The sequence below is a fragment of the Acomys minous genome (assembly GCF_964271855.1).
Source record: "Acomys minous genome assembly, chromosome: 10".
Classification (NCBI taxonomy): Eukaryota; Metazoa; Chordata; class Mammalia; order Rodentia; family Muridae; genus Acomys; species Acomys minous.
The window spans coordinates 62,016,672-62,160,850 of NC_140491.1; the positions used below are offsets into that span (position 1 = coordinate 62,016,672).

Below are 144,179 nucleotides of genomic sequence, written 5' to 3' on the forward strand. Positions count from 1 at the left end.
TTATAACACTTTCTCTACTATTTTGGAACAAGCCAAGTGTCAGAGATCCTACCACATAATGGTTTCCTCCACTGATATCCTGTGACCCTCTATTAGTGTCTCTAGATCTCCTTACACTTGTACTGTTAGGTGTTCATTGTATTAACTATCCCTGGTCAGGCTACTGTGTGTTCCATTTCTGATTATTTAGTTACATATTATTCAATAGTGGCACATGCAATGAGGAAGCCTCAAATGAAACAAGGCAGAGAGCACCTTGAGGAACAAAGGGTTGGTAAATTCAATAGAATTTCCCAACTCACCTACACAAAGAGAACATTTAAAGATGTGATTGAAGAAACGGAAGGAAATGAACTGTGAATGAGAACATAGAAGACAACTACAGGTGGGAAAACATTCAGTGGGGTTTGGCAGAGTCAGAGGAAGCCTGGATGAGGCAGAACAGACCAGATGGGGGGTGTACATGCCGTAGGCCAGGTATAACGAGGGTAGTAAAAACAGTAGGTAACTCTAAAACCTTTATATTTACTGTGAGTAAACTGGAGAGATAGGGAGTGTGTTAGCACAGCGATGATGTGATGTAACAGTTTTATTTTATACATATTTTCTCAAATTCAAAAGTTAGCACAGAGTAATGAGCATAGTTGTGGTATATTTACATATAAGTGAATCTGAGACAGCAGACAGGTCCTTCCACTCCTCCATGAATAAAAGAACTTCTTCCCCAGCTGCTTATGGCTCCCTGGCTCTATGACATGCTATAGAATAGACTGTGTCAACTGAAGATGGGACTCCAGCATTGCAGCTACAAATAACTGTCCTCCATTCTTGGGTAATATATGTAAGTGGTGTATCAACTTGTGGTCACTCCGATCTTTTCATAAGCCTGTCTCCTTAAAGTAAGTAAGTAAGATAAAGGCATTCATTTTTCACAATGTACTTTGGCTTAACTGTATGTAAGACCATTGTTGATATATTGTAAAATATGATCATGTCTCCAAAGAAAACCTCACACAAGTATCATTAAATGCACAGGAACACATCAACACCTCATGCTCCAGAAACTCTGCATGGCCTTGACAGTACCAGGGACTTGGAGTGCTGGTCATGATGTGAAGGTAGGGCCAGAAGACATTTCTCTCTAGGTCTTTGAGCTCTGTGCTGTGAAACTCCAAGTACACTGCTTGAGTGACATGGATGCAGAGCCTGCATTGGATGCAGGGGAGAGACAAGAGAATACGGGGGGTGGGGGGGAAAGGTTGTGGAGTGCTTGAGAGAACCCGCAATATGACACCCAGTTGGGCAGACAGAAACTAAACAAAGAAATTATGAAACTATCAGACTTTATGAATCAAATGGGTCTATTAAATATCTACAGAACATTTTACCCAAACACAAAAGAATATATTTTCTCCTCAGCACTTCACAGTACTCTCTTCAAAACTGACTGAGTACTTAGGCACAAAACAAGAAATAGCAGATATTAAAAAATTGGAATAATCCCTTGTATCTTATCAGATTAATATGAATTAAAATTGGACTTCAACAACAACAGAGACGACAGAAAGCCTATGAGTTCCTGGAAACTAAAGAATTCTCTACTCAATGACTACTGCATGCCCCCATCCTTGAAGATATCTACTTCATTAGAAGATCCAAGGTTGGGGCTGTGAGCCACAATACCAGAAAGTATCCTCTGCATGGCAGTGGGAGTGGACACCCAAGATTGGAGCCACACCCCTGGTACTGGAAGGTATCCATAAATGGTGGGGACTGGTCTGTGACCTGAGGCTCAGGCAGCACTACCAGGAGCTCAGGAGTTTTTCCTGGGTTTATCCAGGTGACTTGAGGCTGGAACTGCAAGTTTCCTGCACTGTGGCCTCTCATATCACCTGGGAAACACAAATGTTGGGGTTTGAGTATCCACAGGGTGGCCTCTCAGTCACTTTGCTCTCACTGCTGTCCTGCTGTTCAGATACTGTGCCCACTCTCTGCCGCTATCTTGGAACTGGGGTACCATGTTAGAAACTTTTTAGAGATAACACTTTCTTTGAGTAGCATATCAATTTCTTTCATCCTATCTTCTACCCCAGAGATTCTGTATTTCATCTCTTGTATTCTGTTTGTGATGCTTGTGTCTCTAATTCCTGTTCACTTACCTAGATTTTCCATCTCCAAGATTCCTTTGGTTTGTTTTTTCTTTATTGCTTCTATTTCCATTTGTTGGGTCTTCAACAGTTTTATTCACTTCTTTCATTCATTTGTATTTTCCTGGATTTCTTTAAGGTATGTTTTCATTTGCACTGTAAGGGCCTCTATCATATTCATAAAATTAGATTTAAGGTCATTTATTGGACTTCAGCTCTGCTGTAATGCTTAAGATTTGTTGGACAGGTGGGCTCTGGTGGTGCCATATTGCCTTGGTTGTTGTTGATTGTGTTCTTGTGCTGGCTTCTAGTCATCTGGGTTTGATGTTATTATCAATTTGGATGCTGATTTCTGAGTTATATTTTTAGTTGTATGGTTTTGTATGTTTTCTTAGTTTTTGTTTTTCCCTCTGGTCTTGTGCTTTGAGCAGACAGGGGTTCTGGTGAAAAGAGAGTCTTCTTGTCCAGTAGAGTGTCTCCATTGGGACTTTTGTGGCTTCAGTAATGTCTGGGGCTTAGGGTATCAATGTTTATCTTGGTTTTCCAAGTACCTGTGTGACCTCTGGGTCTCTGGGTACCTGTTTGGTCTCTGAGATTCCTAGTATGGCATGACTTCCAGTAAGGCAAAAGTTTTCTGCTGAATCTGTGAGCCATAATTTATAGTCTGGGGCAGAAGATTCAGGTTTTGGCTCTTGGGTGGGATTAGAAGTGTGTTAGGGTGTTGTGTGTGGTGTCTTCTTGGGGGTCCTTAATACTAGAGTGTCCTCTAGGAAAGAAGATGTCTTCTGCTAATGTTGTGGATCAGAATATAGAGTCTTGGGGAAAGGGTGCATTTTGGAGTTGTTGAATTACTTTAAGTTGTTGAATTAGTTTAGTTGGGTGAGGTCTTACATGTGTCCCTCTTGGAAGTGTGGTCTTTTGGAAAGCAGCCAGAGTGGTTCAGCTTCTTTTCCCATACCACCAAGGACCATCTGCCCAATGGTAGCATTGCCCATGTGACCTGGACACTTCAGTATCAACCACCAATTAAGAAAATATACCACAGACTTTGCTACAGACCAGTATTGTTGGTCATTTTTTTCAACTGAAGTTCCTTCTTGCTCTCTTATGGCAATTAGAGATCTAATTAGCTATAACAAGATACATCTGAAACTCCTGGAAATTATTTTGATATGAATATCAATAACACATAGAGAATCACCTGCACTGTACATACTGGAGATTACTCCCCTACACAAATTATTTCTGTCCTCTTATTTCATTTACTATATGTGTATAAGTATTTTTCCTACATGTACATATGTGGCTCACTTTGTTTCCCAGTACATGGGTTCAGAAGAAGGCATCAAATCCCTCTGGAACTTCCATTACAAACAGTTGTGAGCTGATGTATGTGTACTGTGAATGGAGCCTGTGTCTTTGCAAGAGCTATACATGCTTTTAAAGAATGGGCTATTTCTCAGCCCCTTATTATTTGTTCTAGAAGCCATTTCCATAACTCTGATAGCTTAGTTATGGAATAAATACAGTTTGAAGCATAAGTGGGTTATTATAATAGATGGACTGCATTTGAAAGGGGTGATATGACTGATCCTCTTTGTCCTTTTGAAGTTTTTAAAAATACAGTGCCTGTCACCATGATCATTGCTCCAACTTCTGGTGCCTACATTCTTCTTATCTGTGTTTTCAGTGACAGTCTAGTGAAGACCAAATATGCTGTGAATTACTAGAGTTAATTAAGGCAGTTCCTAATTGGATAAAAGCAGCCCACTGCACACCTACAATCATAGCACTTGGGAGGTAGAGGCAAAAAGATACGGAGTTCAGTGACAGCTTCAGATACATACTAAGTTTTTGGCTTAGCCTTGGCTGCATAAGATTCTGTCTCAACAATTGAAGTAGAAACTTTCTATATTGTGTCAATCAGTCAGCGAAGAAAAACTATTTCACAAAATTCTGGGTAAAAATTGTTGGAAAAGGAGTCTCTCCCTTATGTAGACAATGGCTTCTTAAAAAGATCTTCAGCCTGTGTCATTTCTACTGTCTAATGCTGTGATCGTTATTGTATCAAGGACAAGTGGCTGTGTCCACTCTCCCTGTGTACATGTAATGCAGTGCAGAAAGTTTCCACTGCAGATATTGGATTAAAATAAAAATAAAATATATGCAAATTTACAGAAAGAAACAGCATCTTATATGGGTATCACATGATTGTCTCTGTGGAAGGATCCAATGAGCCTAAAATCAAAACCAGAACTGTCAAGTAGCTTGGCTAACTAACGTCCTTGCCTGTAACACCTTTTCTACCATAGTGGAATCAGCCATGTGAAAGGAATTCCAGCACAAAATTATTTCCTTCTCTGATTTCCTGCAATCGTCAGTTAGTGTCTTTGGCTCTCCTCACATTTGCATTAAGTGTTTTGTGGAGTCACTATCCCTGCTCAGTCTACTGTGAGCTCCTGTCTCCTGATCACTTAATTATATATTATTACAAGAGTTTAACATACCATGAATAAGCCCTAATGGAACAAGGTGGGGATAAGAGGTTGTAGATTACATGGAATTATGTGAGTCAGATGCACAAAGGACACATTGAAACACTTAATTGATGATGGTATAAGGAATGAGCCAGCAATGAGTGAAATGGACGAGGACTCCAGGAAAGGAACTTACTGTGTGGTGAGGAAATGCAGAGGTAGTCTGGCTGTGACAGGAAGTGACTGGAGGGTTGACAACATGAAACAGATGGCAGGGAAGGTAGAGGAAAATGGCCAGAGGCCAGGTTAGGGAGAGGGTTGAGCAATCTGTGGTGATCTGTAGGCCACAGGGACACTTTTGCTTTTACTATGAATAAAAAGGAGATGTGGTCAGAGTGTTGACACACTTGTAGCAAACTTCAGTGTCTTGTCTGGTGGCAAAGAAAAGCACAGTAGATGGAAAGATAACAAGAGTTAGAGAGGAGACCTCGTGGCACTCAGAGGAAGGACAGCAGGTTACCAAGAAGAGACTTGATACCCTATGATCATATAGAGGGGGAGGTAATCCCCCTCAGGAACAGTCATAGGGGAGGGGAATAAGGGGAAATTGGGAGGGAGGGAAGAATGGGAGGATACAAGGGATGGGATAACCATTGAGATGTAACAAGAATAAATTAATAAAGGAGGAAAAAAAAAAGAGATGAAATAAGCAACATGGAGATTAAACCAAAGAGCAAGAATCAGTGAAAACTTCTTTCTGTAAAAACAGCAGGATTGTGAATTTCTTAGCCAAACTAACATAGAAACAGACAGACATACAGACAAACACAAACACAGACAAATATAGAAACAGGTACAGAGAAAGAAAGAGAGGATGAGAAAAACAGAGACAGAAAGAGAACTCATAAACTCAGAGATAAAATGGGAACTTTACAACAGACACCGAATCAAATTCAGAGAACCATTAAAAAGAGTATTTCAACACTTTGGACTCAAAACATTGTAAAAATCTACCTTCTGTGTGGGCTTTTCTAGGTCTAACAGCAGAGTTCTGGTTCGAGAACATCATCTTAATATATTTCAGTATTTCGACCCATGTAGTCGGTGCTCTCTCTGCGATGAACCCATGTGTGTGTGGTTTTCCTTCTGAAAAGCCATTGCTCATCTATATAGCTACACAAACTTCTGTGCAGGTGTGGTCTTTATAACTGCCATCCATCTTTACCCTTTGACCTCAATGAGATCTTGGCATCATCCAATACAGGCTGCCTGCCTAGGTGCTGGGCTGTGACTTCTGATGCCTAGGAAGGGGCAAAGAGAACTGGAAACAAGGTCACCTCACATGGTCACTCTTCAGTAACTACAGTGATCCTGATACCATGTAGACAGACTATTACACAAATTCTTGTTACCATCTCTTATAAGATGAACCTCAAGTGCCCCCATAGAAGTCAAGACTGATCCTTTCTGATTGCTTTTTTTTTATTTTCCAAAAAAGTATTTATTTATCCAGTTACATGTATGTAAAATACACCGCATTAACCAAACAGGTTCTGCTTCCAGAGAAGTTCTATTCCTGAGGTTATGAAAGTTTGAGCCTTATGAAGTAGACCTGTGCAAACATTCCATAATTACTCAGCTTTGAGGGGCAAGCTGAAGGTCAGTCATTCCTCTGTGACCCTAGAAGCTGCTGGGTCCAATCCCAGCAGTCATGCTTTGCTCTCACACTCTGAGGCCAGACACATAGTTCTGATCGCACTAAAATAAGACACTGTACCCTAGAGCTCCATAAGTCAATCAAGACATATGGAGCCTAATAAAACAGCTACATACCCAGGGGCCTTTGTTCAAACTCCTCTCCTCCACCTTGTCCCAGAGACAATGCACCCTGTTCTCCAGCCTCGCAAGCTGCACTGTGGTTGCAATCTACAAGGAGCTACAGTTTCCCTTGAGGTCACTGTGGGACTGAGCCCTAAAGAGCATTCTGCCTTACAACACACTCTGACACATAAAACTCATCCAGTGTGTTTCTACAGCAGAGAACTCAGCCACTAAATCTATCCGCTGGCTCCCAAGGAAAATCTCTGCAGTATATGTGAATCTCATCCCACCCTGCAAACAGGCTGGGGAGAAAAACTTCCTAGAATCAAACCAGTAACTGTTTTCCTCCACCAGGGGATGCTATGAGTGGTCTGTGCCTTCCACTGTCTCCATTAAATGGTCTGTGTTCTCTCAATGGAGCAAGACCAGCCTGGCTTCACAGTATGATCCAGGCCACCAATCAAAGTATACATCCATTGCCCAATGCCCAAGAAAGCAAAGAGAAGTAGAATTGTCCAAACATGTCTTACTCCAGATGTAGTATACAAAGGCCATTTGACTCTACCTGGGAAGTTTTGTTATTCCAATGATCCATAAATTGGGCTTCCTTCCTGCTTCCTGAACAGTAGAATAGGGTGCAGAGCTCCTGGACAGGCCTGTTGTAGAATGCTGTCAGCAGTGTTTAATACCCACCACCATTGTCAGCAGCATCTATGGCTACTGAAGAAACCATCAAGATCAGGTCTGTCCAGGAATCCTCACAGAAGGAAGAAGGGACATAATCAGACCCTCTCCTGAGGTTCCATCCCCTCCTTCCCACACATCCCTCACAGATGCATGTAATTCTTTCCCCACGGTGATCCTCAGAGGTTCCTTGTAATATACACAGTGAGGATAATTAACTGAAGATGGAATGCCATCTATGCAGCTATGAGGGAGTTAAGGTCCATGTTAGAGTGTCATTTTTGGTGGAACAGCTATTATGGTCTCACCCAAGTAACCCCTCACCCAAGCAATGTAAGTTCAATACCCTTACAAGACTTGTGGAATTCCAAACTGGTCCCTCCTTGACTCAGTCTTTAAGTTGATTAGGTGTATATCTATAATTCCTAAGAAAAAGCTCACATGAATGAGGCCTCTAGGATGGTAGGGGCACCCTGCTCACTCAGAACTAGGCCTTTTCTAAGGAACATCTGACGAGCACTATACAGTTGCAAGAGAGAACTCAAGCATATCTATGACTTCCAGCTATTTTATGAGCAGATCATATCCTGAAGCCTGGCACATGGGCATGCCCACACTGGTCTTCTGAGATACCCTTTCCCTTCACACCTCCAGGGAACACTCCCCTGTGGCTGTCAATGGGCATCTGGCAATGCACAAGGCTCCATAGGTCAGTTGCACTGATTGTACAGAGTACATATTTCAGCTGGACCTCCTGATACCCCATCCATCCTGATGATCAAAGTCATCACTTGATTTACACAAACCTGGAGCCCACTGAACCATTTCTGACACATAGGAACCTTGGATTTATTGAAAGAAGAGGTATGAGACACGAGACTCTTCAAAAGCTTTGTCCAGCATCATGACCACAGGCAAGGGCTCTTGCTTTTGCCCCCAGCTGGGTTAGATGTCTTGTCCCACTTAGTAGGGTGATGTAATCCATCCTTACAAGCACAACTTTACTCCTGTGTCACTGGTCAAGCCAATTCAGACCCCTACTACCTGGTAGCACCTGTTGTTTGTCCAGCACCACCACCAAGAAAGCCAAGAAGAGTCCCGGTCTATCTTCTTACTCTTTCTAACCACATCCTTCCCTTAGCATATTCTCAAGGGATCCAAAGGTGCATGATGCCAGGCTCCATAGAGACACAAAGAAGTGCTGAAGTTCTTTACAGAAATGCGCAGAGGAGGATTAGTGTGATGGGCCAAGAAGGGCCTCATTCCCTGCCCTACAGAAAGACTGGGCTGGATGGAGCCATGGTCATTTGTGACCAGCAAAAAGGGATAGTCTTTGAAGCCACCAGGGCAGGGAAATGGATCGAAAGTAGTGGAGGTGATGCTGAGATCTCAGGGACTCCACACAGCAGAGCAAACAGTGGAAAAAAGTCAGAATATAGGAGTCATGTGAACAGACAGGTGCCACAGAGATGAAGTATGAGAGGAAGCTAATATGGATGAGAAATCACAAAGTGGAGCCATATAGCTGAAATGGCACACAGACAGCCACTGTGTGTATGAGATTCACTCAGCTATCAGCCTTAAAGGCCAGGCCGTGCAAATGAAAGCCAAACGATGGGCCATCATATGAATTTGAGACACACAGGGCAGGGAAGTCATATATGTAAGCCTACAGTGGGATATCCCCAAGTCTATGCAGGTTCTGAATAGGCTTTCTGGTGTCTTGCTCCCCCTATTGATCAGTCTAAAAATTCAGTCTCTGCAGATCTCTAAAACAGAAAGTTAGTAGGAGAATCTCCAGAGTCCAGGGCCAACCTGCTAGCTCCGAAAGACTCTGGAAATGAAACATTTTACCTCTAAGGCCTTGAGTGGCAGGCAGCCATTGAAAAGAGGAGGAGGTTAACACCGTGCAGTTCAACTGTCAGCTGCTATCCTGTTCCTTCTCCTCCTCAAGGCTTCTGGTTCCCTCCCTTGCACCTTTAGGAATGAATGCGTGCCTCGCAAATGAGTTTGAAAATTTGTTAAACATTCCAGGTTAGCATGATGCCATCTACATAGTGAACATGTTCTTGCAGAGGATGAGCAGAGGGTTATAAATCAAGGACATGGACCACCATCCATGACCATGACAAGCAGTGGGCCTGTCAGGATGATCTGTGAACAGCACTCTGGAAGTCCATGGCAACTCATTTCAATCAGGACTTACCAACATATGTGAAACTGGAGTATCATGTTAGCAAAGGCTAGTACAGCATGGAAAGATGGCACCGGCTCTCATTTCCTTCCTGCGGAGACCAGTGTTGGCTACAGAAGCACGGGTAGAATCGCCCACTGTTGCATCTCTGTAAGTCACGCTCATTTTTCCCAGGCTGCACCACTTCTTTATCTTGGGATTGTTCCCATGGTGCCTCTCTATCTCCCCTTCTTTGCTGAGCTCAGTGAAGCCAGGCCACATTGGTTGGCCATGCCTAAGAACAAAAGGGTACAGGGAAGCTTGCTGTGCCTACTAGCAACTTAGAAGCCCAGATGCTTGGGGCTGCAAGATTCCTGACCTCCATTGCATGCAGCTCCTGGCATCTCATGATCTCCATCAGCCATGTCAGGGTACCAAAAGGGCCCCTGACTGGGGAAATGAGCTTCACCCCCAAGAGAGAAAGGCACAGGGCATGTTCAGGGAAGTCATACTTCATTGCTTCTACCTATGAAGACAGTGTCTCCATCTCTGTGGCTGAAGTTCATGCCTCTGACACTTCTGGGGAGCACCAGAGTCCACTGTACGTGGCTCCCACATTTACCTGTGCCCAACCACTTCTTACATTTATAAAGACCTGCAAACCAGTAATCAAACATGGGAACCGCTACTAATCCTATATGGTCCTCACCTGGGGACTTTTTAGAAATGTGGTCATGGAAGCAGCTCTTGCAGACTCCACTGGTGAGAACTTCTCCCCACACATCCACCATGTGTGTTTCATCAAAGCCACTACATTTCTGTCCATCCTGATGTCACTTCTGAAATGTTCTCTTTCTCAACTCTGGTGAACAGTGACCTGGTTGCCTGGATGCCTTCCTAATCCCCTGTTTTTCTACTGCCACTTTTTCTCATGTTTTTCCTCTTTACCACCTGACACTTCCCATTTCAGACCCAGCATTATGCAAATGAGCAACTGAAGGAGAGTTCCCAGCTGGGTTGCTGGCCATAAGAGCTCTGCAATGTTAGAGATTTCCTCTTGGGTGGGAAGCTGGAACACAATTACCCCACATGCTCTTGCAAAACCCCATTTGCTCCACTAAACACAGGGCCAGACTTTCAGAGTTTCCAGTTCTAACACAGACTAGGAAATGCTTCATGAGTTCAAGACACTATACAGTTAGTCATTGAGAGGATGTGTGTGGTGATCTGTGCTTAAGCTGCGTGCTATGATCTTTGAGTTTTTGACCTTTGCTGGAGGAGGTTGCTGTGCTTAGCTGCATGCATGTTAATCTTTGGACTGTCTACCACTGAAAGAAACAAGGAAGTTCTTCTTTGCGGCCTGCCCAAGGGGCTAGGGAGGAAGTGAGTCTGTACAGGTGCTTGTGGTGTCTTTGCTATATAATCTGTGCCTGCTAAAATAAAGTAGAGTCTTGGCCAGGACTTCTAATTTTGGCTTCATTTCTAATGTCTCTGTCCCCCCTCATCCTTGCTCCATCTTCCAGAGATGCTTTTCAACTTGCCCCATGGGATGGGACAGATGTGTTATGGGCAAAAGGAGACACAGAGTAAACTGGAACAGAATACGGAGCAAAAAGAACAGAACCATAGATGTGCAGCCAGAGTGTTTGTTTTACAAGAATAAATTAACCCAATGGAAAGGACAGTCTTTTCCACAGTTTGGTTTGGATTAACTGGGCACCCACATGAGGAAAATAAAGCACACATGCCTGTCTCATAAAATAAGATCCAGCTGAATGTGGTCGGGTACAACTTTAATCCTAGCACTTATCAAGTGGAGGGTGAAAGATCAGGAGTTCAAATGCATCCTTGGCTACACAGTGAGTTCATCATCAGCCAAGATATGAGACTTTGCCTCAAAAACAAATTCCAAACACGTCTTAATCTTAAGTATGAAGTGAAAAATAATGCAATGCCTAGATAACCCCTAGATGAAAGTCCAGGTGACTGTGGCAGTCCCACATCAAAAGCACAAGACAACTGATAAGATGATGTTATTGAAATATAAAACATCTGCTCTGGAATAGATTCCATTAGCAGGTAGTGATATCGCTCAGCTGATGCAGTGCTTGCCCAGCATTCATGAAGCTCTGGGTCCAGTTCCCAGCATTACATTGACCTGCTGTGGTGACACATTATTACTTCTTAACTCTAGAGAAGTGAAAACAGGAAGATCAGAAATTCAGGGTCATCATTGGCTACATAGCCAGCTCAAATCCATCCTGTGACACCCAACAGTCAGCCTTAGAAAAAAGAAAAAAGAAAAAAAGATGCTGTGTGGAGAATGAAAAAACAAGCTACCAACTAGAGGACAAAACATTCAAATCACATATCTGATACAACAAGTTAAAACACCAAGCACACATTGAGCTGTCCTCACTCAGCAATAAGAAAACAAACAAGCCAATAGGAAAATAGGCTAATGTTATAGAGAGATCTCATGAGGAAAGATATAGGTAAAAATAAACATGGAAAGATATTTTACATCAAAAAATGTCATCAGAGGACAGCAAATTAAAACACAGGACAGCAAGAGGGCTCAGTGGGCAGAGGTGCTTGCCACCAAGCCTAAAGAGCAAGAGAACAATTTCACAAAGGTTATTCTCTGACTCTCACATGTACACCATGCTAGATGAATTCTCTGTCTGTCTGTCTGTCTGTCTGTCTGTCTCTTTCTCTATCTCTCTGTCTCTCTCTCTTTGTCTCTGTCCCTGTGTCTCTGTCTCTGTGTCTCTGTCTCTGTGTCTCTGTCTCTGTGTCTCTGTCTCTGTCTCTCTCTGTCTCTCTGTCTGTCTGTCTGTCTGTCTGTCTCTCTCTCTCTCTCTCTCTCTCTCTCTCTCTCTCTCTCTCTCTCTCTCTCTCTCACACACACACACACACACACACACACACACACACACACTACAAATACCAAACAACCGGGCATGCTTCTGTTAAGATGGACAGAACCCTGGACACCTAGATGATCAATTCTGGCAAGGAAAGGAGCAACAAGAACCTTCATTTTTGAAGGAGTGAAAAATCTTGCAGCCAGTGAGGGAGATACTTGGCAGCATATTGTAAAAATGTCACACATTCTGAACAGTCCTCTCCCCATCCACCCATCTCACTCCAAGGTGTGAACTAAAATGGTCAATCCACATGGAAATCTCACACAAATACTCATGCCTGAAATCATCTAAAACTGGACCTCTGGTGAGTGAGACATTGCCCACCCAGGCATAGAATGAGTGTCAGCAACCAGAGCAACTGGTACAGCTGGAGACAGAGCAGATGGCTTGTGGGGGTTCAGTGCAACCATCAGAGTCTATTCAACCAGCCCAGGCTGCACTGGTCCTGCAGGGTCCTCAGGCAAGAAAGCAGTGTCAAACACACATGTTCCCAAGCACAAATTCCTGGCTTTGCCATCATAGTACGGTCAGGTGTGGGTGACCAATGAGGGAACCTTGGGTGTATGTGATACCCTTTTCCATAGACAAATCCAACTTCCCAAGACTCCATCATTTGCTTTTATTTTTCATTCTATTTTTTTATTATGTGATCTAGTAACTTGTAGCTGAGACTGACAAACTCAATAAGAGAGTGAGGGTGACCTTGAGCTACTAAAACTCCTGACTCTCCCATTCAAGATGCTATGATTACAGGTGTGTGCTCCTGGATCCAGCTTGACATCATTTAAGGCATTTTTACATGACATTAAATGAAAAAGTGAGGCATCAGTGTATGGGATAAAGATGCCATTTAGGAGACGTGGCTGGGTGAGGCTCTCTGGTGTGGAGCTATGAGCCAAGGATTGTGGGAAGAAGGCAGGAGACAACAGAAAACCAGGAGTTGTCTCAGAAACAGTGGAGTGGAGTGACAATGAGACCTTGGGCCTGTCTCCACTGATGGAAGCCTTGTGGAGACATTTTGGTTCTTCTCAAATGGATATGAGAGGTTATATGATGAAAAAAGAAAAAGAAAGGCACCTGGGAAAATCCTAAGAAAAAGGAGCATTCTTTTTTTCCTCACCTTAATACTCAGGTGTGTAGCACACTTTACTTTTCCCCATAGACTCCCAAATCTCAGTTTCCAGGCCCAAATATCCCAAACTTGAGCTGGAATGAAGACAGCAATATGAAAGATGACATAAAGAAGCCCATAGAAGACCCCCCAACAAAAGAGCAACTCAAGGAACAACTGTGGGTCCTGGGAAAAGAATACCCAACAGGCACCAGGGCAGACACAGTCCACCCAGAACACCACTGTCCACATTCCAGATAAACATGACACTGGCATAGAACAGGTTGGTAGAGGTGAAGAGTGGTGTTCCAAGCTGGCTGGATTGGTGAGCTGTGTTGGAAGTGACGGCAGAGGAAAGCCATCAATGAATGCTAGAACATGCAAGTGTCTCATCCAGAATAGGGGACCTTGGAAAGGAGCCGTGACAATGGATTATAGGATTGAATGGCAAGAACCTAAAAGTGACAGGGATCATTAGGAACCAAGATTGTGGATGCAGACATCCTGAGGGGGTAGAACAAGAGCTTAGTGTCTCGCCTTCATCACATGGTAGGCTGGATATGAGGAGAGCAGAGCCCAGAACGTAATGGGCTCAGGGGTCCCATAATGAAGCAAGAATGGGTGACCAAGAAGAGTCAGAAAACATAAACAGGATCCACCACAGGAGAGCCAAGAGTTGGAGCCCCTGCCCATCGATGATGCTCCTGCCTGGACTCACCAGAAAAGCGCAGGGGCTGAGCACACACCCAGTCCTCACAAAGACATCATCAGCAGGGATATGCCAAAGATCCTCTGTATATTCCACTGTCCTCCCCCAAAGACCCCATCATGGGACAACAACAAATGGTTCTGAAAATCCCACTTTTTAAAATGAAAGCCCAAAACACCCCGTGAGAAATGCTCTAGGTTAAGAAGGTTCAAGATAGAGACACAAGGTCAAGGGTATCTGTAACCCAGAGGAAGCCCAGTGGGACACACACTACCTGGTCAGCACCTTACAAAAAGTATAGAAACATCCACCAGGAAACCAGAAAACACCCACCCAACACGACCCTAGACCTGAACTGAGTGAAAGTTATGCCTTTGGCTATGGACACTGAAAGAGTGGGGCAATTGTTTTACCTAAAAGTCTCCAAAATGTTAAGAGCCTGTCAGCAGCCAACAGCAGCAGCCTCAAGGACTGAGAGGGAGATAGGCAACAAGCTGTACTTTCTGCCAAGGCTGGCTACATATCTCTCCCATGAATAAGGCAGGAGTCACTTAAAATTAAAGAGAAATCTTTTCCTTGGTTATTCTTGTGTGAACAGTGCTGCCCTGCAGGACAGTAAAGCATGTTCACAGCATCATAACATTTCCCACAAGAAGCCTTGCATCTGAACTAGGGCTAACCAGACCCCAATTCCCTACAGTTTGATAGAAGCTAGCAGGCACTACCCCAGGAGTCCATGGGTAAGCCTGTCAGGGCTTCCTGAGCACTGCCTGCTCTCCCAGAACTTGTGCTCTTTATTCTTCATGTTTCCCTCTCTTACTCCTTCCCTTGGGCACTCTGAGGGTTTATGAAAATGTAGCTACTGGTCCATATGTGTCCAGAATCAGAAGAATGCCAGACACCTGGAAAGTTAGAGCCTATGGACATCAAAGAACTATTCTCCCCCAACCCAATGATGAGACACTAAGGTGCCTTTCCTTCACTCCTCCACCATGTGCTTTAGATGCCTTCCTCTCTTCTGCACAGTGCATGACTTCCCTGATCCACCTTCTTCCCTTCCTCAAAATACTTAAGATCAGCTTCTTTGTTTTTTTTTAGGACTGTCTGAAATCCCCCTACTCCCACCAATCACTTTCTTTCCCACCCTTTTTAAACTACCATAATCTCTGAGGTGAGATGACACTAAAAAATGCAACAGGGAATTCTGCCTACAACCTGTATCTTATCATTTTGAAGATTCTTCAGAAAGTGTCCAGCACTCAGGAAATCACTGAGTTGAGAACAGAAGGTAAGATACTGTTCTATTTTACACGTTGTTGGTCAATATTCTCCATGCATCATATACACACACAGAAACAAAATAAACCTACCAAGGCAATTAATTCTTCAAAAGAACGTTCCACCATACAAAGAATGTGCCCAAGCACACCAGGCCAGGTCATTTATTGTGTGGTAACACAGGCCATGACTGTGCCTTACCCCATTGGTGAGAGCTGGACCACAGAACTGATGTGGTAGGCCAATTCATAATTGCTAAGATATAAAGGGTGTGACAGGATGTCAAGTATCAGGTAGATAGCCAACTGGGCTCAGCCTATTATGAAGGACTCCCTTTCTCAGTGGGGTTCTCGCTTCACCTGAGCTGGAAAGCCCCAGAGTCTCTAAGGAGCATCACAGCCCTCAGGAAAGATTACAGGACCAAACCCTTCCCTGAAAGAACCTTTTCAGGAAGCACCTGGGGATTCCTGGAAATGTCTGACGCTATGCTAAGGAGATCCTGCTTTAATAGTATATGGGTGTTTCTCCAACCATGGGATAGTTAAGAACTGTGTTTTCCTCTTTGTGATAGGACCTCATGCTACAGCATGTAAATGAGGTGCCATATTACTAGATGTAAATCAAGTATCCTGGCAGCCCTAACCCCAGTGAATCAGACACATGCATCCTCAAACCCTTTCCCACTGTCCAAAGTTTATAAATCCCTCATTCATGAAAATAAAAGTTGGATGTCTTGCTCGCTCATGCTTGCCCCATTCCTACACCATGACAACCCAGAACTACATTATTTCTGGGGAAGAAGCACAACTGGATGTCTGGGCATTCAAGGCAGTGCAGGTGAAGCTGTCTTGGCAGTCCCTGGAGCCCACTCCATCATCACAGCTAGCTCAGTGCTCACCACTGATGAAGCATCTACAGGACCTGCCTTCTGGCCAGTTTCTGGTGTTGGCCTACATCCTCTGTTGTGTCTAGCAGCAGCAGCAATAGGAAGAGGTGTAACACATTTTCTGTGTTCATGGGCTTGTGGAGCTCCTGAGTGTCCACTGCCATATAATACCAGCAATTTCCTTTTACACTCCATAGAAAACTGTTTCCACACCCTGGACTAGCGCACAGGCCTCACCCTAAGCTGCTCTAACAATTCCTGGGAGAAACAGAACCACTGATCATTTTTTTCCGAGACAGGGTTTCTCTGTGTATCCTTGGCTGTCCTGGACTCTCTTTGTAGACCAGGCTGGCCTCAAACTCACAACAATCCACATGCCTCTGCCTCCCGAGTGCTGGGATTAAAAGCATGTGCCACCACGCCCAGCTCCCTGAACCACTGATCTTGAGACCCATCCATTATCAGGAAAGAAACAGCTCGTGGACCAGCCCTACAGACTCAGACAGGAGTGTCCAGGGCTTGGCAGACAGCACAAATATGGGGTCTCAAGATGCTAATGGAATATTGGTGGTTGATAGTTTGCTCATCTATGATAGAGGGAAAAATTCTGGCTAGGTGTGGTAACAGGCAAAGGGAGGTGGATTTCTTTGAGTTCTAGTACTAACTTCCATCCCACCTAGAAAGATCCTGTCACAGAAAAAAATTCTCACAGTGTAAGAAATGGGAAAACAGCCAAGGACTCTCCAGGAGACAGATTTTTAAAAAAAAATTAATGGAGTTTTAAGAAAATTAAGATATCAGAACAAGGTGTCTCAGCACACTTGACATCTCTGCACTCTGGAGGTAGTGGCGGAACGTGAGGAGTTCAAGGCCATCTTTGGCCACACAGTAAGACTGAAACCAGCTTGAATACTAGAGGTATTGTACCAGTAAAAAATAAGCAACATCTGATAGCATGGGAGCAGGAGAGCTGGCACTGTCCTAAGGACAAGGGAGCGGGTCCTGATCCAGGGCTCTGAGTGTACCTCACCCAACATCTACCCAATGTATGACCTGCTGGAACACATGAAGGGGCCAAACCTGCCGATTCAATGATTAAGAATCTCCTTGACACACAGCAACAACAGGATATCCAAAAGCAGTCACAGAGAGGATGCAGTAACGATAGAGTAGGCCTCCAACCAGAGCCATGACTCATAGCAATGAACATTTGAAAGTAAACATATGTGGACAAAAGGCTATACTGCATGATACACTACAGCTTCTGTGACAAGAGTTTTTGTTTGTCTGTCTTATTTTACTGGGGGAAGGAGAGGGATTTTGGTGCATGACGTGTAAATGATAGACATTCAATATAAGTAAAGAAAAATGCAACAATATCCAACCCCAACCCCTAAAAATATAAAATTTGAGGCTGACAACTGAATCAGAACCCAGCACTGCAAAGGAAAAAAACAATAACAATCCATTTATATTGGAAATTTTCAATGACAACTAGACTTGAAAAATTATGGAATGGACCTAACACTCAACAAGTGCATTCAGAAGATGTGGCTAAGATAGAATCTGGACAGGGAATTCACTTCAGTGGCAGCGCGCCTGACCAGCATCTATTAGACTCTGGGTTAAATCACAAGTGCATCAAAACAAGAGAAAGAAATAGAAAATAAAAAACATTCCACAACATCTATAAATACATTTATTCCCAGAAATGGACAACTAACTGTTCCCAAATAAACCAAAAATGAGCAGAGGTGATGGGCACAGGGTGCTGATCTGCCTCAATGGGCTGAACAGGACAAAACACCTCTGTGGTCTGAAGGCTGATTCTCTCTGCCCTTCTGCCTGCTCCTAAGGACACTTACCCTCTGTCAAGTCCATCACCAGAGTAAGGGACAAGCCTGGGTGAAGGTGCACAGGCCCTCAGGCAGAATTTCTATGTTCTGAGGACTCTGTCTACCATATCACTGAATACAAGGAACTTAGGAACACAGTGGGAGCTCAAGATGGCTGCCACCCCAACAGAAGGAGTGTGTGGTAAACCAAGTGGTTCTGTGCCTGCCGGGCTCTGAGGTAGGGTAGACAGTGACATTTAGCAATGTCTCTCAAGTCCTTCCTGCTCCAACAGGCATATAGGCCTGGCTTCTCCAATAGGGATTCAGCTATCAGTTCCTGATTGCCTGATGGTTCTTGGGCACGGCCACATATCTCAGCTTCCTCATGATGGATGGCCATCCCAACAGCTGCTGGTCCCACATGTACTCTGGGGACAGCACCTTTGTAGGCTTATGGTAGAGCAGGTACTTGTTCAGATGGCTCTCATCATGCCACACAGCCTCAATGCCATTGGCCTGGTCCTCCACCATAGCCTCATGGCAGGCCTTGGTGAGATAGTACACCTCCACCACTGACCCCCCAAAAAAGCCCCCCGCATAGTAAAAGTCACCCTCATCCCAGGGGATGTAGGCTTGTGACTTTGGTCGGCGCTCATAGGTAAAGGTCTTTCGGCTACCACGATAGAAGCCAGGATGCAGGGTGCCAAAGAGTGCTGAGAGAATCTCCACACCCACGTGGTCACGGAACTTCATGTCTACATCTGCACACACCAGGTAGTCCACCTCATGAAGAAAGCGCCTCTCTGAGAAGTGGCTGATCATCTCCATCCGGTGCATGGACACATCCTGCCAGCGGCTGTAGTTGCGCACAGGTAGCACCACCAGCCTGCGTCCTGTCCCCAGGGGCACCTGTGGCACATCAGCTGGCCGGTCAGTGAAGACGTAGTAGGTGACGTTGTGCCCCACCATGAAGTGCTGCTCTGCCGTCTCCAGAAACAGCTTCAGGAACACCACATACCTGTGATGGGGGACAAAGGAGTTAGGAGAGGTCTAATACACCTCGAACAAGACTTAGCAGGATGCAGAAACCATGACTACCTAGAGGCTTGATACTCCCATTTTACAGCTGTCCCAAAGGCTGTACCTCACTTCACTCTCCTTTGGGTACAACCCTGCTCACTGACTGAAAGTACCTGGACTTCCAATCAGTTCCTCTGCAGGCACCACTTATCTGGGCAGCTCCTCAGCAGACCACCTCTCCTTGAGTCTGTCTCCTACCCTTCAGTAATGACAGCTCCATCCCTGAGGAGACCCTGTGCTCATAAGGCCCCACTTTATAAACCCTGTGGAACTGGATGGATCCTCAAGACCATGGTACCTCCCTCGCCCCCCTCCTTTGTGGCACTCTCCAGGGCTCAGTCTCAGAAAAACAAAGGCCCTCTATACTCCAGACCTTCTTTCTCAGAGGCTTCAAAGTGCAGGTGGACAAAGCACTCAGAAACTCATTTAATTCCTAAATGTCATCCCCCAGAAACTGCACCAAAGCAAGAATCAGTCCCACAGGGTAGGATGGGAGTGGGAGACAGGCACCCGAGAAAGAAGGGCAAGGCTAAACCAAGACCCTAAGGTCCAAGAGGAAAAAAGCTCATGACCCAGATTCTATGTCATTGCAGAGCCCAAGAGGTTCTCACCTACTTCAGATTGCTGTCCCCCTTGATGCTGGTCCTCCATGTGCCCCCATCATAAGAACAGAGGTCCATCACCTGGCAAATATGCCAAGTCCCTACTTCAATGCACCTACCTACACCTGGCAGGGCTCTTGCTCATGTACCCAGCAGCATCCAGATAACTGGTGCTTGTGTCTTGTTCCTGTGAAGTCTTTTGCTCCAATGAGCAATGTGGGGAGCTGTGCTAAATTCTGCCATGTCAGAAATCCCATGCTTAGGCTGCATGCTGTGACCTTCCAGTTACGGAGCTTTGCTGGACAAGGTCTTTGTGTTCCAGGCCATCCTTGGACTATTTACCTTTGAAAGAAGTAGGAAAGTCCCTATTGAGAGACACCCAGAGGATTAAGGAAGTCCTTACAGAGAGCTACTCAGGCTATTGTGTTCTTGCCTAGGACCTAGGGAGAGAGGGATCAGAATAGATCCTATTGACCTTGCTATATAAAGTCTTACTTGTCCGCATTAGAGAGAGTCTTGATCAGATATTCCCAGACCTGACTTGTTATTTCTCACATCTTTGTACTCCACTTTCAATCCCTAGTCCCTCTTTCAGGTGAACCCTGATTTGATTTGTCCTGCAGGCTGGACACATTATAGCAGCATATATTTCAAGATGCCTAAAGCTGAGACCCCGAATCTCTCAAGTCTGATTGGTACCAAGGCCTCAGAGCTATCCTTGGACCTCATCCAGCACTCACCCTTGACCACATCCTTTGTGAGTATGGGCAGCACAAATTGGTCTCTCTTTCTCTCACAGCCTTCCACACTGTAATGCTGCCCTGTTCTGCTTCCCAGAGGCTCCCACAGGGCACATTTCATTTCTGTGGCATGAGTCAGCCCGACTCAGCTTCTTGGGCTTCACAGGTCTACTATGCACTGCTCCCAGGGCTGAGGTTAAATGTTTCACCCAAGCCTTCCTTTCCACCTTGTCCTGCATCTGAGGACACCTCAGTGGCCACAGTTCTGCTGGCACCCTGTTCATTGATTTCAGCCCTGGGGACAAGGATGCCAACCTGAAGTGTGTGCAGAGGGATGCCAATGGTACCTGCTGAGGGGTTCTGGGAGGAGGCAGAGCTGGGTTCATTCACCTGTGAGGCCACCACAACTCAGGAAGGTATTAGACAAGCCCCATCCCCCACTGCATCCTGAATACAAGCATGAAGTTTGATATGTCTGCATGCCTGCACCTTAACCATCGTGTGTGCATGTGGGTTCTCACGTATTGTACATATTCATGGTTACTTTCCTGTGTGCATGTTTGAAGGACAGAAGTTGACTTTTGCTGTCTTCTGCCATTCATCTGTCGTTCTTCAGACACAGTCCCTTCATTTACTCTGAAGCTCACTGTTCAGCTAGCCTGGAAGCAGCCTGGATCCTTGTCTGTCCCCTCTACCCACAGTGCTGGGGTTACAGGCACATGCCACCATGCCCAGCGTTTACATGGGTGTTAGGGATCAAAGTCAGGTCCTAATGCCCTGAAGCAAGTGCTTTACCCACTGGGTATCTCTCCAGCCCCCTCTGCTTACTTTTTGATGGCAAACACGGTCAGTCCAATCATGGTGTTCTGAAGCCGGAACTGCTCATTGAGAATGTCAATGTTGAAGGTCCCCTCCCAGATGATGGGAGCCAGCCAAGGAGTCAAGACAAGAACATCCTTCCTACTGCATGAGGAGAGAGCCAGGGGAGCACGTGACCCAACATGCCTGCAGAAGCCCTTCTCAGATGCCACACCCACACATGATGCCGGAGCTGATCACCAGGGCCTGGCCCAATCAGAAGCAGCTCTCAGTGACTACTCCCACCCCCAGCCATAAAAAGACATTGACTTTGCCACCACCACACCCACCACAGCTCTAAAAGTCCCTGATGACAGAGACAGGAAACAAGGAGCTGAGGCCCAAATTCAAAAGGAGATGGAGAAGATGCTCTGGGGCTCCAGACTGAATCAGACGACCCTGAGTTCTGAAAGGGTTGGCTCAGCAAGGTCAGTGAGAACTATAAACAGGTCTTTGGTTTCCTCTGAGTTTTGTTGTTTCCAGTGCTAGAGCCTGACTCAGGGCCTCAGGTGTGCTCTGAGCCACTCGCTCAGGACAAACAAATCACCCTTTAGTGCATTCAGGACCCATGCACTGCACATGCAGTGACTCAATCTACTCACCAGGGTGTTAGCACCTTTGGCTGGGGATAGGTCATCCTGAAAAAAGAAAACACCAGAACTCAGGTTGACAGGAAGGTCATTGGATGCCTGTCTCCAGCAGCCATGCACCAGGCAAACAGACCTGCACGATCAGTGTCAACCAAGCCACCCTGTCTGCCCATGATGCTGGGATCCAAGGATGAGCCAAAGCAGGAAGATCTGAGTCCTACTTGACATCAGGTAGGAAGAGGAAATCACAACTCCCTTCCCCACTTAAGGCAGGGACATCTAAGGACTACTCTTATTCAAAATCCATATGATACTGGGCATGTCTGTGGATGGCAACCATCCCACCTGTGCCTGCAGCCTGCGCTGGTCCTCTCCTGGCTGGTGGCACACAGAACCTTGGCCTCCCTCAGAGACCAATCCAAACATCAGTGTAAAGTGCTTCCCACAAAACTCCCAGGGAAATGTGTGGCAATGGGCTGTCCCCACAAGTAATGTCAAGCAACCAGGGACAAGAGCTACTTCTGGCAGTAAGCTACATGCCTGTGATGGTGTGTGAAGCAGAGAGCTGGGCTGGAGTGATGCTCAGCAGCAAGAGCACTGCCTGCTCTTCCAGAACAACTGGATTGAGTTCCCAATACCCACATAGAAACACACAACAGTCTATAACTCCAGTTCCAGGGGACTTGAGGCCCCTTTCTGGCCTCCTTGGGCACAGCCACAAATGTGGTATACATGAAAACAAACACTCCTACACTTAAAACCAGAGACCTCTGGAGAGACAGTCATCAAAAGTGTGACTGCCTGCCGGCAAAAATGAAGATGGGGCACAGTGCTTTGCAACAGAGGAAAGCTGGTACAAGAGGGAAGTGGTGGGAACAAGGAGCAGCTGGGAGGCCATGCAGTCTACTGTGAGGCACAGCATAGGCAAAGGCCAAGGCCAGAGTCCCAGTTCTGTGGCATGCTCGGCTTGTGAGTGAGTGCAAAGGGCAGGCTGCTGGAGCGGGTCAACAGGAAGGATCGGATCTGAGAGTGCCTCCTGCCTTCTGCTCTGAAGGATCAGTAGGTGCTTTATGGAAAGTAGGGTTGAAACAGAAAGATAAGCATGTGGCTGATGCTAGGCTACAGCAGGCTCAGAACAGAGCAAAGCCAGGGGATGTTTTCCCAAAAGACAGACTGACAGAATCTGGGCACAGTAGGGTTGGAGGAGCCTCCAACCTGGGTCTGATTATAGAATACAAACGACCTTGCACTCAGCGGGCTGCTGGGGAGGTGCATGGGGAACAGAAGCTGTTCTTGGGGCTGCCCAAGCAGGTACAGAGGGAGAATGAGGCTGAAACCAAAAAACACACAGCCCATTAAAGACAGTAGGGTTAGTGGAAGCTGCTCTGGGCAGCAGTTCATGTAGAGGTAAGGGCAGAGGCCACAGGGAAAATCCAGCAGAAAGTTTATCCAGCCTAGTTCCCAAACACATTCTCTCTCTCTCTCTCTCTCTCTCTCTCTCTCTCTCTCTCTCTCTCTCTCTCTCTCTCTCTCTCTCTCCCTCTCCCTCTCCCTCTCTCCCCCTCTCTCTCTCTCACACACACACACACCACATTTCAATGCCCACTCACCTAGTCACAACTCCTGGATGCCCCAACCCCTGAATTCTGTGGTTCAGGAACATGTAGCTATGGGAAGGACAGACATAGGGGCATCTGTTCAGGACACAGATGTGAAACCAGATGTCTGTCCCTCTGCCAAATAAGGTACTGTACCCAGGACAGTGAGCACATATGTTCCCAGCAGAGATGTGGAGCCAGGTGACATGTCTTATCATGCTTACCACATGAAGAAGAGGTGGCAAGAAGGGCCCTGGGAAAAAGGCCTGTGTCTGGACACCTGGACACAAAGAGCAATTGCAGACAGTGCCTAAAAAGGGCCAGCAACGCCAGGGGACAACCAAGACCACATCATGGAGTATTTCCTGGCTATGTCTACACAAGCTCCAATAGACAGGGCAGTGTCTTTGCTCTATGAGGTTTCATATCCATCTGCATAGAGTGAGACCTAAGTCCAGGCCCTAGGCCTGCCTTCCTCTCCTTCCTGATGCCCCACGATTAAGACAAATGACTGGGCACCAATCCCCAGGTCCCATTTGTGGAATCAGAGGCTTCACTATGTGGACAAGCAAAAGCTGGCCATGCCACTGTGGGGGCGGAGCCTGGAGCACCTCCATCACTGCTGTGGTAGTAGGGATGTGCACAGCTCAGGGTCCCCATCAGGGTCTCAACTTGCCCACCAGACTGACTCTTACCTAAAGAAGACTAGGACAAGCACTATGAGGAAAAGGAGTCCAAAGTAGCATTTGAGTCTTCCTGAAAAACAGCAGCACAGAATGCAGTTACTTACCCTTCCCTGGCCTGACTTCCCTCCTGCCTCTCCTGAGACCCAGAGGTCATCCTGTGCCCTGCAGCCACCGCTCTATCTCAGGGAGCCCCAATCCTGGCTGGAGCTCCAGCCTAGCTAAGCACTCAGAGGAGAGAGAAGGCTGTTTCCTTTCAGCTAGTGATTCAGCTGCTCCTCTAGGCCCTTAGAGTCCCCTTGGGTCCCCATGTTCTTATGCTACCGAGCACTCCTTCCCTTAGTAAACTGAAATAAACCAAAATGAGTTCCTTGGGGTCACTTGCTGGCTCCATCACAGAGGCCAAGACCAGATCCTCCCGGCCCCTGTATGCATACATCAGCAGGGGCAGCATCTGGTGTTTTCTAGTGAATTCTTTTCATGATTCAGTTGAAACCCAGGACTGATGTGGGAGACCCAAGTAGAGAGGAAACCCAGCTGGCACCCACTTTCAACAACAAAAGAAATAATAAAAAAGCCTACACACACAAGGACACTAAATAGCTCTCTACTTAATGACAACTGGGTCAGGGAAGAAATAAAGACAGAAATTAAAGACTTCCTAAAATTCAATGAAAATGATGGGACAACATACGCAAATCTGTATGACACATTGAGAGCAGTGCTAAGATGAAAATTCATAGGACTAAGTGCCTTTAGAAGATTGGAAACATCCCACATAAGCAACTTAATGATACATCTAGAAGCCAAGAAGAAGAAGAAGAAGAAGAAGAAGAAGAAGAAGAAGAAGAAGAAGAAGAAGAAGAAGAAGAAGAAGAAGAAACACACAAGAGGAGTGAGTAGACATCTGAAAATAATCAAACTCAGGCCTGAAATCAATAAATTACAAACAAAGAAAACAATTCAAAGAATCAACAAAACAAGGAGCTGGTTCTTTGAGAAAATCAACAAGATAGACAAACCGTTAGCCAAACTAACTAAAAGGCAGAGAAAAACCACCCAAATAAACAAAATCAGAAATGAAAAGGGAGACTTAACAGCAGACACAAAAGAAATACAAAGAATCATAAGATCCTACTTTAAAGGCATATATGCTACAAGATTCGAAAATCTAAGGGAAATGGACAATATTTTTATTGATTCCATTTGCCAAAGTTAAATCAAGATCAGTTAAACAAATTAAATAGTCATATTAATCCTATAGAAATAGGAGCAATCATTGATAGTCTAGCAACCAAAAAAAGGCCAGGGTCAAATGGTCTCAGTGCAGAATTCTACCAGACCCTCAAAAAGAGCTAATACCGATACCCTTCAAGCTACTCTAAAGGATAGAAATGGATGGAACATTACCAAATTCATTCTATAGAGCCACAGTCACATTGATACCTAAACCCCACAAAGATCCAACAAAAAAGAGAACTTCAGACCAATTTCTCTTATGAACATTAACTCAAAAATACTCAATAAAATACTCATAAAATGATTACAAGAATATATCAAAGATATCATTCACCATGACCAGGTAGGCTTCATTCCAGGCACGCAGGGTTGGTTTAATGTATAGAAATCCATCAATGTTGTCAACCATATAAACAAACTGAAAGAGAAAAACCATATGATCATCTCCTTAGATGCAGAAAAAGCAATTGACAAAATCTAACACCCATTCATGTTTAAGGTTTTAGAGAGATCAGGGATACAAGGCACTTTCCTCAACATAATAAAGGCTATATACTGCAATCCAATAGCCAACATCAAATTAAATGGAGAGATATTCAAGGAAATTCCTCTAAAATTGGGAACCAGACAAGGCTGCCCACTTTCCCCATATCTCTTCAGTATAGTTCTTGAAGTTCTAGCCAGAGCAATAAGACAACAAATGGAGGTCAAGGGGATCCAAATGGGAAAGGAAGAAGGCAAATTATCCCTATTTGCAGATGATATGACAGTGTACATAAGTGATCCCCAAAATTCCACCAGAGAACTCCTACAGCTGATAAACAGCTTCAGCAAATTGGCCGGATACAAAATTAACTCAAAGAAGTCAGTAGCCTTCCTATATACAAATGACAAAGATGCAGAAGAAGAAATTAGAAAAACTACACCTTTCAAGATAGCCACAAGCAATATAAAATATCTAGGAGTAATTCTAACCAAGCAAGTGAAGGACTTGTTTGAAAAAAACTTTAAATCTCTGAAGAAAGAGATTGAACATGACATCAAAAGATGGAAGTATCTCCCTTGTTCATGGATCAGGAGAATTAACATAGTAAAAATGACCATCTTACCAAAAGCAATTTACAGAATCAATTCAATCCCTATCAAAATACCTCCACAATTTTTTAAGGACATTGAAAGAGGTTGTACTAATTTGCATTCCCACTAGCAATGAAGGAGTGTTCCTCTCTTTCCACATCCTCGCCAACATGTGGTGTCATTTGAGTTTTTGATCTTAGCCTTTCTGATGGGTGTAAGATGGAATCTCAGAGTTGTTTTGATTTGCATTTCTCTGATGACTAACGAGGACAAGCATTTCTTTAAGTGTTTCTTGGCCATTTGATATTCCTCTGTTGAGAATTCTCTGTTTAGTTCCAAGCCCCATTTCACAATTGGGTTGTTTGGTTTTGTGGTGTGTAATTTCTTGAGTTCTTTATATATTTTGAATATTAAACCTTTGTCAGATGAAGAGTTGGTGAAGATCTTTTCCCAGTCTGTAGGCTGTGGCTTTGTTCTACTGACAGCGTCTCCTGCCTTACAGAAGCTTCTCAGCCTCATGAGGTCCCATTTGTTAATTGTTGATATTAAGGCCTGGGCTGTTGGTGTACTGTTCAGGAAGTTGTTTCCTGTGCCTATGTGGCCCAGGCTCTTCACCACTTTTTCCTCTAACTGAATTAATCTCTGGTTTTAAGTTGAGGTCTTTAATCTACTTGGACGTGAGTTTTGTGCATGGTGACAAATAAGGGTCTAATTGCATTTTTCTACATGTAGACATCCAGTTAGACCAGCACCATTTGTTGAAGATGCTATCATTTTTCCATGGAATAAATTGGCTGGTGGGAATGCAAACTAGTACAACCACTTTGGAAATCTATCTGGCGCTTTCTCAGAAAAATGGGAATAGAGTTTCCTCAAGATCCAGCTATTCCACTCTTTGGAATATACCCAGAAAATGCCTACCACACAACAGGGACATATGCTCAACCATGTTCATAGCTGCTTTACACATAGTAGCCAGAACATGGAAATAGCCTAAGTGTCCCTCAGTAGAAGAATGGATAAAGAAACTGTGGTACATTTACACTATGGAATTTGTGGACAAATGGATTGATCTAGAAATTCTCATAATGAGTGAGTTCACCCAGAAGCAAAAAGAGACAAACAGTATATACTCACATATCAAAACACTAGTCCAAGGGATACGTCCCATGAAAAACCTTATTTACCAGGAAAGTGGGTCAGAGGAGAGGACATCCTATTGAGACTTTAGGTGAGAGTAGCATGGGGGAAATAGTAGGATCCACAGGGTCCTGGAAACCTACAAGAAGAACTTTATGACAAGCAGATCTGGGTCCTGGGTGCCTCCTCAAACTAAGGCACCAGCCAAGGAGAATATAGGCAGTAAACTTCGAACCCCTACCAAGACCTAGCCGACGAACATGATATTCTCCACCGTTGAGTGGAGAGTGAGATCTGACTCTCACATGAACTCTGGTGCCCCTTTTCTGACCACCTCCCCTGGGGGGAGGCCTGGCGGCACTCAGAGGAGGGATAGCAAGTTATCAAGAAGAGACTCGATATTCTAAGAGCATATATAGGGGGAGGAGGTCTCCCTGAATCACAGACATAGGGGAGGGGAGAAGGGGGGAAGTGGGAGGGAGGGAAGAATTGGAGGAAACAGGGGAAGGGCTAACAATCAAGATGTAATATGAATAAATTAATTTAAAAAATCAAAATAAAATAAAATAACAAAAAAAGACATTGAAAGGTCAATTCTCAACTTCATATGGAAAAACAAAAAACCCAAAATAGGTAAAACAATCCAATACAATATAAGATCCTCCGAAGGAATCTCCATACCCAATCTCAAGCTGTACTATACAGCAATAGTAATTAAAACAGCATGTTACTGATAAAGCAATAGGCTGGTTGATCAATGGAATCAAATTGAAGACCCAAAAATGAATCCACACACATATGGTCACTTGATCTTTGACAAAGAAGCCAAATCTATTCAATGAAAAGAGGATAGCATCTTCAACAAATGGTTCTGTTCTAACTGGATGTCTACATGTAGAAAATGCAATTAGACCCATATTTTGTCACCATGCACAAAACTCAAGTCCAAGTGGATTGAAGACCTCAACATAAAACCCGAGACACTAAATCAGTTAGAATAAAAAGTGGGGAAGAGCGTGGAATGCATTGGCACGGGAGACAACTTCCTGAACAGAACACCAGCAGCCCAGGCCTTAAAGTCCACAATTAATAAATGGGACCTCATGAGGCTGTGAAGCTTGTGTAAGGCAGGAGACACTGTCAACAGAACAAAGCAACCGCCTACAGACTGGGAAAAGATCTTCACCAAGCCTATATCTGATAAAGGTCTAATATCCAAAATATATAAAGAACTGAAGAAATTAAATACCACCAAACAAAATAACCCAATTCAGAAATGGGACTCAGAACTGAACAGAGAATTCTCAACAGAAGGATATTGAATGGCTGAGAAACACTTAAATAAATCTTCAACCTCCTTAGTCATCAGAGAAATGCAAGTCAAAACAACTCTGAAATTCCATGTTACACTCATCAGAAAGGCTAAGTTCAAAAATTCAATGACACCACATGCTGGCGAGGATGTGGAGAAAGAGGAACACTCCTACATTGCTGGTGGGAATGCAAACTTGTACAACCACTTTGGAAATCTATCTGGTACTTTCTCAGAAAGCTGGGAATAGGGCTTCCTCAAGACCCAGCTATTCCACTCCTTGGAATATACTTTAAAAATGCTCCATCTCACAACAGAGACGTATACTCAACCATGTACATAGCGGCCTTATTCATAATAGCCAAACCCTGGAAACAGCCTAAATGTCCCTCAGGTGAAGAATGGATAAAGAAACTGTGGTACTTTAACACTATGGGATACTACTCAGCTATTAAAAACATGGAAATCCAGAAATTTGTGGACAAATGGATGGAACTAGAAATGGTAATATTGAGTGAGTTAACCCAGAAGCAGAAAGACTCAAATGGTATATCCTCACTTATAATTGGGCACTAGCCCAAAAGGCATGTCCCAGGAAAGTCTTCACTTACAAGGAGATAGGGATAGATGTGAGGACATCCTACTGGGACTCTAGGGAAGAGAAATATAGAAGATGGGAAAAATAGAAGGACCCAGAGAGTCCTAGAAACCTACAAGAAGAATATCATGATGAGTGTGTCAGGGCCCAGGGGGTCTGCTCAAATTATTGCACTATCCAAGGACAATACAAATAGTAAACATATAACCCCTACCTAATGGACAGGACATTCTTCACAGTGATATGGAGAGCATGGACTGACTTAGACATGAACTCTGGTGCCCCATATTTGACCACCTCCCTTTGGTAGGGAGGCCTGGTGGCACTCAAAGAAAGAATAAGCAGGCTACCAAGATGAGACTTAGTAGCCTATGACCATATAGTGGGGGAGGAGGTCCCCCTCGGTCATAGACCTAGGGGAGAGGAATAACGTGAAAGCAGTAGGGAGGGAGGAATGGGAGAATATAAGGGATGGGATCACAACTGAGTTATAATATGAATACTTTAATAAAAATTTTTCAAAAAAAAGGTGCTGTGGTCCCACTTAGTGTGACTTTCTTTTTAAAGACACTGAGAATTGCATTTAAAATTGCTATGATTAGTCAGTAATATTTCACAGTAGATAGAGGCTTGACAACCTCGGTCTGAGGTCCAGATATATGATAGAAGAGAAACATCTCTACAAAGTTGCCCTCTGACCTACTAACATATGTCCATGTGTACACATTGCACACAGAAATGGATATCAGAGCTCTATCTTCTTTGTTGTGGGGGAAATGATCCAGATGATCATTTTGTTTCATGTATTTTAACAAAGGAAAAAATATGAAGAGCGAGAAATGAGCTTTTTCTATCTAAGTTGGCTACCTGTCAAGGTCCAATATCCCATAGCCTCACCCAGCTTGTAAAACCCTGCTGTACATGACGTTTGATTCTACCACACCCTTATGTTTATGCTGATTAGGAGTTAGCCAATGGCATAAGATTGTAAGGTCCAGATCCCACCAATGGGGTGAGATGCAGTTACCACTTGAGCTACGATAAAAATGAAGTGGACTTTGTACTCCAAGGTATTTGCATAGAGGTAATAAGCAAAGAGAAATTCTCTTTCTGGATTAACTTTGCTTTCTCCACACGTTTCTTTGTGGAAGAAAGAATATTCTTTTCTTATAAAATGATCCTGGCTTGAGAAGCTAAGGGCTGGGGAACCAGCCCTACCCTCCATCCCATCACCCCTCCTCTCCAGCCCTGCAGGATTACTTGCCACTCAGCCACCCGGATTCTCCTCCCATGAGCCTCCTATCTCCCCTTTCCTCACAGGTGGCATGGGCTCATCTGAACACCTGGAAAGCCTGGTTCATGACCACTGACTAACACCCCTGTCCTGGAACACCTCGGCAGGTGAAGAAGAGGATGCCTAGTGAAGAAACAGACAGGTCGCTGGCATTCAATGTCTTTCCATGTCATCCTGGCCTAGTCTGTTGACTCAATTTTCTTAACAATTATATTTTATTATGAACTTATTAACCAAGAGCACCTCAGTTATAACCCAGTTAACCTAAGCAAAAAGAAAAGGAGATTAAAGAACACAATAATGAAACCTTAAGTATATCAGTTCTGAGGAATGATTCTCCTGGCATATTAGGCAGGATTTCTTCTGCTGGAACCTGTCTTAACCGGAACCTGGAGCCTCAGCTGGAGCCCAGATCCCCAAAGCCTTCCTTCAAGCAATTCTCTCTAGAAGCATCTCAAAGTAGAGCGATGAACAGCTAAAACTCACTCCAGTCTCCAGAACGAATGCCCTGCCTCCTGTCTTGGCCTCCTGTATATATCTCCCCCCCCCCCAGTGTAGTCACAGGTTTTGGTCACCGGTTTTCTTCAGCTGGCAACAGTAAAGCTCCCACACAAGGTGGTTCATCTTCTAGACTAACATCACCTATTCTCTCACAAGTCTGATCCCCATCCCACTCTTGGGATCATATCAAAAACCATGTTTATCTCTCCTTCACTAGTCAGATCAGAACTTTCCACTATGACGCAGACTCACTCACCCCTCACCAATACACAGGCACAAAGACACAGACCCAGAGAATCTCAGGCTTCCTGACAGCCCATCAGGCCTGGCCTTGCCATCTCTAAGCCTCTGTCTGGGCCCACAGCAATAAACCATCCCAACCAGATGGAAAACATCATTGGAGGTTCCCACAGCCCCCTTCCTCACCCCTAAGCTCACCTCTGAGGTCCATCGCAGGGCCCAGGATGGTTCAGTTTCTATGCAGCTAGCTGATAGTTAGAGCCCAGACCTCAGGCACACAGCAGAACGCACCCTCAGGAGAGATAATCCTGAGCAGTTATGGGCGTGGAAAACCTCTGGCCAACTTCCAATTTGCTCAGGTTGTCTACCGGAACCAGGTGTTCTCAGCCAGATATTGCCACGGACACAGGCAGTATCTCAGCCACACTTCATATCCCAGGGATTGTGGATGGTTTCCTTGTAGTGTCATGCTCTAACCTTCCTTAGCTTTGGTCACACAAGTCTGTCCCCACTGTCTCCTCAGCTTAGGTTCCTTCCTAAGCTAGCAACCCTCCCCCAAGCTCTCCTCTGACAGTGTTGCTTTACGGTATTATCTCTCTCATCTTTCTCTCTCCTCTCGCTGTTTTCTCCTCTCTTTGTCCATCCCCCTTTCCTGTTCTCTTCCTCCCTTCTCTCTCTTTGCCAAAGACCACCAAATCTGGGGACATTCCTTAGAAAAAGTCAAGCTGACCACAAAGCTGAATAAAAGTAATGTTTATGTTCTAAGGAATATGTTTATACCTTCAGTTTGAGGAAAAACCCTCTACAACCCTATGGCCTTATTAATCAACAAAAATTCCCCAACCACAAGCCCAGTTGCCCACAACTGCCAGGCACACTTTCAGGGCTAGTTAGAACTGCTTGGTAGCAAAATAACATGTCAGAGATAACCACCTGTTCCACCCTCTGCCCCCATGCATGAGCCTTGTGGTTTTTACCCTCTGAAAGTGCAATACAACTTCCCCTCAAGTATGTGGTTCAGATCCTGAGATGGCCACCTCCTTGAACTCAGAAAAATAATGATTTCACTTTTTTAAAAAATATTTTATTTATTTATTATTTATACAGTGTTCTGCCCCCCACCATGTGTGCCTGCATGCCAGAAGATGGTACCAGATCTCATTAAAGATGGTTGTGAGCCACCATGTGGTTGCTGGGAATTGAACTCAGGACCTCTGGAAGAGCAGACAGTGATCTTAACCTCTGAGCCATCTCTCCAGCCCCCAGTGGTTTCATTTTTTTAAAATATATTTTATTAATTTAATCATATTACATCTCAATTGTTATCCCATCCCTTGTATCCTCCCATTCCTCCCTCCCTCCCATTTTACCCTTACTCCCCTCCCCTATGACTATGACTGAGGGGGACCTCCTCCCCCTGTATATGGTCATATGGTATCAAGTCTCTTCTTGGAAGATGTCATTTTAAGTTTCTGTATGTATAGTGAGTTCTCACAACTCCCACCCTGAACCTGGCACCAACCTCTGGGCATCTCAGGGAAGTTCCCTGGATATGGGTAGCACTTCTCCTGGGCTGAGATGTGAGTATCGGCATCCCCCTCTCTCTGCTCCCTCATTGGATGTTTTGTGACCATCCATCTCATGCACCCACCACCATGCCTGACCTACTTTCCTCTTCCACCAGCCTTGGACTTGCCATGGATTTAGATAGTACTGTCCTCAACTCCTACAGCATATCAGATTTGATTTGGGGCTGTGCGCTGCTCTACACAGACTCAGGAAAAAAAGAACTCTTTCCCTCCTCCTCATTATTCACAGAAGAAAGCACTAGAAATTAACAGAGGGAGATGGATTCTAAGGATTTCCAGAACGTGATATATGACAAATAGACCACCTGTGACTTATGTTGTTAGAAAGCAAGGATCTGGGACACCATCCATGACCAAGACAAGTAGTGGGGTTTTATCAATTACCTCTAAATGTCCACTACAATCCATCCCAACCAGGGGTCAGCAACTAAGTGGACACTAGAATAACATGTTAGCAAGGTCTAATATAGCATGGAAAGATGCCATCAGCTGTCTCAGTAACTGCCTCAGGGATCAGTGTTGGCTACAGTGGAATGGATGGAGCAGCTCTTTATTATTTCTCTATAATTCACACTCATTCTTCCCAAGATGTACCACTTCTTTATCCTGCTGTTCTTCCCATGAGGCCTCTATGTACCTCACCTTCTTCATTGAACTCAGGGAAGGCAGGTCATGTTACTGGGCCACGCCTAAGACGAAAAGGGTGCAAGGTCAAATGCTGTGCCTGGTAGCAGCCACCAGAAGCCCAGATGCCTGGAGGAAAGCTACTAACTTGCACTCCCAGCATACTCAGGTAATCAAGTTTATTCTTTCTCAAGTCTCTGAGGTAGTTGAAGACCAGGTAGCTTAATTTTACAATGAAGCTTAATTGTCTAGCGGTTAAGATGTTTTTAGGTCTAGCTAGGTGTTCTAAGTTGATAATGACAAGATGTGATGTGCCAGGGACCAAAAGGCCTGAGGCCGACCCCCACCCATTCAGTATTTGCAGCAAACATCCTGCTGGGCCACTCATTAGGTATGCAAGGCATCCGGCTTAGTCCTGAGAAGACAGCGATCTGATCCTAAGATAACCACAGAGACATCCTGCTTTGTCTCACCTGGAAGACCCCTCCCCTTGCAAATGTTCCCGGGGCTCAACCCAGAAGATTTTGTACTTTTCCACTACTCTCCTTGCGTACCCCCGCCCTCACTAAAGCAGGTTTTAAAAAGCCTGCCATTACCTTCAATAAATGGCTCTTGACAAGCAACTGTTCGCTTGAGCTCTACGTCTCTCTCGCCCATTTCTTTAAATACAGGTTGCGACCCCCCTCGGCCCCCCAATAACTGACCAGCTGGACTGGTCGGTGGACTAGTTATCGTTACATGGACTAGTTTATCTGTGATGGATATTGATTTACATTCAGAATTTCAGATGCACCAAGATAGGAAAGGTATCTTCTTCAAGGCTGTCAAATACAAATAGCCAAAACACTAAGAATGTAACATGTATATAATTCCTGATTGTGTCATGGTTCTTCTTGCAATAGATAATCTATTGTATATGTGTGTAATAATATATGTATGTAAAAAAATGATTCCTGACTGCTAATGCATATGGCTCCAGATGCCTCCCATATCTAGATACTAAACATATGCCTTACTGGGAAAATGAGCTTCACCCCCAGGAGAGGAAGGCACAGGGCATGTTCAGGGAAGTCACACTTCATTGTTTCTACCTTTAACAGAAATATGCCCATCTCTGTGGCTGAGATTCATTGCCTCTCACATTTCTGGGCAGCACCAGAATCTATTGCACATAGCACCCAGATTTACCCATTTACCCAACTATTTCTCATATTTATAAAGACAATCTTGTTTTGGGTGTTGTTGTTCATTTCAGAAACTTTAAACCTGGACAATCCCTATCGGTCTGTCAACGTGACCTGGCAAGTCAGTAACCCTAACTCTGGGGATATTGTTAGGTCCCTTTCCATGGAGGCGCTAAAGGGGATTTCGTGGCTTCAAATAACTTTTGACTTGTGTGACTTTGCAGAAGAAATTTAGGTCCCTGGGTGGGGAGTGGGATGTTCCACTCATGCTGGTAGAGCTATTATAGGACAACAGGAAATCTATGTATGTCCGGGGTGGGAGACTGCAAATGTTTGGACAAAGAGATGTGGTGGGGCCAATGATTACTCTGTGCCTACTGGGGATGTGAGACTTCAGGACAAAATAGCTGGGCCACCTCTAGACAAGATTATATAACTCTCCAGCATTCGTGTAATGGTCCAGGATGGAAAGGAGGAGGAGAGGAGTGCAGCAAGGCTGTCCTAAGCTTTACGACCTAGGGAAAAGTTAATCATGGGAAGGGGGGAAATATGGGGTCTGTGGTTGTACCTAAAATATTATGACCCAGGATTATTATTCAAGATTAGAGTATTCAATAGACCCTTAATAAAAGGACCCTCTGTGCACATAGGACCCAACCAGATTTTAGTACCCAAACCTCAATCCACAATCCCAGGTCCTGCTTTGCCTACTTCTAAGGTAATTAGCCAGGGCACCAACACACCTCCACCCCAAGATCCCCCTCTGGTCTATGATGCTCATTCATTCTTAGTACTGAATTCCACTCATCTGGAGATGACCACTTCCTCTTGATTGTGCTACTATGCACAGCCACCCTTCTATGAGGGAATAAGCCTCATGGATAACTATATCCTAAGTGACCAGCCTAGAGGTTGCAGTGGGTCCATGGGGGGCTGTCATTGACATTACAAGAGGTAACAGGACAAAGTGTTTGTATAGGTATGGTACCCCACACTCACCATCATCTTTGCAATCAAACTAAAGCCTTGTCTACAGAAAAGGGCAAATGGGTGATCCCACCATTTCACGCTTGGTGGACCTGCTCCATGGGACTCACTTCATGTGCCCATGACAAGATTCTTACTGGGTGAAAGAGACAACCATGTTTTTACATCATGGTCAAGTTAGTGCTCCACATATCTTACTATCCAGAAGAAAAACTAATACGGGCCCTAGTAGGCAGGGGAGAGATTGGTCTCATGCAAGACAGGTGTGAACCCATATCTCTTACCCTGGCCCTTATCCTTGGAATAAGCTTAGTAAGAGCAGGTGCTGGAATATCCACCTTGGCACTTCAAGATCAGAAATATAATAACCTAAGGGCAGACATTGATGAAGTTATACAAAGGCTAGAACAGTCCATATCCCATTTAGGAGAAAAATGTAGATTCACTAGCTGAGGTGGTCTTACAAAAGAGGAGAGGACTTGACTTCCTGTTTCTCCAACAGAGTGAGTTCTGTGCAGCCCCTAATGAACAGTGGTGTTTCTATGCAAATTATTCAGGCACATTTAGAAAATAATCAGCAAAGGTCAAAGAAAGAGTGGAGAAGGCAAGAAAGAAAACAATCCAAGAGTTGGTACCAGTCCCTGTTTGAGTTTTCTCCCTGGCTGACCACCCTGATTTCTGCTTGGTTGGACCACACATAGTTTTATTCCTGATTCTTACAATTGGGCCCTGCATCCTGAACAAATTTGTTAAAATTATAAAACAGAGACTTATGGCCATAGAGCTTATTGTTCTCAAACAACAGTATTCCCAAGTAGATACCAAGGAGGCTGAGATTAGGATCTAAAGTCACCAGTCAGAAGGGGGATTGTGAGAGCTAAACAAAAGCCCCTCTTCCCTATAACTTATCAGTGCTAAGGCCAGCTTCCTCTATATCCCTTACCATTTATATAACGCCAAGGCTTGGAAACTCCTGCTTGTGTTTTTATGCCTTTATAAACCCTGTGCCTTAAAGAGGGGGGTACCACCTTCCTCAGCTCCTGGGGAATGGATGGTCACTGCTCCAGAACTTGCTCAGTAAAAACACCCTATGTGAATTGTATCTGGCTGGTTTCTGGAGATCAAAGAAGATTTCATGGCTTGGACAATTACATCACCATATAGAATGTGGTGGTCCTTCACTGGCATCTCATAGATATAGATGAGTTTGTGGCCCAAAACTGCAGAATGAAGAGAAGTGGATCTGAAATGTCCTTTTCAAAGACAAAATTCACACCACACTAAGGATTAGTCTACAAGGTTTCAACAATAACCCATGGACACCCAGGCAGCTGTCTCCAGGCCTTTCTGTGGATTCATTACAAGATATCAGTTCCTTCTGGAAAGGAGCCATATCTAGCTATGGAGCCAGGACTGTGGGCTTCACTGAAGACTGAGGCTGTACCTGACTAGCAGCTGCCCTGCACTGCATTCTAAATCCGAAACTTCAGTCTCCCTATTGGATAATGTACAATATTATCTACATGGTAGAATGGTCTCTTCTGTGGACTGGCCTGTGATCTCTAAAATCACCCAGGAATTAACTGGGTAGGCCTTCCTGAAATGTAAGCAGAGCAAGGATGCTCCAACCCAGAAGCTTGCCCTGCAAAGAATAATCACATACAGCCAGAAGTACCATGTCGGTTAATACATCAGCATAATCTAAAATCAGATGGGTTTCTGTTCCACTGTCAGCAGGGATGATATTGATTTTGCTAATTTATTGTGGAAGACCAGTCTTAATTGTGAGCAGGAACATTGTGTGGGCAGCAGATCATGGACTGTGTAAGATGGTGAAACCCATGTGAGTACTAGCATGAGTGCATTCTTTGCCCTCTTCTGACTATGGACATAATATGAGTAGATACTTCCTGCTCCAATTGACTGACAGGTGATTGATAGGTCCTGAATCTCATGTCTAGTATGATGGGAAGCCTCTGCAATCTTATCACCTACATGTCTTTCTCTGTGAACTGAGTTCTGCCAATTCTGGAGAGAATGTAACCTGGCCTTGGCTAGGACTAAAGTGAAAACAGTCTTGGGTGGCTTGTCTCCACTGAGACCTTGTCTCTACAAACTGATAAAGATCTTAGATAAACTCAGAGAGAGAGGAAGTTTCATCCCAAGACAAAAGACAGGCTCTGGCAATTTCGCCCTGCAAAAAGGACCACTGATTAAAAGAAGGACATTGGGGAATTGGAGTGAGAGAAATCAGAGGTTTGAGGATCTGGCACAGGCTGCGAGCTCAGTGGGTTCCTCCAGATGCAGTCCACACATGGTGCAGCTTCTTCTGTGGGATAGAGGATCTGCTAGACTCCTGAGAGTTATGCCAGAGGATTTGTCCCATGGAACTGATACCGAGAAGGCTTCATAAGTGTTATCCTTAATGTCCCTTCCCTCCTATTTAGGGTAGTCAGGTTGTAAAGGAGGTATATTCCTTTAATAAATCCATAATAAAGTAGAATTGTTAAGGAACCAGAGCCAACAAGTGGCGCTCGATGTGGGGCCTGATTTTTTTCTGTAACTTCTAATGGTATGAAGGAAGATTCAAATTTCAAGGTATAGAAATGCTGTTTCAGGGTATCAGCAAAATTACAATTGCTGTTGCAAAACTCTCTCCTGCTTTATACTTAGAGGGAATTTTCTATTTTTTTCTTTGTCTTTTTATTGTATTTCATTCTTAGAAGCATTGGAAGAAAGGTTGATAAGATAGGAAAACCAGAAGTATCAGTAAATTCTATCATTTGGAAAGAATTGCAGACTTGACTGGACAGCTGGAGAAAATGCAGAAAGAAATAAAAGGGCTGGGAAAGCGAAAAACACCTTTGGAAAAAGGGGGTAAAGAAAAACAGAAATTAGAGGAACAGGAACGACAAACAAAGAGATCTTTGGAGAAACGTGTTCCAATAGAGGGACCCTCCAGAGCCACACAGACACCTTCAGTTTTTCCAGTTACTATAAGACACATGCCTGCTCCAAATTGTGCTGAGGGTTATGATAAAATGGCATGGCATCCAGTAGATATGTTGGATTTAAAACATTTTAAGGAGCCTGTCTTCAGGTATGGAATGCATTCTATCTTCATTAATAAATAACTGGGGTATGCAGCATAGACTCATTCTCCAAGATTGGAAAAGTTTGGTTTCATCCGTATTAGAAGTGGTGCAACAATTATAATGGTCATTGTGGTGGCGAAATTAGGCTGTGAGAATAGAAAAAAATAGAACAAGGGAGATAAATGTTGATAGAGATCAATTGCCTGGTGAAGGGTGATATGTGGACTTGAAAGAACAAATTGAATCTGAAGATAGAGTAATTGAACAATGTCATGTTGCAGCCTTAAGAGGTTGGGACATGGTAGAGGAACCTGGCAAGGCAACCATTCCATTTACTAAGGTATTTCATGGGTCTTGGAAATTTTTCACAGAATTTTTTCACAGATTGGATACAGCTCTGGATAGAGCCATATGAGATCCTGAGACCAAACAGGCACTGAAACTGATCAGGGCATATGAGAATACAAATATTGAATGTAAGAGGGCAATTAGACCAATAAAGGAAAGAGGAACTCCATTAGATGAATGGGTAAGAGAGACAGTTAATATTAACTCTCAGGAGTATCAAAACAATATTGTAGGACAAGCTATAGCCAGAGGTCTCAGATATCATAACACCGATGCTTGAATTGTGGTAAAATTGATCATGTGCAAAGAAACTCTAGAAGTAAAAGTTCCAGGCTTCAAAATAACCATCACAATAACCTGGAAGGAAATATTACTCATAGGAGAGAACAAGGAGCTTCTGGCCATGATAGTACCAAGGTGCCAGGACTCCCAGGGCACAGTAGCCATTGTGGGAAAGGAAAACATTGTTCTAGGGATTGTCAATCTAAAAGAGAAATGCAAAGTAATATCTTGCTGACAGGAAATTGGGGAAGTGGCCCATCAGCTCAGGAGCTCACCAACAACACAAGCCAGCACTCCCTGGACAGTCCAGAAGTAATGGACTTGCAGGAAAATGAGGATTAGGTATCAATGACCTAATGCATGTTACTGAAGGCAGCTCAGCCTGGGTCTGGCCTAAGGATATGTTTCTTACACTATCTCCACAGGTTGAATAAGTACTGGTGTTTCCAGTGCTTTGCCTTCATGCACTGTACACGAGAGGAGCACGGATTTTCTCGGACCAGAGCAGCAGTGGCGGTGGTGGTGGTGGCAGCGGTGGTGGTGCGGCTGAGGTTTGCAGCTCAGAGCCCTCTGGTGGAGGCAATTGGTGTGGTGGCTGGTGGGAGTTGTTGTGGGAGAGGGGACTCTGGGCAGGATTTGGGCCATATCATGCAGTTTGGGCTCCATGACCCAAGCTGAGCTTGATACGCAGCTCGTGCCCTGAGACCCAAACTGAACTCGGCACGCAGGTCGGCCCCTGAGACCCATGCTCAGCTCAGTGCTCAGTTCTGCTCCTGAGACGCTCAATGAGTTCAGCGTGCAGTTTCAACCCTGAGTCCCTAGCTGGACTTGGCAGGCAGGTTGGGCCCAGAGACTCTAGCTGAGCTTTGCACACAGTTGTAGCCCTGAGACACTGCCTGGACTCTGTGCGCAGTTTGGGCCAGGAGTCCCTGGCTGAGCTCAGTGTGCAGTTTCGCCCCTGAAACTCTGGCTGGACTCGACGTGCAGTTTGGATCCAGAATCCCTGGCTGAGCTTGGTAGGTAGTTTGATCCCCGAGACTATAACTGACCATGGCGCATGCTTTAGGCCCAAAGTCCCTAGCTGAGCTTGGCACGCAGTCCCAGTCCAGAAACTCTGGCTGGGCTCTCCGTGCAGTTTGGGCCCAGAGTCTCTAGCTGAGCTCACTGCGCAGATTGGGCCCAGAGTCCCTAACTGAGCTCGGCAGATAGTTCAGGCCCTGAGAATCTAGCTGAGCTCAATGCATGGTTCAGGCCCAGAGTCCCTGGTTGGACTTGGCAGGCAGTTTGGGCCCTGAGACTCTAGCTGAACTTGGCATGGTCCCAGCACTGAGACTTTGGCTGGACTTGGCGGACAATTTGGGCCCAGAGATTCTAGCTGAGCTTGGCAGGTGGTTTGGCCCCAGAGAACCTAGCTGAGTTCGGAGCATGGTTTGGGCCTGGAGTCCCTGGCTGGACTTGGTAGGCAGTCACACCCTGAGACTCTGACTGGACTCAGCAAGCTCAGTGTGCGGTTTGGGCCCAAGTCCCTGGTTGGACTCAGCACTAACTGGACTAAGTGTGTGGATTAGGCCCCGAGACCCATTTGGGTCCAGAGACATGAACTGGACTCAGTGTGTGGATGGTTTCGGTCCTTTGACACTAACCTGGTTGCTGCAAGCGGTCTGGGTCTTGAAATGCTACCAGGAACCACAGACCAGTGGAGCATCAAAGCTCCAGGACTAAGGAATTCCCAGGGAGACAGGGTAAAATCAAAGAAGGTGACATCATAATTCTGAACATCTATGCTCCCAATACAAGTGCACCCACATTTGTAAAAGATCTGTTAATGAAGCTTAAACAACACATCGATCCCAACAGAATAATAGTGGGAGACTTAAACAACCCACTCTCAATGAAGGATAGGTCATTGAAACAGACACTAAGCTGAGAAATAACATCGTTAACCAATGCCATGAATCAAATGGATCTAACAGATATCTATAAAACCTTTCACCCAAACAAGAAGGAATATGCCTTCTTCTCTGTACCCCATGGAACCTTCTCCAAAATTGATCACATCGTAAGTCAAAAAGCAAGCCTCAACAGATACAAGAGGATTGAAATAATACCTTGTATCCTATCAGATCACCATGCCCTTAGGCTGCAATTCAACAACAATAGAAATAACAAAAAGCCTACACGTATGTGGAAACTAAACAACTCTCTGCTAAATGACACCTGGGTCAGGGAAGAAATAAAGAAAGAAATCAAGGAGTTTCTGAAATTCAATGAAAATGAAGGAACAACATACACAAATTTGTGGGATACATTAAAAGCAGTGCTAAGGGGAAAATTCATAGCACTAAGTGCCTTTAAAAAGAAATTGGAAACGTCGCACATAAGCAACTTAACGACACAGCTAGAAGTACTAGAAAAAAAGAAGCAAAAACACCCAAGAAGAGTAGAAGTCTGGAAATAATCAAACTCAGGGCTGCAATTAATAAATTAGAAACTAAGAAAATAGTCCAAAGAATCAACAAAACCAAGAGCTGGTTCTTTGAGAAAATCAACAAGATAAATAAGCCATTAGCCAAACTAACTAAAAGGCAGAGAGAGCATATCCAAATCAACAAAATCAGAAATGAAAAGGGAGACATAACAACAGACACAAGAAATATAAACAATCATAAGATCCTACTTTGAAGGCATATATGCTACAAAATTGGAAAATCTAAGGGAAATGGATTATTTTCTTGATCAATTTCACTGGCCAAAATTGAGTGAAGAACAGATAAACAAGCTAAATAGTCCCATTTCCCCTACAGAAATAGAAGCAATCATTGATAGTCTCCCAACTAAAAAAAAAAAGCCCAGGGCCATATGGTTGCAGTGCAGAATTCTACCACACCTTCAAGGATGTGCTAATACTGATACTCTTCAAGCTACTCCAAAAGATAGAAATGGATGGAATATTACCAAATTCATTCTATGAGGCCATAGTCACATTGATACCTAAACCTCACAAAGACCCAACAAAGAAAGAGAATTACAGACCAATTTCTCTTATGAACATTGATGCAAAAATACTCAGTAAAATACTTGCAAAACGAATACAAGAACACATCAAAGATATCATTCACCATGACCAGGTGGGCTTCATTCCAGGCATGCAGGAATGGTTTAATATATGGAAATCCCTTAGTGTAATTCACCATATAAACAAACTGAAAATAAAAAACCACATGATCATCTCCTTAGATGCAAAGAAAGCATTTGATAAAATCCAAAAACCACGCATGTTTAAAGTTTTGTAGAGATCAGGGATACAAGGCACCTTCCTCAACATAATAAAGGCTATATACAGCAAACCAATAGCCAAAATCAAAGTAAATGGTGAGATACTCAAGGAAATTCCTCTAAAATTGGGAACAAGGCAAGGCTGCCCACTCTCTCCATATCTCTTCAATATAGTACTCGAAGTTCTAGCCAAAGCAATAAGACAACAAAAGGAGATCAAGGGTACCAAAATGGGAAAGGAGGAAGTCAAATTATCCCTATTTGCAGATGATATGATAGTGTACATAAGTGATCCCCAAATTCCACCAGAGAATTACTACAGCTGATAAACACCTTCAGCAAACTGACTGGATACAAAATTAACACAAAAAAATCTGTAGCCTTCCTATACACAAATGACAAGCTTGTAGAGGAAGAAATTAGGAAAACCACACCCTCCATATTAGCCACAAGCAACATAAAATATTTAGGAATTACTCTAACTAAGCAAAAGAAGGACTTGTTTGAAAACAATTTCAAAACTCTGAAGAAAGAGATTTAAGATGACATGAGAAGATGAAATGATCTTCCTTGCTCATGGATCGGGAAAATTAACATAGTAAAAATGGCCATCTTACCAAAAGCAATCTACAGATTCAATGCAATCCCTATCAAAATACCTACACAATTTTTTAAGATATTGAAAGGTCAATTCTGAACTTCATATGGAAAAACAAAAAAACCCAGAATAGCTAAAACAATCTTGTACAATAAAAGATCCTCCGGAGGAATCTCCATACCTGATCTCAAGCTGTACTATAAAGCAACAGTAATTAAACCAGCATGGTACTGCCACAGCAACAGGCTGGCTGATCAGTGGAATCTAATCGAAGACCCAGATATGAATCCACATACACATGCTCACTTGATTTTTGACAAAGAAGCCAAATCCATTCAATGGAAAAATGATAGCATCTTCAACAAATGGTGCTGGTCTAACTGGATGTCTATGTATGAAAAAAATGCAACTGGACCCATATTTGTCACCATGCACAAAACTCAAATCCAAGTGGATCAAGACCTCAACTTAAAACCAGAGACACTAAGTCAGTTAGAAGAAAAAGTGGGGAAGAGCCTGGAACACATTGGCACAGGAGACAACTTCCTGAACAGAACACCAACAGCTCGGGCCTTCTGGTCAACAATTAATAAATGGGACCTCATGAGGCTGGGAAGCTTCTGTAAGGCAGGAGACACTATCAACAGAACAAAGTGACAGCCTACAGACTGAAAAAGATCTTCACCAACCCCACATCTGACAAAGGTCTAATATCCAAAATATATAAAGAACTCAAGAAATTAAACACCACCAAACCAAATAATCCAACTAAGAAATGAGACTCAGAACTAAACAGAGAATTCTCAACAGAGGAATATCAAATGGCTGAGAAACACTTAAAGAAATGCTCAACATCTTTAGTCATCAGAGAAATGAAAATTTAAAAAAAACCTCTGAGATTCCATCTTACACCCATCAAAATGGCTAAGATCATAAGTTCAAGTGACACCACATGCTGGCAAGGATGTGGAGAGAGAGGAACACTCCTTCTTTGCTGGTAGAAATGCAAACTAATACAGCCAGTTTGGAAGTCTATCTGGTGCTATCTTAGAAAACTAGGAATAGGGCTTCCTCAAGACCCAGCTCTTCAACTCCTTGGAATATACCCAGAAGATGCTCCAGCACACAACAAGAAAATTTGCTCAACCATGTTCATAGCTGCCTTATTCACAATAGCTAGATCATGGAAACAGCCTAAGTGTCCCTCAGTAGAAGAATGGATAAAGAAACTGGTACATTTACACTATGGAATACTACTCAGCTATTAAAAACAAGGAATTCCTGAAATTTGTGAACAAATGGATTGAACTAGAACTCATCATAAGGAGTGAGCTAACCCAGAAGCAGAAAGAGTCAAATGGTATATACTCACTTATATCTGCATATTAGCCCAAGGGGCATGTCCCATGAAAGTCTTCACTTATGAGGAAACTGGGACAGAGGGGAGGACATCCTATTGGGACTCTAGATGATAGAAGCATGGGAGAATGGCAATGTAGAAGGATCCAGAGGGTCCTATAAACCTACAAGAAGAACATTATTATAGGCAGATTTGGGCCCAGGGGTCCTGCACAAACTATGGCACCAGCCGAGGACAATACAGGCAGTAAACTTCAAACCATTCCCAGATCTAGCCAATGGACAGGACATTCTCCACAATTGAGTGGAGAGTGGGGTCTGAGTTTCACACGTACTCTGGTGCCTCATATTTGACCACGTCCCCTGGTTGGGGAGACCTGGTGGCACTCAGAGGAAGGATAGCAGGATACCAAGAAGAGACTTGATACCCAATGAGCATATACAGGGGAAGGAAATCCCCCTCAGTCACCGTCATAGGGGAGGGGAGTAAGGGGAAAACGGGAGGGATGGAGGAATGGGAGGTTACAAGGGATGAGATAACCATTGGGATGTAACAAGAATAAATAATTTTTTAAAAAAAGAAAAAAGAAAGAAAATCAGAAAAAAAGAGTTAAAAACACTATTGTAGGTTGATAAAGGTAATTTTTAACAAGGAAATTTTCCAATTTGTGGAATACAGATTTTTTAAGTAAGACCTAATAATTCTTTGGATTTCCTTAGTGTCTTTTATTATGTCTCTCTTTTCATTTCTGATTTTGTTAATTTAAATATTCCCTCCATCATTAGCTAGTTTGGCTAAGGGTTTGTCCATCTTGTTGATTTTTCTCAAAGAACCAATTCTTGTTTTGTTGATTCTTTGTATTGTTCTCTTTGATTCTATATTATTGATTTCAGCCCTGAATTTGATATTTCCTGCAGTCTACTTCTCTTGAATGTGTTTGCTTCTTATTGTTCTAGAGCTTTCATGTGTGCTATTCTTAGTATGAAATCTTTCCCGTTTCTTTATGAAGGCACTTAGTGCTTTGAACATCTGTTTTAGCATTGTTTTCATTGAGTCCCATAAGTTTCAGTATGTTGTTCCTTTATTTTCATTGAATTCTACAAAGTCTTTAATTTCTTTACTTCTTCCTTGACCCAGTGATCATTTAGTAGGGAGTTGTTCAGTTTCCAAGGGTTTGTGGCTTTGTGTTGTTTCTGTTCTGAAGTTCAGCATTAATACATACTGGTCTGATACAGGGAGTTATTTTAATTTTCTTCTATGTGTGGAGTCTTGCTTTGTGACTGAGTACCCAGTCAGTTTTGGAGAAGGTTCCATGAGGTGCAGTTTACTGTTGTTGGGTGTGCTTTCAGGCAAGTTGAAGGCCATAGGCATTGTGGGGAAGGGGCTTACCTAGTATGCCTGGTGCATGCAGGTCTCTTGGAAAATAATGCAGAGTTATTGGATAGGAAATGGATCACAGGATATGAGTGCAGTTTAATGCAGTTTGGTACAATTTCAAGGGGGTGGCAGACAAGGGCTTTGGAGTAGGGGCTTACCTGGTATTCCTGATGATGGCAAGCCTCTAGAGAAACCATCAGAGTAGTGGTGTGAGAAATGTATCAGAGTATGAGGTGAAATTTACTGTTATTGGTTGTGCTTTCTGGCAAATTGATGAGGCAAGGTTTGGAGGAGAAGGGGTTTACTTGGTGTCCCTTATTCTTAATATTCTTAGGTTTGGTCTTTTTGTACTTTCCAAGTTTCCATGCATGTTACATTTTAGAAACATTCTACATTTAACATTACTTTGACTGGTGTATCAATTTCTTTCTTTGTATCTTCTACATCTGAGTTTTTGTCTTTCATGTCTTGTATTCTGTTGGTGATGCTCATGTCTGTAATTCCTGTTCACCTACATAGATTTTTCATCTCAAGGATTCCCTTAGGTTGTGTTTTGTTTATTGATTCTATTTCCTTCTTGAGTCTTCAAAGTTTTATTCATTTCTTTGGTTGGTTTGTTTGTATTTTTCTGGATTAAAGGGACTTTTTTTCTATTTCTATTTAAGTATCTCTATCATCTTCATAAGACTGGATTTAAGGTCATTTTCTTCTGGTTGGACTATGATGCAATATCCAGTATTTGTTGTAGTAGGACAGCTGGGCTCCAGTGGTGCTATATCCCCTGGCTGCCCTGCTGATGTTCTTACACTGGCCTCTAGTCACATGGGTTTGTGGTTTATTATCAGCTTGAGTGCTGGTTTTTAACTTTATCTTTGTTGATGGGAGTTTCAGGGGAAGGTTCCCTTGATTTTTTGCTCTGGTCTTATGGTTTGAGCAGAGTGGGCTTCTAGTGACCAACAAGTGATAAATATAGACCTTGCAGCAGGTGACTGTGCCTGCAGGGACCCTGGGATGTTTCTGTGCATTTGCTGCATGGCCTGAGACCAGATCTGCCCATTTTGAGTACAATTTGCACCCCACTCACCTGGGTATCAACAGCACTGGCGTTTTGTATTTCTGTCAGTTCTTCGGCTGCTTCACAGGCGCTGCTGTCATTATGATCAAACAAGGTGTGCATTCTGCATCTTGCATCCCAAGAAGTTATATTTTTGAGATATAAATTTTGGAGCCCCATGAAATAGAATTGTGCAAACATGACGTGTTGGTTAGTTCTCAGTAGAAAACAAGAAGTCAGTCATTCCCCTGTGATCCTGAGTGGCTACTCATTCCAGCCCCAGTACTGTCATGGTTTGCTCTCGCACTCCGGGATCCGATACACAGCTCTGATTTTACCAGAATAAGACACACTTCTCTGGAGCACCACAACTTAGTCAATGCGCGTGGTGCTTACTAATACAGGTACATACACAGATGTACTTCTATCTACCTCACAGTCACCCTGTCCCATACACAAGCCACCCTGACCCAGCCTCCAAAGCCTCACTAGGCTGCATTGCACAAGGAGCCACACATTTCCCTGAGATCACTGTGAGGCTGGCCCCTTAGTACCATAACTAAACTGAGAAACATGAAAATGAACATAGTGGGCCACAAAGCAAACCTCAACAGATAAAAGAAAATTGACATAACTTCTTGTATCCTGACAAACCACCATAGATGAAACCAATACTCCTCAAACAATTCCATAAAGCAAAAGCAGAAGGATCATTCCAAACTCATTCTATGAGGCCACAGTCACCGTAATACCTAAACCACACACAGATTCAACAAAGAAGAGGAACTTCAGACCAATCTGTCTTAGGAACATCGATGCAAAAGTACTTGTTAAAATACTTGCAAATCAAAACCATGGACACATCAAAGATATTATCTACCATGATCAAGGCCCCACCCCAAGTGCAGGGATAATTCATTATTTTAAATAACATCAATATAATCTACCTTATAAACAAACTGAAAGAAAGAATGCACATGATCATCGGACAAGATGAAGAAAAATCCTCCAACATAACCCAACACCCCTTCAAGTTTAAAGTCTTGGAGAGACCATGGATACAAGGCACATACCTAAACACAGTAAAGGCACTATATAGCAAGGCAATAGCCAACCTCACATTAAATGGAGAGAAACTTAAAGCATTTCCACTAAAATCAGGAGCAAGGCAAAGAGCAATAAGACAACTAAAGGAGATCAAGAGGATACAAATTGGAAAGGAAGAATTCAAAATATCATTATTTGAAGAGAATATGATAGTATACTTACATGACCCCCAAAATTCTACCTGGTAACACTTACAGCTGAGAAAAAACTTCAGCAAAGAGGCTGGAAACAAATTTAACTGAAAAAAATCAGTAGCCTTCATGTATACAAATGGCAAACAGGATGAGACAGAAATGAGGGAAACAACACCTTTCACAGTAGTCAAATAATGTAGTCACTGCACTCTAGGTCCATGACCTTGATCCCTGGAAGCCATCGGTGGCCACCTGAGAAAGACAGGTGAAACACCCATGGACCACAGTTCCTATCCTGCCCTGCCCTCCCAGAAAACCTAGCAGCAGAGAGTTCTACCCCACCCACTATGCATACCACTCTAGATCCACTGCCTTGGCCCCTGGGGGCAATTGGCAGACACCTGAAAATACAGAGACAACCAAGCTGTAGGGCAAACATAGTGGCAGTGAACTTCATCAGACCCACTCCACCCTCCATCTACTGGAACTCACACCTACATTCATTACCAGAAGCCAGCAACTCCAAGGGGCCAATACCAGAGACAACCAGATGGCTAAAGGCCAATGCAAAAGCACAATGAACAAGAACCTAGTAATAGCAGAACCTAAGTATTATACTACAACAAGCCCAGGATATCTTCACACAGCAGAGGAACAATGAAATGGTCCTAAATCTCATTTCATGAATATTTGAGAGTCCTTTAAATTTGTATATTGATGCAAAATAAGTTTAAGTTGTACTATAGAGCAACAGTAACAAAAATGGCATGGTACTGGCATAGAAATAGGTGAGTTGACCAATAGAATCGAACTGAAGACCCAGAAATAAATCTACATACCTGTGGTCATTTGATTGTTGACAAAGAAGCCCTAAAGATACAATTGAAAAAAAGACAGAATCTTCATCAAATGGTGCTGGTTCAACTGGATGTCTACTTGTTTAAAAATGCAAATATATCAATAATTACCACTCTGTACAAAACTAACTTCCAAGTGGATTAAAGACCTCAACATAAAAACCAGACACACTAAATCTGTTAGAAGAAAAAGTGGGGGAAAGCCTAGAACTCATTGGCACAGGACACAACTTTGTGAACAGAATGCCAACATCTCAGGCTTTAAGTTCAACAAATAATAAATGGGACCTCATGATACTGAAAAGCTTCTGTAAGGCAAAAAAACACTGTCAACAGAACAAAGACACAGCCTAAAAATTAGGAAAAGATCTTTGTCAACCCTACGTCCAACAAAAGGCTTATATCTAAAATACATAAAGAACTCAAGAAAATAAACACCACCAAGCCAAATAATCCAATTGAAAAAATGGGGGACAGGATTAAACAAAGAATTCTCAATGGAGGAATATCAAATGGCTAAGAAACACTTAAAAATGCTCAACATTTCTAGTCATAAGGTAAACGCAAATAAAAACAACTTTGAGATTCCATCTTACACCTATACGAATGATAAAGATCAATAACTCGAGTGACACCACATGCTGGTGAGGATGTGGAGAAAAGGAAACACTCCTCCATTGCTGATGGGAGTACAAACTTGTACAACTACCTTAGAAATCAATCTGGTGCTTTCTCAGAAAAATGGAAATAGTTCTATCCCAGGATACAGCCATACCACTCCTGGGCATATATCCTAAAGATGTTCCACCATACAAGGACATTTGCTCAACTATGTTTGTAGCAGCCTTATTCATAATAACCAGAATCTCGAAACAACCTAGATGTTCCTCAGATGAAGAATGGATAAAGAAACTGTGGTACAGCTACACAATGGACTACTACTCAGCTATTAAAAACAAGGAAACCTTGAAATTTGCAGGCAAATGGATGGACTAAGAAATGATCATCCTAAGTGAGATCACACAAATATAAAAAGACATGCATGGTATATACTCACTTATAAGTGGATTTTAGCCCAACATAAATGTTCTCTAAGAGACTCCACCTAGTGGAAGATCTGGAAAGATACTGATTCTTGTAGCTAGATGCTGGGCAGAGTGCTGAGAGTCATAGGTAAGTGTTGGGGAATGGAAGGTCCAGGAAGGAGTAGGAGCCCCACAAAGAGACCATCAAAGTCACAAGGGGGTCTCCACAAACTGATGCTCCAGTCAAGGACAATGCATGCAAATAACCAAGACCCTCTTTTTAGATGTAGTCAATATACTGGATTCTCCACATGGGTGGAAAGGAGGGACTGCTGCTGAACCTCTGACATGCACTCAGAGGCCCACTACTTGGCCATTGTTACTTTGCAAGATGACCTAGTGGGCACACAGTGGAAGGGGTGCAGACTACTCTGAGGATAGGCTGTTCCCAGGGGTCTAGGGGAGGGGAATAAGTAGAAGAGGGAGGGAGTGTTTCAAGAAGATAAGAGAGATAGAATAACAATCATGAGGTAAAATGAATAAATTATAATAAATTAAATATACACTTTAAAAATTTGGACAGAGATGAGGGTTGCTTCAGAGACTGATGCACCTACCAAGGACCATGCATGGTGAGGACCATGACACTCAGCTCAGTTGTAGTACATAGGCAGCACAGTCTCCCTATTATAATTAAACACTAAAGATGTTTGTGGCATGAATTCTACTTTTCAGGCCACACCCTATGGTTCTCACAATTTGGGGAGTAGGGACTACTTCTGACATGGACTTTGGTACCCCAATATGGATCACTTCCACTGGGTTGGGTGGACTTTCCAGAACACAGAGGAAGAGGATATAAGTAGTTCAGGTAAGACTTCATGAACTTAAATCACACATTAGGGGAGGAGGGGCAACCTTTCTGGGGGCAAGTGGATGGAAGGAAAGGAGATAAGGGAGAAAAGGAGAGGGTATGAGGGTGAGAGAGTGGGATCAGGAGGTGATGAGGGAGGGGACTACATTGAGATGTTTAAAAAAACTGCAGAACAAGCAGGTAACTTATATTCCTAATCCCACTACATGGGAATAGCTCTGAGACTGGCTGAGACATGAATGTGTGGTCAATGCTTCTTATTGGTTACAGAATACATGTGACTTATGACTAGATGCCATTCTTCATATGGCATGAATGAAGATTTACAGATGTCTTTCTCCTGCTCATGCAAAGAGCAGAGAATTAGCCTTAGTTGTTGTGTGCACCTTGCACACCTCATATTCTTATAATTTTAGCATGGTCTACTGCTTGTGACAAAGTATATGTTTTCAGAACAGAAGAACAGGACTTTGACACTGGACCAGACCTGACAGGATTCATTCCTCTCAGCATGCTTGATGCTGACATCTTACATCCTTCATGTTCCAGCACCAAGGCCTTTAGTTGCTGTGCTCCATCAGAATGGGACAGCTCCCAAGACAGCTTGGAAGAGAGCTTCTGGTCCCAATTAGTACAGCATTTCAGACTGTCACACACAAGACTTTTATTAAGTCTTGAAGTCCTCAGCATTTAGAAACTGGACCACAAATGATATTCTTATCTTGTTTAACAGTCTTCCCCAATTTTATTTGGGCCTCTACAAAGGTATTATTCATCCCAAATCATTCAGAAGAAACCCAAAGAGAATTACATCTCATTTCCCTTAAGGGGTTTGGGTAGGCTTTTGGTTGCTTTCTTGGGTTATAGATTTTTATTTTCATTGGGAATTGGTTATAAGTTACTATTGGTCTTATCCAGAGGAAAAACAATATTGGACTCAGGGATGTCTCTCTTTTCCTTTATCTTTTCTTCTCAGGCTTCAAGATAGGAGCTTAAAATTTATAAGGGATATAGAAATATATAGGAATGATAGGGCAAAAAGTAAATTATTGAGCTGACTCATCAACTTAAGACCTTAACTCTGCTCACAAGGCTATTTTTAATTCATTGGTATAGAAATTTGAATATTGATGTAAAATAAATTTAAAACATTGTTACAGAATTCAAATTTATGATTATTCTTCACATACATTATATATATTCTAATTTGAGGTATTGTACCCATACAGCTCAAGTAGAATACAAAGTTTACCTCCAATACTTTGAAAATCCTACTGCAGGCTCTTTAGGATAAGTAAGTTAGACAAGTTAATTGTTAACTGATCAAATTGTGGCCATTTCAATTACTAGTCTATTTATATCACAAGAATATGCATCCTAGATGTAACAGATACGTATGATTCTACCAACAGATTAGGTAAAATACTCAGAGAAGGTCTTCAAAAAACCTCAGAATCCTACAGAATATGGCATTTAAAGATGTTTATATTGCTTTAATGATTCTTTGACAACAAGACAGGTTAACTCCTGGCAACACCCTTCCTACCAAAAGGATGATGATGAAATATGGCAAGCAAGCCACTGGGGAAAATGGCCTTGTTTTGATCACTGACAGAATCCTGACTAAATCTTAGCAAGTTCAGATGTAGGCAGAGTTGATGGTCAAACTCTGCCAAGACAGAGAAAGCATGTTCTCAATAGTTCCTGCCTCACATATACGTCTGTCAGATATACTGGGCCAGAAGGCAGTAGATGATAATCCAATGTTTTAGAGAGTTATGAGTGACTCTCCAGGCAACAAACTGTCTCTGTCATTTTTTTGAAGCTGCTAACCTGCACTCCCTATTTACTCAGGAATTAATTTTACTCCTTCTCAAGTCTCTGATGGGGCTAAAGACCAAATAATTTAGTTTCACAATTAAGCTTAGTTGTTTAGGGGTTAATATGTTTTTAGGTTTAGATAGATGTTTTAACTTGATAGTAATGAGAAATGATAGATATTGAGTTACACTCAAAATTTTAGACTCAGTGAGATAGGAAAATATTTTCTTCAAGGTTGCCAAATACAAAGAGCTAAAACACTTGAATCTAATATGAATGTATTTCCTGATTGTTCTGTGGTTCTTTTTACTGTATGAAGTTTATTTTATATATGTGTAATAATATAAATGTATATGTAAAAATTTTTAAAAGACATTTGGTGGTTAATACAATGAAAAGAATTTAGAAAATCCATAGTACTTAGGATTTTTTATTTTAAATTTTTATTTAGTTTCCCTTCTGTGAAATGTTAATGATATTAGTTTATGAAATTAATTAAAAATTAAAATGCAAAATACAAAGACTGCATGTCAATCAAGTGTTCTTGCATCCCTAGCCCATGTGAATCAGACACATTCATCCTCAAACACCTTCCCCATGCCCAAGTTTTATAAATCCCTGGTTCATGAAAATAAATGTAGGCTAGCTTGCTATGTCATGCTCACTCAATTCCTTCATGATGCCTATCCCAGACTCCTTTTATTCTGGGGAGGAATCAACACTGGGTTTCTGGGCCTTGGACTGCCAGTTAAGGCAGCCAGGGAGAGCTGATGAAGCTGTCATGGCAGCTGTGAAGCCCGGTCCATTGTAGCAGCTAGCTCAGGGAAGCGCCTGCTGGGCCTGCCTTCCCTCTGACCAGTTTCTGGAGTCAACCTACATCTCTAAGAGCTGTAACACTTTCTGTATCATCACCAGCTTGTGGAACTCCTAAGTCTCCACTACCATTTGATACCAGCAATTTCATTTGAAAAGAGATAAACTGTAATACTCCATGGAAAACTGTTTCCCACACCCTGGCCTATCATATGGGCCTCAGCCTAAGATGCTCTAGGCATTCCTGTGAGAAACAGAACCATTGATGTTGATGTTCATCCATTGTCATCAGGAAGTAGGCAGCACCTGGACCAGCCCACTGGACTCAGAAGCCATGCCACCCACCAGATGCTGAATGACCACAGGAGTATCCAGGGCTTGGCAAACAGCACATAAATGAGATGTCTGGAGATTTGGGCCCAGGGGTTCGGCTCAAACTATGGCACCAAGCAAGGACAATATGTGCAGTAAACATCAAACCCTTTCCCAGATCTAGCCAATGGACAGGACATTCTCCACAGTTGGGTGAAGAGTGGGGACTGACTTTCACATGAACTCTGGTGCCCCATATTTGACTATGTCCCCTTGATGGGAAGGCCTGGTGGCACTCAGGGGAAGGATAGTAGGCTACCAAGAAGAAACTTGATACTCTATGATCATATACAGGGGAGAAGGTCCCCCTCAGTCACAGACATAGGGGAGGGGAACAGGGTGATAGCAGGAAGGAAGGAGGAATGGGAGGATACAAGGGAAGGGATAACAATTGAGATGTAATATGAATGAATTAATAAATAAAAAGTAAAAAGAATAAAGTTAAGATAAAAATAAATAAATGAAAATAATGAGATCTCAAGATGCTAATGGAATATTGGTGGTTGGTACCTTGTTCTCCTATGATAGAGGGAAACGTTCTCACCAGGTGTGGTAACAGGCAGAGGGGGCAGATTTCTTTGAATCCTGGCCCCTCTAGGTTCTAATACCAAATTCCATGCCAGCCAGAAAGACATAGGAATCCTGTCACAGAAAACAAAAAGTTCTTGCAGTGTAAGAAATGAAAAATGAACTAAGTGCACAAAGATCTTCAGGACACAGAAAACATTTTGAAACAAAATAAATAGAGTTTTAATAAAATTAAGAACACCAGAGCTAGGTCTCATGAATGCTTGTCATCTAAGCACTCCAGAAGCAGAGGCAGGAAGATGGGGAGTTTAAGGCCATCTTTAGCCATATAGTAAGGCTGAAACTATTTGCAGTACCAAAGATGCTGTGCCAATAAAAAAAAGCAGCAATACTCAACCCCAACACCCAAAAATATAAAATTTGAAGCTGGGAACTGAGTCAGATCCCAAAATTACAAAGAAAAAAAATAACATCTCTTTATGTTGGAAATTTTCAATGAAAACTAGACTATAAAAATAATGCAGAGGACCTAACACTCAGCAATTTCAGTCAGCATGTTTCTCTAAGATAGAGTCCAGACAGGGAAGGCACCTCAGTGACCGCATGCCGAGGAAGGGATAACTACCTGCTCTCACATAAAGCAAAAATGAGCAGAGGTGATGGGCACAGGGTAGTAAACGGCCCCAATGGGCCAAACAGCAGCTAAGCACCTCTGTGCGCTGCAGAATGACTCTCACTGCCCTCCTCCTGCCTGCTCCTAAGGGCACTGACCCTCTGCCAAACCTCCCAGCAGAGGAAGGGACAAGCCTGAGTGAAGGTGCACAGGCCCTCAGGTAACTGCATGACAGTTTCTCCCATGCTCTGAAGTCTCTGTCTACAATATGACTGAATACAAGGAACTTAGGGACACAGTGGGAGCTCAAGATGGCTGCCACCCCAACAGAAGAAGTGTGTGGTAAACCAAGTGGTTCTGGGTGTGGTAGGGTATACCGTTTGGCAATGTCTCTCAAGTCCTTCCTACTCCAACACAGCCTGGAGTTCCTCCAGGTATTTAGGCCTGGCTTCTCCAATAAGGATTCAGCTATCAGTTCCTGACTGCCTGATGGTTCTTGGGCACGGCCACGTATCTCAGCTTCCTCATGATGGATGGCCATCCCAACAGCTGCTGGTCCCACACGTACTCTGGGGACAGCACCTTTGTAGGCTTATGGTAGAGCAGGTACTTGTTCAGATGGCTCTCATCGTGCCACACGGCCTCAATGCTGTTGGCCTGGTCCTCCACCATAGCCTCATGGCAGGCCTTAGTGAGATGGTACACCTCCACCACTGAGCCCCCAAAGAAGCCCCCCGCATAGTAAAAGTCACCCTCATCCCAGGGGATGTAGGCTTGTGATTTTGGCCGTCGCTCATAGGTAAAGGCCTTTCGGCTACCACGATAGAAGCCAGGATGCAGGGTGCCAAAGAGTGCTGAGAGAATCTCCACGCCCACGTGGTCACGGAACTTCATGTCTACATCTGCGCACACCAGGTAGTCCACCTCATAAAGAAAGCGCCTCTCTGAGAAGTGGCTGATCATCTCCATCCGGTGCATGGACACATCCTGCCAGCGGGTATAGTTGCGCACAGGTAGCACCACCAGCCTGCGTCCTGTCCGCAGGGGCACCTGTGGCACATCAGCTGGCCGGTCAGTGAAGACGTAGTAGGTGACGTTGTGCCCCACCATGAAGTGCTGCTCTGCCGTCTCCAGAAACAGCTTCAGGAACACCACATACCTGTGATGGGGGACAAAGGAGTTAGGAGAGGTCTAATACACCTCGAACAAGACTTAGAAGGATGCCCAGGATGCAGAAAACATGACTACCTAGAGGCTTGATACTCTGACTTTACAGCTGTCCTGACCAGTCTGAAGGCTGAACCTCACTTAACTCTCCTTTGCTGAAACACTGAGCCAGGAACACTGGAGTAAATCCTGGATGCTATCACCAATGAGCGGGATTGCCTCCAGACTTGCAGTTGCAAGCAGATCCCCTGCAGGCACCTCTTGTCTGGGCAGCTCTTCAGCAGATAACCTCTCCATGAAGCTGTCACACTCCCTTTGGTAATGACAGCTCCATCCCTGAGTAGAGCCTGTGCTCATAAGGCCCTGTTTTCTAAACTCTGTTTCAGGAGAACAAAGAGTCTCTATATCCTAGACCTTCCTCCTCAGAGGCTTGAAGGTGCAAGTGGACAAAGCACACAGTAACTCATTTATATCCCAATACATCATCCCCCATGAACTCCTCCAGAGCAAAGATCATTTTCATATGGGAGAGAGATTAGGAGAGACAGGCACCCTACAAAGAAGGGTAAAGCTAAACCCAAACCCTCAGATCAAAGGGGGAAAAAGCTTATGTTCCAGTTCCTATATCATCACCCAGCCCAAGAAGTTTTCACCTGCTTCAGATGAATGCTCCTCCCTTGATGATCCCCTGGTCCACATGTTCCCATCACCCAGCAAGTATGCCAAGGCCCCACTTCAATGTTATCAATGGGCAAGTGCCTGTTTTCCCTTGTGCAATGGTAACCATGGGTCTCTCAGATAATGCCCTCAGAGGCCCTCTTCCCACAGACAGATCACCTCCCCACGCCTGTCAGGGCTCTTGCTCATGTACCCAGCAGCACCCAGACAACTAGTGTTTGAGTCTTGTTTCTGTGAAGTCCTTTGTTCCCAGGGGAATTGGGTATTCTCAAGGGGCCTAAGATCCTTCCAGCTGAACTCCAAGCCTCTCTAAGACCTGATTGGTACCAAGGCCTCAGAGCTATCCTTGGACCTCATCCAGCATTGCAGGGAAGTACAAAGCCCTTCTCATATGCAGGTAGAACAGATGGCTTCTCTCGTTGCCTCACAGCCTTCCGCACTGTCATGCTGCTCTGTTCTGCTTCCCACAGGCTCCCAAGGGACACGTTTAATTTCTGTGGCATAAGTCAACCCAACGCAGCATCTTGGGCTTCACAGGTCTACTATGCACAGCTCCTAGGGCTGAGGTTAAATGTTTCACCCAGCCTTCCTGTCCACTTTGTCCTGCATCTGAGGACACCTCAGTGGCCACAGTTCTTTTGGTATCCTGTTCTTACTGTCAACCCTGGTGATGAGGATACCCACCTGAAGTGTGTGCAAAGATTTTACATGGGTGTTAGGAATCAAAGTTAGGTCCTCATGCCCCTGAAGCAAGTGCTTTACCCACTGGGCATCTCTCCGGCGCCCTCTGCTTACTTTTTGATGGCAAACACGGTCAGTCCAATTGTGGTGTTCTGAAGCCTGAACTGCTCATTCAGAATGTCAATGTTGAAGGTCCCCTCCCAGATGATGGGAGCCAGCCAAGGAGTCAAGTCAAGAACATCTTTCCTACTGCATGGGGAGAAAGCCAGGGGAACATGTGACCCAACGTGCCTGCAGAAGCCTTCTCAGATGTCACACCCTCAGATTACCCGAGAACTGATCACCAGGGCCTGGGCAATTCAGAAGCACTTCTCAGTGTCTACTCCCACCCCCGCTATATAAGCAATTGAATTTACTAACCACACCCACCATTTCTCTAAAAGTCCCTGATGACAGAGATGGGAAACAAGGAGCTGAGGCCCAAATTCAAAAGGAGATGGAGAAGACTCTCTGGGGCTCCGGATCTGAATCAGACAACCCTAAGTTCTAAAAGTGTTGGCCTGTTACAAAGATGGCAGGCCTAAACAAGCATAGTGTCTGATTAGCAGGACAGAGCCAAGGACAAGGGCTAGGAGCTACAGACTACAATACCTGGAGAGCCCTAGGTAAGAGGGGTCCACATGCTGTAGAACACAGGTACATCTGGCCATGGGCCATCCAACTGGTCCACAGAGGATGGGTGCCCAGGCCCCAAAGACTGGCTACACACTCATCTTTGATATGCAACTATGTTCTATATCTCAGACTCTATATCTGAGACTGAACTGTGGGTGGTGAAGCACTAGCTGGCCCAGGGCAGAACACAGGAGAATGGGTGGATGTGACCTCAGACCACCCCGTCAGTCCCCAGAAATCCCCAGGAGCTAGTGGCCAAGGGTCTCCAAAGCCTGGTGCAGCCTATACCTATACCCAGCACAGCCTATATACAGCGCTGTCTGTACCTCAACTCTCTCTGACTGAACTGTGGGTTGCAGAGCACCAGCATCAATGTCTGCTGGGTGGGGAGACAGGGGAGCCGAGATTGAAGATCTGGGATAGATCTGACTTTGGATTACCCAACGAGTCCATGGAGAGAACCAGGGCCTCTGCTGGGAGTGTGGGCAGCTGTGGACATTTGGCTATGGCACAATATCCACACTCACCAGCAAAATGAACTGAGGCCTCACAGCCTGAGCAGGAACGGGAAGAAGCCTAGACAGCCACCATTAGCCAGCAGATGGTATCTGCACTCTCTGGCAGACTGAACCAAGGATGCAGGGCCTCAGTAGCCAAGGGCAGGGATTCCAAAGGACAGCCAAAGGCAGATAGTACCTACTCAGACTGAACCTTCAGCTACAGAGCACCAGCACCAGCCTCTGCTGACCCTGTGGGGAGCTCAGAGTGTGCAGCAAAGTCCACCAGAGCTGAAACCAGGTTACCTGCCTGATCCAGGAAAGGGTTCCCTGAACCTGTGATCTCAACTTACAGACACTCACCAATGAACGAATCTCAATGACCAGTGAAGGATACCAGAAACTACTTCCCAGCATCAGAAACAGCAAGATGACTAAAAGGCAGCATAAAGACACAAACAACAAAAGCAAAAATAATATGGCACCTCCAGAACCCAGTTATCCCAAGAAATTCAACCTTGGGAACTCAAACAGAAGTGAAACACAAGAAAATGACCTCATATCCTTAGGAATGAAAATGATAAATGAGGGAAAAAAAAGAATGTCCATAACCAAATACAGGAAGACAGAGCCAAACAGACTGAGGACCTTAGAGAGGCCATGACAGAAACCTATAGAGAGGAAATGAAGAAATCACTAGAAGAAATTCAGGAAAATTCAAACAATCAGATGAAGAAAATCAATAAAATGGTTCAAAATCTGAAGATGAAAATGGAAACTGATAAAAGCACAGATGAAAGCTGATAATGAGAGAACTTAGAGTAAAAAACAAGAAATGCTGAGGTAAGCTTTGCTAATAGAATTCAAGAGATGGAGGAAAAAATCTTGGAAGTAGAAGGCAGAATAGAAGAATTTGATGCAACAAACAAAGAAAATGTTAAATCTGAAAAAATTCCTGACACAAAACATCCAAGACAAGATCGGGCACGTTTAGGATGTTATGGACCTCATGAGGCTGAAAAGCTTCTGTAAGGCAGGAGACACTGTCAACAGAACAAAGTGACAGCCTACACACTGGGAAAAGATCTTTACCAACCCAACATCTGACAAAGGTCTAATATCCAAATACATAAAGAACTCAAGAAATTAAACATCACCAAGCCAAATAACCCCATTGAGAAATGGGGCTCAGAACTAAACAGAGAATTTTCAAGAGAGGAATATTGAATGGCTGAGAAACACTTAAAGAAATGCTCAACATCTTTAGTCATCAGAGAAATGAAAATTAAAAAAAAAACTCTGAGATTCCATCTTACACCTATCAGAATGGCTAAGATCAAAAATTCAAGTGACAGCACATGCTGGCGAGGATGTGGGGAGAGAGGAACACTCCTTCATTGCTGGTGGAAATACAAACTAGTACAAGAACTTTGGAAATCTATCTAGTGCTGTCTCAGAAAACTAGGAATAGGGCTTCCTCTAGACCTAGCTATTCCACTCCTTGGAATATACCCAGAAGATGCTCCAGCACACAACAAGGACATATATTCAACCATGTTTAGTGGCCTTATTCATAATAACCAGAACCTGGAAACAGCCTAAGTGTCCTTCAGTAAAAGAATGGATAAAGAAAACTCTAAAGAAAGATATTGAAGATGACATGAGAAGATGGAATGATCTTCCTTGCTCATGGATCAGGAGAATTAACATAATAAAAATGGCCATCCTACCAAAAGCAATCTACAGATTCAATGCAATCCCTATCAAAATACCTACACAATTTTTTAAAGACATTGAAATTCTGAACTTCATATGGAAAAACAAAAAACCCAGAATAGCTAAAACAATCTTGTACAATAAAAGGTGCTCCGGAGGAGTCTCCATACCTGATCTCAAATTGTACTATAAAGCAATAGTAATTAAAACAGCATGGTACTGGCACAGCAACAGGCTGGTTGATCAGTGGAATCAAATCGAAGACCCAGATATGAATCCACACACATATGGTCACTTGATTTTTGACAAAGAAGCCAAATCCATTCGATGGAAAAGGGATAGCATCTTCAACAAATGGTGCTGGTCTAACTGGATGTCTATGTGTAAAAAAATGCAACTGGACCCATTTTTGTCACCTTGTACAAAACTCAAATCCAAGTGGATTAAAGACCTCAACATAAAACCAGAGACACTAAGTCACTTAGAAGAAAAAATGGGAAAGAACCTGGAACATATTGGCACAGGAGACAACTTCCTGAACAGAACACCAACAGCCCAGGCATTAATGTCAACAATTAATAAATGGGACCTCATGAGGCTGAGAAGCTTCTGTAAGGCAGGAGACACTGTCAACAGAACAAAGCGACAGCGTACAGACTGGGAAAAGATCTTCACCAACCCTACATCTGACAAAGGTCTAATATCCAAAATATATAAAGAACTCAAGAAATTAAACACCACCAAACCAAATAACCCATTTGAGAAATGGGGCATGGAACTAAACAGAGAATTCTCAACAGAGGAATATCAAATGGCTGAGAAACACTTAAAGAAATGCTCAACCTCCTTAATCATCAGGGAAATGCAAATCAAAACAACTCTGAGATTCCATCTTACACCCATCAGAATGGCTAAGATAAAAAATTCAAGTGACACCACATGCTGGCAAGGATGTGGGGAGAGAGGAACACTCCTTCATTGCTGGTGGGAATGCAAACTAGTACAACCACTTTGGAAATCTATCTGGTGCTATCTCAGATAAATGGGAATAGGGCTTCCTCAAGACCCTGCTATTCCACTCCTTGGAATATACCCAGAAGATGCTCCAGCACACAACAAGAAAATTTGCTCAACCATGTGCATAGCAGCCTTATTCATAATAGCCAGAACATGGAAACAGCCTAAGTGTCCCTCAATAGAAGAATGGATAAAGAAACTGTGGTACATATACACTATGGAATACTATTCAGCTATTAAAAACAAGGAATTCCCAAAATTTGTGGATATATGGATTGAGCTAGAAATGATCATAATGAGTGAGTTAACCCAGAAGCAGAAAGACTCAAATGGTATATACTCACTTATATCTGCATATTAGCCCAAGGGGCAGGTCCCACGAAAGCCTTCACTTACCAGGAAACTGAGACAGAGGGGAGGACATTCTAGTGGGACTCTAGATGAGAGAATCATGGGAGAATGGCAAAAGTAGAAGGATCCAGAGGGTCCTAGAAGCCTACAAGTAGAACATTATGATTGGCAGATTTGGGCACAGGGGTCCCCCTCAAACTAAGGCACCAGCCAAGGACAATACAGGCAGTAAACCTTAAACCCCTACCCAGATCTAGACAATGGACAGAACACTCTCCACAGTAGAATGGAGAGTGTGTTATGACTTTTTCACATAGTCTGGTGCCTCACCTTTGACCATGTCCCCTGGAGGGGGAGACCTGGTGGCACTCAGAGGAAGGACAGCAGGTTACCAAGAAGAGACTTGATACCCTATGAACATATACAGGGGGAGGTAATCCCCCTCAGGAACAATCATAGGGGAGGGGAATAAGGGGGAAATGGGAGGGAGGGAAGAATGGGAGGATACAAGGGATGGGATAACCATTGAGATGTAACAAGAATAAATTAATAAAGGTGAAAAAAATGAAAAAAAAAAGAATGGATAAAGAAACTGTGGTACATTTATACTATGGAATACTACTAAACTGTTAAAAACAAGGAATTCCCAAAATTTGTGGACAAAAGGATAGAACTAGAAATGATCATAATGAGTGAGTTAACCCAGAATGACTCAAATGGTATATACTCACTTATAACTGGACACTAGCCCAAGGGGCATGTTCCATGAAAGTCTTCACCTACCAGGAAAGTGGGAGAGATGTGAGGACATCCTATTGGGACTCTAGGTGAGAGAAGTATGGGAGAATGGGGAAATAGAAAGACACAGAGGGTTCTGGAAACCTACAAGAAGACCATTATGATGGGCAGATCTGGGCCCAGGGGTTCTGCACAAACTATGGCACCAAGCAAGGACAATATGTGTAGTAAACATCGAACCCCTACCCAGATCTAGCCAATGGACAGGACATTCTCCACAGATGAGTGAAGAGTGGGGACTGACTTTCACATGAACTCTGGTGCCCCATATTTGACTATGTCCCCTTGATGGGGAGGCCCCATGGCACTCAGGGGAAGGATAGTAGCCTACCAAGAAGAGACTTGATACTCTATGATCATATACAGGGGGAGGAGATTCCCCTCAGTCACAGTCATAGGGGAGGGGAATAGGGTGATAGTGGGAGGGAGGGAGGAATGGGAGAATACAAGGCATGGGATAACAATTGAGATGTAATATGAATGAATTAATAAATAATAAAAAGTAAAATAATCCAAGAAATCAAGGACACCATGAAAAGATAAAACCTAAGAATAATAGGAATTAAGGAAGGAGAAGAAGCCCGGCTCCAAGGTCCAGAAAAATATTTTCAACAAAATCATAGAAGAAATTTTTCCTAATTAAAGAAAGAGATGCATATAAACATACAAGAGGCCTACAGAACACCAAATAGAATAGACAAGAAAAGAAAATCCTCCTGCCGCATAATAATTAAAACACAAAATGTACAGATCAAAGAAAAAATATTAAAAGTGGCAAGGGGAAAAGGCCAAGTAACTTATTATGGCAAATCTATCAGAATTACACCCGACTTCTCAGCAGAGACAATAAAAGCCAGAGGGCCTGGGCAGCGGTCCTGCAAACACTGTGAGACCAGATGCCAGTCCAGGCTTCTATACCCAGTGAAACTTGCAATAACCATTGATGGAGACAACAAGATATTCCATGACAAAAAACAAATTCAAATAGTACCTATCCACAAATCCAGCCCTACAGAATTTACTAGAAGGAAAACTCCAACCCAAAGTGACAAACTACAACCAGGGTAACACAGAAAATAGATAACTCCACTGTAGCAAAACATAACCAGACAAACACTCTACCCCAACCAACATCAAAATCAATTGCCTTAACAGTCACTGGCCATTAATATCTTTCAACATCAATTGTCTCAATTCTCCAATAAAAAGACACAAACTAACAGAATGGATGCATAAATAAGACCCAACATTCTTCTGCATTCAAAAAACACATCTCAGCCACAAAGATAGACATTACCTCCGGGTAAAAGGCTGGGAAAGGGTATTCCAAGAAAATAGACACAAGAAGCAAGCTGGTGTAGCCATTCTAATATCTAATAAAATAGACTTTTAACCAAAATTAATCAAAAGAGATAAGGAAGAACACTTCATACTCATCCAAGGAAAATTTCACCAAGATCACATCACAATTCTGAATATCTTTGCCCCCCAAAACAAGGGCACCCACATTTGTAAAAGAAACATTCTTGATACCCTATGAGCATATACAGGGGGAGGAAGTCCCCCTCAGGAACAGTCATAGGGGAGGGGAATAAGGGGAAAATGGGAGGGAGGGAAGAATGGGAGGATACAAGGGATGGGATAACCATTGAGATGTAACAAGAATAAATTAATTAAAAATTACTTAAAAAATAAAAATAAATTTAAAAAGCTTAAACCACACATTGATCCCCACACATTAATAGTGAAAGAATCTGGTGCTTTCTGAGAAGATTTGGAATAGGGCTATCTCAAGACCTGACTATTCCATTCCTTGGAATATACCCTAAAGATGTTCAATCATACAATGAGGACATTGGCTCAACTATGTTCATAGCAGCCTTGTTCAAAATAGCCAGAGTCTCAAAACAATCTAACTGTTCCTCAGTCAAAGAATAGATAAAGAAACTGAAGTGCAATACTACACTCAGCTATTAAAAACAAGGAAATCATGAAATTTACAGGCAAATGTATAGAACTAGAAATAATCACCCTGAGTGAGATAACCCAGACCCAGAAAGACACATGGTATATACTCACTTACAATTGGATATTAGCCCAACATGGATGTTCTCTGAGACTCTTCACTCAGTAGGGGATTGTGATAGATGCTGGGACTTGCTATTGGGACTCCAGGTGAGAGAGGTGTGGGAGAATGGGGAGATAGAAGAACCCAGAGGGTCCTGGAACCTTACAAGAAGACATTCAAGGCTGGCAGATCTGGACCCGGGGGGCCTGCACAAACTACTGTACCAACCAAGGACAGTGCATGCAGTAAACCTAGACCCCCCTGTTCAGACCTAGCCAATGGACATCACGTTCCCCAAAGTTGTGTGGAAAGTGGGGACTGACTCAGACATGAACTTTGACATGCCCCTACTTTGACCACTTTGCTTTGGTCAGGAGGCCAGGTGGCACTTAGAGGAAGGGGAAGCAGGCTATCTGGAGGAGACCTGATAGGCTGTGATCACATGGTGGGGAGGAGGCCCCTTCTATCACAGGCGTAGGGGAGGGAAATGGGGTGAAAGAGGGAGGGAGAGGGACAGGAAAATACAAGTGGTGGGATAAAAATTGTGGTGTACTATGAATAAATTATTTAAATAAAAAATAACTAAAGAAAGAAAGTGTTGGCCAGACAGGTTAATGATAACTATAATCAGGTCTTTGGTTTCCTCTGAGTTTTGTTGTTTCCAGTGCTGACTCCGAGCTTGACTCAGGGCCTCAGGTGTGCTCTGAGCCATTCTCCCAGGACAAGCAAATCACCCTTTAATGCATTCAGGACCCATACACTGCACATACAGTGACTCAATCACCTCACCTGGGTGTTAGCACCTCTGCCTGGGGATAGGTCATCCTGAAAAAGAAAACACCAGAACTCAGGTTGACAGGAAGGTCATTGGATGCATGTAATTGGCAGCCATGTACTAGGCAAACAGACCTGCATGATCAGTGTCAACCTAGCCCCTCTGTCTGCCCATTTTGCTGGGATCCAAGGATGAGCCAAAGCAGGGAGATCTGAGTCCTACTTGACATCAGGTAGGAAGAGGAAATCACAGCGCCCCTCCCCACACTTAAGGCAGGGACATCTAAGAACTACTCTTATTCAAAAGCCAGCTGATACTGGGCATGTCTGTGGATGGCAACCATCCCACCTGCACCTGCAGCCTGTGCTGGTGCTCTCCTGGCCGGTGGCACACAGAACCTTGGCCTCCCTCAGAGACCAATCCAAACATCAGTGTAAAGTGTTTCCCACAAAACGCCCAGGGCAATGTGTGGCAATGGGCTGTCCCCACAAATGATGTCAAGCCACCAGGGACAAGAGCTACTTCTGGCAGTAAGCTACATGCCTGTGATGGTGTGTGAACCAGAAATCAGAGAGCAGGGAGAGCTGGAGTGATGCTCAGCAGCAAGAGCACTGCCTGCTCTTCCAGAAAAACTGGGTTCAGTTCCCAACATCCACAGGGACACTCACCACAGTCTGTTCTGGGGGACTTGAGGCCTTTTCAGGCCCACTTGGACAATGGCACAAATGTAGTACACAGACAAACAGGCTGGCTAAATACTCATACACATAAAAACAGAAGTAAATATTATTTAAGGCAGTGAATGAGCCTAAAAATAACCGAGGAAATTTCTGCACCAGATCCAGGCCTGATCACAACTTACAGAGTGATTCTTGCCAGTAGCCAAAAGAGAAAACCTACTGAGCCCCACCCCAACTGAGGCACTGCTCTAGGCTTGCCATGCTCAGAAGACCAACACTGCAGAGGCAAGGTGGGTGTCAGGACCTCCCGTAGGAATCAGTGTTTAATGGGCACAGTTTATATGATGGAATATTCTAGAGATGGATGGTGGTGATGGCTGCTCCACAGAATGACTGTGCTCACTGCACTAAACTCTCGCAGTGGTGAGTATGGTAAACATGTGTTCTGTATGTTGGCATGGAAATGGTGCTGCACACATGTCAACTCAGCTCTCTACCAGATAAGCCAGGATGGCTCTTTAAAAGCCACATGACATGCAGTTATTTAAAACAACATGTAGGGCTATGTGCTCCACTTCAGGTACAGAAGGAGACTTCCCAGATATCCATGCTGGACAGAGAGAAAGAGAGAGAGAGAGAGAGAGAGAGAGAGAGAGAGAGAGAGAGAGAGAGAGAGAGATGCAGACCCCTCAACCGAGAGCAAAAGAGCACCATGTGAGGGCTGGATACCTTGACAGGGCTACAACTTCCTGGACATCCAGCTTTCTGAAATCCATGCTGCAGAAAGAGAACACAGAAGACTGGTTTATCCCAGGAGAGCTTAGGGTTCAGGCACACAGAGCCTGGTGCAATGGCAGAGTGGTGCCTAAGGGCACACTACCTCTGTTACAATTATAGAACTGCACCATGGTGGACACTCCTGGCATTGTTCATACAGCACGGAAAGTCAAACACAGCCACACCATAAACAGAAAAGTCAAACAAACACTGCAGTCAAACACTGCCACAACATAAACACAAAAGGCAAACACTGCAATCAATGTTCACTGCCCCACACTCACCAGGCACTCCTAACTGGAGCCAGAGCAGAAAAGGAGTTCCAGAACCCAGAAGATTCTCAGCCCCCTCAAATCAAGAAATGGACTATCTTCCTGTCCTTAAAGAGATAAACTGAGGCAGCAGTCTTGCTGGATGACTTTAAACTCATGTTCTTGATGTCTGAGATAACATGCCATAGATCACTAGTCTAGAACTTTCCAGCAGGCTGCAAGGAAGCTCAGCCCACAAAGGGAGACCCCAGGAACAGGTCACCTCAGGCCAGTGCCACCTTCCACCACTATGTGAGAGACCTCACCTTGAGGGAGACCCACCCATCTCTGTATAGCCACCCCATGACTCTGGCAGTCATCAAAGGTGTAACTGCCTCCCAGCACAGTTGGGGAACACAGTGCTTTGCGTCAGAGGAATGTTGATTCAACAAGAAACTGGTGAGCACTAAGAGCAGGTGGGGACCAGGTAATCTAGTGGGGAGCACAGCACAGACAAAGATCAAGGCCAGAGCCCTGGGGACCAGCGGCATGCATGGCTTGTGCTGCGGTAAGAGAGGGATAGGCTGCTGCACAGGGTCAACATCACACACACTCATGACACTCACACACACACTTCAACCCCCACTCACCTAGTCACAGCTCCTGTGTCTCCCAGTTCCTGACTTCTGTGGCTCAGGAACCCATAGCTGTGGGAAAGACAGACATAGGGGCGTCTGTTCAGGACACGAACCTGAAACCACATGTCTGTCCCTCCCTCCAAATGAACTACTGTACCCAGGACAGTGAGCACACATGTTCCCAGTGGAGATGTGGGGCCAGGTGACAGGTCTTAGCATGCTCACCCTACTGGAAAAAGAGATGGCAAGAAGGGCCCTGGGAACCAGGCCTGTATCTGGACCCCTGTAGCAGTTGCAGACAGCCCCTACAAAGGGCCAGGAACCCACAGCCAAGGCCACAGTATGGAGTACTTCCTGGCTGTGTCTACACAAGCCCCAGTAGACAAGGCAGTGTCTTTGCTCTATGAGGGTTCACAGCCATCTGCATAGAGTGAGGACCTAAGTCCAGGCCCTAGGCCTGCCTTCCTCTCCTTCTTGGGGCCCACCCTTACAGCTGGAAAGAAACGGATGGGCATCCATTCCCAGGTCCTGTTTGTGGAATCAGAGGCTTCATTCACTATGTGGACAAGCAAAAGCTGGCCATGCCACTGTGGGGGCGGAGACTAGAGCACCTCCATCACTGCTGTGGTAGTAGGGATGTGCACAGCTCAGGGTCCCCATCAGGGTCTTAGCTGTTGCTCACCAGCCCGACTCTTACCTAAAGAAGACTAGGACAAGCACTATGAGGGGGAGGAGTCCGAAGTGCAGTGAGTAGCATTTGGGTCTTCCTGAAAAACAGTAGCACAGGATGCAATTACTCACCCTTCCCAGGCCTGACTTCCCTCCCACCTCTCCTGAGAATCAGAGGTCACCCTGTGCCCTGCAGCCACTGCTCTATCTCAGGCAGCCCCAATCCTGGCTGGAGCTCCAGCCTAGCTGAGCACTCAGAGGGGAGAGCAGGTTGTTTCCTTTCAGCTCATGACTGCAGCTGCTCCCCTGGGCCCTCGGAGTCCCCTTGGGTCCCCATGTTTTTATGTCACTGAGCATCCCTCACGTAGTAAACTGAAATAAACTAAAATGAGTTCCTTGGCGTCACTGCTGCCTCCATCACAGGGGCCAAGACCAGATCCCCGCAGCCACTGATGCACGCATCAACAGGGGCAGCAGCTGGTGTTTTCTAGTGAATTCTTCTCATACTGGGTTGAAACCCAGAGCTGATGTGTCAAACACTAAGGAAACCCAAGCAGAGAGGAAACCCAGCCTGCACCCACTTTCCAGAACTCCTGGCTGGTCTGTTCTCCAGGATCCAGAACTTTCTGAGAAGCCATTCCACACAGCAGCCATGCCCAACCAGCTCACCAGTCACCACTGTGTTAAACTCCAGGCTTACACTCTCTGGTGGGAGACCTCTCACCCGTCCAGCACACTCCACCAGTGTGAGGCTGGGCCTCTCCTGCTGAGCCTCTTCGCATGGCACACAACCTCCCAGACTCCTACACACCAGGCCTCCCAAGGACAGGGAGACTTGTGTCTCCAAGCCTACTTCCTGTTCCTGCTCACTGTGGCAGGCACACTTCCTGGAACCTCGCTTGCTGGTACCAACCTGAGTTGGACAAATTTCACTGGGATGAACAGAGATGAAACTGTGTGAGCAGCCTAGGGTCAAGCACTAGTTTCAAGTTCCTCAAAGACCATGAGCATTTTAACTGTCAAGACATTTGCCTCAGGTCCAGGCATGGAGAAGATCCTGAACTGGTGTCTCAAGGGTATGGACACCCACTGGACAGTCCCCAGTCCTCGGACAGTCCCAGAACAAGTTAAGTGACTAGTCCCTGACCTGAGGGCAGAAGGAACTTGTGAACAGGTTTGCTCCTTATCTTGACTGGAGACTGTGTCACAGACGTCATAAGTTATCAAATTGTATACACTGTGTGTTTACTAAGTGTTACCGTATGTTGGGGAGGAAAAAGTAACAGGTGAAGGACAGGGAAGGAAGATAACGAAAGGACAAAGAACAGCCCAGGAAGTCATTCCCAGTGACAGGGGTAGGGGGTGAAGTTATACCACCCAAACTCTGTTCACTCGTCCACTGTGTCTCTCCAAACATGTCTCCCATCCCAAAAAGCACAACTCAACCCTTCACGCTCCAAGGAGACAGCAGTGCACCTGAACGGAACATAGCTGAATGAATACAAACACCATGGTCGCTGGAAGCAGGTGTGGCCTACTCTGAGCGACTCCACACTGTATAAATCCATTTCTTCAGCCTCTGCTTGGCACCCAGCAGCACCCATCCGGCACAGAGTGATAAAATGACTTATTCCTGGGAATAAAACGGGAGTCACCCGATACGGATATGGGTGTGAGTTGAGACTATAGGGACATATGGGTGTATTACAAATCAAACATAACAGGGATAAAGCTGTGAAATGCTAATCTTATAAAAACCGAGAACCTGTAAACTGTTGAAAGATAATTAAGGCATGCAAGTTAGTGCTCGCTCTCTGCTGGGAGCAACGGCATGCTGGTTTGGCAGAAGCAAGCAAGTGGGCTTCCTGGATACAGCCCACTCTTTTTTTTTTTTCAAAGCTCACGGATGGGAGTATTCCTGGTACAGGCAATGCCACAAGGATTTGACCTCAAGACAGCTTATTGAAACTCTGCTGCCTTTCCATGTTTGCCTCATGTGTCTGGCATGCAGAGACCATCACTGCCTATTGCTTCTCTCTGTTGGGCATATTTCCTGAAGATGTACCTTCTTGACATAGTATTGTTTAAATACGTTGATGATTTCATAATGCCTGGTTTACCCTGTGTGCTCCAGCTAGCCTCTAGCATTTCTCCTTATAAATTATCAAATTCTTCAATGCCCATAACTATATTCAGGCACACTAAGTATAAATGTAACTCGTTAACAATGACAAGCTTGATTTAGCTTCTTGTTTGTGCTTTGATTGTTAAGCCTAAAGTAACTAAAAACAAGGAATGTAGGATTACAATTGGGTGTACTTTTAACAAAGGGTCCTCAAACTCTTCAGAGATATGCGGGTGTGGCATTTAAAATGAAAAATACATCCTTGGTTATACAGAAATACTAGCTCCTAGTGACTACCCCAAGGTCACCAAAAGAAAAAAACAGGGATGGACTAATGACCTCTCCACCTGTATTATGATACCCCTAACCACTGTGCAAGGAACTTCCCCATGCCTGGCCCACTCCCATGGCCCTGCCAAACTGTGGACACTGAATTAACTGCTCTACTCCACCTCACTAAAGTAGTCAGTTTTTCCAAGCACAGAAAAGTCTCTCAGACCTTCTGTCTAGCAGCCAAAGGTATAATATGCAATCCTGTGTAGCAGCTAAAGATGCAATGCTGTCCTATGAGCCAGCCAAAGACCTACGACCTCTATCACTCAGCGAAGCCTTTGAGACCACAGGAACCTAGGCTAACCCAGGTCACCGTAAGTTACGTCATTTTAATTGATACATAATCCATTTGCATCATACTTCCTGTTATACGTGATCCTTCTCAGGTCTCTGATGGGTTGGAGGCTAACTGTGGCTTTTTTTAGTTTGCCAGCAGCAAGCCAACAGCTCCTTCCTCAAGGCTGCAGCTGCCTGGTCAGGTTATTTTATGTGTAAAATCAGACCTCACTTCTTACTAACGCCTCTAGTTCTCCAGCGGAGAGAGATAGACATGGTTTACTTTCCTGGAGGACTTCACTCTAAGACAGAAAAACTTACAAAAAGGTTCCATATAACCTTTTATACTTCCTTTATTTAAGTGAACCTGCTTTACAAGGACTGCTCTCAGTGATCAGCGGCCTGTGCCTCATAGTAAATGACTGGATGAAAAGACTTGATGTACATTGTAGGAGTCTAAGAAAAAATTTAAGATGTTTAAGTGCAAGGCATAAAGCTCTGACTACGTAGACGCTTAGGTGAGTTATCAGGACTGAAGAAAGTGGCTTAACCTATGTAAATGCAAATTGTAAAGGTCTAAAAAGTGATTTAAGGTGTGTAAACATTGAAATATGGCTCAGATTTCTTTCTTTATGACTGTACTATTATATTAAGATATCTAAAGTTCAGAGTTTTAACATTAACCCATGGAATTGTGGTAAGCTATTAAGCTAATCCTCGCAAAGCACTGACTTCTATTATCAGAGTCACAAGATCAAAACTTTAAATGTCCCTTGGTTGTCTTCTAAGTATAGGCTTAAAGGTACTTCTCATTGTGCTGAAAACACATCTGATATATATATATATATATATATATATATATATATATATATATATATATATATATCCTGAGTTCAAATCATTAACACTGTCTTCTTTGTCCAGAGGGCTGGAGATATATATAATATATATATTATATATAATATATAACATATATATATGACAGATATATATAATTTTATGGTCATGTTTTACCATGACTCAAAGGTCTGACTCATATGTGGATTTCAGTGCAGAGTGGTAATGCTAAAGAATCTAAAACTTGTATCTCTTTTACAAACTTAAAGCATTCGTGTCAGCTTACAGGAAGTCACCTGAAGCTTCAAAATCACCTCTCACAGGTCAAACATAGCTTCCAGATAAACACTCCTGTCAAGCAACACCTGCCTGCTGCTGAGGGGAGGATCTCCCCCTTCCCCTGGTCTTTGGATTCCTCCCTTTCCCTAAGCTACCAGGACCATGAAGCTGAAAGTTTCAAATGTACACCCAAGATTAAAATATTCCTCTAAACTCCTTAACTTTACCTTCAGTCGCTAGTCTGTCTATATCTGTCCCAGCAGATTCCAAATGGGCCAGCCCTAGGTACTTCTGAAGGGATTTCCAACCAGCCTGAGCTGCCCCAAAGATGCCTACACTTTACTAGCCCCAGGTGTCCCCCACATCCTGCACTGCTCTTTCCTTTCCAATCATTTGACCATCATTCCAGCCTTCCTGTCATCCCCCCAAGAACGATGCCCCAAATTCAGCTCAGAAGCAGTTATAGAAGAGATTGTGTTGCCCCATATCATCAGCAACAGTTGGGAATCTCAGGTAGGGCCCTGAGAACAACTGCAGCAAGTGCATAACTGAGGTGCCAACGACACCGGTCTCTCTCAGCATTGCAAGGACATGTTGCAGAATCCTGGGTCCTCTCAGCACTTCCCACCTCCACCCCCGACCCTGGACCCCTTCAGCCCTTGATCACCGACCATCTCTTCCCTTCCCCCCAGCTTCTCTTTCATATATAAAACTCAGCCATTTTGGCCACGTGCTTTCTTGGTTCTTCTCTCTTGGCTTTGTGCCTGGATCTCTGCTCCATTGGTTTTTCCTTCTCTCCTGTTCTCTCTCTCTCCTCTTCAGCTCTTGCTCGTTCCCTCTCTCTCTGCTCTCACAACCTGGTCCATTTAGCTAGCCATACTCAGTTTGGCCTCATCCATATGCCTCAATTAAAAACCTTCCCAGCCATCCTAGGAGCAGCCATATCCTCATTTTCACACACTGCCTACAGGCATTATGGATCAATTGACCCCTGCCCTCGGCATCATAAAATGGACAAATTTGCCAATCTCGACCCCAAAGGCCTGTTACCCCTATGCTAACTTCATCGCATAGATAAATGACCAGCTCCGTTTTGTAATCTGAGGTTTTGTTGTCCTTTTTGATGCCTCCCATGTTACTTCCTTATATACTTTTGGTCTCCCATAACAAACACACTTATCCTCTTTTCCAGGACGTGCGTCATTAACCCAGTGCTAAGCATCTACAACGCCCACAGCACACCTCTTTTGTGGCTCCTATGGGTCCTTCCTCTTCCCCTCTGCCTGGTACCCCATACTTTTTATTTACCTTGCCTACAGTTCAGTGACTGCTGGGGTCACTCTGTCTTTATGAATTTGCTGTTCCAGTGGTTTCTCACAAGATCAAAACAAATAATGAGCCTGCGTGTGCTTCATGAGCATCCCAAACTGTTCCTTCTGTGACAGCCAGTGGTGACTTTTCCACCACACACCCTCCTGACCCCATCCCCACACAGATCTGGCCTTGCATTGCTGAAAGAAGCCCCCGGCCCAGCCTCGTCCTTCCTGCCTGCATCTAGCCCAGTTGCCCTGCCACCTGTGCAGCCTTGACATGCTTTTTTCTCGTCTGTCCTCTGATAGTTTACCCACCAGCCATGGCTGACCAAGAGGAGGACAGACTGGCTCCCTAGTGCCTCCAGCCCTCCACACACCTCTGATATTGCTTCCCAGGTCACTTCTTTGCATCGTTTTCCCTCCCCTGCCTCCCCAACAAATTCAGTGCACTCCTGGGGCACCCTCACCCCCACTTGTGCTGCCCAACCCATTGGCTTCAAGCACAACTTCTTTACTGACCCCAGCTTCAAGCTCATCCAAAGTTGCATTCCAGGAATTAAACTATCCTAGACCCTGCCATGAAATTATGCCAGCCTTGCAGCACTCACACAGGAATGGAGAACTTGTCAGGCCTCAGTGCCCCTCCCTGGGGTGTGAGGTGCACCACCAAGCTTCCTACTGACCCTAAATATATCTTACAAAATAAAAGGTGGTGTGATACCACTTAGTGTGCCTTTGCATTTAAAATTGCTAGGGTTGGCTAGTAAGATGGTGCAGTAGGCAGAACCTTTCTTCATAAGTTTCCCAGCTTCAGTCTGAGCTCCAGAACCCTGAAAAAATAAAAGAAGCATCTCCAGAGTTTCCCTCCGACCTCCTCACACACTCCCAAGTGTATATATTGCACACATAAATGAATATGAAAACTCTGTCTTCTTTGTTTTGCGGGAAAACGATTAAGACGGTAGTTTGATTGTATCTTTTTTACCACAGAAAGAATAGAGGATGCATAAGAAATGAGTTTTTTTCTATCTAAGGTGGCTAGGCCAATGCTCCATAAACTCCCTCATCTTGTAAAATTTTTATGTGCATGTCTGCTGACTCTATCACACTCTTAACTTTTGTGCTGATGAGGAATTAGCCAATAGCATCAGACATAAAGGTCCAGTTCCTGCCAATGGTGTGAGACACAATGACCATTTGAGCTACAATAAAAACTAAGTGGACTTTGTTCTCCCATGTCTTTGCTTACAGATCACATGCACTTTTTGCAAAAAGAAATTCCATTCCTGCATTAAATTTGCTCTGTTTGTGTGTTTCTCTGTGTAACATCAAGAATATTCTTTTCTTACAAAATGATCCTGGCTTGAGCAGCTGACGGCTGCTCCCTCATTCTTATCACCTCCTCTCTCCGGATCTGCAGAATTACTGGCCATTTAGCCGCCTGGAGACTCCTCCCCTTGGCCCCTTTTCTCCCCTTTTCCCCACAGGTGGTCCAGACTTCTCTGAGCACCTGGAAAGCCAGGTTCATGGCCACTGACCACCACCTCTGTCCTGGAATACCTAGGCAGGGGGAGAAGAGGATGCCCAGTAAAGGGACAGATAGGTCACTGGCATTCAATGTCCTTCCATGGCAGCCTGGCCTAGTCAGATCAGGACTTTCCACTAGAAGCCAGACCTCTGCCCCACTTACCCACCTGTCACTAGTACACATGCACAAACACACAGATCCAGGCATTCTTAGGGTTCCTGACACCCAAGCATGCATGGCCCTGCCCCCCTCTGACCCTCTGGCCCCAGCAGCAATGAAACTCCAACCAGATGGGGCAGAATTAATGGAAGGTTCCCACAGCCCCTTCCTCAGCCCCAGCTCACCTCTGAGGTCCATGGCAGGGCCCAGGATGCTTCAGTTTCTGCACAACAACTATTTGTTAATCACAGCTCAGACCTCAGGCACACAGCAGGACTCGCCCTCGGGAGAGGTAATACACACCCTGAACACTTGTGGGCGGGGGAAGAGCTCTTGCAGACTTCTGATTTGCTTAGGTGTGACCACAGGAAGCAGGTGTCCTCAGCCAGATATCCCCAAGGACACAGGCAGCATCTCACCCACACTTCATCTCCCAGGGATTGTGGATGCTTCCCTGTGCTGACATGCTCCAGGCTGCCTTTGCTATGGTTCCTCAAGCCTGTCCTCACTGTCTTCCTCAGCTTAGATTACTTCCTAAGCTAGCCACCCTCCCACGAGCTCTCCTCATCCTACTGTTTGTTTTACGGTATTATCTCTCTCCTCTTTCTCCTTCCTCTCCCTCTTTTTATCATCTCTTTGTCTCTCCTCCCATTCTCTTCCTCCCTTCTCTCTCTCATCTCTCCAGCCTCTCGGCTCATCTCTTCCTCTCTTTCCTCTTCCTGCTCTCATCTCTTCCAATCCTTTATCTCTTTTCTCTCAGCCCATCTCTTTATCTCTCTATCTCTCTCAGGGTGTCATGTATCCCAGGCTGGCCAAGACTTCACAATGTAAAGCATGCTGTCCTTAAACTCCCAAAGATCTTCCTGTCTGCATTTCCTGATTGTTGGCTAATCTTGTCCACTTAATTTAGAAAACCTTGATGTGAACCAGAGTTCCCCCAAAAGAAGCTAAACCTTCCAAGTACCTTCTTGAAGGCTAATTAATGGATTATGGAGAAGTTGAAAGTTGCGTGCCAGAGTCTAATTACAATTTACCTTGGGCTATCTTCACCTTCCTTAGTAGCCATTACTTGCCCACCTCTATGTCTGACCTAATATCTTTGTGACTAACAAGTAAAAAGACTTAGATGTATTAACCTAACACACCAGGTAAAAGAACTTTTATTCACCTGATGTAACATCTGTCTGGGAGGCCTCCTGCCTCCACCTGCTAACCCAAGCCTAGAATGCTTTCAGCCTCTGAGACTTACTGCTGAAGAAGCTCACCCTTTCTAGCTCCTTTTGAATTCGGGATGGCTGGTTCAACTCAGCTGTCTGGCTCAAACTCAAGGTAACTAATTCAAACTGGCTTCTCTAACTTCTGACTTTTTGCTCCGCTTGGCCTCAAACTAACTCCAGCAATCTGTTCTAATCTTCTGGCTGCTTTCCATTCTCCATCTGGTTCTGTCTTTACCTGCGTCTAGCTTGATCTCTCCTTAACCAGTCTTGCAAATGTGCCCAGTAAAATGGCTTCCTTCTTTCTGTTGCTTTGTCTCTGTCTCTCTGTCTCTCTCTGTCTTTCTGTCTCTCTCTTTGTTTCTCTCTCTATCTCTGTCTGTCTGTCTCTCTCTCTTTCTCTATCTGTCTCTCTGTCTGTCTGTTTGTCTCTTTCTCTCTCTGTCTGTCTCTGTCTCTCTGTCTGTCTCTGTGTCTCTGTCTGTCTCTGTCTCTCTCTCTTTCTCTCTCTCTCTGTCTGTCTCTCTGTCTCTGTCTCTGTCTCTGTCTCTGTCTCTCTCTCTCTCTCTCTCTCTCTCTCTCTCTCTCTCACTCACTCTCTCTCTCTCTCTGCATTGCTCTCTCTCTCTTAAGTCTTCTCTTTCCTGTCTCATTTGGTGAGAGTTGGGATATCCCTAACCTGACTTATTCTTTCAAATATTTCTCTGATTTGTCACTTGGCCTCTCAATTAGGTATCATTTTCAAACAAGGTTTCTTCCTTCTACAAACTAACTTTACCTTTATTGTTTGGGATTAAAAGTGTAAGTAAGGGTGTCTCTGTATTCCAGCTAGAGGGAATAAAGAGTGTGTGATGAGGACATGTCTATATCACAGCCAGAGTAGCCATGTTGCTGAGTTAAACTTCCTCTACAACACCATTCTTTCTACCAACCAAAGGCTAAGAACGTCATGAGAGGATATCGGAGGCTTGCAGCAGCAGAGATCTCCCCGCTGGACTTTAACTCACCTGTTGATGTTTGGCTTTCTTTGTTCCCTTTCTATAAGACCTTCATCAAACTGCTGCCACACTGGGACATGGAAAGTGGGGTACCTCAAGTCTGTGTTCTTGGACTAACACTGGGAAACAACCCTCTGAACAGTTGACTCAGGAGGTTTGACTCAGGAGGAAAAGCCTTCCCTGGACCTGGGTGGCACCTCTCCTGGGCTGAGGCATGAGCATCAGCATCCCACTCTCCCTGCTTCCTGACTCGGGTGCAGTGTAACCAGCCACCTCACGTCCTACCACCATGCCTGCCCTGCTCACCTCTCCCACCAGCCCTGGACTTGCCATGGAATGTAGACATCACTGTCCCCAACTCCCTCAGCACATATGCACAGGTTTGGGACTGTGGGCTGCTCTAAACAGACTCAGGAAAGCAAGGCTTTCTTTTCCTCCATTCTCCCCAAGGTAAAGCCAATGTGTCCAGAACATGACACATGACAAACAGACCTCTTACGGCTGAGCAGTGTCTTTAGAAAGCAAGGACCTGGGATACAATCCATGACCATGACAAGTAGTGGGGCTGTGAGGATTTCCTCTGAAATCCATCCCAATCCATCCCCACCAGGAGTCAGCAACTAAGTGAGTACTAGAATAACATGTTAGCAAGGTCTAACACAGTGTGGAAAGATGTCATCAGCTGTCTCAGCTACTTCCTCCAGAGACCAGTCCTGGCTACAGTGACATGGAAAGGTGCACCCCTTAATTAGTTTTTCCATAGTACAAAGTCAACTTCCTGGGACTCTGACATTTACTCTTATTTTTTATTCTTTTTTTTTTTTTTTTTTAGTTTTAGTTTGCGATCCGGTCACATGTAGCTGAGATTGGCTTTAGGAAGCTGAGGGTGACCTTGAGCTACTGGTCCTCTTAACTCCCCCATCTGTGGTGCTATGGTTACAGTATATGCTCCAGAACCTGCTTAACATTTTTCAAAGATTTTTAAAAATTTATTATTATGTATACAGTGTTCTGTCTGCATGTACACCTGCATGCCGGAAAAGGGCTCCAGATCACATTATAGATGGTTGTGAGGCACCATGTGGTTGCTGGGAATTAAACTCAGGACCTTTGGTAGAGAGGTCAGTGTGCTTAACCTCTGAGCCATCTCTCCAGCCCCAGATTAACATTTTAAGCATTTTGTGTTATGATTTTGAAAAGTGAGGCATCAGTGTTTGAGATGAAGCTGCTGTTTTAGAGATTTGTCTGGGGTGAGACTCCCTGGTGTTGATCTATGAGCAAAAGATTGAGGAAAGAAGGCAGGAGACCTCAAAAGCCAGGAAGTGTCTCAGAAACAGGGCAGTGGGGAGAACAAGGGACCTTGGGCCTTTCCCACTGATGACAACCTTGTGGAGACATTTTGCTTATTCTGAAAATGAAGATGCAAGATCATACGAGGTTTGGAGAAAGAGGAAAAGGAAGGCACCTGGGATGCTCCTAACAGGAAGGAAGGCACCTGGGATGCTCTTAACAGGAAGGAAGACGCCTGGGATGCTCCTAACAAGAAGGAGCATTTGACTTTTTTTCTTCTTAGTACTCAGGCCTTAACTGTACTTATTCCCTTAAACACTCCCAGGTCTCAGCTTCCAGCCTCAAATAGCCTAACCGTGAGTGGGAATGTCATCTTGTTGACTAGGTTCTTGGACCTATTACATGGAAGACAATGGTGGAGTCTCTCCCATCAGGAAATCAAAGCTGATCTCATGCTTTTGCCCTGTGGGGAAAAATAAATATGTTCTTCACATCATTTGCTCAAGGCTCCAGAAAAGGGCAAACATGTACCTGAGCACCCACAAGTGTACATGTTACTGGGTGTGCCTGTACCTTCATCCAGATACATCTGGAACTCAGCATATCCAGTGGGTTTTCTGTAACACAGGACAAAAGCACAGCTCACTCCCTGACACTGGCCTTGTCCTTCCCTTATGTCATCTATGAGATGTAATGTGAGTTGACCCCAGATCTTCATTCTGATACATATAGCAGATACGAAAGAATCAGCCCATGGCTTATCATGACCTTTGTGTCACCTCCTTGTTTGCTCCACATCATGGCAGAAGGGAACACTGTAAAAATATGGTATATATCTGAAGACCTTCCCGTAGTCCCAGTTCTGGGCAGGCTTCATGACATCCCAGGCCATTGTCCCTCAGAGGCTAGGTGCTGCCTCATTCTGCTAATGTGTTTCGATCTTACACCCATCAGAATGGCTAAGATCAATAACTCAACTGACACCACATGCTGGCAAGGATGTGGAGAGAGAGGAACACTTCTTCATTGCTGGTAGGAATGCAAACTAGTACAACCACTTTAGAAATCTATCTGGTGCTTTCTCAGAAAAGATGGGAATAGGGCTTCCTCAAGACCCAGCTATTCCACTCCTTGGAATATACCCAGAAGATGCACTACCACACAACAGGGACATATGCTCAACCATGTTCATAGCTGCCTTATTCATAATAGCCAGAACATGGAAACAGCCTATGTGTCCCTCAGTGGAAGAATGGATAAAGAAACTGTGGTACATTTACACTATGGAATACTACTCAGCTATTAAAAACAAGGAATTTCCGAAATTTGTGGACAAATGGATTGAACTAGAAATGATCATAATGCGTGAGTTCACCCAGAAGCAAAAAGAGTTAAATAGTATATACTCACTTATACCGAGACACTAGTCCAAGGGGTACGTCCCCATGAAAAACTTTACCTACCAGGAAAGTGGGTCAGAGGGGAGGACATTCTATTGAGACTTTAGGTGTGAGAAGCCTGGGAGAATGAGGAAATAGAGGGATCCAGAGGGTCCTGGAAAACTACAGGTGGGTCTGGGTCTTGGGGTCCGCCTCAAACTATGGCACCAGCCAAGGAAAATATAGGCAGTAAACTTCGAACCCCTACCCAGACTAGCCAATGGACAAGACATTCTCCACTGTTAAGTGGAGAAGGAGATCTGACTTTCACACAAACTCTGGTGCCGCATATTTGACCATGTCCCTTGGATGGGGAGGCCTGGTGGCACTCAGAGGAAGGATAATAGGTCACCAAGAAGAGACTCAATACCCTATGAGCATATACAGGGGGAGGAGGTCCCCCTCAGTCACAGACATAGGGGAGGGGAGTACAGGGGGAGTGGGAGGGAGGGAAGAATGGGAGGATACAAGGGATGGGCTAACAACTGAGATGTAATATGAATAAATTAAATATATATATATATATATATATATATATATATATATATATATATATAGGCATGGTACCCAGATACCAGCTTCATGTATACAGCATGTTTGCCTTCATATAAGCTGAGTTTCAAGCAGAAGTCCATGAAAGATCACAGCAGCCACATTGAACATCTTTATCTACCAATGCCAGGGTTTGGGAGGGAGGCTGATCATCTCCAGAGTCTCTTATCTTCTTAAAAACACCTCATGAATTTTAACATCGAAATGACTTAGGGAGAGGTAAGCTGTGCTGTCCCCCGAGCTCCATCATCTGGCCTCAGTTCTGCCTGCCTTCCTGAGGAGGCCTGCTGGAACCCAGGAACATTGAGGCTCAGCCTTTTCCCACCAATCTTCTACCTTCTGGGTCTACCTGGGGCAAATCCAGCAGAGGTGACCTGTGCTCTGCATCCTGAGTTCCATCGTCCAGCCCAAAGCTCTGCCTGCCTTCCCAAAGTGGACTACTGGGTGCCAGAAACATCCAGATTAGGCCTTTCCCCACAAATATGCCTGCCAGGTGGTCCACCTGTGGCACAGCCATCAGAGGTAAGCTGCACTCTGTCCCATGAGTTCCATCCTAAGGCCCACAGCTCTGCCAACCTACCCAAGAAGGCCTGCAGGACCCCAAGATCACTCAGGGCATCGTGGGGCAGGCAAAAAAGAAGTGAGCATGGCAAGCTGAATTTCCAGGACCAGGTCTCTGCCTGCCTCCCTGATAAGTCCTTCTGCCATCAGCTATTCCACTCCTAGGCATATATACGAAAGATGCTCCACCACACAACAAGGACTTTTGCTCAACTTTGTTCATAGCAGCCTTGTTCATAATAGCCAGAACCTGGAAACAACCTAAATGTCCCTCAGTCAAAGAATGGATAAAGAAACTGTGGTGCATTTACACTATGAAATACTACTCAGGTATTAAAAACAAGGAAATCTTGAAATTTTCAGGCAAATGAATGGACCTAGAAATGATCATCCTGAGTGAGTTAACCCAGACCTAGTGTTGTGGTCTGTGCGAGAGGAACAGCAAAACAGCTCTAAAACTCATGGAATGTGGCCCATCGGTTAGCAAGCCCACGATGGGTGTGTCTCGATGAGGTATAACCCTGAGAACTGCATGTCCTGAGGACTTCATGCTGCTATGAATCATAGCTCTGCTTGTTACCTTTGTGGTCCTTATAATCCCCTTAATACGTGAATTGTGTGAGCACTATAAAGGGGGCTCTCAGCCCCTCACTGGGCACCATCGCTGGCATACTCAATAACAATGCTTGATCTCTTTCAGGCATTGCTGCTGGAGCAGACTAATCATTCAACCACAACCTCTGAAAACAACCTGCAGATGTAGATTGTTAACAATGATCATTACCCTTAGAAAGGATTTGGAAAAATAGATTGTTCAAGAAGGTTAGGTAAAGATGTTTTTGCTAGTGGCTTTAATGCAGAAAGTCTTAAGGAAAAATAGATTGTTTAGCAAAGTAAGGTAAAGATGTTTTTGCTATTGGCCCTGATGCAGTAAATCTTAGGGGACAATTGAAGTTAAGAAAAAGTACACTCTTTTTAGTAAAGTTAGGGACTTTTTGAAATTGGCAAAGCAAGAACAATGGCCCATAGCAGCATTGGCTGAAGTGATTCTTTCAAGCTGGGCTGGTGACTGAGATGACTATTGATTTCCTTACTCTATTTTTCTGCCCTCAGCTTCCTGATATGATTTAATAAAACATACTAATGAGTAGATGAGCACCTTTAGGACTAAAAGTAGAAATGGCTAGTTCTTTTTATATAGGAGTTTAGATTGGTGATGATTCTTTCAAGATCTTTATAAGATTACTTCTTAAGATAATTGATTTCTTCTTTGTAACTGTGAACTGCAGCCTTGCCAGTAAAGGAAAGCTGGCTGAGGAATTCCCTTGTTTGCTTATGCTCTGTTAATGTGTAACAAGTTGCTTAAGTACAAATGTATGTGGGTTCTCAGAAATAATGTGTTATTCATGTTTGTTCCTCACCCATAATACGTAAAACATCTGATCACATGAAGGTATTGGAGAACATGATTTTCTTATGTATATCCATTGTAATCATTTATTTATGGAGAGATAGAATGTAAACACATTGTGGTTTTTGTACTCCTTGAAAGATTTTTGTTGGGGCATATAAGCTATAAGAATAAGGAGAAGGAAAAGGATAAGAAAACACATAAGAATAAGGGTGAGGATGAAATAAGACAATAATAATAAAAAGAAGAAGCAGCTTGTTCAAACCTACCTGCTGGAGTCTGTCCTACTTCATCATCGTGTGTGTGTGTGTGTGTGTGTGTGTGTGTGTGTGTGTGTGTGTTTGTCTGCCATGTATGTGTGTGTGTGTGTGTGTTTCTTTTCTCTCCTTCTTTCCCTTTCCTTTTTAGATGCTTGCCACCATCAGTTCTAGCCCCTGCTAGGAGCCACCAGCCCTAGCCCCAGCATGCCACCATCAGTAGAAGCTATTACCAGTAACAATCAGTTCCAACATGGAAGGTTGCCCTCAGAGAAAGTCTACAGGGTCACCAGCTAGCCAGCCACAGGATTCATGTCCCACCTAAGTTTTCCTTAGTTGATGTCAAAGCTGGACTTCCATAACCCAGAAAGCTACATGTAAGTTCAATTTTCTTAACAATTATACTTTATTATGAGCTTTTTAAATGAGTGCACCTCCCTTGTAAGCCAACCAACCTACATAAGAGGAAAAGAGGATTAAGGAAAACAAGAACAAAACCTGGGTATCAGTTCCTGTGACTCTCCTGGTGTAGTCAGCAGGATTTCAGCAGACTAGCAATCACACCAAAGTTGCTGCTGGAACCTGGAGCAACTGGAACCAGAAGGCTCTGCCAGAGCCCAAAGCCTTGAAGCCTTCCCTGGAGCTGTTCTCTGTAGGAGCCTCTCGAAGTGCAGGGATGAACAGCAAAAAAACCAAGTCCCCCCCCCAAAAAAACCCAGCCTCCTGTTTTGGATACACACACACACACACACACACACACACACACACACACACACATCCTCTCAATTTGTTCAAGAATGTTTTTCACCAAGCTCCCCTATGAAGTAGCTTGACTTCTAAGTGGAAAAACATCCTGCTCCCTTACCCATCCCACACTTTGGATCAAAACAAAAACATGTCTATCTCCTCTTCAGATACACATGGTATATACTCACTTATAATTGGACACTAACCAAACAGGGATGTCCTCAGAGAATCTTAGAGGGGGATTGGGATAGATGATGGGACTTCCTGTTGGGACTCCAGGTGAGAGAGGTATGGGAGAATGGGGAAAGGAAAGGACCCAGAAGGTCCTGGAGCCCTACAAGAAGACCATCAAGGCTGGCAGATCTGGACCCAGAGGGGTCTGCACAAACTACTGTACCAACCAAAGACAATGCACACAGTAAACCTAGAACCCCTGTTCAGATCTAGCCAGTGGGCATCACATTCCCCACAGTTGTGTGGAGAGCAGGGACTAACTCTGACATGAACTCTGGTGCCTCCTATTTGACCACTTCCCCTTGGTGGGGAGGCCTGATGGCACTCAGAGGAAGAGGAAGTAGGCTACCAAGATAAGACCTGATTGGCTGTGATCATATGGTGGGGGAGGAGGTCCCCTTCTGTCACAGACCTAGGGGAGGGGAGTAGGGTGAAAGAGGGAGGGAGGGAAAATGGGAAGATACAAGTGAGGGGATAACAACTGAGGTGTAACCTGAATAAATTATTTAAATAAAAAAGAAATACATGAAAATAAAACTAAACAGATGAAGAAAATGGTTCAAGGGTTGAAAATGAAATTGAAGCAATAAATAAAATACAAACTGAGGAAATCTTGGAAATGGAAAGCATAAGTAAAAAAACAGGAACTACAGCCGCAAGTATCACTAACAGAATACATAAGATGGAAGAGAGAATCTCAGGCATAGAAGATAAAATTAAGAAATCCATATATGAGTCAAAGAAAACATTAAATCTAAAAAGTTCCTGACACAAAACATCCAAGAAACCTGGAACATTATGAAAAGACTGAAGCTAAGAATAGTAGGAAATAGAAGGAAAATACTCCCAGCTCCATGGCCCAGAAAAGATTTTCAACAAAATCATAGAAGAAAACTTCTGCAACCTAAAGAAAGAGATGTCTATAAACATACAAGAAGCTTACAGAACACCAAATAGATTAGACAAGAAAGGAAATTTCTTCCACTACATAATAATCAAAACACTAAGTGTACAAAACAAAGAAAGAATATTAAAAGCTGAAAGGGGGAAAAGGCCAAGTAACATATAAAGGCAGACCTGTCAGAATTACATTCAACTTCTCAACAGAGACTCTACAAGCCAGAAGGGCTTTGGCAGACATCTTGAAGATCCTAAAAAACCACAGATGTCATCTCAGACTACTATATCTTGAACTGATTTTTTTATTTATTTTATCTGATTGTTTGTATATTCCTGAGTTTCTTCCATTGCCTCTTTATAGGCCTTCAGAGCTTGAACCGGTTTTTTTTTTCCTTCATCTGGTTGTTTGTATTTTCCTGAAATTTTTCCAGTGCCTCTCTACTGGCTTCTTTTATGTCTTCCACCTGTTTGGCTGCATCTTCCTGCATATGATTACGAATTTTATTTGTTTCCTCCATTATCATCCTCATTACTAAGGATTTGGGGTCATTTTCTTGTATTTCCATTGTGTTTGAGTTCTCTGGGTTGTTTTCTTTGGGATAGCTGGAATCTGGAGACCCCATATTGTTTTGTGTTTTTTTGCATATGCTTTTACGCTGTCCTTTAGACATCTTACCATCTCTGTTTTTGTTGGGTAGCTTCCAGAGTTGGTTGGAGAGAGCCTGATGATAGATTCACCTGTTTTTTCACAATATCCCTTGGCCGGAAGCTCTGATGCTTCACTGGTCTGGATGGCAGGAGGCTAGCCCTGTTGCTTTGGACTCTCACAGCCAGTGATCCTCAGCTACCCTGTACTGTGGGTCCTGCAATCGTTCTGGGTCTCTGAATGTGTGATGGGTCAGGCCAAAGTGTCCACAGCCTTGTGGGTCCCCTTTTAGCACTGGAGCTCTCCAGGGACTGAAGCAGGTCAGATGGAGGTGGTCTGATGGCCACTCTACTCCCTGTCTCCCTGAGAATTTCTTAATCCTGGAGCTCTGGTGCTCTGCTGGTCTGTGGTTCCTGGTAGCGTTTCAAGACCCAGGCTGCTTGCAGAGTCCAGGTTAGTGTCACAGGGCCCAAATCATCCACACACTGAGTCCAGTTCATGTCTCTGGGGCTAAATGTGTCTCAGGGCCTGTTCCATGCTCTTAGTCCAGTTAGCTCTGAGTCCAACCAGGGTCTTGGGCCCAAAGCGCACACTGAGCTTGCCAAGTTCAGTTAAAGTCTCAAGACCCAAACTTCCCACCAAGTCCAGTCAGAATCTCAGGACTGGGACTGCCCACCAAGACCAGGCAGGGACTCCAGGCTCAACCCACGCTCTTAGCTCAGCTAGGTTCTCTGGGGCCAAACTGCTCACCAAGCTCAGCTAGAGTCTTTGGGCCTAACTGCCCGCTAAGCGCAATTAGGGACTCTGGACCCAAACCGCACGCCAAGCTCAGCCAGAGTCTCAGGGGTGGAATTGCACACCCAGCTCAGCCAGCGACTCTGGACCTACACTGCACTCTGAATTCAGCCTGGGACTCTGGGCCTAAACTGCGCAGAGAGTCCAGCTAGAGTCTCAGGGCCATGATGTGCACAAAGTTCAGCTAGAGTCTCTGGGCCCAATTGCCCGCCAAATCCAGCTAGGGACTCTGGGCTGAATCTGAGTGCTGAGCTCAGCCTGCATCTCAGCAGCAGAACTGCATGCTGAGCTGAGCTAGTGTCTCCATGGCGGAACTGCACGCTGAGCTGAGCTAGCATCTCTGTCGTGGAACTTCTCACTGAGCTGAGCTTGGGTCTCTGGGGCCGATCTGCAAGCCAAGTCCAGTTTGGGTCTCAGGGCACGAGCCCTGCACCAAGTTGAGTTTGGGTCATGGAGCCCAAACAGCTCAGCACAACCCAAATTTTGCCCTGAGTCCCCTCTCCCACAGCAACTCCCACTGGCCACCACACCAATCGCCTCCGCCAGAGAGCTCTGAGCTGCAAACCTCAGCCCCCACTGCTGCTGCCGCTCTGGTCTGAGAAAAATCCACGCTCCTCCTGTGTGTAGGGGCATTCAGGTCCTCTGTACCCTGAACCCTTCGAACCATGGAGCAATCCTGCTGCAGTGGTGTGGGGACCTTGGTGTTCCTGGTTCAGAATTCTGTGCAATTCCCTGAATTGTTTACTGGAGCTTCTAAACATGGTCCACACTGCTCGCCGCCATCTTGGATCTCTTAAAACCTTTTTTTAAAGCAAGTATAAAGTAGGAAAATATAATGGAAGGAAATTATACTTGCATGGAGGTTTAGGTTGGAGTAATTATTGTGCAACATTGTGCTATAGGCTAATTAAATAGGTTCTGGTCTCTCTGTGTGGTTATTTGAGTATAAACCTGGTTAAAGGATAACTGCAAATTTTACTAAAACAATAATTCAATATTAAATAGTAATAGTCCTTCACCAGGGTAGAGTATATATTTGTTCAAAGGGAGGAATGCCATGGAAATATGAATGGGCATCATTTTCATGGTTGGTTTTGACAGGGAGGCATTTGTGGGTATTGCAGGAAGAAGAGTACAGGTGCCAGAGGCACAAAAGAAATGATGGGATGCATTTGGGTGTGCAGTGAATGGAACAAAGTCAACACACATTGAATGTATGTATGATTTTCTTTTGCTTTTGCTGGAAAACAATGATGTAATGATGTAATATGGGCTAAGTCACAAGCATAAGCCATCAGAAGATGTAAAAATTGCCAGTGGGATATTTAGCAAAGTTATTTGAGTAGAATTTGCTTGTCCCTCCAGTTTGCCAGTGTCATGCCAAGGATCTGGAATGAGACATGTTATTGTCTGCCAGGTATAGGAACCTTTTATTTTCTGTTTTTCCCTAGCTTATCCTTGAATCAGTCCAAAGTTTAGCCTGTAAGAATGATAGTAACAACTCCTATAGGTATCGAGCCCATGGAGATATGTAGGATCTGTCTGAGGGAGAAGCAAACATATTTGTCAGGATCCCTTGTACTAGCATTTGGGTATATTACAATCTCTATGAATTGTTGACATACTACTAGTGAGAAATGTTTGGTTTTTATTATCTGATTTCTCCATTAACTCAATTCTCTGAAATAGAACCAACAAAGCATTGTGTTAGCAATAGTGAGGCTAGCCAAAGCATTAGTGTTAAGCAGAGTAAAAACAGCCATGAGGATAACAGAAAGATGGGACATGGAGATGGACAAGATGGTGGCACCCAGTATGTATGATGTCTAGAGAGCAGAGGAGCACAGGCTGGGAAACTAACTGAAGGGAACAACCCAGGAGCACCAGGCTCCCCCCTCATCACATCCCAACAACCTTCAGTTCAGAAGACACAAACTTTAAACACCCAGCACTCCTTCAAATACTGTTCCCTTGGGGAACAGAGAATTGGTGGCACAGCAAAAACAGGTCAGCAAAGAAGCTACAAATCCAAAACACAGTTCTGGGGACTTCTCAGACTGAACAATTGGGGAGGATAAGAAGAACCTCCCAAACCCTTTTGTGGCTGGATATCACCAGGGCTTGAGAATCACAAGCTCTAAGCACACTGCACTCTTCTGAGTACTAGAGTGAGTGTAGGCCCCTGGGAAAGAGGATCAGCACAGAGAAACAGATACAGCATTCTGGTCTCCAAGTCACTGATCTAATCTGCAGCTGATCCCTCTGAGAAGACCAAGTAGTCAGAGGAAGCCTGCTGAATCCCGGATCTAGATGGCAGAGCTCAGATGAATCTAGTTCCAGAAGGACAGTATCTGCCAAGTCAGGAAACAAAAGAACTGCCTTCCAAAGAGACTAACCCCCTTGACTGCCAGCTTAGAAAATCTGAGCACCCTCAGCAGATAGCTAAAGCAAAGAGTAAGAAGACAAACAACAAACATCAGGACAGCACGACTCCTCACAAAGACCAGACCACAAGGGACACTCTAATGAAGCCGAATCTCAGGGAAATTACCTTAAAACTATGCTTATACAATTATTTGAGAATTATAAAAAGTAAATGAATAGATTCTCCCAGGAACTACAGAAAAATACAAACAAATGAATTGAGGCCACTGTGGAGAAACATGAAATCACAATCAAATAGGCAAACAAAATGAGTAAAACTGTTTAACACATGAAAATAAAATTAGAATCAACTAAGAAAACACATATCAAAAAAACTCTAGAAATGGAAAACATAAAGAGATCAGGAATCAAACAGGTAAGTATCACCAACAGAATTCAACAAATAGAGGAAAGAATCTCAGGGACTGAAGATACAAGAGAAAAAATTGATATCTCCCAAAGAAAATACTAAAACAGAAAAATTCATGACACAAAATATCAAAGAAATCAAGAACACCATGAAAAGGTATAACCTCAGGATTACAGGAGTAGATTAAAAGGAAGATGCTAGGTTCCAAGGACCAGAAAATGTTTCAAGAAAATCGTAGAAGAAAATTTCCCCAACCTAAAGAAAAAGATGTCCTTGAACAAACAAGAGGCCTACAGAACACTGAATAGGGTAGACCAGAAAATAAATTCCTCCCACCACATAATAATCAAAACACTAAATATACTGAACAAAGAAAGAATATTAAAAGCTACAAGAGAAAAAGGCCAAGTCACATATAAAGGCAAACCTATCAGAATTAAACCTGACTTCTCAACAGAGACTATGAAAGCCAGAAGGGCCTAGATGGAAGTCATGCAGACACTAAAAGACCACAGATGCCAACCCAGACTACTATACCCAGAAATGCTTTCAATCACCATAGATGGAGAAAATAAGATATTCCATGACAAAACCAAGTTCAAACAGTACCTAACCACAAATCCAGCTCTACAGAAGATACTGGAAGGAAAACTCACACCTATGGAGGGTAATTTTACACAGGAAAGCAAAGGTAATGAATAACCCCACATCCACAAAACAAAAGAAAGGAAACACACACACACACACACACACACACACACACACACACACACACTACCAACATCAAAATAATAGGAACCATTAACCACTGGCCATTAATATCACTCAACACCAATGGCCTCAACTCCCCAATAAAGAGACACAGGCTAACAGAATGGATGCAAAAACAGGACCCGTCAATCTGCTGCATACAAGAAACACACCCCAACAATAAAGATAAACATTATCTTAGAATAAAGTGCTGGAAAAAGGTATTCCAAGCCAATGGACTCAAGAAACAAGCTGGAGTAGCCATTATTGTATCTAATAAAATAGACTTTTGACCAAAACTAATCAAAAGAGATGGAGAAGGACACATCATATTCATCAAAGGAAAAATACACCAAAATGATGCCTCAGTTCTGAACATCTATGGTCTAAATACAGGAGCACCCACATTCATAAAAGAAACATTACTAAAGCTTAAATCACGCATTGAACCCCACACTTTAATAGTAAGAGACTTCAACACTCCACTCTCACCAATAGATAGATCATAGCAATTGAAACTAAATGGAGAAATGATGAAACTAACAGATGTAATGAGCCAAATGGACCTCACTGATATATACAGAACTTTTCACCCAAGCACAAAAGAATTCATCTTCTTCTCAGCACCTCACAGAACCTTCTCCAAAATCGACCATATATTTGGTCACAAAACAAACCTCAACAGATAGAAAAATATCAAAATAGTTCCTTGCATTCTATCAGACCACCATGGATTAAAGCTGGATCTCAATAACAGTGAACACAACAGAAAGCCTACAAACTCATGGAAACTGAACAACTCTCTATTCAGTTATATCTGAATAAGGAGTGAAATAAAAAAAGAAATAAAAAACTTTCTAAAATTCAATGAATCCAAAGTGGTTGTACTAGTTTGCATTCCCACCAGCAATGAAGGAGTGTTCCTCTCTCCCCACATCCTCGCCAGCATGTGGTGTCGCTTGAATTTTTGATCTTAGCCATTCTGATGGGTGTAAGATGGAATCTCAGAGTTGTTTTGATTTGCATTTCCCTGATGACTAAGGAGGTTGAGCATTTCTTTAAGTGTTTCTCAGCCATTTGATATTCCTCTGTTGAGAATTCTCTGTTTAGTTCCATGCCCCATTTCTCGATTGGGTTATTTGGTTTGGTGGTATTTAATTTCTTGAGTTCCTTATATATTTTGGATATTAGACCTTTGTCAGACTTAGGGTTGGTGAAGATCTTTTCCCAGTCTGTAGACTGTCGCTTTGTTCTCTTTACAGTGTCTCCTGCCTTACAGAAGCTTCTCAGCCTCATGAGGTCCCATTTATTAATTGTTGACATTAATGTCTGGGCTGTTGGTGTTCTGTTCAGGAAGTTGTCTCCTGTGCCAATATGTTCCAAGCTCTTTCCCATTTTTTCTTCTAAGTGACTTAGTGTCTCTGGTTTTATGTTGAGGTCTTTAATCCACTTGGATTTGAGTTTTGTACAAGGTGACAAATATGGGTCCAGTTGCATTTTTTTACACATAGACATCCAGTTAGACCAGCACCATTTGTTGAAGATGCTATCCCTTTTCCATCGAATGGATTTAGCTTCTTTGTCAAAAATCAAATGACCATATGTGTGTGGATTCATATCTGGGTCTTCGATTCGATTCCACTGATCAACCAGCCTGTTGCTGTGCCAGTACCATGCTGTTTTAATTACTATTGCTTTATAGTACAGTTTGAGATCAGGTATGGAGACTCCTCCAGAGCACCTTTTATTGTACAAGATTGTTTTAGCTATTCTGGGTTTTTTGTTTTTCCATATGAAGTTCAGAATTGAACTTTCAATGTCTTTAAAAAATTGTGTAGGTATTTTGATAGGGATTGCATTGAATCTGTAGATTGCTTTTGGTAGGATGGCCATTTTTATTATGTTAATTCTCCCTATCCATGAGCAAGGTAGATCCTTCCATCTTCTCATGTCATCTTCAATCTCTTTCTTTAGGGTTTTGAAATTTTTTTCAAACAGGTCCTTCACTTGCTTAGTTAGAGTAACTCCTAAGTACTTTATATTGCTTGTAGCTAATGTGAAGGGTGTAGTTTTCCTAATTTCTTCCTCTGCAAGCTTGTCATTTGTGTATAGGAAGGCTACAGACTTTTTTGAGTTAATTTTGTATCCAGCCAATTTGCTGAAGGTGTTTATCAGCTGTAGGAGTTCTCTGGTGGAATTTTGAGGGTCACTTATGTAGACTATCATATCATCTGCAAATAGGGATAATTTGACTTCTTCCTTTCCCATTTGAATACCCTTGATCTCCTTATGTTGTCTTATTGCTCTGGCTAGAACTTCGAGTACTATATTGAAAAGATATGGAGAGAGTGGGCAGCCTTGCCTTGTTCCTGATTTTAGAGGAATTTCCTTAAATCTATCTGGTGCTATCTCAGAAAAATGGGAATAGGTCTTCCTCAAGACCCAGCTATTCCACTCCTTGGAATATATCTAGAAGATGCTCCAGCACACAACAAGAAAATTTGCTCAACCATGTTCATAGCAGCCTTATTCATAATAGCCAGAACATGGAAACAGGCGAAGTGTCCCTCAATAGAAGAATGGATAAAGAAACTGTGGTACATATACACTATGGAATACTATTCAGCTATTAAAAACAAGGACTTCCCGAAATTTGTGGATAAATGGATTGAGCTAGAAATGATCATAATGAGTGAGTTAACCCAGAAGCAGAAAGACTCAAATGGTATATACTCACTTATATCTGCATATTAGCCCAAGGGGCATGTCCCACGAAAGCCTTCACTTACCAGGAAACTGAGACAGAGGAGAGGACATTCTAGTGGGATTCTAGATGAGAGAATCATGGGAGAAAGGCAAAGTAGAAGGACCCAGAGGGTCCTAGAAGTCTACAAGTAGAACATTATGATAGGCAGATTTGGGCATAGGGGTCCCGCTCAAACTAAGGCACCAGCCAAGGACAATACAGGCAGTAAACCTTAAACCCCTACCCAGATCTAGCCAATGGACGGAACACTCTCCACAGTAGAGTGGAGAGTGGGATATTACTTTCTCACATACTCTGGTGCCTCACCTTTGACCATGTCCCCTGGAGGGGGAGACCTGGTGGCACTCAGAGGAAGGACAGCAGGTTACCAAGAAGACACTTGATACCCTATGAACATATACAGGGGGAGGTAATCCCCCTCAGGAACAGTCATAGGGGAGGGGAGTAAGGGGAAAATGGGAGGGAGGGAAGAACGGGAGGATACAAGGGAAGGGATAACCATTGAGATGTAACAAGAATAAATTAATAAAAAAAATAAATAAATAAATAAAATTCAATGAATCCAAAGGCACAACATACCCTAACCTATGGGACATGATGAAAGCATTGCTAAGAGGAAAATTCATAGCACTAAGTGTCTTTATAAAGAAATTGGAGATATCCCATATTATCAATGTAACAACACACCTGAAAGCTCTAGAACAAAAAAAAAGAAGACTTCATCAAAGAGAAGTAGATGGCTGGAAATCATCAAACTCAGAGTCTGTAGCCTTCCTATACACAAATGACAAGCTTGTAGAGGAAGAAATAAGGAAAACTACACCCTTCACATTAGCCACAAGCAATATAAAGTACTTAAGAGTTACTCTTACTAAGCAAGTGAAGGACCTGTTTGAAAAAAATTTCATAACCCTAAAGAAAGAGATTGAAGATGACATGAGAAGATGGAAGGATATACCTTGCTCATGAATAGGGAGAATTAACATAATAAAAATGGCCATCCTACCAAAAGCAATCTACAGATTCAATGCAATCCCTATCAAATTACCTACACAATTTTTAAAGACATTGAAAGTTCAATTCTGAACTTCATATGGAAAAACAAAAAACCCAGAATAGCTAAAACAATCTTGTACAATAAAAGGTGCTCTGGAGGAGTCTCCATACCTGATCTCAAACTGTACTATAAAGCAATAGTAATTAAAACAGCATGGTACTGGCACAGCAACAGGCTGGTTGATCAGTGGAATCGAATCGAAGACCCGGATATGAATCCACACACATATGGTCATTTGATTTTTGACAAAGAAGCCAAATCCATTCGATGGAAAAGGGATAGCATCTTCAACAAATGGTGCTGGTCTAACTGGATGTCTATGTGTAAAAAAATGCAACTGGACCCATTTTTGTCACCTTGTACAAAACTCAAATCCAAGTGGATTAAAGACCTCATCATAAAACCAGAGACACTAAATCACTTAGAAGAAAAAAAATGGGAAAGAGCCTGGAACATATTGGCACAGGAGACAACTTCCTGAACAGAACACCAACAGCCCAGGCATTAATGTCAACAATTAATAAATGGGACCTCATGAGGCTGAGAAGCTTCTGTAAGGCAGGTGACACTGTAAAGAGAACAAAGCGACAGTCTACAGACTGGGAAAAGATCTTCACCAACCCCACATCTGACAAAGGTCTAATATCCAAAATATATAAAGAACTCAAGAAATTAAATACCACCAAACCAAATAATCCAATTGAGAAATGGGGCATGGAACTAAACAGAGAATTCTCAACAGAGGAATATCAAATGGCTGAGAAACACTTAAAGAAATGCTCAACCTCCTTAATCATCAGGGAAATGCAAATCAAAACAACTCTGAGATTCCATCTTACACCCATCAGGATGGCTAAGATCAAAAATTCAAGCGACACCACATGCTGGCGAGGATGTGGGGAGAGAGGAACACTCCTTCATTGCTGGTGGGAATGCAAACTAGTACAACCACTTTGGAAATCTATCTGGTGCTATCTCAGATAAATGGGAATAGGGCTTCCTCAAGACCCAGCTATTCCACTCCTTGGAATATACCCAGAAGATGCTCCAGCACACAGCAAGAAAAGTTGCTCAACCATGTTCATAGCAGCCTTATTCATAATAGCCAGAACATGGAAACAGCCTAAGTGTCCATCAGTAGAAGAATGGATAAAGAAACTGTAGTACATATCCACTATGGAGTACTATTCAGCTATTAAAAACAAGGAATTCCCAAAATTTGTGGATAAATGGATTGAGCTAGAAATGATCATAATGAGTGAGTTAACCCAGAAGCAGAAAGACTCAAATGGTATATACTCACTTATATCTGCATATTAGCCCAAGGGGCAGGTCCCACGAAAGACTTCACTTACCAGGAAACTGAGACAGAGGGGAGGACATTCTATTGGGACTCTAGATGAGAGAAGCATGGGAGAATGGCAAAGTAGAAGGATCCAGAGGGTCCTAGAAGCCTACAAGTAGAACATTATGATAGGCAGATTTGGGCTCAGGGGTCCCGCTCAAACTAAGGCACCAGCCAAGGACAATACAGGGGGTAAACCTTAAGCCCCTACTCAGATCTAGCCAATGGACAGAACACTCTCCACAGTAGGGTGGAGAGTGGGATACTACTTTCTCACATACTCTGGTGCCTCACCTTTGACCATGTCCCCTGGAGGGGGAGACCTGGTGGCACTCAGAGGAAGGACAGCAGGTTACCAAGAAGAGACTTGATACCCTATGAGCATATAGAGGGGGAGGTAATCCCCCTCAGGAACAGTCATAGGGGAGGGGAATAAGGGGAAATTGGGAGGGAGGGAAGAATGGGAGGATACAAGGGATGGGATAACCATTGAGATGTAACAAGAATAAATTAATAAAGGAGGAAAAAAACAAAAAAAATTATCCCAAAAAAAACAAAAACAAAAACAAAAACAAAAAAAAAACATAGAATCAACAAAACCAAGATCTGGTTCTTTGAGAAAATCAACAAGATATACAAACCCTTAACCAAACTAACTAAAAGGCAAAGGGAGAGTAATCAAATCAACAAAATCAGAAATGAAAAGGGAGACATAACAACAGACAGTGAGGAAATCCAAGGAATCATTAGGTCATATTTCAAAAGCCTATATGCCACAATATTTGAAAACTTAAACAAAATGATACATACCAACTACCAAAAGTGAATCAAGATCAGGTAAACAAATTAAATGCTCCTGTATCTCCTAAGAGAACTGAGGAAGTCATCAAAACTCTCTCAAGCAAAAAGAGCCCAGAGCTTGATGGATTCAGTGCAGAAGTCTACCAGACCTTCATAGATGAGCTAATACCAATTCTCTGTAAACTATTCCACAAAATAGACACAGAAGAAAAAGTACCAACCTCATTCTATGAGGCTACAGTCACCTTGATACCTAAACTACAGAAAGACTCCACAAAGAAAGAGAATTTCAGATCAATTTCTCTTATGAATACTGACACAAAACTACTCATTAAAATACTCACAGACCTATTCCAAGGACACATCAAAACTATCATTCACCATGACCAAGTAGGCTTCATCCCAGGCATGCAGAGGTGGCTCAATATATGCAAATCGACCAACATAACCCATCTTATAAGTAAACTGAAAGAAAAAACTACATATTCATCTCCTTATATGCCAAAAAAGTATTTGACAAAATACAACACCTATTAATGTTTAAAGTCTTGGAGAGAGAAGGAACTACAAGGCATATATCTCAACATAATAACGGCAATATACAACAAGCCTATAGCCAACATCAAACTAAATGGAGAGAATTTTAAATCAATTCCACTGAAATCAGGGACAAGGCAAGGTTGTGCACTCTCTATATATCTCTTCAGAATACTACGTGAAGTTCTAGCTGGAGCAATAAAACGACTAAAAGAGATCAATGGGATACAAATAATAAAGGGAGAAGTCAAACTATCACTATTTGTGGATGACATAATAGCATACATAAAGGGCCCTTAAAATCTATCTAAGGAACTTTTGCAGCTGATAAAAACCTTCAGCAAAGTAGCTTGATATAAAATTAACTCAAAAATCAGTATCCCTCCTGTACACAAATTACAAACAGGCTGAGAAAGAAGTTAGGGAAACTATACCCTTCACAATAGCCACAAATAATATAAATAATCTTTTCCTTTATCTTTCTTTTGTAGGTAAGGAGATAGGAGCTGAAAAGAAAGAAAGGGAGATATAGAAATATAGAGGGAGGGTAGAACAAAATGTAGATTATTGAATCTACTCCTCAACCCAAGGCCTTGTTACTCACAAATAAGGTTATGTTTAATTCATTGGTATAGAATTTTGTGTACTGATGCAAATCATGGTTATGTCAAATACTAGTCTAATTTTATCACAAGAATATATATCCCAGATCTAACAAATTGATATGATTCCGTAGATATATAAGGTAAAATAGTTAAATAAGGTCTTCAAAAGCCTCAGAGACCCACAGAATATGGCATTTAAAGATGTTTTTATTATTCTAAAGATTCTTTGATACCCAGCCTGCCTCAAAGAAGATGATAAGCCTCAAAAAGCCTCCTTAAAGAGTTGGCTTCAAATGTGGCAAACAAGCCACTGAGCAAAATGTCCTTGGTTCTGCCACAGACAGAATTCTGCCTAAAAATAGGCAAGCTTATATGCAAGCAGAGTTGATGGCTGAACTCTGCCAAGACACGGTAAGCAAGTCCTCAATAGTTCCTGCCTCGAAAATATGTCTGGCAGATATATTGAGCTAGAAGGCCAAAGATGATGCCCTAACATTATAGCTAGTGTTGGGTGACTGTTCAGGCAGTAAACTGTCTAAGTCATTTTTTTCATTTTGGAAGCTGCTAGTCTGCATTTCTGGTTCACTCAGGTATTTAAGTTTCAATCCTTCTCAAGTCTCTGATGGGGTTGAACAACAGGTAGTTTATTCTTACAATTAAGTTTAGATAGTTAGGAGTAAAGATTTTTTAGATAGAGATAGATGTTTTAGGTTAATAAAGATAAGATATGATAGATATTGATTTTCATTCAGAAATTTAGACCCAACAAGATAAGAAAGAGGTTTACTTCAAGTTTGCCAAATACAAATAGCCAAATCATTATGAATGTAACATTTATATAATTTCTGATTGTCTCATGGTTCTTCCTGCTGTATGTAGTTTATTATATTCATGTGTAATAATATTAATGTATATGTTAAAAATGAAACATAATAAAAATAAATCAGTAGCCCTGCTCTATACAAATGACAAGTAGGCTGAGAAAGAAATTAGGGAAACTACACCCGTCACAATAGCTGCAAATAGTATAAAGCATCTTGGTAGAATTCTAACCAAGCAAGTGAAAGACTTATATGAAAAAAACTTCAAGTCTCTAAAGAAATAAATAGAACAAGATATCAGAAGATGGAAAGATTCTCATATTTGTGGATCAGGAGTATAAAAATGGCCATCTCACCAAAGGTAATTTATAGATGCAATGCAATTCCCATCAAACTTCCAAGACAATTCTTTCCAGACCTTGAAGAGTCAATTCTTAACTTCATATGAAAAAAAGCAGAGTAGCAAAAACAATACGGAAAAGAACTTCTGAAAGAATCTCCATCCCAGATCTCAAGCTGTACAATAGCGCAACAGTAAAATAAAAAACCTAGAGTATTAGCATAGAAATAGGCTGGCTGACCAGGGGAATTGAATAGAAGATGCAGAAATGAACTCACAAAACTATGGACATTTGATTTTTGATAAAGAAGCCAAATCCATACAATGGAAAAAAAGCATCTTCAGCAAATGGTGCTGGTCTAACTGGGTGTCTACATGTAGAAAAACAAAAATATACCCATATTTATCACCATACTAAAATCCAGCTGGATTAAAAACCAGACACACTAAATCTGCTAGAAGAAAAAGTGGGGAAGAGCCTTGAACTCACTGGCACAGAAGACAACTTCCTGAACAGAACAACAATAGCTCAGGCTCTAAGATCAACAATTAATAAATCAGACCTCATAAAACTGAAAAACTTCTGTATGGCAAAGAAAACAGTCAACAGAACAAAACGACAGCCTACAGACTGGGAAAAGATCTTCACAACCCTACATCTGACAAAGGGCTAATATCCAAAATATATAAAGAACTCAAAAATTAAACACCACCAAACCAAATATCCCAATTTAAAATGGGGTACAGAGCTAAACAGAGAATTCTCAACAGAGGAGTATTGAATATCTGAGAAACACTTAAAGAAATGCTCAACATCCCTAGTCATCATGGAAATGCAAATCAAAATAACTGAGATTCCATCTTACACCTATCGAAATGGCTAAGATCAAAATTCAAGTGACTACACATGCTGGAAAGGATGCAGAGAAAGGGGAATACTCTCCCACTGCTGGTGGAAGTACAAACTTGTACAACCACTTTGGAAATCAATCTGGCACTATCTCAGGAAATTGGGAACAACTCTACCTCACAACCCAGCCATACCACTCCTGGGCATATAATCTAAAGTTCTCCACCATACAACAGGACATTTGCTCAACTATGTTAATAGCAGCCTTGTTCATGATAGCCAGAATCTGGAAACAACCTAGATGTCCCTCAACTGAAGAATGGATAAAGAAACTGTCGTACATTTACACTGTGGAATACTACTCAGCTATTAAAATCAAGGAAATCTTGAATTTTGCAGGCAAATGCACAGAACTAGAAATGATCATCCTGAGTGAGTTAATCCAGATCCAGAAAGATACACATGGTATAGACTCACTTGTAATTGTATACTATCCCAACATGGATGTCCTCTAAGAGTCTTCACTCAGAGGGGGGTTGAAACAGAAGCTGGGACTTGCTATATGGACTCAAGATGAGAGAGGTATGGGAGAATGTGGAGACAGAAGGACCCAGAGGGTCCAGGAATCTTATAAGAAGACCATAAAGGCTGGTGGATCTGGACCCAGGGGGGGCCTGCACAAACTGCAGTACCAACCAAGGAAAATGCATGCAATAAACCTAAACCCCTGTTCAGACCTAGCCAATGGACAGCACATTCCCCACAGTTGTGTGGAGAGCAGGGACTAACTCTGACATGAATTCTGGTGCCTCCTATTTGACCACTTGCCCTTGGTGGGGAGGCCTGGTGGTACTCAGAGGAAGGGAAACCAGGATACCCAGATGAGACCTGATTGGCTGTGATCATATAGTAGGGGAGGAGGTCCCCTTATGTAACAGGCCTAGGGGAGGGGAATAGTGTGAAAGAGGGAGGGAGGGGGAATGGGAAGACACAAGTGAGGGGATACCAATTGAGATGTACTTTGAATAAATTATTTAAAGAAAAAAAGAATTTGAGGGGTCGCTTATATATATTATCATATCATCTGCAAACACTAATACTTTTACTTCTTCCTTTCCAATTTGTATCCCCTTTATCTCCTTTAGTTGTCTTCTTGCTCTATATGGAACTTCAAGTACTATATTTAAGAGATACAAAGAAGGGCCAGAGAGATGGCTCAGAGGTTAAGAGCACCATCTGCTCTTCCAGAGGTCCTGAGTTCAATTCCCATATGGTAGCTCACAACCATCTATAAGGTGCTCTGATGCCCTCTTCTGGCCTTCAGGTGTACATGCAGGCAGAGCACTGTATAAATAAATAAATCTTTTTTAAAAAGATACAAAGAGAATGGACAGCCTTATCGTGCCTGATTTCAGTGGAATTTATTTTAGTTTATCTCCATTTAGTTTGATAATGGATATATGTTTGATATATATTGCCTTTGTTATGTTTAGTTATGTGCCTTGTATCTCGAATCTCTCAAAGACTTTTAACATGAATGGCTGTTTTATTTTGTTAAAGGCATTTACTGCATCAAATCAGATGATCATGTGATTTTTTTTCTTAAACCTTTTTTTGTAGTGGATCACATTGATGGATTTTTGTATGTGAACCATGCCTGCGTCCCTGGGATGAAACCTACTTGATCGTGGTGGATGGTGTATTTGAAGTGTTCTTAGATTCGGTTTGCAAGTATTTTATCGAGTATTTTTGCATCAATGTTCATGAGTGAAATTGTTTTGAAATTCTTTCTTTGCTCTTTGTGTAGTTTAGCTATCAGGGTGACTATGACTTCATAGAATGAGTTTGGTAATGTTCATCCTGTTTCTATTTTGTTGAATAGTTTGAACAATATTGGTATTAGCTCTTCTTTGAAAGTCTCGTAGAATTCTGCTATGAATCTATTTGTCCCTGGGCTTTTTCTGATTGAAAGACTTTTGATGACTGCTTCTATTTCCTTAGAAGTTACAGGACTGTTTCAACTGTTAACCTGATCTTGATTCAATTTTGGTAAGTGGAGTCTATCAAGAAAATTGTCCAGTTAATTTAGACTTTTCAAATTTAGTGGCATACAGGCTTTTGAAGTAAGACCTAATGATTCTGTAGATATCCTGGGTGTCTGTCACTATGTCTTCCTTTTCATTTATTTTTGTTGATTTGGATAGTGTCTTTCTGCCTTTTAGTTAGTTTGGCTAAGGGATTGTATATCTTGTTGATTTTCTCAACGAACCAGCTCTTGTTTTCGTTGATTCATTGAATTGTTTTCTCTGTTTCTAATTGATTGTTTTCAACCCTGAGTTTGATTAGTTCCAGCCATCTAGTCCTCTTGGCTGTACAGCTTTCAGGGGTGCCATTAAGTTGCTTGTATGAGTGGTTGCATGGTGAATTTTGGAGAAGGTTCCATTTGATTCATGAATTCTGTTAGTTTCATTAATTCTCTGTTTCGTTTCTGTCTTTTCTTGTTTGTTTGTTTTTTGAGACAGGGTTTCTCTGTGTAGCTTTGACTGTCCTGGACTCACTTTGTAGACCAGGCTGGCCTCAAACTCACAGAGATCCACCTGCCTCTGCCTCCCAAATGCTGGGATTAAAGGCATGTGCCACCATGCCCAGTGTCTGTCTTCATTATCTATTCATTGGTGAAAGTAGGGTGTTGAAGTATCCCACTATTAATGTGTGGAGTTCAATGCATTATGCTTTAGTAATGTTTCTTTTACAAATGTGAGTGCTTTTGTATTTGTGGCATAGCTGTTGAGAATTGAGGTGTAATCTTGGTGGAATTTTCCTTTGATGAGTATGAAGTGTCCTTACTCATCTTTTGATTAATTTTAGTTGAAAGTCGATTTTATTAGATATTAAAATGGCTACTCCAGCTTGCTTCTAAGGTTTGTTTGCTTGGAAAACCTTTCCCAAGCCTTTTACTCTCAGGTAATGTCTATCTTTGTTGCTGAGGTGTGTTTCTTGTATGCAACAGAATTATGTGTCCTGTTTACACTTCCATTCTCTTAGCCTGTGTCCTTTTATTGGGGAATTGAGTCCATTGATGTTGACAGATACTAATGACCAATGATTGATATTGCTGTTATTTTGATGTTGTGGTTGTAGTGTGTTTGTGTGTTTCTCTTCTTTTTGCTGCAATAAAATTATTTATTTCCTGTGTTTTCTTAGGTGTAGTTTACCTTTTTGGTTGGAGTTTTACTTCTAGTATCTTCTGTAATGCTGGGTTTGAGTAGAGATATTGTTTAAATTTTGTTCTGTCATGAAATATCTTGTTTCCTCCATCTATTTTGATTAAAGGTTTTGCTGGGTATAGTAGTCTGGACTGACATCTGTGGTCTCTTAGGGTTTGCAAGATATCTGTCCAGGCCGTTCTGGCTTCTGTGGTATCTGCTAAGAAGTCAGATATGATTCTGATACATTTGACATTATATGTTACTTTGCCTTTTTCCCTTGCAGCTTTTAATATTTCTTGTTAGTTCTGTACATTTAGTACTTTAATAATTATGCAGCAGGAGGACTTTCTTTTCTAGTCTAGTTTATTTAGTGTTCTATAGTCCTCTTGTATGCTGATAGGCATCTATTTCTTAAGATTGGGGAATTTTTCTTCCATGATTTTGTTGAAAATCTTTTCTGGCTGGGTGTGGTGGCACACGACTTTAATCCCAGCACTCAGGAGGCAAAAGCAGATGGATCACTGTGAATTCGAGGCCAGCCTGGTCTACAAAGCAAGTCCAAGACAGCCAAGGCTACACAGGAAAACCTAATCTTGAAAAACGAAAGAAAGGAAGAAAGAAAGAAAGAAAGAAAGAAAGTTTTCTGGGCCTTGGAGCCAGGAATCTTCTCTTTCTTCTATTCCTATTATTCTAAGGTTTCATCTTTTTATGATGTCCTTGATTTCTTGGATGTTTTGTGTCAGGAATTTTTAGACTTAACATTTTATTTGACATAATACATTGATTTCTTCCATTGTGTCTTCTACACCCACTCTAGCATATTAAGTTGCATCAGGACTGAGGGTTTCAGCTTCCCTGTGGCCCACTGAGGCAGCCTCACCAGGGAAAGTGACAAAAAAAAGCAAGAAACAGAGTCCATGTCAGAGTCAGCCTCCACTTCCCTCACTAGGGTACCCATGTGACGACCAAGCTCCCCTTTAACTAAATCTGTTCAGGAGGCCCAGGACTAGGTCATGTATGTCCCTGGCTGAAGCCTCACTTTCCAAAGTACACCTCCCCTGGGCCCCAGTTAGTTGACTCTGTCTTTCTTCCAATGGAGCTCCTGCCCATCCTGACTCCCCCATACTTCCCCATACTCTTTCCCAAGACTTCTCATACTTTACTCCATGGTTGGCTGTGGGTCTCAGCATGTGTTTCAGTTGCAGCCATGCTAGGTTTCCATCAGCAAACATAGCAGAGTATTATGAATAGTGCCAGGAATTGGCTGTCTCCCATGGGTGGGTCTGAGGTTGGGCAAGGCACTGGCTAGACATTTTCTCAATCTCCACTCCCTATCCCTGCATATCTTGTAGGCAGAGCAAGTCCTGGGTAGAAGTTTCTGTGTGTGGATTGCTGTTCTCCTTCTTCCACTAGGAGTCATGTCTAGTTAGAAGGTGTCCTCTTCAGTCTCCACTACCCCTGCTAATAGGAGTCTCAGCTAGTGTTACCCCCATATTCTAAAAAAACAAAAAATGTAATTGATAAAAGTAAATATAAATGAATGAATAAATAAAATGAGTGGCCAAGGAAAATGGAAGAGCCTGAGGAAGGAGTGGAGTCCCATGAAATTATTTCCTCCAGATGAAAAGTTTGAGAAGACTCACAAAGCTCATAAGAAAATTACAAGAACACAGGAATTTACAAAATGCATGGTTCTCGCTGCAAGATACCAGGGCTATAGCAATTGCTGGGAGAGAGGAGACTTTGCTGCAGTTACTGCAGTGATGGAGCTTTTATGGGTCTCACCATTGCTAGATGGAACTCTCTCACCTGTGCTCATAAAAGTACCCTCACAAGTTCCCCCAAGAATCTCACTGGTTTCAAGTGGAACAAGGGTGGAGTTATTTTTCTGGTCTGCTATGACATCCCTGTGTGGGCTAAATAGAAATAATCCCTAGGTAAGTTATACAACAATGAGACAGCTAGCTCAACAGGCAAAGTCGGAGCAGAACAGCTCAGTAGTTGAAGGTATATGGAAGGCATGTCCATAAAGGAAAACACAGAGAAGATTTGGCTGACATATTGTATTGTGTATTCAGTTGCTAGAAACCTTGGTCAACAGTCATTAGAATTCATATTAACAATTGTCAAAGAGAAAACTCAAGGGTAGCATTTGACCACCAAAGCTAAAATTAAAAATGATTTCTACAAATGTATGTGATATCTTTCTCATAATCAACTCTGGACTTTGCAGCTCAGATTTTTATCCCATTGTTTCAGGGCTTCCCTTTAATGACATTGCTGGACATTTTCCACTTCTTTCATTTAAAAAAAATAGGAATATTACATCAGTTCTCCCTTCTATGCATCCCACATTGCTCTGATGCCCACTGGGACTGACAGCCTTTTGTTATTTGAACATATAAATACAGCTGCTGTTAGCTGCTCCTTTGCTGTATATGATTTTGGAGCTGATTGCTTTGTAATGGACAACATGATTGGAAACTCAACCCAGGGAGAGATTAATTCTCCAAATCTACACTGTCATTAATGTCTGTAGTTCTGCCTAGGAGTTACTCCATGAGATTTCCCCTCCCACATTAGCATGTCCATTGGTTTTGGCATTGTTCAGGTGTTGTTTTCTTTATTTTTTTCAAGACAGGGTTTCTCTGTGTAGCCCTGGGTGTCCTGGACTCCCTTTGTAGATCAGGCTGGCCTCAAACTCAGAGATCCTCCTGTCTCTGCCTCCAGAGTTCTGGGATTAAAGGAGTGCGCCACCATTCCCATTAGGTACTGTTTTCTTACAATGTTGTATAAAGGCCTTTGACCCTTCTATATTTTTTGTAGTCTGCAGAGAGGGATGCTGTGCTACTAGTTGCCGGGTTCTTGCTACACCTCATCTGCAATGTGTACAAACTACCTCAAGTTCCACCAGGGACTTGAAATGGGATGCTCCCTTTCTGGATGACCTATAGTCCTCAGCAATAATCACATCAAGGCAAAGAAGGAAAGGAAAGAACAAGATGTGAGGGTGAAAAGTTGTTGAGTTGGAAACAACCAACAACTTATCAGGGAAAGATGTTGCCATATGCCCATTCTCCGGGAACCTAGATCCTATTGAGATGCCAGTTCCTAGGTACAGGGTAATTCCTCCCTCACTATAACTCCATATTCAATGTCTGCACAGACCTTGAACACTGCAAAAACTACATGTAGGGTAAATAGAGTAAAAAAAATGACTAGTAGGGCTGTATCTGGTAGTGTCTTGCATTAGAGGTGATGATGGAAGATTTAGTAGGGCACTTCACCTCTGTCCTTTCTACCAGGTCACTTACTGCTGAGTTCACACAGGATTCCTTGAAGTCCCCACTGCAGCAAGATCCTATCATAACCTACATACATTTGAATCTGTGATATCATCTCCCCATTCCCACCAAACCAGCAGCTTTCCAAATTTTCCTGACACAAATTTAAACACCTTTTGAAGCCAAGTTGGGTGGTATTCCATCAAATGATTTTCTATCCTCTATCCTACAGGGTGCCAGGATCCCATGATCCTTGGGGTCTGGCGCCTACTGTATCCCATAGTTCCCCAACCTTGTCAGACAGCTTCTGAGAGCATACAGGAGACTTCACAAACACACATTGAATCCAGAATGTCTGCTTAAGGCTTTACTTGGATTTGGGTAGATAAGAGATCCTATCAGGAGTGTGGTCCAGTGAGTAGTGAGTGTCCAGGAAGAGATGGTCTTGAATGGTTTGTCTCAGTGTTGTGTTGTCCAAGGAGATGAGAACTCCAGGAAAGGCTCTCCTATACATTGGAGTCATGTTTGACTTCAGATTTGCAGTTTGGAGGGGTATCTGTGACAGGAAGAGGAACAGAGGTAAGGGGCCCTCCTTCTACTATGGAAGTAAAAGTCAGAGTGTGGCTCATAGGAAATACATGACAATCAGAGAGCTTCCTTCCCACAGGCTCTCTAAGGACACTGCAGGGCAAGCATGGTCCTTAAGCACAATCTGCCCACTTGACCAGGGAGGTCACTAAGAATCTATGATAGGTGTGTTGAGTAAGAAATGAGGCCACATGGAGACTGTGGAGTGGGAAGGATTCCTGGGAGGCAGGGAACAAATCCTCAGTGTCCTAGAATTTTGCCTGGGGCCGCATTCTTGGGAGGCCACTCATGCCTGGACATGCAAAGTCTTCCTATCTAGGTATAAGTGTTCAAGCAGATGAACAACAGAACTCCAGTACTGAAGAGTCTGAACTGACCTAAGGTTTTTTTTTCAGGGAGTAACTTACCATCATAAACTTCAGGGACACACATTCCTGTAGAAACAGAAAAACCCAGGGCTGCAGAGGGGCAGCGGGTGAAGATCTAGGTACCTTCACACCTCAGTTTAAATGTCATCATGATCAAGACCTGAAACATTGCCCTGTTGTCCTCCTAATGGGAGAGGAGGCAAATAGTGACACAGAGAGACACCACGGGCATGGAGATACATACATGTCATTTTGAGTAATGGCTGACACAGAAGAACACAGGGAAGGGGCATGTTCAGCTCTGCGTAACCAGAGGGAAGCAAAGTCCTTTCAGTGGACTAGTGTGTGAACTCTAATGTCACTTGCTCACCTCTCTGTTCAAGCACAATGATGTTTTCTGGTGTGAAGCCTTTCCGCTGTGCGAATTTCTTGAAATCTTCTAAGGCCTGCTGGTTTTCTTTGGGGTCCTTCCCTGTGTGCAGAGGCTGGATGACTAGAAGGGTCATGACTGCCCAGCTCTTCAGAGAGCAGTGACACAAGGCCAGGATCACTACCCAGCACTAGGGACTTCACCCTGGCTCAGGGAGTGGAGAAGGAAGGACTGAAGAGTATACAAGGAGGTAGGGTACGGATGGAGGAGATAGACACCAGACTGTAGGCAAGTAAAAAGACATAGCATATATTCTGAATGTCTGCGCAGGATAACTCTAACCTAGAAAGGACCTGCAGCACAGGGACACTAGTCTATGTCTCAACTCTAGAAGGACATTGCCAACCAAAGTCCCCTTAGGAGTCAACCCTTCAAACTGATGACACAGGAAATGGCACTTAGCAGTGCACTGATTTAAACTTCCATAGAGTGGTCATGACCCTGAGGGCCATATCTGCTCTTTGCTATGATAGTAGCCCCTGTCCAGCTGACCCTTCTCACCCAGATGTTGCCACTGCACAGGCAGTATCCTGTGTTCAGATCCTAGGCACTCATCAAGTCTCTCGTGTTAAGCATTATAATCCCTGGTGCCAAGGTATAACTGCTGCACATCCCCTACTCTCTGCTAGTGGAGACCATACAACAAATCAGGAAACGGGACCCCTCCGGTTCTACCTATGAGTTCTCCCACATAGACTTTCTCCTCAAACACATTGCATTCACTGTACAAGATGTAGTGGTCCATCTCTGGCAGCTCATAGATGTAGATGAGTAGTGAGTCCCCGTCTGGAGATGAACAGAGAAAACTGGGCTGTAGTGTCTTGTTGCAGACATATCATTCTGATCACACTAAGAGAATGCCTAGAGCAGAGGGCCCCAACATTCCTAATGTCATGACCCATTAATACAGTTTCTCATGCTGTGATGACCCACCTCCCCAACCGTAAGATTATACTGTTGTGATTTTTCTATGGTTCAAAATCATAATGTAAATATCTGATATGCAGGATATCTGATATGCCACCCCCAAAGGGCTTGTGACCCACAGGCTTAGGACTACTGCTATAGATGATGTTAGCATTGTCCCATGAACTCCCAATCATATAAAGCTTAGGCTGGCTATAGTCTCTTCACAGGAGCCAAATTCTCCCCTAGAAAGGTGTCGTCCAGGCATAGAGTCTAAACCAAGGGTGACAGGGAAGATAGATGCTGGACCTTGACATAATACCTTAGCCATAGCCCTGTCCTGCTTCTTAGATCCTAAGACTCAATCTCCCTATGGATCAAGGGACAGAACTCTGCAGAAGGAAACATGATCTCTTCTATGGACTATCCTGTGACCTCTAAAGTCTCTAGGAGTTAACTAGCTAGTCTCTCCTGGATGCTCAGCAGGGCAGAGATGATCCAGTGATAGGAGCTTGTTCCTGTAAGGGAGGGGAGAGACTGACAATTGAGGATAAACAACCAATTGGCAAGCAAGATGTTCCTGGGAACTATACCTCTGCTATGCCAGTGGCACACTATCTTGACTGTGATAGTTGATGTGGTAAAAACCATCTTAACTGTGGTGGAACTATACATTGGGTGGCAGACCCTGGACTGTGTAAAATGGAGTGAGCCATCTAAGTACTGCCATGCAAGCATCCCTCATTTTCTTCTTCTGGCAGTAGCTGTAATGTAAGCAGCTGCTGCAACCACCAGATACCTTGCATTACCTGCTATGAGGGACAGCACTTTGACAGCGAGCTAAAATAACCCACCTCCCCCTAATCAATTGGAACAGAGTTTTATCACAGCAACAGGAGAAAAATTCAGAAAGGGGACTCACAGGCTGTGTATTGGCCAGGCTTCTCTGTTTTCTTCAGCAGGAATCCAATCTCAACGCATTGCCCATTAACCCTAAAAAATAGGAAATGCACCCGCAGCCTCTTTCAGAGCCAACGCCTGTGCTCTGCTCGGCTTGCACGGTGAATCAGTGGCTTCCAAATGCCATATCAGCTGCATCTGCCACTTCAGATGGTTGTGGGATGCTGTCCCCTCAAAGGGGGAATCTGCTTGTCATCCACACTCAGAGCATGAATGAGATGGGAAGGGACAGCTGGGAGGAATCATGGTGATGACACTCACATAGAAACGTCTGTAACCTCCAGGGTTCCCTTGTTCAGGGCTCTCACTACAAAAGGGAAGTTTTCCATTGGTGTCTCCATCTCTGGGATGTTCAGGCTAAACACTTTTGCCTTTCTGTACCAGGTGCCCGAGACCTATAATAAACAGAGCCCTGAGGACACCCCAGCCCAAGACAAGACATCCTCCAGGATCCAGCACATTGGCAGGGGCATGAAGAAACATTCTAGAACACTGGCTGAAACCGCAGCCTGTCCTCACTCCCCAGCTCTGTGTTTCTTTTTTTTCCAAGATATATATTATTTTATTAATTTATTCATATTACATCTCAATGGTTATCCCATCCCTTGTATCCTCCCATTCTTCCCTCCTTCCCATTTTCCCCTTATTCCCCTCCCCTATGACTGTTCCTGAGGGGGATTTCCTCCCCCTGTATATGCTCATAGGGTATCAAGTCTCTTCTTGGTAACCTGCTGTCCTTCCTCTGAGTGCCACCAGGTCTCCCCATCCAGGGAAAATGGTCAAATATGAGGCACCAGAGTACGTGAGAAAGTCATATCCAACTCTCCACTCTACTGTGGAGAATGTTCTGACCATTGGCTAGATCTGGGTAGGGGTTTAAAGTTTACAGCCTGTATTGTCCTTGACTCTGTGTTTCTTAAGGTGTGCCTGAAAACCACATTCCGGCTAGGCAGGAAGTGTCTGTTCCCAAAGTCTTTGGTTCTTGGACAGGACACAAATGTCCAATCCCTGAGAAATATTCTGGTTCTTGGAATCACTGGAACTAGGAAACTTCTGTGTTCACACTTTGTAGCTAGGAGGGTCCATGCCTACTGGTAGAACAGCAGTAGAAACAAGTGAGAGCAACAGAGAGAAGAGAAGACTCCGGACAGAGGTGCAGGGTTAGAGGACAGACTCAGGGGAGTGCAAGCTCCACTCCAGGCCTCGGGCATAGGACAAGAGTCAAACATTCCAACTACAATGTCTCCTCTCCCTCCCTGACTCACGTTCTTGTCTTCTGGAAGGAAGGGCAGGTCATCCTGGGCCTGTAGGACAGCCAGTAGACCAAACAGTGTGACAGTCAGGAGCAGACTCTTCATCTTCAGGTTCTGTAGTCTAGACAAGGCAAGTGGCTGAGGTGACTTGATGAGGCTGGGCTGGCTCCTCAGAGAATGGCCTTTATGTCCACAAATAGCACTGACCACACCTCTCCTAGACAAATCCATGGTCATCGTGGGGGTGGTTATTATGGATTGAGATCTGGTGATCATTTTGTGCCAAACACACACGCACGCGCGCGCGCACACATACGCATGCACTCACAATGTGCTGCAATGTCTGCACCATCCAAGTGTGCCGCATACACAGAACACACTACACTGGGGAAATGACTCTGGTACATGACTGGAGAACAGGCATCCAGGAAGGGAGGGCCCTGCCCTCCTCCTGCCCCTTCTCCACTCCTCCACTTGCCCTCCAGCCACCCTTGGCTCTCTCGGCCATCTTATCTAGAAATTGGCTTCTCTCCCACTGAAGCTGAGAAAATGACTGAGCTTGCTACCACACACAACCCTGCCAGTGCCCTAGGCATAAGCTGTGCCCTGGGAGACCACGAAGTTGCTTTCTGCTACCGGCCCCAGATGTGAGCGGGAAAACATTGGATGTGTCAGGGTCTAGGTGACGTCTCAGAAGCTCCTGGATTTCAGCTGCTCTGAGAGGGAGGGGCCACAAAGCAACATTAGAGGCCACAGTCACCTGAACATTGCACTCTGTCCACCAGGGACCTGTGTCCTCTTAGAGCTCTTCTTACTCTACAGTGTCCCATCCCTTGCCTTTGGTCTCAGCTGTAACCATCATCCATCTATCTACTCGATTTACATCCCCAGATCCTAAGGAGTTGGGCTTTTATGCCTACGTTTCGCTCTTTACTCCAGCAGCTAGAAAGTCTCTAGCCTCACAAAGCAGTCTCCAGCCTGTATCCACTAAAGGAAAGTTGCTCCACTGTGTGTCAAGGTTTCACCTCAAGCAATGGGACTTGGGCCAGGCGTGGTGGCGCACACCTTTAATCCCAGCACTCGGGAGGCAGAGGCAGGAGGATCGCTGTGAGTTCAAGGCCAGCCTGGTCTACAAAGTGAGTCTAGGACAGCCAAGGCTACACAAAGAAACCTTGTCTCAAAAAAAAAAAAGCAATGGGACTTGGACTTCTGATATTTTGCTCATCTTAGAACCTTATGATAGCGTATATGCAAATACCTGTGCACCCTTGACACACCTCAGGCTCCTTGCACACCTTCCTTTTTGACGTGAGACCCATGGTGTCCATCAAAGCCACAGTTGTGAAATTATCTTAAAACACTAGACTTGCTCTACCAAAGGCTTTCTCTACCTTCTCAGTTTGACAACTGGCAAGCCCTCAAGGTGGCCTCTGTCACTCAGACTCCATTTCCCCACCCAAGGTGGCATGATACTCTGCAAATGGTGGATTCTGAGAGGGAAAGTGAGGCCGGACAGCCACTGGTGAAAGAGACTTCGTGCAGCTAGAGAGCCTGAGGAGAAGAGGCAGGCTTCAGGAAACAGCTTGTGCAATGGAGGAGACAGAGGCTACTTAAACCTTAGCAGGTGGGTAGGGGCTTTTGGGGTGAGTGTACAATATTGGCCATGGCCAGGGCACTGAAGATGCCTCATTTGTATGAGGAGGAATTTTCAGTGCTGCTGGGCATAATCTTATGTGGGGAGAGAAAGTTTAACAGAATACTGAGCTATGAAAGCTTTCAAGAGGAGGTGCAAAAGTGCAGGCACACGTCTTATTTGCCTGGACGTACAGGTCCAGGACAGGAGTAGAGTTCTCCTACCCCTGCTGACATCAAGATAAGGTGTGCCGGGGGCGGGGTGGTTAGGGGTTTAGACACACCTCAACCCAACTCCAACCCTGAATTGGCTCTCCACCCCCATCCCCCATTCCTCACCCCAGTCCCATGGCCTTCAGGCACCACAGAGCACAGTCTGTGTTTGCTTTGAATGGAGAAGCAAGACTAACCTTGCAGTCCTGGAAGCCACCTGTTGGAAGGACCCTGCTGTTTGAGGTCGCAGTCCTCCCAGCCCAGATAGCCTTTCTGAGTTAGACACTAGATAGAGGATTCCCTCTCCCCAGCAGGGTCTCCAGCTCTCTGCCTGACCTTATCTGGAGAGTGTCTCTAGGCATAGATGTCCCTAGCCAAGTTTGATATTGTCTTTGGCACCGCTCCCTGCTATCTCTCCCCTTCCTGTGTCTATAGGATAATTGGGTACTGCGTTCCCGTTCATATGATAGGAACGTGCTGCCAAATGCAAAACAAGCATCCTTGAAGTGTCTAGTTTCAACCAATCATGTACACCTATCCTAGGAGACCCCCTGCCCACTCCCCAAGGACTATATACCTTTTGTTCTCCCTGAATAAAGTTGAACTAGCTCCCTGAAGTGGTACCCAGAGGTTATTTCCATCATGCTCCTCCCCTTCCAAGCACCTCGCCTTCTGCTCCTCCTGCCTCCATGCATGGGCTGCTGGCCAACACCCCCCCAGGTAAGAGGAGACCCACAGCCACCTTGGCCCAGAGCCCACAACTGAGCTGCCTTGACCACCTCATTTTCTGGATTGAGCCCAGCTCTCTCTCCAGCAGGAGCTCTGTTCTGTCCCTCCCCATCTGGATGGCCTAGTCTCATCTGACCTGAGCTCTAGAGCTAGATTTTAGTCCCACAAAGGCACCTTTGTGCCTCTGTAGACCAAGCTTGGACAGTTTTAAGAATCTGTAAACACTATTAATTAGCACTCTATGACAAGCCCTGGGCTGTGCTGAGGAACAGCCATCATGCCATCCTGTAAGCTGCTACTGATCAGGAAGTATGATATCTAGGGCGTGAAGGGGTGGGGCCCAGTGTTTGGCTGTGATTCTCAGCATCTGTTTCAATCCGTTGCTGGGTGGGGCCTCTCGGAGGACAGCTATGCTAAGATCCCATCTGCAGGTATATCAGAGTGTCATTAATAGTTGGCTCTCTTGCAATGGTGTGGCCAGACATGAATTAGACATTCTCTCAATCTCTACTCTTTCCTTATCCTTGCATGTCTTGTAGGCAGGATAAATTTTGGGTCACAGTCTTGTGGGTGGGTCGGTGTTCTCCTCCTTTTATTAGGAGTCACATCCAACCAGAGGGTGGCTTCTTCAGTCTCCACGTCTGCCGCTATTAGGGAGTCTCAGCTAGAGTCACCCCCATGTCCTTACAGGAGTCTACCCTGTTGTAAGTCTCCAGCCTATCTCAGAGATGCCCCGGGCCGTGGTTTCTCTTCTCTCTGCAAGCCGTCCGTTCCCCACCTCCCCTGCTCTCCCCACATCAGATCCCCACCCTCATTTCCCTCAGCACTCCCTCTCCTATCCTGTTCCTTCTCTTCAAGCACTTCCTCTGTCTGTTACTTCCCATTCTCAGTGAGATTCATGCATCCTCCCTTGTGCCCTCCTTGTTACTTAGCTTCTTTGGGCCTGTGAATTGCAATATGGTTATCCTGTACTCTATGGCTAATATCTGCTTATGAGTACATATCATGTGTCTCTTTCTGGGTTTGGGTTTCCTCACTCAGGATGATCTTTTATAGTTCCATCCATTTGCTTGAAAATTTCACGATTTATTTGTTTTTAATAACAGTAATATTTCATTGTGTATATGTATCACAATTTCCTTATCCATTCTGTTGAGGGAAATCTGGGTTGTTTACATTTTCTAGCTATTAAAAATAAAGCTGCTGGTTGGTGGTGGGGCCCGAGAAGGGGACGCGTCCTGGATCAGGGCCCATCAGGACCAAGCGAGCGAGCAACAGACAGCGCAACCCTCCAACCCCGCAGCCGCTGGGGGCGCACACGGACCCTCTGCCTCTGTGTAGAGTGAGCCAAGGAGACTCGAACCCAGCAGCTGTTCCACATGCAGTGGAAGATATTCAAGGAGATGGCAGGTGGATGTCTCAGCATAACAGGTTTGTTCTGGACTGTAAAGACAAAAGAGCTGGACATGCCGTTTGTGGGAGACTCCGTGGTACAGTCAATGCAGCAGGACGAGATATGGCGAGAGCCGTTGTGCCCACTTCATGCACTTAGTTTTGGAATTGGGGGAGACACAACGCGACGTGTTTTATGGGGACTAAAGAATGGAGAAGCTGGAGAGCATTACGCCTAAGGTCGTTGTCTGGGTAGGAACAAACAACCGTGAAAATACAGCAGAAGTAGCAGGTGGGGTCGAGGCTATTGTATGTCTTATAAAGACAAGGCAGCCACAGGCCAAGGTCAGGGTGCTGGGACTGTGACCTCGAGCTGAGAAGCCCAACCCTTTAAGACAAAGGAATGCCAAGGTATCCTCCCTTTCTTTATTAAAAGAAGAGGTAGATGGGTCCATTATATATGTGGGTGAGCGTTAGTCCCCGGAGGGAGCGGGCATTAACCAGAGGAGGAAGCATTGACCTGATCCTCCTAGGGCCAGATTGGCTTGTCAAGATGTCTTTTTGAGGAGGAGAGGGAGGTCCTGATCTACTATCTGTGGGCGTCCCCAACATACAGTGAACAAGACAGTTTTCGACATCAACCTCTATGCAATCAGGTTTACTTCTCAGGGGACTCAGAGTTGGACGATCGGGTCCTCCCTCTGCGGTACCTTGTTCCACACCCCTTGCAGTTGCCCATGCCTTATGTCAGGCAATATCTGAGTATATGCCATTCTCACCATGTCAAGGAAGGGGGAACAGAGGCACATTAGTGTTCAGGCTCATCAAGGCCTTGGTCTGCCAAGTCAAGTTTATGGTAATGCACCTGTACTGCTTGAGCATCTTGAGCATCTAGCTGTTGTTTTACAAAGGTTGTGTGTCTAAAAGCCCAGAGGCCAAAAGAGATAAGGAGGAGAAATCCTACCAGGGGGCCCAGAATGGAGGGCAGCAACGTAGTAAGCCAAGGGGAGGTGGAGAACAAGTTATGGAACCAACTCTGCTCCTGTTCTCCTTGTCTTTTCCTCTTTTCTAAGCCTTCTCTAACCTTAGCCATGCTATCTTTGACCACCCCAGAGTGGTCCATATAAAAGCAACCTTCTTCTTTGAGGGCAGCACAGAGTCCACCTTCTTGGAGTAATAGCAGGTCTAGATCTTAGCAGCTTGTAATTTACAGGTGATCTCTGGATGGAGTCTGTTAGTCAGGTAAAAATCTGTTGAGACAAATACAGGCTGGAGACAGGAGTTAAAAGTGTATCCATAAGGCAGCTAGAGTAGGCTTATGGCTTTGAAACCTATTAAAAGCATAAACATTTTTTCCAGAATACTTGATATATAGATTTGACAGACTCATTTTTAATAAGCAGCCAGTACTTTACCAGTTTATTATAACCATTGATCTTATTTTAAATATGTCACTTGTACTTACCAACATTTAAACACTTTCTTAGACCCTCAAATAGTAAACATTTTTTTTCAGACCTTTAAACATAGGAAGCCATTGCTAGGATGTGGGAATCTCTGTCTTAACTAGTTTAAATATAATTAATGCCATATTTAGCAGATCTCTGATAAGCTTGAGGACCAGCACATCTGTGCTCAATCCTTGTCTGTCTTCAGTTGTCTGCTCTAACTTATATTTTATAAACATAAAACAGAACATTATAATCTGTAGTCTGTAGATAAGTGCTAGAGGACCACATCTGTTTAATTTTAGTATATCTGAATTGTTTGTTTCTAGCTATATATTGGCTGATAATTTTTAGAAAACACTTGTGGTTAACTGAGCTACTCTCTAACAAAACCATAAGCTTTAATTATTTTAAACAGTTTGTGATAATAGTTCTTAACTTTACATACCAGTTGTAGTTAAAGTACCAGTGTGGCTTAAGAATGTTTATTATTATGTCTATAATTATTATTACTGTTGTACTTTTTAACCCACTAGTGGTCAATCAAGACATAGACAATATTAATTAATTAAACTATTTATTTTTTTATATAGTGGGGCAGGTATGGGATCCTTGTCTCAATCCCATGTCATCTGTTTCTAATGATTTTTATTAAGTTTTTTTTTATCCATAATCTTAAATACTTATTAATGTTTTTTATCTGGGCCACTCTTTTATATAACTTATAGCTCTTGGTCTAGAGTTTGGCAATGATTTCCAGTATTTGTTCCAATCCTCCACTGAGTAGAGTTTCTCAGAGAGCATCTATGTTGGGTTAATATCTACTTATAAGTGAATATATACCATAGTTTGCCAGAACATATATTTTTCTGTATTTTCAAATGTACCCATTCTTTTTTACTGGAACGGCTTTGCCCTTAATGTAGGGAAACAGTAACAGCTGAGCAATTTTATCCCCTGCATTAATTTGCATCTCCTGTTTTATATACCATGATTTTGATGTACAATAATACCTTGAGAAGTTACATAAATGATAACCATTAAATTAGAATTTCTTTACTTTAGCATCAAGATCTATAATTATAGAGGTTGGAAACTTTTCTGGTTTCCATATGGCATATCATTATAGAATACAACAGTTTTTAAAGAAAATTTATCAGTGTTACTAATATATTTAATTTATAATTTATGGAAAATTTTAAAGTTATTAATACTTTATATTGACTGTAATGTAATTAATACAAATGAGTCCTGTTACATTTGTTTAAGAACGAAGTCATAGTGTATAACCATAATTTTTAGAACTTAAAACCAGATTTTTACAATGCTTTGAACTAGGATTGAATCACATAATATCTGTGTTACAAATGCACATGCACTCATATATTTTAAGCAAGAGTTTGAACTTAAATTTCAAACATCATAATCAATAAGCAAATCATTAATCCTTAGATAAAAGTTCACAGATATATGCTGGAGATGTAGTTTTAACGTCTTTATTAAGAAAATATTGCTTAAATTTTTATTTTTATAAATTTATTACTGTTGGTTCATTTCATTTACTGTTAGAATGGCTCTGGCCTTAAATTACAAGCATAACTATTTGTTATAGATTTTAAAGATTTTAACCAAGATATATAGAACACAATAAATTTATACCTTTAAAGCCAATAAGAAACAAACATGTAGTAAAACAGACAAAACATTTCTTTAATTTTATAGCATAATTTAAAAGGATCTTATACCTAAATGTTAAATGCTAAAGGCAGACTCTGTGAACGATAATAGAGAAACTAGGAGTATCCAAGTTGGCATCCTGCCCAGGATGTTTCTTGTGTGTGAAACATTTCCTTGCTGAAAATGCATAGCCTTTATAATGAAAGTTGTTCAGAGCCCATCACCAAGGAGTCCAAGGAGTGACTAGGACTGAAAAAGACCTTACCAGTGGCTTTATCTGGTCATTGCTTACCACACAGTTCCTGGAAAGACCCATCATATTAGCTCTCATTTTTTAGCCACCTAATTTTTTCTGTTGTGGGTAGTGACCTTGCACTTGCCATGTTTGAGGGATTTGGGCTGGCTGGAGTTTAGAGCACATCATTAGGAATTCAGGCAGCCCTGGGCTTCCTGCCAGTTTGATCCAGGCAGCCTGGCTCCAAGGACAGAGCTAGTTTATCAGTTTTTGTTGTTTCTTTTTCTTGAGAATCATTGAAATGAGTTAGAACTAATGGCCAGCAAATGAAATTTTGTTCTTTTTTTCTCTAACAGAATATAATATATACAACAACATTTAAACACCAAAGACAAGAGTAAAAAGTGACAAGTTTGTCTTTCTTCACTAAGAGGGGCAAGTTATGTGCCCTAGCTTGTCCGTCCAGTGGTCTAAGACAGCAGTTAAGGGGGTTGATTATTTCTGTCTTATAGCAAGAAAGTCCACACAGGACTCTTATTAAGCCTGGAATTTGGAAACTGGACCACAACTGCTATTCCTGGCTTGATTAACCATAGTCCCCAATTTTATTTGGGTCCCTAAAAAGGTACTATTCTCCCCAAATAAAGCATAAGAAACCTTAAGAGAACGATGCCCCATTTTCCCTAAGTGAGTGATTGGGTAGGTGTTTGTTTGCTCTCTTGAGCTACAGATGCTTATTTCATTGGGAGTTGTTTATAAGTTATTTCTGTTCTTATACAGAGAGAAAACAAAGTTGGACTCAGGGATGGCTCTCTTTTCCTTTATCTTTCTTTCATAGATATGGAGATAGGGGTTGAAAAGAAAGAAGGGGGGATATAGAAATGTATAGAGATGACAGGATAAAAAGTAGATTATCAAATCTACTCCTTGTTTGTTACTAACAAATAAGGTTATTTTTAAATCATTGGTATACAATTTTGTATATTGATACAAAATAAGATTAACTTTGATACATTGGTGTAGAATTCAAATTTAATGTTATTCTTCACACACATTACATTTCTACTCTAATATGAAGTATTGAACCCATACAACTCAATTATAATATGAAGCTTACTTCCAGTACCTTGAAAGTGCTATTGTAGTCTGTTTAGGATAATTAAGCAATACAAACTAATAGTCAGTTGACAAAATCATGGTCATGTCAACTACCAGCCTATTTTTATGACAAGAATATACATCCTAGGCTTAATGTTGAGCATTTCTTTAAGTGTTTCTCAGCCATTCAAGACTCCTCTGTTGAGAATTTTCTGATTAGCTCTGCACCCCATTTTTAATTGGATTATTTGGATTGTTGGTATTTAATTTCTTGGGTTCTTTATATTTTTTTTATATTATCCCTTTGGCAGATGTAGGATTGGTGAATATCTTTTCCCAATCTGTGTACTGCTGTTTAGTTCTATTGGTAGTCTCCTTTGCCTTACAGAAGTTTTCCATTTCAGTTCCATTTATTAATTATTGATCTTAGAGACAGAGCTGTTGGTGTTCCAGCAGATAGAATTTTTGATAGCACCAAGAACAACACCAGGCAGAAGGTGAACTGGCTGCAGCTGAAGTGCATCTCAGTTAGGTTTGTATGGATATGGTAAAACATCAGGCTCAAAAGCAACTTGGGGAGGAAAGTGTTTGTATACATCTCATAATCCATCATCCAGAGAAGTCAGAGCAGGAACCCAAGTCGGGAGTCTGGGGGTAGGAGCTAATGCTGAGGCTGTGTAAGAGTGCTTCCTACTGGCTCTCTCTTTGTGGCATGTTCAGCCTGTTTTCTTATAGCACCCAAGACCACCAAACCTAGAGGTAGCATGGCCCACAAGGAGCTACACACTACCACATCAACAACCAGTTAAAAACATACACCACAGGCTTGTCTACAGGCCAGACTTCCAGTTCGTTTTCTCAACTGAAGTTCCATCTTCAAAAAAGAAAACAACAAAAAAAAATTCTGGTTTCTGTCAAGTTGACATCAAATTATCTAGAACAAAATACACCTAAAACTCCTTGGGAGTGGTCCAGTATCAATATCAATAACACCCGAAGGTTCACCTACAGTGTGTATATTAGAGCTTGGTTCCCTAAACAGGCTTATTTTAGTCTTTTTATATCCCTGTATTTTATGTGTAAAAGTGGTTTTTCTACATGTATGAATGTGCCCTGCATGGATGCCAGTTACAGGAGGAGGTCAGAAGAAGGCACTGCAGCCCCTCAGACTGCACTTACAGTTATGAACTGCCATGTGCATACCATAAGTGGATCCCAGGTTTTCTACAAGAGTTATATATGCTCCTAACCAATGAGCTATCTCTCCAGTCCCTCATTGATTACTGTAGAACCTGAATTTCCATAACTCTGAATGCTCAGTAATAGAATAAAATGTTTGAATTATAAGTGGGCCAGTAAAAGAGATGGGCCATGGTGCACTGGCCAAAAAACAGCCCTCCTGGTTTTTGAAGTTGCAGTTTTTGAAGGCAGTACCTGTCACAATGGTCACAGCTCCCAATGAAGCTCTCTTTTCCGTGTTTCAAGCACAACACTGTGGTGGAGCCCAGATGTGCTGTGAATTACTACAGCTAATTAAGGCAGTTCCTAATTTGATAAAAGCAGCCTAGTGTGTGGTTCACAATCCCAACACTTGACAGGCAGAAGCAGGGGTTCAAGGCCAGCCTCAGCTATATTAGATTCTATATTTTTTAAAAACCCATCATTTTAAGGACTCAAGTAGAAAAAGTGTGTATCGTGTCAGCTAAGTGCAGGAAAGTCATTTGACAAGATTTTGCGTAAGAACATGCAGAAGGGTCGCCCCTTGTGATGACAGAGCTTCTCCATAACATCAGCAGCACGTGCCATGTCTGCTGTGCAGTACTGCATCTCTAGAGCCTCTAGGACAAGCGACAAGGCACACTCTCCCTGCGCACATGTAACATGCTTCAGAAAGTTCCAACTCTAGACTTCAGGCTAAAGGGGAAATAAGAGATATCCAGATGTATAGGAAGAAATGAGACACTATGTAGGAATGGCATGGTGGCCCTTGGAAGGATCGAATGAGTCTAAAAACAAAGCCAGCGTTGCCAAGTGACTTGGCCAAAGTCCCCCTGGCTGTAACATCTTCCTGACATCATGATGAAACCAGCCACGTGGAAGGGATCATACATCCAAATGGTTCCTCCACTAACCTCCCGAAACCCTCAATTTGTTTCCCCGGCTCTCCTTACACTTGTTAAGTGTCCATTGTATTAAGTAAAAGTGCTCAGTCTACTGTGTGCTCCTGTTTCCTGATTGCTTGATTGCATATTATTACAAAATGCCATGAGGAAGCCCTAAATGGAACAAGGTGGGCAGCGATGATAGGGGTGAGGGCATGTATATTAAATGGAATTGTCAGAGTCAGCTGCGCAAAGGAGACATTTAAGGACGTAATTGAAGATGATGAAGGGAGTGAGCCATGAATGAGGGCAGAGAAGAGTGAGCAGAGGGCAGGGCAGGGCAGGGAGAGGAAGATTGCCAGACACAAGGTTAGAGAAATGGCAGAGCAAAGGGTGGACATTTATGGGCCACTGTTGCGCTTTCACTTTTCCTGTGAGTAAATTGAAGACAAGGGAGGGTATTGTCATGGCCAAGACACGACTCGGTGTCTTAGACAAATAAGAACAAGTGAAACCACAATTGCAGTTGATGGAAAGATAAGAGTCTGAGACGATCCAAAGAGCCAGAACCTTCTGGAAGGCTTTATTCAGATCCTACTGCGCGTCTCTCAGCTTCTTCCTCCCGTATTTCCCCAGGTGAGATGGGTGCTTCCTCTGAGGTGAGCCACCGTGAGTCCTGCCTTCTCCCCTGCAGATATCCTAGTGCTCTGCCACCTTTTAAAACACAAACTGCTGCCAAGGTGCGGTCTTTGGCACTGTCCTGCACGTCCAGCAGGCTTCGCTTTGAACTTCGAAGAGGTCCTAGCACCTTCCCAGCCAGGATGCCTGCCAGGGTTCTCAGCTGTGAATGCTAGAACCAGAAGTGGGCGGAGAGAATTGGGGGCCTGAGCAAGGTTGTTCAGCTTGCGTGGTCACTCTCCAAACCCTGCAGGGATCTTAGTGCCCCGTGGACAGACTATATTGTACAAGATATTCTTAGAGTCTACCACTAGAGGTGTACCGTGACACGATTCCTTGTTTTGTATTGTTTTTATGTACTCCCCCCAAAAAAGTCTTTATTGTTCCAGTCACGTGTATAGAAATAATACTGAATTCCCAAAAAGTGTCTGCTTCAGGAACGTGGTGCTTTTCTGGGCAGAGGTGTGAGTCGGCTCCTCTCAGGAGTTTACCTGCTGCATGAGGATAGGAGGAAGCACTCCCTCCTGTCTCTAGAGAGAAACCATAAAATCCCATTTGGCAAAAAGATGTGACTAGCCTGGTTCTGTTCAATAAGATACTTCAAAGCTGCCTCTGACTTTCCAGGTACGCCTCTTGCATTTTTTCACAACCCAGGGCTTTAAAAATCCTAAGGTCCCCAAGTGGGGAGAGCCTTTTGTCCCTTTTCTCTGTCCTCTCGCCCACCCCCCAAGTCTGTTGTCCTTTCCTCCATTCTCCTAGGCTTCTCTTTATCTCTCCTTTGTCAGCTTAGCTCAGACTCTCGCCTTTAGACTAAATGTCTGAGAGTTAGTACGTGAATTAAAACCTAGTTCTTTGTTTCTCGGCTGTTGTATTTTGGCCAAGCACGCTAGGCTACATAGCACTTATTAAGTCAGGGGCTCCCCTGTCCCGCACAGAGACTGCACTCGGAGAGACACAGAAGCTGAGGGCTCACTTCGCTGAGGAGGGCGGAAACCTGGGATCCCCTTGCCTGAGAATGCGCAGATCTGCCTGTTCCTTCACCAGGGAAGCAATGTGCTCATTGCGTGAAGGCACATCCGTGGCCACCTCCTTCCGAGTTTTCCAGTCCTCTGTGCAGAGCAGTGATCCAGAGAACCAGAGAGGAGGATCAGAAATCCCAGCACCAGAGAAGCTCTGCTATTAAGGTATGAATGGTAGATATGATGAATTAGAATTGTGTAAGCATGACTTGTTGACCCAGCTTTGAGGGGACAGCTAGAGGATGCCTGTCTTTCCCCCTATGTTCCAGAAAGCTACTGAGTCCATCCATCCCAACCACAGCCGTGGTTTGCTTTTACACTCTGAGGCTAGGCGCATAGCTCTGATTGCACCAGCATCTTCTCTGCAGCACAACAACTCCGTCAACACACATGGAGCCTAATATATCAGCTACATACCCAATGGCTCTTAGATCCATCACACCTCCTCCCTGTCCCACAGACAAGCCATCATGTGACCCAGCCCCCCAAAATGCACTGAGGCCATAATCCCCAAGGAGCCATATATTTCGCCAGCCCAGCCACAGACTTCCCTCAATCTGTTCTCATCGGCTGCGCTCCACATCACACTAGTATGGAACCTATAGACACAAACAGGTGGGGGGGGCAATGACCAAGCCACACTCTGCACTTAGGAAAAATCTTCCAAACCACACCAGATCGTTTATGATGAGGAGGCCAAGTTGTGCCCTTGGTAGCCAAAGGCTTCTCCAGGGACCTCTTTCAGATAGCATGAGTACACCCACGATCACCCTAGGCTTCTCACTGACCTCGGAACCCACTGTAATCCTGAAGAACCACATCCCTCTGCAGACAGAAATGAACAGTGTCCACACTGGTTTATCTAAGATGCACTGTGCTTGGAAGTCCCTGTCGCTACCAGTGGGCAACAGTTCAGAATGCATTGAGTAGCACTCTGGGTCTCCTGTGCTAATCTCAGTGCTCCTGTAGCCATAGAAATCACCTGACACATCACCCACTTACAAGAGGAGTCCGTGTTCACATCCTTTGTCTAAATGAAGTCAAGATCATGTGTGGTGAGGATGAGGAAACCATACAATCAAGAGCCAAACAGATGGCCTGAGGACAGGAGCTCACGAGCTGTTCATCCTGAAGTCCAAGCAGCCAGTTCTGGCTTTGGTCAACATGAAGGGCACCACTGGGCTTCTCAGATTTCCTTCCCAGAGGGGAGAGCTTCCTGAATAACAAAGTATGTATCAGTTCACTAAAAGCTACATGGGGAAAGAGACTGCTGAGGAGGGCAGAAAGGAGAGGCAGGATCAGGAAAAGAGGTTTCAGGCTATATCTGAAGTCGGAGCAGAGGAAGGAGGAAGCATCTTCAGAGGGTCAGGGAGACCTTGGTCATGACCAGCCCCTATGCATCATCTCAGACAAGGTAAGGGAGGGATCTGCTGGAAGATGGTGCTCCTGGGAATGTATAATGCCTTGCACAGATCACTCAAAAGGAATAGAAAAAAATTCACCTGCACTATTAGGCTGGAGACAGAAGGGGCAGAGATGAGAAATAACCAGTCTTAGCTGGCCAATATCAACACATCCACTGATTGTTGGGTCACTGATGACACTACCACCCTACCTAGGTGTCCCTTGTTCCTAGAGCCCAGTCCCTGCCTCCTACCATTGTCTCTAAGGATTGGAGTCATTAGTATTCTCCAAAAAACATACTCCTAGTTAGTGTGATGCCTTGGCCATAGAAGTGTCATTTCTGTGGGATTAAAATGAGGTTATTGAGACCCCACAGCTGACAGATGGAAGCAATGTCTCTGTGTGGCAGGATGGCCAGACAGATGCCTCCATAATACAGCCCTCTGCCTGTGGGTACCACATACCTGGCAGAGACTATGAAAACTCTATGCTGGGGACAAACTCTAGCACATAATAAGAAGTAGCCCATCAGAGTCCATTAACAGACCCAGACTCTCACCCAGTCCAGCATCATGATTCCAAAAACATGGTTCCCACCTTCAGTCCTCCCAGAGATCTCACCTCATCTATCTTGGCACACTCACCACCATTAATGCAGCCTGCATGCACCACAGAGATCAGGGACAGGCCTATAGTCAACAGGAAGAGCAACATGGTTGCCATGGCACCTTTGTGTGCCTGGCCTCTGAGAAGTACATTTATCTTGCCCTGGTTGCCAGACACCCCATCCCACCTGCACAAAGGCTTCATACATTCTATGAGTTCATTGCACTGTTGTCTTTGAACCTGATTCAGCTCGATCTGGATTGTCCCCAACACCAACTCAACGGTATCGACAAATGACCCCGGGCCATTGATCTGGGGACCTTTTATACATCCCTTTCCTCCCAATGCCCTCTAAGCAGGGGGCGGATCCTACTTTGGCAATCATCCATTGGTTGAGTAACATAAGGGGGTCTCAAAAGGTACCAAGACCACCCATGCATGGCTTAACCTTCTTTGTTCTCTTTGTTCACCACTTTGCCCAAGGAAGTGTCTGTTTTCTTAGTGGTCCCATCTCTGGTGGGGTGGGTCAGTTGCTAGGTAACACTATCTCTGGTAGGGCTCTTCCTTGCTGCAGTGAGCTCAAATCTCCTTACTTTTTGGGGCAGGGAGGGGAGGGTGTTTCAAGACAGGGTTTCTCTGCGTAGCCTTGGCTGTTCTGGACTCACTTTGTAGACCAGGCTGGTCTCGAACTCAGAGATCTTCATGCCTTTGCCAAACCTCCTTCTCCTACCTTTTAAGTCTGTTTCATCAAAGAACTTTGTGACCCTTAAATAGGCACCAAGGTCTTATGTGGTTCCAAGGCCATATGTGGTGCCGAGGCCATTTGTGGTGACCTTGGCTTTAATGGCCATCCAGTGGTTTGTTAGGGAACAGTATTATCTTACCTCAGGAGGGAATGAACTCCTTGGTTACTCCCTGGATCTGTCTATATCGGGGTTTAGCTGATGTTTTAAAATCTTTCAGGCTCTCAACACCTGGCTCTGCCTTCACTCATACTGAGGAAAGCCTCAACAAGGAGGATGTTATCAGAGTCAAAAAGCCTGCATGAGAATCCGGAGACAGAAGGATACCCGGGATTCCTGTGTTCCACTCTCCCGAGACCAGACCCCATTGCCAACAGAAAGAGAGCCTCTATACTTCCCCATCTTGCCTGGAACTCCCAGATCCAAGCACATCCACCACCCTCTCCACACAGCGATGCTGTACACACAACTGTATTCTGCAGACACAGCCCCCTGAGAACTGAGCTCTGCCCACTTTCTCCTGCACCTGGGTGCCTGGTCCCTGTCTTCCCTTCTGAATTAGGTGCATAAGGACTCCATAGAGCTCTCTTGCCCTCCACAACCTCATTGTTCATCCCCAGCCACCCAGTAGCTGAGTCCCAACAACGATCCTCAAATGCAATTTAGCTGTTCTTAGATCAAATGAAGCCCGCCTGGGGTACCCACTCTTCACTTCTCTCTTTCAAAACACAAAGAAAAGTCATTGTCTGCCTTCATGCAGATATGTCCCACCATGTCTGGAAATGTTTGGGCCGCTACATATAAAAGTGCACTAGTCTATTTCTATCTGTGTGGTCAAGTGGATGCCTTTCACTCCATATCAGTGTCTGTGTCTTTGTGTGTTCGCTTTGTTTCTATCTGATTTTCTGTGTCAACATATGTGCTGACATATGCACATGTGTTCATATCTGTTCCTGTATCAGGTTTGTATATGCCTGTATGTGATCCTGTGTCATTGTGCATTTGGGGGCATATTTGTTTGTATATGCTTGTGTGTACTTCTGTGTGTGTGTGTGTGTGTGTGTGTTCATATGAGAGGATGAGTGTGTGTGTACATGCACACATTTCCGTGTTTATGTTCCTATGTATGTTTCCTACAGACTCTTATATCTGAACACCTTGGCACTAGATGAAGGTACTTTTCTCAGAAACATGTGAACCTTTGACCCTGAAGTTTAAAAAGTAAACCTAGGATGCTAGTAGCATCCACCTCTGGGTCTTGAGCAGGTCTTAAGCCTTAAGATGTAAACAAGCCATGAGTACAGCTAGCTTTGTCCATGGTTCAGCTGTTTTAGGTACCACACCTTCCTCCTACCATGATGGATGGTATCTCCTGAAGCATGAGGCAAAGAAAATACCTCTTCAGTTGTGTTGTTTCTGGTTTCTTCCCAAGTGACAGGAAGAGGAATTAACACAATAAATTGGTACTAAAGAGCAATGTCATCGTTTGAGAACCCTGAGCATGTGGGTCCTTGGCTTTTAGAAACTAGGAAAAGTTTAGAACTGTGGACAGGAAGGGCAATGGGTCTTGTGTCAGGGCATGGCTTCTGAGGGAGGTCCGTTTTCTTTAGAGCAGTCTGCCTGTGCTTGGATGCCCATGTGCATGGTTACACATGGCCTTATACCCATGTACTGATGCATAGCACTATCTATATTCAGGGTGTAAGTAAGAGAAGGAGAAGGTAAGAGAATGAGGAAGACAGCAGAAATCAGAAGCATCTTCTTTGCTTACAGATGAACAGAATTAGTACTGTGAAAGTTTGTACATTATAATAAGGTCTACAGACTCAACACCAACTTAAAAGGCCTTAAACACAATCAACATACTTTCTTTGATGGTAGAAATACAGGTAACATACTATGGGTGAAGGCCACCCCTAAGATAAGGTTAGTCTATCGACCTGTGTACTACCCCAGTGCCCACTCCTTTTTTTTATTCGTTGGGTGGACCACTGCTCAGATTTAAACCCATGAGGAAGCCATCAGAGTTCAGTTTGGCTTCTTGGCATATAGTTTGCTGAGACACTCCATCTATTCTTGATTGCATGTAAGGCTTTTTAAGCCAGTCCAGATGTGGCCAATGGAGAGAGCATACCGAATGGGCTGCCCTGGAGGTTGTCAGAACTGAGGAGCTAGCTCAGGTGAGAGGGCAACCCTGGTACTTCTTGTCCAGTGGCTGATCCAAGGGGTACTTCATGGACACAGCAAGTCTAGTGGGAAAGAGTATGTGGTGGCCCTACAAAAGTGACCATACGCAACCATAAGGAGCCTGAGTGGCTCAAGGAGGATGACCACAGAGTAGAGTGAGTGGAATAAGGACATGACCACTCCAAGGTATTGTTTAGGAGAAGACTTTCATTGTAGATATGAGCACAACCAGAAGCATCTGCCAGAGTCCAGAGCACAGAGAGAAAGTAGTAGAATAACCAGGACCAGTGCCTGAAGTGGGGCCATGAGAGTATAAGGAGCAAGGGAGAGTAAGAAAAGATGGCCAGGAGAGAAGGGCAAGGAGTGGGTCAAGAAAGCAAAGACAGTGAATGGCCAAAATGGTAGGGTTATATAGAAATGGAAAAGCTGGGGAAAGGGAAGCCAAAGAGCTGGATTTTAGGGTAATGGGAGAGTAAGAAGAGCTGAGCGAAGACAATTGCCAACGCAGCCTCTGTAACAGGTATTTGCAATGCTTTGAGGCCCTGAAGGGCTGCCTTGCTTCGATATGCTAACAAGGCCCACAGTTAGGCATTTGTCTGGACTTTCTTTTGGACCTAACAAGAGAAAGCATTGCTTCCAGTTCATGCTGGAATCCCCACCATGGATCTATTGATGAAATGCTTGCTGTGAATGTTGAGGTATTCTGTGCCACCTTGGACCTGGTGTTTCTTTTTTACATGACCCTTGCATTCCAAGATCAACTGGACCTTGTCTGGAATGGACGGCCCTGGAATCTCAGATCTTGAACACTGTCTAGTGAGAGGCTCAATTATATAATGATACTCAATGGATGCCTTGCAGATTTGGAAAAGTAACTGAAAGAATGGGTAAAATATCTTTAAAAGCTGAAATACAGGGGATAGGGATGTAAAGTCCTTCCTGAGCAAGAATAAAAGACCTGAATTCAAATATCCACATCCACTTAATAGGCAGACAGAAAAATATGCATCCATAACCCTAGTACATTGGAGGTGGGCAGCATAGACATGGAGATCCTTTGTGTCTTCTGCGCAGCCTGTCTAGCCAAACTCCATATCCCAGGTTCAGTGAGAGAATCTGACTCAAAAAAAAAAAAAAGAAGTAAAAGAGGAGAAGTGGGGAAGGGAGATGAGGGTAGGGGTGAGACCAGGAGAAGAGGATGGAGGGGAGCTATGGTCAGAATGTAAAGTTAATTAATAAATATATAAACTTAATAAAAAATAAAATAATAAATAGGGTAGAGTAAGACAATGTAAGACACTAGTATCAGCTCTGGCCTACAAATGTGAATGTACAATCAAGCACACACACACACACACACACACACACACACACACACACACACACACACCTACATACATGCATATACTGTGCCCACCCGAGCCCAACCAATGTTTAAATAACATCTTGAATTTGTGGAGAACACAATCTTAGAATCCAAAAGAATATTGGCTAAGAACCACAGTGCTATTATCTACTAGTCTGTGAGTAGATCAGAGAGGCCTCATAGACCATAAAGGCTCTTCCAACTGGTGATGGATGTCACAATAAGACCCTATTGCTGAAGCCCCCAACCACAGTGGCTGCAAATAAGGAGAAATGAGGCTGGAGGAACAAACAAGAGAGATCTCCCAAACTGGTTGGCTCTTTTAGTACCACAAGCTGTTGTGTATGCTGCTGCAGGAGAATGCTGTGCTACTTAGTTATGGACATCTGTGTTTCTCTGCCAGCAGGTCAGGCAACATTTCTCTGGTGGTGCCGTAGTGGCAATGCTGTGATGGGCACAACCAAGCACTTTCCATTCAATGGAAGTGTCTTCACAGGAGAAAACTTTCTCAGTTCAGTGAGCAAGGGCAAAAACTTTTGGCCTCAAAGGGCAAAAATGTCAGTGGTGTGACTATTGCTCTTGTTTTGCTAAACAACAGTAATTTCCTGTAAAAATATCTTCTAAACATTTGTGTTCATGCCCATAGATTACCACTATGTTCAGCCTCAGTCACAAATAAAAACCTTGTTTTTTTTTTTCAATTGGTACTGGTTACTGCAGAGACTCATAGATGACCAAATTACAGAAAATATATACTGTTACTATATATGAAAGAAAATGTGTCCTCTATTTCACCCCTTGCCAAGGCTCAGTGAACTTTGGAGAAGACAGAACAGAAATAATGTAAGAGCTATAAAAAGAGGTTGAGTGCTGTGAACCTATTTCTTTCAGATTGAAATATTCTATTATGAAGAGAATTGCAGGAGGACCAAAAATCTCACAGGAAATTTACATGATTCATGACTCTTTCCTGTCGCAAAGATTATATAATCAGTAACCATGCAAGGACAGAGGAGACCCTTTGGTGGAGCCGCCTAGACCTCTGGAGGAAGATCACACTGCTCGGCATTCATGAGGCATCACCAACGGCCGAGGAGCCTTTGACGGTGAAGCCTCCTGAGTCATGCACAGTCTTCAAACCAGCCTCTCACACTCTCCTAGTAAATTCAGTGGACCAGCTGGCTAGGCCTGGGTGAAACACATTCTTTTATTATTGCCATTGGCCAACATGAATACGCACTCACATCGTCCCCAGCAAAGGTCGTACAACATTGCACAGGTCCCAAGGGATAATAAGCAATCACCCCTGTAGGTCAAATTGTGAGGAGGCTCTGCCCACAAATGACACCACAAAAAATAGGTGTGACAAAACTGTGCTGGAAACACAGCTTAGAATGTATTAAAACATGCATTTAAACAACAAAAGTCCAATGGAAAAAATCAACTGTATTAGACCAATATTAAGTTTTGGGTTGTTTTCAGACAAGGTCACTCTATGTAGTGCTGGCTGCCCTGGAACTCCACATGAGGACAAATCTAGTCTCAAACTCAGAGAGGTCTTCCTGCCTCTTTTCCCAAGGGCTGAGATTAAAGGTGTGCATCACTCTACTAGGCTCAAACACTAACTTTTTAAAGCATGTTATCCACTTCAGTGCAGCCAACTCTATTTGGTACATACGATTTTTTTTTCATCCTATGCTTTGATACTGTGAAATTAATTTTTCCCAAGTTCAGTAAAATACTTCCACTTCTCCTTATTCTTATAAGAAGGTCTTTAGCCCTTCCACCATATACTTGTGTCTTATACAGCAGAGACGCATACAGTGCTCACCAGCTTTATAATTTTCTGGCTATCCCTTTTCTGCAAGCTGTTCCTGCTACCTCAGGCTCCAGCAGGCACCTGAGAGGTGGCTCCCTCTCCAGAGGACCAGGCCCAGGCAGAGAGACACAGGAGAGGACAACACGTGGTGGTGGGAATTGGGCTGAAGTGCACTACTGACACTTATCTGAAAGCCATTGTAGCTTCTGGGGGTGGGGGTGGGGGGACGGGAGAGGAATGGTGTTCCACATTCATCCAGGAATCCATGTTCCCTGGAGACCGGCAATTTAAGGGGGTCTGTTTTGGTCATTCAGAGTACTGGCCCAGCCACCCATCACTGTTGTCCCCACCATGTCCCTGGGACAGTGTCAACACAGATCTCGAATACTGACCAATCACAGAAAAGCCAGAGAGCCTCATCCAGGTCAGCTTTGTTTGTGATGAGGGGGGGGTGTCTAGCAATCTTCCTCCCTCCACCCCTGCCACTGGCCCTCAGTTATTCAAAGCTAGGTCCCTCCCAAAATTTCATTAAGTTCCCCGATGCAGCAATATCTCTGTAGAGACCTGCAGATATTTGTAACCCTGATGCCATCGCTCAGTCCTGCCCACACTAGAGGCTACCCAAATTCTCCTGGCCTAGTGTCAGATATCTTCTAAAGCTACGTGGCATCAGCTGCATATCACTTTAACTTCCAAGTTATCACATAGAGCTCTACAGGACTTCTGGGTGCTAAACTACTGGATGTCTGGTATCCACTAATTCCAGTATTTCCTCAAGCTTGTGAACTAAGAAGACTTTCTACATACAAGCTGAAACCTGAAACACTGCTAAATGCTTTATTGAATTCAGGCAGGACTGGAGACAGAGACTAAAAGCTAAAGCAGGAAGTCCAGGTCATAGTACCACCTAGGGAGGAGTGGGTCCCAGGTCGGGGCAATGCAGCTCAGTGGGGTGTGGTCCAGGGGGAAGAGAAGTCCGGAAGTACACTGCTGTGTGCTGGCGGCAAGGATGGATCAGCAATTATGGTCCAGGTGGGCTGTGACAGAGAGAGGACCACAACTGAGAAGCCCCTCCCCTTACCATGGAACTCTCTAACAGTTAGAGAGTGGCTATCTGGGAGATGTGTATCGATTAGAAGTCTTCCTCTCATCAACCTTCTGGGAGGTCCACCTTGAGATTACATGAGCCACAGAACCACCCTGATGTCCTTGACCTTGTAGATCTGTACTCATGTTTGGTGTGTACCTACAGAATGAAATGAGACCAAGTGGAGACCATATTGTAGGAAGAACTCAGGAGTGGAGGGAGGGCGTGACAGATTTCCCAAGCATCCTGGGAATTATGCTTGAAACACCTGCTAGAATGGTCACAGCTTCCTAGATAACCAAGATCCCTCCTTAGTGGGAGGATGGGGAGCAGGGCCAAGATCAGATAGAAGCATTAACCGTGCAGCTGAGGAATATGGATTCTCTCATGCTCCTTCAGAGGGTCACTTACCATGGTCATGTCTGGGAATACAATATTCTGTAAAAGCAAGAAAAAATATCAAATATAAGAAGGTATCTACAGTGACAGCCCAGATTACACCTGCCCCTTAGATGATTAAGATCACAAAGGAAGGCACATGGTTACACAAGAGTCAAAGTGTCATGAGTGACAGAAAGGGGACATGGGCAATGGGCAGAGCAGAGCATCCTCTTACTCTTCTGCACAGGCACAATGATGTTTTCTTGGAGAAGTCCTTTGTGCTGTATGAACTTCTTAAATTCTTCCAGGGCCTCCAGATTTTCTTCTTGACACTTTCCTACAGGCAGAGGCCAGAAATCAGAGAGGGTATGACTGCGCAGCTCTGTTGGAAGCCAGTGACACAAATATAAAAGCACTGCCCAGAACTGGAGCAGATGGGAGCAAGAGGGGAAGAGACCTGAAAAACGAACATGGAAGACGGATATGGATGGTGGCAGGATAGCTTGTCCACAGGAAGTAGATGTCACTGACACATAGGGCCACCGTATGGCCCATCATATAGGTGACATGCTAAGCAGGCAAGCAATGTCACACTCTAACCAGAAAGGACTCTGTGTTTCAAGCTCACTAGTCTGCCTCCTGCCCCTGGTGGGCATAGCCCATAAAATATTAGGACACAGCCTTTCAATGAGATTTGCTTGCCATGAAATCTGAGACCCCCAAGAAATGGCATGTAGTAGGTCACAGGGTGGAGCTTCTGTCCTATTGATTGATGCTCAAGGCCATATCAGCCCATGTCCCTGGAAGTTCTACACATACCACCTCTTCTCATTTAAAAGCATGCACACTGACTGTGTAATGCCTTCTGCAGAGCTTCTAGAAGGACAATGGAAGGGGCTTTCTCTTTCCGTGTGCCAGTGTGTAGCTGCTGCACATTCTAATAGCTAGTGGTAGAGAATATGGACAAGAGGTACAGCCTCTGGGTTTTCTCACCTAAGAGGCCTGCCGACTGAGATCTTTTCTCAAACGGATTCCTTTCACCATATATGATGTAGTGGTCCTTCACTGGCAGCTCATAGATGTAGAAGAGATTATGGCCCCAAACTGCATATTAAAGAGAAGTGGATCTTTAGTTATCTTTTTCAAAGACAGCACTCACACCACACTAAGGAAGAGTCTAGAAGGTTTCAGCAGTAACCCATGAGCACCCAGCCATCTAGCTCTAGGCCTTGCTGTGTCCTCATCACTCACAGAAGTTCCTCACGGAAAGGTGACATCTCCCCCTATGGAGTCAGGATCATGGGTTTCTGGGAAGATGGAGGCTGTGCCCGACTGTTCCCCTGGCAACCACCCAACCTGTTCCCTAGATCCTAAGCTTCAGTCACTGTTGGACAATAGGCAGTGCTATCTAGAGGCAAGCATGGACTAGCCGGTTATCTCTAAGTCACCTTGGAATGAACTGGGTAGGCCTTTCTGAAATGTAAGCATGACAGGGAAATTCCAACCCAGAATCTTGCCTTGCAAGGGATGATCTCAAGCAGCCAGGGGTACCATGTTGGCTAATACGTCAACGTTATCTAGAATCACATGGGTTTTGTCCCACCGTCAATAGGGATGATATTGATTTTGCTAATTTATTGTGGAAGACTCATCTTAGTTTTGGGTAAGGACACTGTGTGAGCAGCAGATCCCAGACTGTGTAAAATGGTGACAGCCATGTGAGCACCAACATGAGTGCATTCACTGCTGTCTTCTGACTATGGGCATAATATGAGCAGATGCTTCCTGCTCCAGTTGCCTGGAATGCCCCACCATTATACCTTGAACTGTGAGCCAAGCAAACCCTTTCGTCCTTTGATTAGAGTGGTTTGTCACAGCAAAAGAAGAAACTGAGATAGGAACTCACAGGCACTGTATTGACCGGGTCCCTCTGTTCTCTGCATACGAATTGCTATCTTAATGCACTGGCCATCAGACCTGGAAAACAGGAAACAGACCTGCAGCCTCTTTCAGAACACATGCCAGTGCTCCACTGAGGTGACCTGGTTCCTCAGCATTAAACACAGATAGAAGAGGGGAGAAAGAGATGAAAATATTCAAGGGAGACACTCACAAGGTAGTGGCCCTGATCTCCAAGGTTCCTTCTTCTGGGCATGCCACTCTGTGAGGGAATGCTACCACAATCGTCCCCTCTGCCTGTCTTTGCTGCACTGTGGCCTTTAGGAACCAGATACCTGAAAGCTGTAGCAGACAGAGTCCTGAGCCCACACTTGCCCAACCCCAAGTCTCCCCAAGGTTGCCCATAGGCATGTAGCCTGAACATGTTTCCCAAGACCCAAGATGCTCCCCGAGTAGGGGAGGTTACACTCCCCAACCCCATGCTCCTTACAAATAGGCTACAACTACATTTGGTGGCCCAGTAGACGCAGAAGGTGTCTGTCTCCAAAGGCTGAAAACACTTAGGTGTCTAGGCACCAATACATAAAGGTCCTGCCAAGTAAGGCATTATGGTCCTGGGTGTCACTGCTCAAAGACCCTTAGCAGCTCCAACTCTGTGGACCAGGAGGCCTGTGCACTGAGAACAGCTGCCTCTGCTCAGACTCAGAGAACTGAAACCCTCCCAAGTGCTACCTCTGATCTCCAGCACCGGCCAACGGTCAAGCCTTCCACATACACCTATCCACATCCCTCCCTGCCTCACTTTCTTTTCTTCTGAGAGGAAGGGAAGATCATCCTGGGCCTGGAGGACAGCCACCAGTCCCAACAGCGCGACAGTCAGGAATAGGCTCTTCATATCCAGGCTGTGTGCTCTCAGAAAAGCAGGTCGATGGGGTGACACAGTGAGTCTGTGTTGGCTCCTCAGAGGATGCCCTTTATGGCCACAATGACACTGGACACGCCCCCTCCTGGCCATCTGTAATGGCCAAGTCCATGTTCATCAAGGGGGTGGATACTGCTGCTGTTGGAATCTGGTTGTCATTCACTGCCACCCCAAGACAAAGATCTGCTATGTCTGCGTCATGCAGGGGTGTTGGCACTCATGAAAGTCCCAGAGTGTATGTGTGACTCACATGTGGTTTTGGGACACATTCCTCTGCCACCAGAAAGCCATGGCTGCCATAGCCACCCTTTCTGAAAGGTAATTTATCCACTCCTGCTGCTCAGAAAGGGGCGTGGCTTCTCCTTCCACACAGAGTCCTGCTGATTTCAGAGGTCACACAGTTCCGGGATCCCACAGCACTGCTCCTCATGCCTGCCAGGCCCACCATAGATACTTCAAGGGTCACTGGGAGATGACTCAGGATCTCCTGAAATTACACCTCCTCTGAGATGCTCCTAGCAACACTCAAGCCCACAGTCACTTGACCTGCTGCATTCTGCACCCTGAGCCCGCTGTGCTCCCTTAGAACACTGCTTGCTCTCATGTGTCTTGCTCCTTCTCTACCTCCACCCATCAGACACATCCTCCGTTACATTCTAAGCTCCTGATGAGTAGGGCCTGTTGGGGTGGGAGCTGGGGGAGGTGAGATGCTGTGGCTCTGGGTGTCAATTCTCAAAGATCTTTAGCAGCTCCAACTCTGTGGGCCAGGAGATCCTTCATGCTGGAGAACAGCAGCCTGCTCACACTGAGAGACCTGAAATCCTCCTGAAACTGTGTGTCACAATTATATCATGAAGCTAGGAAAGATCTAGCCACCAATCAGGGAGTCATGGTTACATTTCACTAAGGGGTATCTCAGAGTGTTTTACCTATGTGAGCTCAGGGACATCAACTTTGACAGAGGACATTGGAGCCTCTGCTGTGTTGATCATCTGTGGCCCTGCTGAAAATACTTATGGAAGCCCAATGCACCCTGCACAATTGAAGCCCCCTCCCACAACTTATAGGCTAAGTTTGCCCTCTCATTTGTCTGAGCACTGACAGGCCACTAAGGTGACCCTAAGTCTAATTCCCTTTAGATTAAAAAGGGCAAAAGGGGCACAAGGAGGCCATGGCTCTCCTGCATCCAGGATCCATGGCTGAGATGCCCTGCTACCCTCTCTACTGACTCAAGCAAGCTCCCTCCCCATCCAGAACTCTGCTTCTTTCCTCACCATCCTGCACTTCTTGGACCTCAATGTCCTGAGACCCAGCTAACCCAGGCTCTGGAGACAGGTGCTGGTCCTACAATGGCATCTTTGTGCCTCTGTGGGCCCAGGTTGAACAGCTCCTCACATCTATAAACAATACTAAGGATCACTCTCTGGCAAGCCTTGGCTCTTGCTGGTGTGCTCATATGACCTAGGCTTTGACCCCAGCATGCATGGTGTTATTGAGCAGGAAGTCTGTCATCCCAAAAGGAGAAAGGGTAGGGCCTGTGCTCTTTAGAAGCAAAGACTAATGAGAAGGTTAAGTCTCCACATCTGGGGTGCCAAGGATTTCTATTTGTTGTCCTGTTGATTGAAATCAAATAGCATATACTTCGGTGTGTGGTTCACTGATGAAAGCATTTGTGACAATGATGTGTGTCATTCCATCCTTTAAAGAAGAAAGCAATGGAAAATATAGCCACAGGTGATTGACAGGTCGTGAGTCTCATATCTAGCGTGATGGGAAGCCTCTGCAATCCTATCACCTACCTGTCTTTCTCTGTGTCCCAGTAAACTGAGTTATGCTAAGCATGCTCAGAGACCCAAGTAAAATGAAGAGAAAATGCATCAGGAGGTGGTGGTGCAGGGCTTGCCATCAGTCCCAGGTGACTGAGGCACGGCATGATGTGGAGACCTCAGTTGGTCTCCTCCACATTCTCAAGAATCCAAAGAACAAGTGGCTGGGGTGAACCCAGGGCAGACTAAGTGGAGAGACAGTAAAGTAGGAGAGAAAGTACAGCCTTTCCATGGTGTCCCATGGCCTAAAGCACTGCTCAGAGTGACCCTATTTCATTCTGGTGGCGGTTGTTACAAATTCCTCCAATTCCACAGCTCACCAACTCTGGTCACATCCTTCACTGACCTCAGCATGGCCACCTTTGAGATGTTGGTAAGGCCTAGGTGCCTCACCGCAGGGTACAGTGGTACATGGCATTCATAGATAGGGAGGTCTTGATAGCTCACCCAACAGCACCAGGCCAGAACAGGTGTTGACACTGACTGGGGTTCACTGACAATAAGTGGGGAGCAGCCCTGAGATGGATTCCGGTAACTCCTGAAAGATAGGCTGCTTAGTGGAGACTTGAGCTTGTCTAGCTGTGGATTTCATCATTTTTGAGGCTCTATGGGGACAACGCTGGATGCTCAGTTCCAGAATAAAGGCAGTCCGAAGCATGAGTGGTCGGTACGAGAAGTGGAGGATCCTTGAAGATGCTGATGACCTCTTATCCATCATGGTTTTGAAAGCAGGGCCAGGCACACTGACTCCTGGCATCCCACCTCCGCTGTGGCTTTCCTCTCCTCTGTGTTTCTATGACACACTCTGATGAGACCCAAATGTGTCCTGTATTGGAATATTCAGTTCATAGAAGCAGCTACTAATAGGTCAGGAGGAGCCTGGTGTGGTGGCACACACCTTAGTTCCATCATTTGGGATGCAGAGACAGGAGGATCAAGAGTTCAGTGAGGGCCTCAGATGCGAACTGAGTTTGATGGCAGCCTCAGCTACATTAGGCTCTGTCTCTAAAAATTCTTAAATAAGGGAAAAAATGACTGTGCTGCTGTATTCCTTCTTCACACACCTCTCTCTCTCTCTCTCTCTCTCTCTCTCTCTCTCTCTCTCTCTCTCTCTCTCTCTCTCTCCCCCCTCTCCTCTCTTCCTCTGCCTCCCTCTCATCTCTGTCTCTCTGTGTGTCTCTCTTTGTGTACACGACTGTGTCTCCGTGTCATTCTCCCTCTCTGGTCTCTCCCAGCTTTCTCTCTGAGGTAGACCCAGCCTCCCACAGTGCTCAATTTCCTTATTTTACAGAACAATTTTTTCATTGTATATGGAGGTTGGAGTGACAATGGCACTCAAAGGCTCAGATATGTTGGACTTGGCAGCCAGTCTGTGTCCCTTTTGTATACATGTAAGGGCCATACATACTGCTGGTGGACGTATGTCCCTGAGGGCCAGGCTTTGGGACTTCAAAGGCCACATAGAGTTTTGAGTTTGCTAAGCATGCTTTCTGTTGTGGTTTGAGAAGTGAGCTCTCAGCTGTTCCTGCCACTATGGTGACCTGTTGGCCTGACAGGATGGTGGGAGACCATAAGGTCTCGTATCTCCCCGGAACTATAAGTCCTAACTAGATCCTTCCTTCCTTAGGGTGCATTGGTTTTGATGTTTGATCGTAGAAGTAGAAAATGAACTAAGACAGAACCTGGTGCCAGGAGAGGGGAAATGCTGTGACAGACCTGACCGTGTGTTTTGGAGTGGACTGTGGAGGCATTGGAACTTTGTTCCAGAAAAGCCATTGGCTGATCAGAGCTCAATGGATCTTCCGTGAGAGGCAGGAAGGAAAAAATTGATGAGGGATGCCTTGTGCAGATTCAGAGGGAAGCAAACACCTGGGACGTTCTGTGATATTTGGGGTTAATAAGGCATGGTGTTGAGTGAGCAGGAGCTGAGGGATAGCTGTGAGCATCCAGAGACCTGCACCGCTGATATGAAAGCACTGCTTCTGTCAGACAACCCATGCTGGTTAACTGAAGCTGACAAATTAGCACTGATTGAGAAAAGACCAGATAAACTGAGCTTCGGTCTTCTGGGGGTGCTCCCTCAAGGTCAGCTGTGGTCCAGAGAGGCCAAGGCTGCATCTCCAGCTTTCCTCTGAACTTGGTAATGTGTAAGAGTCCCCCACATGATCCTGGGTTTATGGAAGTTTTATTAGATTTATTCATTTCATTTTACATATGAGGGTTTGTCTGCATGTATGTCTGTGCATCACACAAATGTAGTGGGGCAACAGAGATCAGAAGAAGACATAATATCCCCTCAAAATGAAATTAGACTTGGTTTTGTTCTTTGAGGTTTTTTTTTCCTTTGGTTGGTTGGTTGGTTGGTTGGTTGGTTTTAGTTTTCCGAGATAGGGTTTCTCTGTGTAGCCTTAGCTGTCCTGGACTCACTTTGTAGACCAGGCTGGCTTCGAACTCATAGTGATTCGCCTTCCTTTGCCTCCTGAATGCTGGGATTAAAGGCATGTGCCACCATGCCCGGCTTAGACTTGGTTTTAAACTACCATATTGGTACTAGGACTCAATCACCAGTCCTCTGCAAAATCATCACACATTCTTAACCACTGGGCCATCTCTCCAGTCCCCAAGGCGGCTCTGGTTTTGAAGGTATGAAGAGATCAGGGGGAGAATCTGAGGCTTGGCCTTATGTAGCAGGGCTGGAGCCCCTGAAGAGAGGGCAGAGGCCATTGATGAGGGTATAGTCTCAGTTGCAGTGGATACCCCAGGACCATGAAGTTACCACTACCATATGTAATCACTGCCAAAAAGGGCAGCAGATGTGAGGTGGAGGATGGCCTGGGCCTAGGAAAGGAGCTGTTTGTTCTGCAGAGAGCAGAGGCAGAGAAGTGGAGCTAACTGCCCAGGCCCTGTGGAGCCCAGAGAGTTATAAGTTAACACTGCTGAAGTTTGGTTGTGCTTTGACTTTGGTTGTAACTGTGCCCTGATTCTTCCCTTCTCAAGTAAGAAGTATTAAACTGTTTTGGGTGAGGAGGGGTTGTCTTTGTTTTTGTTTACAAGAGTCCAGAGTTGAGAGAGTCCAAAGTTTTTAAGAGAATGTAAGTTTTTTATAATGTTGGAATTTTTGAAGGCTTTCCTCTGTCATGAATTGAGACCTGTAAGTTTTAAGAAGAGATAAACTCTTTTCTCTCCTAACTTTGATTGTGTCAGGTTTTCTGTTTGTTTGTTTGTTTGTTTGTTTGTTTTTGTCAAGGCAACAGAAACTAATCAAAACCATGATTCTCATGATGAGCAAGAAATAGTGTAATGATTTCCAACTTGTAAATGATTCCAATTTGTAAAGTTGTTTCAGTGTTATATTTTATTATTAACATCAACCTGACAAGTTGTGAACAAATGAGAAAGGAAAGGCTGTGGTTGAATACTGTCATGTTTGTGCATCAAGATGATAAGTGGTCCATTGCACTCTTTAGTTTTTATGTCAGCTTGACACACAGTTAGACTTCACTGAAAAGTGATCTCAGTTGTGAGATTTGCTCAAGCAGGCTGGACTAGAAGCAAGTCTGTGAGGCATGTTCTTGATTAAGGAGTGATATGGGAGAACATGGCTCATTGTTCGTAGCACCAGCCCTCTGCAAGCTGTCCTGGGTAGTGTACTAAACTGGCTGGCCAAATCATGGCAGCACTCTTGTCCCTTCACGGCTCTGCTTCCATTCTCACCTCCAGGGCATGCCTGAGTCCCCACCTTGGCTTTCCTCTGTCATGGATTGAGACCTGTAAGTTTTAAGAAGAGATAAACTCTTTTCTCTCCTAACTTTGATTGTGTCAGGTTTTTGTTTGTTTGTTTGTTTGTTTTTGTCAAAGTGACAGAAACCAATCAAAACCATGATTCTCATGATGAGCAAGAAATAGTGTAATGATTTCCAACTGCACCAGTGAGGGTGGAAAAGAGAATCAAAGTCATAGATCTGTAGGAAGAAAAAAGACCCCATGTGGAAATGGTGTGATTGTCTTGTAGAAGGATCTAATGAGTCTAAAAACTGACAAATGACTTGGCCAAGACCGCAGGATGTAACACTTTTTCCACCATGTTGGAACCAGGCAAGTGTAAGGGATCCCACCACAAAATGGTTCCCTCCACTCATTTCCTGTATCCCTCTGTTAGTGTCTCTAGCTCTCCTTATAGCTGGGCTGTTAAGTGTTAAGTGTTAAGTGTTAAGTTCATTGTATGAACTATCACTGTTCAGTCTACTGTGTGTTCCATTCCTGATTACTTAATTATATATTATTACCAGAGTGACACATACCATGAGGAAGGCCCAAATGGAACAAGGTGGAGATCAACTAGGGGAACAGAGGGTTTGCAGATTCAATGTAATTGCCCTTTGTCACCTGCACAAAGAGGACATTTAAGTATGATTGGAGGAAGTGAGCCATGAATGAGAACGTAGAAGAGAGCTCTGTGTGAAGAACTGGGGTCTGGCAGAGGCAGAGGAAGCCTGGCTGAGCCAAGAGCAGACTGAAGGGGAAGGGAGGGGAAAGAGAGTTAGATGTCGAAGGCCAAATAGAGAGAGGGTAAAAGAAACATTGATGAAGTGTTGGCCACTATAAAGGCTGTGTTTACTGTGAGTGAAATGGAGAAACAGGAAGTGTGGTGACACAGTGATAATGTGACATAACAGCTTTATTTCACACTTATTTTCCCAAAGTATTTTTGTGGTCATGGTAATTTTTTAAATTTATTTATGTATTCACTTTGCACCTTATCGTAGCCACCTCCCTCCTCTCCTCCCCATCCCAGCCTCCCAGTCTCTTCCCTCTTTTCTTCCTCCCCTTCTCCTCAGAAAAGGGAAGCCCCCACCCCAAACAGCCCTGGACATCAAGTCAATTCTCCTAAGGCCCAACAAGGAAGCCCAGCTAGATGAAAATGATCCTAAAGCAGACAACAGAGTCCTTGCCAGAGACAGCCCCTACTCTGGTTGCTAAGAGAGAGGCCCTCATGAAGACAGAGCTGCCCATAAGCTACATATGCGTAGAGGACCTTGGTCCCGTCCACCCATGTCCATGCTCTTTGATTGGTGGTTCAGTCTCTGTGAGTTCCCATGGTCCTTGGTTAGTTGGCTCTGTTGGTCTTCTTGTGGAGTTCTTGTGCCCTTCATGTCCCTCTGTCCTTCCACCAACACTTCCACAAGGCTCCCCAAGCTCCACCTAATGTTGGCTGTGGGTCTCTACATCTGTTTGGATCCGCTGCTGGGTGGAACCTCTCAAAGGGCAGTTATGCTAGGCTGCTCTCTGCAAGAATAGCAGAGTACGTTAATAGTGTCAAGGGTTGACTCTCTTCCATGAGGTGTGTCTCATGTTGGGCCAGTCATTGTTTAGCCCTTCTCTCAGTCTCTGCCCCATTTTTACCCCTGAACATTTTGTGGGCAGGGTAAATTATGGGTTGGAGGTTTGGAGGTGTCCCCCTCCCTCAACTGGAAGTGGTGCCTGTCTGTAGCAGGTGGCCACTGTAGTCTCCGTATCTCCCACTGCTAGGAGTCTCAGCTTTCGTCATTCCTACATCCTCCCAGGAGCCTACTCCAACATGGGTCTCCAGCCTGTCCCAGAGATGCCCCACATCAGTTTGCCTTCTCTTTCCCAGCACTCTCACCTCCTACCTCCCACTCTTCCCCCAACCTGATCCTTACCCTCTGTCCCCTTCCCATCCTCCCCTCTCCCATCCAGTTGTTTCTCTCCATTCACTTCCAATGTCTATTTTGTTTTTCCCTTCTGAGGGATTCAAGCATGTTCCCTCGGGCCCTCCTTGGTACTTAGTTTCTTTGGGTCTGTGTATTGTAGAATAGCTATCCTGTATTATAGGACTAATATCCACTTATAAGTGAGTACATACCATGTGTGTCTTTCTTGATCTGGATTCTCTTAGTCATGATATTTTCTTTTTCTTTTTTAAGATTTATTTATTTATTATGCGTACAGTGCTCTGGCTGCATGTACACCTGCAAGCCAGAAGAGGGCATCAGATCTCACTATAGATAGTTGTGAGCCACCATGTAGTTGCTGGGAATTGAACTCAGGACCTCCGGATCAGCAGTAAGTGCCATCTCTCCAGCCCTAGGATGATATCTTCTAATTCCATGAATTTGCCTGAAAATTGCATGATTTCCTTGTTTCATAGATGAGTATTCTATTGTGTAAATGTACCACAGTTTCTTTCTACGTTCTTTGGTTGAGGGACATCTAGATTGTTTCCAGTTTCTGGCTATTGCAAATAAAGCTACTATTAACATAGCTGAGCAGGTATCCTTGTGGTACGGTGGAAAGTCTTTCCAGGAGTGGTATAGCTGGGTCTTGAGGTAGAACTATTCCTAATTTTCTGAGAAACCTCCAGGTGATTTCCACAGTGTTTGTACACATTTGCACTCCCACCAGCAATGGAGGAGTGTTCCCATTTCTCTATATCCTCGCTGTCCTTTGAGTTTTGATCTTAGCCATTCTGATAGGTGTAAAAATGGAATCTCAGAGTTTTTTTGATTTGCATTTCCCTGATGAACAACGTTGAGCATTTCTTTAAGTGCTTCTCAGCCATTTGATATTCCTCTGTTGAGAATTCTCTGTTTAGCACTGTACCTAATTTTTAGTTGGATTATTTGGTTTGGTGGTATTTAGTTTCTTGAGTTCTTCATGTATTTTGGATGTTGGTCCTCTGTCAAATGTGGAGTTGGGGATTATCTTTTCTCAGTCTGTAGGCTACCATTTTGTCCTACCAACAATGCCCTTTGCTTTGCAGAAGCTTTTCAGTTTCATGAGGTCACATTTATTAATCATTGATCTTAGTGCCTGAACTATTAGTGTTCTGTTCAGGAAGTTGTCTCCTATACCAGTGACTTCAATGCTACTCTCAACATTTTCTTCCGTTAGATTTAGTGTACCCGCTTTTGTTTTGTTTTGAGGTCACTCATCCACTTGGACTTGAGTTTTGTGCAGAGTGATAAATATGGATCTATTTCATTCTTCTGCATGGAGACATCCAATTAGACCAGCACCATTTGTTGAAAATGATTTCTTTTTTTCCCATTATATGGTTGGGGTGTTTTAGTCAAAATTCACATGTCCCTAGGTGTGTAGGTTTATTTCTGGGTCTTTGATTTGATTCCATTGATCAACTTGTCTGTTTTTATCCCAGTACCATGCAGTTTTTACTAAT

General features: G+C 43.9%; 3 protein-coding genes and 1 pseudogene across 4 annotated transcripts; 1 reads left to right on the forward strand and 3 right to left on the reverse strand.

Moving 5' to 3' along the window:
• Positions 1 to 18,349: 18,349 nt before the first annotated feature.
• On the reverse strand, positions 18,350 to 75,650 carry LOC311607282 (histo-blood group ABO system transferase 2-like; the record flags this gene model as incomplete). Its single annotated transcript, XM_084798954.1, has 8 exons — positions 18,350 to 19,069; positions 21,302 to 21,436; positions 21,934 to 21,969; positions 68,303 to 68,359; positions 68,988 to 69,057; positions 69,629 to 69,872; positions 70,498 to 70,642; positions 75,472 to 75,650. 8 exons carry the CDS (start codon positions 75,648 to 75,650, stop codon positions 18,382 to 18,384), a joined length of 1,554 nt encoding a protein of 517 aa, XP_084655080.1. The 3' UTR covers positions 18,350 to 18,381.
• Positions 55,951 to 69,053, reverse strand: LOC311608007 (histo-blood group ABO system transferase 1-like). Its single transcript, XM_084800310.1, has 6 exons — positions 68,988 to 69,053; positions 68,303 to 68,359; positions 67,354 to 67,401; positions 65,959 to 65,994; positions 58,162 to 58,296; positions 55,951 to 56,680 (listed from the first exon to the last, which is right to left on the reverse strand). The coding sequence occupies exons 3-6, from the start codon at positions 67,398 to 67,400 to the stop codon at positions 55,993 to 55,995; spliced, it is 906 nt and encodes a 301-aa protein (XP_084656436.1). The 5' UTR covers position 67,401; positions 68,303 to 68,359; positions 68,988 to 69,053; the 3' UTR covers positions 55,951 to 55,992.
• A 35,417-nt stretch (positions 75,651 to 111,067) lies between the features above and the next one.
• On the forward strand, positions 111,068 to 114,891 carry LOC311607283 (platelet-activating factor acetylhydrolase IB subunit alpha2-like; annotated as a pseudogene). The gene is made up of 2 exons: positions 111,068 to 111,165; positions 114,293 to 114,891. The product of its transcript is annotated as a platelet-activating factor acetylhydrolase IB subunit alpha2-like (transcript).
• Positions 114,892 to 131,689: 16,798 nt separating this feature from the next.
• Positions 131,690 to 135,166, reverse strand: LOC311606675 (vomeronasal secretory protein 2-like). The gene is made up of 7 exons (XM_084798031.1): positions 135,036 to 135,166; positions 134,448 to 134,575; positions 134,241 to 134,311; positions 133,328 to 133,438; positions 132,570 to 132,671; positions 132,365 to 132,391; positions 131,690 to 131,903 (listed from the first exon to the last, which is right to left on the reverse strand). Exons 1-7 carry the CDS (start codon positions 135,126 to 135,128, stop codon positions 131,881 to 131,883), a joined length of 555 nt encoding a protein of 184 aa, XP_084654157.1. The 5' UTR covers positions 135,129 to 135,166; the 3' UTR covers positions 131,690 to 131,880.
• Between the last annotated feature and the right edge of the window lie 9,013 nt (positions 135,167 to 144,179).

What these genes read in the sequence shown, in the direction of transcription:
- LOC311606675 (XM_084798031.1), bottom strand. Translation starts at nt 135,128, where the DNA reads ATGAAGAGCCTATTCCTGACTGTCGCGCTGTTGGGACTGGTGGCTGTC. An exon ending in TCCTCTCAGAAGAAAAGAAA is followed by an intron (nt 134,576 to 135,035) that starts GTGAGGCAGGGA and finishes TGTCTGCTACAG; the next exon opens with CTTTCAGGTATCTGGTTCCT. An exon ending in TCAGTCGGCAGGCCTCTTAG is followed by an intron (nt 132,672 to 133,327) that starts GTGAGAAAACCC and finishes CTCTGCCTGTAG; the next exon opens with GAAAGTGTCAAGAAGAAAAT.
- LOC311608007 (XM_084800310.1), bottom strand. Translation starts at nt 67,400, where the DNA reads ATGGATTTCAGAAAGCTGGATGTCCAGGAAGTTGTAGCCCTGTCAAG. An exon ending in GAAGTTGTAGCCCTGTCAAG is followed by an intron (nt 65,995 to 67,353) that starts GTATCCAGCCCT and finishes TTTCTTTTTCAG; the next exon opens with GATGACCTATCCCCAGGCAG. An exon ending in GCAGAGGTGCTAACACCCAG is followed by an intron (nt 58,297 to 65,958) that starts GTGAGGTGATTG and finishes CTCCCCATGCAG; the next exon opens with TAGGAAAGATGTTCTTGACT.